Genomic DNA, 122,342 nt, shown 5'->3' on the forward strand with positions numbered 1-122,342 from the left:
AAGTTTCCACTTCCAGATCTTCATGTGGGGGGCTCCTTCCTGCCCCGATATCCTAAATGTGGCCTTGCTGTCCACCCAATCTACACCAGCCCCGGGTCCTCCCTACTACATGCCCCTTTTCTACTCTCTTCACAGAACCGTCACCATCTGAAGGTGTCTTGTTAGTCCTTGGGTATCACCTCTGTGTCCCACCTAGAAAGCAAGCACCCAAACAGGGACTCATCAGCTTTGCTCACCGCAGGCCCTAGGACATGCCCAGCCCAGAAGGACTCGGTAAACATTTACTGACTGAATCAACCCAAAACTGAATGAATAAATAAATGACTAATGCCATGTAATGAGCTTCTACATTTGTTTGTAGTTTAGAGTTTACAAAGAACTCTTGCATACATCTTCTTAATCTAATTTATGGTGATTAGACTCAGATTTAGATGGAACTTAAAAAAACAAATGTATTCACACCCTCTCTCCTAATGTCTCAAGGCCACAGATGAGGAAAGAGTGAGAATGTTCTCTCCAAGGGATGAGAGTTTATTTCCAAGAGCATCCATCACCCTTCGGAGTGGACAAGCAGAGGGGGGAGGGTTTAGTGGGGAGGGTGTAGCTCAGTGGTGGAGCACATGCTTAGCACGCACAAGGTCCTGGGTTCGGTCCCCAGGACCTCCATAACTGCTCCCCGCTGAAAAAGAACACAGTCGCTTAATTTAACTTGCAGCTATAGGACGAAGGAAAACACTTGGAGATACAGAACCTTGACTGTCATCTGTGCAGCGCTTGTTGTGGGCCAGACACTGTGCTAAGACTGTCCACACAGCATCTATCTCCACATTAAGGAGATAGGGTTGGGGCCGTTGTTCATCCCTGTTCTCCGGACGAGGAAGGAGAAAGAGGATGCACGAGGTGGTAAAAAGCACGAGGCCAGCATCTGAACCCAAGGTTTATCTGACAACAACGTCCAGGCAATCCTGGTCCTGGAAATAAACACTGAATAAATAAACTATGCCGAGTTGAGCAATCTGGACCTCCCTACCCATCCCAGTCAGCCCAGCCACATGCGCAGGTTGAGAAAGGGTTAAACACCACAGCCGGAGGGGATGGTCTGCGTTGGGTGGTGCTTTTTCAAGGCCAAGATTGAGATGGCTTGAAGGGCCTGCCCCCTCCCCCCACCAGGCCACAAGAAAAGGCCAGGTATTAATGAATGACACACCCAGGAAGAGAAGGAGGGGGCGAATGTTTCCACTCAGCAAGATTTTGGCAGGAACTGTGTGTTCAGTTTGGGGTCTCGCCTTTCACAAGGGTGTAGAGACAGTCCCTCGTCTCTTCTGGCTCTTATGGGGATGCCGGGGATGCTAGAGCTCCCCCAGCAAGAGGGCCGGACCCCTGCCGGTGGGTTTTCAGACTGGATGAGGGACAAGCCGAGGTGCAGCGTGCTTGGCCGGGGAGGTGGCCAGTCCCCCCTACCGGCACCCCTTCTGCCCACACAGTTATCTGAGGAACGCCGCTTCCTGCCTTGCATCAGAAAGCAACATTTTTCAAGATGAAGAAATCCCTACTTTCTTTTCTTAATTTGTTATTGTCATGACATGACTGACTCAATAAGTAAAAATTTTAAATCCCTGCCCAAGGTCGCAGGCTTGTCTCCCCAAGGCTTGAAGTTCCTCCAGATGCTTTGTGCCTTCTCCCACCTCCGCACCTCAGCGCACGCACACGATGTCCTTTCTAACTCACAGAGCCCCTGCTTCCTGGCCAACTCTCATGTGTTGTTCAGGGTTTGGCTCAGCATCACCTCCTCCAGGAAGTCTTCCCTGACACCTCCCTCCTAAATCACTGATTTAATTAGAAGCTGCCCTTCTATGCTCTCGGCGCTCTCTCATCTGTGCCTTAGCCAGTAACTATGAGATCCTGGATGTCAGGGACTGTGCCTCCCCCACCCCCTCTCTATCTGTAGTCCTGTACAGTCCCCGGCACAACATGGACATTAAATAGCTGTTAGGAGGAAGGGATGAGAAGAGGAAAAGTAACAAGCAAAAAATGCAGGAAGAAGGAGGGAGACAGGGATCTCTGTGGTCAGATGCATAGACACAGATACAATACAGAGACAGACGGCTATAACTAACTGTGCTGCACACCCAGGTATGCACATGCACGCTCCAGCCACAGGCAGGGTACGCCTGGGAAGAGCACTGGTCCAGGAGTCCAGAGGCCTGAGCTCTTACCAGGCTGCTGCTGACTGGCTGTGTGACCTGGGATAAGCCACTCCCACTGCTGAGCTTCAGAGTTCTCATTTGTGAAATACATTATTACGAGACTTAAATAAGAACGCAGTCACTGCCTGGCACATGGTAGTAATTCAGCCGACAGCAGCTCACTCTGCCTTCCCTCAACAGCACTCCACCCACCGTGCCCCAGATGCCACTGGCATCGGGGAAGACCGGCAGCGTGCAGGAGCCAGGGGTCCCTCTGTTTGGACCCTCTCCATTTCTGTCTCATACCATCACAGCGATTCAGATGCTCAAAATATATCCACCCGACACTGCATGCAACCCATTTTGGCTGCTCCTGTGTTCATCTCCCCAGTGACAGATGCAGGCACTGGCTTCAATTCCTGGACCAGTCTGGACCACAGCAGGAAGCAGAAGGCGGCCCCGGTGAAAACTATTTGGTACCCATCACCCTGACTCAGGATCCACGGGGGCCCCATGGGAGGCCCTAGGCGTTCTCCCCACCACCCAAGGGTCCAGCTCCTATGACAGAGCCCCTGCTCCAGCTCCTCCATCCTGGTCCGTTCCTAACTCCACGGTCAGACCCCGGAGCTCCAGCTCTTAATCCCGTACCCCTCCACCCTGCACCAGTCTGTATCTGCCTCCTCACAGCCCCGAGAAACCTTCTGCTTGGTGCCGCTCGCTTCTCCCAAAGCCTCAGCCCGAAATCTGCACTTGAACCCCCTGTGAGGTCTGCCCCGCAGATTCGGGGGCCTTTACGACCGAGGGTGCTGCCCCCACGGCCAAGGTAGGACAAAGCAGGTACTGTACTTTATTAAACCAGCCTTTAAATCTAGTCACACATTATGTATTATTAGTAAAAACGGAGAATAGCAGGAGAGGGTATAGCTCAGTGGTAGAGTGTGTGCTTAACATACACAAGGTCCTTGGTTCAATCCCCAGTACCTCCATTTAAATAAATAAACAAACAAACCTAATTACCTCCCGCCTAAAACAAAACAAACAACTGAAAGAGAAGGGGCATGGTAGAGCTTTCTGGAGTGAGGGTAATGTTCCTTATCATGCTAAGAGTTTGTCTTACATAATTGTATGCGTTTTTCAAAATTAACTGAATGGCACGTATAAGATACATACATTTCACTGTATGTAAATTTTACCTAAAAGAAGAATAGCAATCAAATACTGAACTTGGTTTAATCAAACACATGCTAAAGTGTTTAGAGGTGAAGTGTGGTGATGCGTGAAACTTACTTGGAAATGTATTCAAAACACAAGAGATGCAGGGATGGAGAGAGGGGTGCAGGGATGGATGGTCGTGCAACAAGGTAAACTGAGTAAAAGGGTACTTGCAGAATTTATATAGCGGGTATATGCTTGTCAACTACAATTCTTTCCACTTTTCTGTACGTTTGAACAGTTTTCATAAAAATATTCTGGAAAAGCTACAACTGATAGCAAGCTAAGGAGTCACTACTTCGGGGGATGGTGAAATCCGCTGTGTCACTGATGTGGTTTTCTGAGGCCAAGATGGTGATGGTTCTGATAACTTGGCAGGGACTGAGAAGCCTAACACCAAATGGAAACACCAGCATGCGAATCGGTCTGTATGTAGACAGGGATCACTTGTTATTTCTCAGCCATGTGCTAGCACAGGCTTTAGGATGAAACAGACCTGCCTGGGTTCCAGTCTCAGTCCTGCCCCTCCCCATTTGGATAAGCTCCCCCTGCCTCCTTTTTGTTCACCTACAAAATAAAGACAACGGGGTATGTGCCTCAAAGGCTTGTGGCAGGGAGATCCAACGAGTCTGGCCCAGCAAGACACTAAATCAGCGCCTGGTGCTGACAAGCGCCCAGGTGAAGGGAGGTGCTTAGTAATTACAGAGAGGTTTCCAGGGGGTACCGGTGGGGGCCGGTCACCAGATGTGGGGAACAGAGATGACTGGCTGACACATGGAGAGAAAGGCTCCTGAGACCTTGCACCACCAGCAAAATTTCTTTTTCCCTGAGCCAACAAGTCACCATGATGATTTTTTTTTTAATGCTGCAAGAAAAACAGGCTGGATGGAAGTATGCTTACAAAGCTCACAGTGCTTAAGCTAAGCTCGGAAGATTTGACACTGTCCTCTTTCCTCATCCCTGTTCTGCAGCATGCTGTTCCCTTTACCTAAAGCTTGCTTCTCCACCTCTGCACCCCACCAAGCTCCTGCACCCTGCACACAGCTCAAACAGCGCCTCCTCAGGGAAGCCCACCCTGATGCACCAGACTAGGTCGGTTCCCTGGTTAGAGCCTCTCATGGCACCTACCCCTCTTTGTCATTATATTTATGTGTGTGTCTCATTGTTTGCCTCAAGTTTCCCGTCAGATCCCCGGAGTCCAGCACAGTGCCTGAAGCCCAGCATGCTCTATATAAATCATGGGTTGAAAATGAATTCCAAGTGTTTAAGAACGTGACTTCATTCTTTGTAGATTGAAAAAGAAATATAAAATGGGTGGTGGGGTGGGGAAGGCAATAAAATAAATCCAGCTACCATCTATCTTTGTCCCAGGCAACATTATATAGCTCTTAACTATTAAAGATGTATGGTAGTGTTCACTGTGGTTTTACTTTGTTTTGGGGAGAAAAGTCGGGGTGAGGAGGGAAAAGAAATACAGCAGAATTCTCCTTAAACTCCACTCCCTGCCCTCCAGCCCTAGGCAGAGCCTGCCTCCCCGTGTAACAGGCACAGCCTTGCCCTGATGACAGCTGGCCATGGGGACTCACATGGTATCTTGATTCCACTTTCTGTAAGAAGGAATTGAGGCACCAGTGGAGGAGATCGTGTTGTCAGGGACACAACCAACCACCTTGTCCCATACTCAGAATCTGCAGCTGTGGAATAGCAGAGCTGGAAGGGTCCTTAGAAACTATCTCTGCTTCAACACCCTTCCATCCACCTTGTAACAGGGACAATGAATGCAAATTAAAACCACAATGAGGTATCACCTCACACCAGTCAGGATGGCCATCATTCAAAAGTCCATAAATGATAAATGCTGGAGAGGATGTGGAGAAAAGAGAACCATCCTACACTATTGGTGGGGACGTAATTTGGTGCAGCCATTATGGAAAACAGTATGGGGATTCCTTTAAAACTAAAAATAAAACTACCATATGATCCAGCAATCCCACTGCTGGGCATATATCTGGAGAAAACTCCAATTCAACAAGATATCTGCATCCCAATGTTCATCGCAGCACTATTTACAATAGACAAGATGTGGAAGCAACCTAAATGTCCATCTACAGATGATTGAATAAAGAAGATGTGGTGTATGCGTACAATGGAATACTACTCAGCCATAAAAAAAGAATGAAATCATGCCATTTGCCGCAACATGGATGGAACTAGAGATTATCATACTAAACAAGTTAAATTGGAAAGAAAATGACAAATATCAGATGATATCACTTATATGTGTAACCTAAAAAACATGCAAATGAACTTATTTATAAAACAGAAAACAGACTCACAGACATAGAAAGCAAGCTTATGGTTACCAAAGGAGAAGGGAGGGGAAAGATGAATTATGAGTTTGGGATTAACATAATACTATAATAAAAAGATAGTATTAACATACTACTACATATAAAATAGAGAGCAACAAGGTCCTACTGTATAGAGAACTGTATTCAATACCTTGTAATAACCTATAACGGAAAAGAATATAATATTCAATATCTTGCAGTAACTTACAGTGAAAAAGAATATGAAAATGAATATAAGTATGTTCGTCTATGACTGAAGCATTATACTGCACACCAGAACCTGACACATTGTAAACTGACTATACTTCAATAAAAATATATATATACCAAAAAATATATATATATGTATATATAACTGAATCACTATGCTGTACACCAGAAACTAACACAACATTGCAAATCAACTAGAATTCAAGAAAAAAAAATTTTTCACCTTGGTTCCAGCTCAAGGTTGTCAAAGGATTAGCTTGGAAAAAAATGCCTTCATAAACTAAATATTTTATATATCTGATTGATCCATTTTTGGTCTTATTATAAAATAAAGGTACTGAAACACACACACATACACAAAAACCAGGGGCAATGATATGTGAAGGGGCTTATCCAAGGTCACACTGCTGTGTAAGAATTTAACTGGACTGGTGTCCAGGCATTTAACCCTCAATCTTGCAATTGCTGAACTCAGAGAAAAGAAGGGACTTGATCAGCGTGCTTGAGTGATGTTGCGGGTTGTCACTCAGACAAGCTCCCAACTCCGGGACCGAGGCACTCATCCCCTGAGCTGACACACAGACTGCCTGGGACAGCTCATAGCGGAGCCTCTCCCCAGCAATCACCCTCGGCTGGAGGGAGCTGCCTCTCCCAGGGTTGTGCCTCCGGCCCCAGGGCAGCCCACACGCAGTGATGGGCCAGAGCCAGGTACAGAGCCCCACGGGGTCAGCGGCACTGGCTGAGGTCTGTTGTAGCAGCCTCACGGCCCAGCCTCACGGCCGTGGGCGGGGTGAGCCCCCACAGGTGTCGTCCCCAGGAACACTCTCCAGTGACCTTCCACACTCAAATCTCTTATCTCACAGTCTGTTACCACGGCAAGCCCCCATGTAAATAAAAATGAATAAAATGGTTTCACCAAACACCAGGCACCTACTAAATACCAGGTCCAGCCCAGTCCTGTAAGATCCCCCACTGCCGGGAAACGCATCCTGTAATTCACCTCTGAGGAGGGACATTCTGAGCGCCTGGCCTGTTTTCTCTAAGGCGGGGAGGCCACGGCCACCTGGGGCCCTGGAGCACCTCTTCTAACAACCCCAGGGGCGGGGCGCTCTGCGAGGGTCCCTATGTCACACGTGGGAGCAGTTGCTCACGGGTGTTGAAACGTTCTCATATCACACATACGCTGCTCAGGCCACTTCGCCAGCTCCACCTCGCTTATTGCTCCCGTGGTCCTGTGTGGTAGGCATTTATGATCCCGCTTCGCAGAGGAGGAAACTGAGCCGTCGCGAGCTTAAATACCTTTTCCCAAACCAACGAGCCTGTTTATCTCAGAGCCAAGGTTCCGTCCCGGTAACCAGACCCCTCAGCCCTGGTTCTTGGTCCCTATGCTCCCCTGCCTTTCTTCAGAACTCAGAGATGCCTGAATAGAGCCTAACCAAATGGGTCCAGGGTTCTAGCCGTATCTGCCATGTCTCCCTGGAGCTGGGAAAGTCAGAATATGCCTTTGACTTGCCTTGTTCTCCTCTTTAAAGAAAACCACGTGTTTATTCTGTTATGCCGAAGTTACGACAGAGCTGAAGCTTTGCCAGTGTTGACTTCAAAAGCTGGACTGAGGGGTTAAAATCCCTTTTCCTGATGCCTGTTTGTTTATGTTTCCGGAGCAAAAGAAGGAGGTGGCCGCAAGGAAGGATCTGACCCACCGGGCAGTACCTGCAGGCTGGCAGGGAGTCGGGCCAGTGTACCTGGAGCCCCTCCCAGTGCTCAGATCTGCGAGGCACAGAGCAGCCCCCTGCTCCAGAGACCTGCTCTCTGGTCCCCTCAGAGGCTGAGCAGCTCCCCCTTCTGTTCTGCATCCCGCTCTAGGGAGCCCAGCCAGTGGGGACTCTGACAGCTTCAGCATTTAGACACGGATGCCCCCGCCCCTGAGTGAGGAAGAGAGTGCAGGTAGAAACCAGGCTCACTCTCATCCCCCTTGGGGGTCCCGCAATACGCCCACCCCTCACCCTCTGCCAAGCAGCCTAGTGAGCTCTCAGCCAGCCTCTGCAAGGACAATGCAGGCAGACAGGGGTTGTGTCCTGCCGCACCACACACGTGCATGCGCGCACACACACTCACACACACTCTTACACACACACACACACACACACACACACCACGGCATAACCAAAACTACCCTCCCTATGCTTCCCCGACACCAGGCGAGTGTCAACAGAAGTCCAACCCTCCAACCTCACCTCCCCAAGAATCCCCGAGAAGCAGCTCCACTTACCATTCTCCCTTTGAGGGAAGATTCTCTTCTGTAAACTCATGCCGGGGGCTTTGAGGATGAGGGAGAGCCCTGAACAGTCCCTCGGAGTCAAGATCAAGAAGTCGTGGGAGATCTCCGGCAGCTTGGAGGGCTGGAAGTATTTGAATATGAGTTAAAATTACAAAGTAACTCCTCGTTAGAACTGCGTTTCCTCGGCAGGGAGGGAGGGAAAAAAAAAAATCCTTTCCCCTCTGCCAGCAAATCTTTAACGTCTCAAAACGGTCGCTTCCAACTCCTGCCCTCCTTGCGAAGCGAATGTGTATAAGGCAATGTTATTTCACTGAATCAAGCCCTCAGATCATAAGCCTTTTCCTGTACCACAAACAGAAATGTAAAACCTCAAACTTTCCTTTGGACTCGGAGTCTGTGCGACTCCGTGAGAGGGCAGAACACAATGCTTTCTGAGGTCTAATGTATGGAAACTGTGCTGAAGTGTTAGGTCATCCCAAGTCCTGGGCTCTGCGTCCCACCCCCCATCCTAAATCTTTCTTTTTTAATGAGTTCTGGTGTGTTTATGTAATTGCAAGGGACAAACACAACACCTCAAATCCTTGCCCAAAGTTGAAGTGATTCATTCTCCCTCACACACCACACACAAACACAGCGCCTGTTTAATCCAAGTGAAAACGCCTTTCATAAAATCTGCAAAGGGCTGGGGCAGAGTGACGCGTGGTGAATGCAGCCTGTGTCCCCAGAAGGGCAGTTGGGCTTGGGGGAAGGTGGAGACTGACTTTAATCAAGACAAACAGAAGGCGCTCTGACTCCCGCCCATGTCAGGACAAGGAGGGATGAAAGAAAAGTGGGCGCTCACCCCGGGGAACTGGGATATAAAATGTCTCCAGCCTGCTCTACCCAACTTCCCCTTGCTAGCCTTCCCATACCAGGGGGGTTTATTTTTAGACTTGGACAAGACGTACTATTATTTTAAATGGCCAATTTGATTGCTGGGTTAAATAAATCCTTGGATTCCCCCACCAAAAAGACCAAAAGAATATACAATAAGTGGGCAAAGAGTCAGAGCTGAAAACTGGGGAAGAATGTGATGGTTTTCGGGACACAGCAATGTAGAGAGCGGACGGAAGGGAAAGGCTGCTCTGTTTGAGAGAGAGAAAAACTCGCCAGGGAAGCGAGCAAAACAGACCCCGGTCCAGTTCCTAGGTTACCTGTCACCTGCCAGGGGGCCCAGATCTTCTGAAGGGCCATAGCTGCCTCTGGCCCTTTGACCGATGGCATTCCCACATCTGAAGTCTTAAAGAGCCACCATCACTTGGTCAAACCACCTCCAGGTCACTGTGATCACTGTAAACCCCCCCGGCTTTCCCCCCACACATCCCTTCAATAATCATTTCCCAAGGCTGTGCTGCAGGTTGCCAGAAAAAACCTCTGCTATCAGCACCTGGAGTCAGAACAGCTCCCTGAGAGTCATCCTTATCCCAGGATGAGGGCTGGGATCCAGAGCTGGCACCACTCTGCCGCCTGCTCTACCTTGCTCTGGATAACCAGTTATCTGCCCGGGCCATGAACCTGCAGGATGCTACAGCTATACGATGCATGCAGCACTACGAGGGCCAGAAACTGGCCTTGCATTCTAGTGGTACCCGGCGGCGGCAACCATGCGAAGCTGGCTCGATAAATAGAGAATACTTTGCAGAAAGTAAAATGATGTAATAAAGTAAGCTTTATTGTCATAGAAAGATGTCTGTATTACATTGCTAAGTGAATTAAATCAGGTTATAAACACAGAATGTGTAGTATGATCCATATACATAAAAACAAGATTAAATCTGGAGAAGTCAAATTGGTTTTTTTTTTTTCCCCTTCATGAGCTTCCCAACATCCACTGGGCTTTCCAATATCCATTATTTTCTCCCCACAAGTCAGAGAAAAGCAATAGCTTTCAATTCATATCACCTAAAGGATGATAAAACATTTTTAAATTAAAAAAAATTTAAGTCGAGTCATTGGCGTTGGAACAAAGTAGACTTTGTTCAATCAACAGCAAAGGCTGTAATTTTGAAAGCCATAGCTTGTGATCATATGAATTAAGCCTTTGACAAATGAATTATTATTGTTTGATTGGTAGGCAGAATAACAGCCCCTCCAAAGATGCCCACGTGGCTGTTCTCAGGAAGCTGTGAACATGCTGTATTACACAGCAAGGGAATTAAGGTTGCTAATCAGCTGACTTTAAAACAAAGGGATTATCCAGGTGGGCCCAATGGAATCACAAGGGAGGTAGAGGAGGAGGTCAGAGTCAGAAACAGAATTGAAGAAGCCACATTGCTGTCTTTGATGACAAAGAAGGGGGTCATAAGCCAAGGATGCAGGTGGCCTCCAGAATCTAGGAAAAGCAAGGGAAAAGATTCTCCCCTCCAGTCTCCAGAAAGAAATACTAACTCTGCCAACACTTTGATTTTAGCCCAGCGAGACCCATTTTGGACTTCTGACTTCCAGAACTGTAAGATTTTACTTTGTATTGTTTTAAGCCACTAATTTCGTGGCAATTTGTTACAGCAGCAATCAGAAACTAACACTTTTGGATTTGCTTTCATTTTGTTTGTTTCTCCAATGCCAAAAGCTTGGCTTTGACTACAAAGAGCAAAGCCTGGAGGATACAAAGCACAAAAATTATACCATCAACCCACAGATTTGAGTTGTGTTCACACGATGATATAAGCAAAGCTATTTTCTTATTTAAAAGAAGATAGAAGTCTGCCTAACTGGAGGGAGGATGGAGTTCACAGACCACAGGCTGGGGCCTGAGAAGGAATCCCTCACTCTCCCCCTTCCTAGTTGGCACCAAGACACAGGGGCAGTACACACTGGGGACAAGACAGCACAGAGATCTTCATCCCACCTTCTGCCTGAAATGCTGGGAGGAAAGAATCACATTTGAGTGTCCTGAGCCTACTTGGGGTGGAAATGTCCGCCTGGGATATTCAGACCAAGATCCTGGGACAATCCCAAGTCTCCTACGGTGGAGGGGGTGGTGGCTGGGGTGGGATAGAGTGTAGCTGAAAGTTCCCTGTGCCTTGAAGAGGTACCCAAGATGCCTGAACGCGCCAGCTGACCCAGGGAGCTCTGGACAGTTAGATGCGGAGGAAGCAGGGTTACCTTCATGGTGAGAGAACCAGATGCCCTGGCAGCCAACATAGTAGGAATGGAACCTCCCAAACAAAGGAGAGACTGACAGGCCGGGGGCAGTTCTGAGCAGGCAGCCGGGATGCTGGAGGCTCAGAGCACTTGGCTGGTGAGCCCACGATGATCCTCACTGTTGTGGGTGCAGGATGGGCCATGCCTGGAGTGCACCCCAAGGCTCCCGAGTTCCAGGGAATTGGCCAGGCCTGCAAAGCCTTCCTCCTGCTTCTGTTGACCAGCCTGTCCACTCCCTACTGGACCCAGAGCCTGTCCTTCCGGGTGTATTCCATCTAATTTAGGGGCCCCTAGCTTGGAGAATGGATTGTGACACCTGTCCCTGCTTCATTCTCCCAAACTGCAAGCTATGCGCCCACCAGGTTCCGACGTGGGCGCCTTTCCCTGAGGGAACAGCCCAAACCAAGTCCAGCTCCAGCTGCCCTCCTACAGAATGGGTCTGTGGCGTTCCCAAGGGCCAGGCCACAGCAGCCCAGGGCCCAGTTCCCACAGCCCACGTCCTCCCATTCCCCTTTATCTAGGCATCTCAGCTCCCTGCTGACACTGTCAGTTCACACTGAACACTGAGGAATGAGCTAAGTCATTGTTTCGCAGGCATCACTCCAATGTCACAAACCTCTAAGGTTTTGCCTCTTCATTCTCCATCAGGGCCTGTGTGGCCAGTGGCCTGTTCCATCACCAGAAATGGTCAGGACTGTCTCTCACACATGCCCGCAGGTGGGAGTGGGAATGGAACCTCCCAGAAAAAGGAGAGGCTGACAGGAGGGACGTGTGACGGCCTGCGCGACAGTGACCCCAAGGGAGCCCAGGGTGGCTCCGTGAAAGCCAGTAACCTATTTTTCGGTCTGATGTATAATCATTAACCCAAATGTCCTTGTCCCTGTGGATGGTAAATGCACCTAAAAAATCAATGTTCTTGTTCAGCCAGCCTATTCATTTTAAAACGTTTACTGACTTGAAATTTCACTTTCGCTCTCAGAAAGTTATAGAAACAGCCTATTGTGCCAGTTTATGGTATTTACAACGCTTTACCATTTTCAATTATTTATTTTAAGGACAAATTGAACGTCCTACAACATTCAAAGATGTGCAAAAGCACAGACCGGTTCTCTAACCTGGTGACCCCAAATCCCAGGGAAAGGTGCTGAAATTCCAGCAGGTCACCATGGCAGCGCTGGATACCACGCAGCCTGCTTAACTGTTAAGGCTCTAACAAGGATGGTCCGTACTCATTCTCCGCACAGATTAGAAAGAGCACATGAAGACCATGCAGAGAAGCCCCGTGATGCCCTGGTCAGTCTCCTTTGTCCACAGGAGCTCCCCACACAGGGAGACACCCTATGGCATACAGCACTGTTTAATCCTCATTGCTTCCTCATTTTATGGAGGTGGAGATGCGCTGAGAGGCTCAGGGGCATTGAGAGGCTTGCCCGGGGTCACAGAACTAAGAAATGATAGAGGCGAGGCACCCGGTACTCTCATGTAAAGGTCAGAAACTTGCCTATGACGGTGTCTCAATCAAGAACTAAACAGATAACTGCATCAGTGACAAGGACCTATCCCACGTGACCCCCGAGGGGAAGGCAGGGATCTTTGGTACCCACTCCAAGCCGTGGGGGAGCCAACACATAGAACCACGAAAGTCAGAGGTGGGAGGGCTTAGGGATGAGCTAAGGACAGTCCGAGAGCTTTTAGGAGGACCAGACCCTTTTTATGAAACACTTCATGTGGAACATCAGTAGATACAATAGATCAGCGTGAAGTTGTTCTGGTTGAAGGCAGGTGGCAAGTCTGTTGCCCTGGCCTCCAGCATCCCCCTTTACCTCTCAGGCAGCCCCCTTAGAGCCCCGCCCAGCACATCTGGAAAACAGCAGTCCTAAAGCAGCCCCCTCACCACACAAAAGGGAACATAGAGGCCTAGAAGGGAAAAGGACTCGCTGAAGGACAGAGGATCACAGAAATGCGAGCATCCTCAGGCCCACCCACTCCTGCCACTCTTCTGCCACCAGAGTCCCTTTCAACTGCCCCTTGGTGACCAGTCCACTGCACATGAAGACCATGCAGAGAAGCCCTGTGATGCCCTGGTCAGTCTCCTTTGTCCACAGGAGCTCCCCACACAGGGAGACATCCTGCAAATCACAGAGATGGGTGGAACTAGCTTTGTCAGTCTTTCACACACTCGATCTTTGTGAAAGCACATCTACAAATATCTTAACCCGTCTTGTATTTTTAATTTATTATAAAACATTTTCTGCAGACCCCATGGTATAAAGGCTTTATTCTGGAAGGCTTTTCCTATTTCACTGCAAGAGTTTTGCTCTGAGAGCGTGTGTGTGTGTGCTTTACAGACACACACATATATAAACACCCATACATATGCATCTGTATCATTACTGACCCATGGCCAACACACAAAATTCCACAAATATTAAGCTGACCACATATGAGCCCCAAGAACAACTGAGAGGCAAGCACAGGCCACAGGGAAGAAACTCACAAAGACACCCGGCATCGGGTAGTCAGCTCAGACCAACACGGATTTCCAAGGCGCTTCGGCTTGGCTGTCCGTTGTAGCCCACGGAACAGGAAGGACACTCACTGCAGTCCCAGCCCCGGCAGGGCTGCAGGAGGCAAGCGGGGCCCAGGGGGTGGTGAGGGCACAGGAATGGCTTGGGAACCAGAACTGACATGAAAACTCTGGGTGGTAACTTTGGGGCATCACATCTCCTCTCCCTTGGAGGGGAAGGGAGGTAATCAGCCCACCATTTGGAGGGGTGAGCGAGCTTGCTCGTCCTGCCCCAGGTCAGGTTAGTCCTCCAGCGGAGAGGTGGCTCAGTGGTCCAGCTGGGAGAGTCGGGGGAGGCAGCAGCGCGGGGGGAAGGCTGAGGTGGAGGCTGACAGAGAGTGCTAAGCCAGGGAGACGAAGGACTACTCCCTCCAGGAGAACTGGATGTGCTTGGAAGGATGCCGCCCTGAAAGGGGCCCAGGGTCCACCCGAGGCCAGGTCTCATCTCCGAGGCGGTCTCAAGTACAGAGAGTCGGCACTGAAGGCCAGAGATCACTTTTCAAGGGAAGCCCACGAGCCAAGTTGTAAAGACCAGACCCCAGGCCTGTGTCCAAAGGGCAGACAGAGAGGACGTCGGGGAGCTGAGGACACAGCGTGGGGGTGGACTGGACTGGCCAGAGGGTCCGCAGTGAGCTCAAGGAAGGACAGGAACTCCAGCGATGGGAACACAGACTAGACTTCGTGGAGGAGGTGGTGTTAAGCTTGGCCTCAAATGCCGTCTCCCTCCCTCCAGGGTGCCTTCCCAACCCCTCCCGGGCCATTTCACGCCTTCCTGGCCCCCTACACTGGCCACGGAGCCTGCAGGATCACCAGGGAGGCCGTCAGCCCGGCGCCTCCCCAGCACCAGTCCCCCTGCAGGCTTGGAGCTCACGTGGGTGGTGGCCTCCGAGCCCGCGCCGTCTGCAGGGGACACGGCACGCAGCTTCTTTGAGGCTGTTGTTCCTTTCCTCTTCTTTCCACTGCCCTAGGCTCGTCCTCTGCCCCTCTGTCCTCAACGCCTTAATCATCTGCTTCCCTTGTCCTTTCCAGGGATCCCATATGCAGCTGACACTTATCCTGTGCTGATGAGAAGCAGGGGAAAGGCTTAGAAAAGCCCCACCACTGAGCTCCCCTCCCTGCAGCCTCTTGTTACCTTTGTGCTGTTCCTGCGGATGCTCAGCGCTTCCCTCAGCCCCTCTCCTCCCCGGCGGGTCTCTGAAAGGCCTGAGCCCACGCCCTGTGCTCAGTGGACCTGCCTCCAGAGAGCTGGCCGTCACTTGCACAGGTGACACCTCCCCCTCACCAAATAAATAGGCAGATAAGGCCCCGAGAAGTTGTTCCAGCCCCAAGTCACACCGTCAGATGGTCACCAGCATGCTGCGGTCCTCCCTGAGACCACGCTGGAGCAACTGCCACAAAATCAAAACTCGGCTGTCCTCCGCGCTGTCCTCGCCTCGCTAAGGGATGGAGTTTTCTATAACCAGAAAGAACAACTTTCACTTCTTCTCAAGCGGCATTCAGCAGTCAGCAAACAGCAACCGAGTGGCCACTGGGCTGCCGTCTTGAGGAGCTGTCGAATGGAGAGTGACAGAAGGGACAGAGACAGTTGCATTGCAGCGGGGTGGGTCTGGGGGTAAAGCCTGGTCCTGGGAGATGCGGGAGGACAGGCGAAGGCACAGACCCCGCAGAGGCAGGTCAGAGAGGCTCTGGACTGGTGAGCGGACTCTCATCAGGTGAGTTCAGGTGAGCTAGGATGCTGAGCCCGGCTGCGCCAAGGAAGCAGCGAGCACAACGGCGCGGAGACACAAAACAGGAGGGGTCCAGGAACCACAATCCAACATACAGAAAATGCTCCTGAAACCTCCTGCGTTTTCCCTCCTATCGCCCAAGCCAGATAGCTGCCAGCTTTTCCTGACTCCTTTCCCTTACCTCTGCTTCCAATTCAAGTCCTGCCAGTGGACATTCCAAACATCTCTCAAATGCACCGACTGCTGTCTGTTCCCTCTGCTGCTCCTGGGCTGAGGCTCCCATACCATGTAGCCAGCCTAGCATCTCTTAACTCTTCTGCCTTCCTCTGTCTTGCTGTCCTCAAATACATCCTCTCCCACAGCCACAGAAATCAGACCTTTATACTTTCTACTTAGCACTTCTCTGGACTCCACAGAAACTATCTGATGAAATCCACACCGATGAGCAAGAGAGGGAAGAACCTCCATGACCCCGTGCACCCTTGCAGCCACAGCCAAGCCCTCACCTGCCTCAGACTCCAAACTCCAACTGCACTGAAACCGTGCCAGCTGTCTGCCCCGCCCCTTGCTGTTTCTCACCTCCACGCTTCTGCACGTGCTGTCCCCTCTCTGACTTTACTTGACTCACCCTTCGAGCCTCAGCTCAGGTCTCATCCTTCTAAAAGCTTCCTTTGAACGCCCCCATCTCCAATGTGACTGTGCCCCTTTCTCATGCTGTGGAAGGGCCTCTGTATATCTCTAATGCTGCGCTTTCCAGGGTCCTATGGTCATTCACTTACATGCCCCTTTACCCCTAGGCTGTAAGTTCACTGGGTCTTAATCATCTCCACACTCCCTTATCTAACTCCGTGCCTGGCGTGCCAGCACTCAAGGCTTCCCGCACCAATTAAACAATGGCATTGGCCGCTGAGGACTGGCCCTTCCAGTTATTAAAATCGTGAAAGCAGAGGGAACAGCTGGAATGAGGAAGAAAAGGGTGAGAGTGGTTTGGACGGACTGTTCATCATTTTTGGACTGCTGCCTGTTAATGACTGATTGACAGGTCAATCAACTTTTTCCCATTTCTCGCCATTTATTTAAAATTATCTGAGAGCATAACTTAAATTAAGTTTTTTTAGAAGCAGTTATTCTTAGAGCATAATACTCTTGCAGTTAGTTGGTGAGTGGGCTACACAGCATAGAGCTGCCTGGTGGGCATCGGATGCAGGAGCTGGGGGTCAGGAGAGAGATCTGGCCTCAGGATAGAAATCTGAGCCTCAGCGGTGTTGAAAAAGTAGTCAAAGGCAAGGGCCCAGATTTAAAATAACGTAGAAGGTACAATAAGAACAAGGGGCTCAGGATGAAGCCTTGGGAAATGCCCACATTTAAGGGACAAGCAATGGAAGAGACATGCAACCTCAAGACAGAGAAGAAACTAAAGAAAGAAATAAAAATTAAGAAAGTTCCAACACAGAAGCCAAGGGGAAGGGAGGGTCCATTTTGTATTTTGTTTAGTCTTTGCTGGCTTTGGGACAAAAGAAATAAACTCCAGGAACCTCTGGCAAATTAAGTCGGCCTCCCATCTTTCTTGGAGGAAAGACTAGCATTCCCCTGGAACGAAACAGCTGTCATTTCTAGGGTGTCAAGGAGGGGATCTGGGGGGAAGGACAGATGGACGTAACCAAGCTGAGGATCTGGTCAGGGATTCAACCCATTTCCCAAACCTAGTGCTAATTTGTGCAGCCCACAGCCCATTTCCCATAAATTGAAATCCCTGTGTATTTGAACGGAAATATAATCCACGTGTTCATGATTCATTTGCACTTTATGTAACCAAATGTTGGGCTGTCGCTGTTTGATGTCCAAGAGACCATCTGAAGAATCTTTGCAGCCAGAAGTCATGAGCTGCCAAAGAAATGAAAAGGAGACCAATCTTGGCCAGCCCCGTCCCTAATCCAAGGCAGTCAGCTGGCAATGAGCAGGTACAGTGTGAAAGACAGAGGCACCCAATCTGCCAGTTATTAGATCACATCTATGTTCTGTGTCTCAAGCTGCGAGCCCCCCACACTAAACAAGCCACATCAGCAAACAGGCAATGCCTGGAGAGGCACCCTCATCTACATAACTATTTGGTTACTGTTGAACATTGAGATGATATTCAATTTTGATATTATAAAGCGACAACAAAAATCTTGGTTCTTCGATTTTTGTCTACATCTCTCATTGTTCCCTGACAATACGTTTCCAGAAATAGAATTGCTGGATCACAGGAGATAAACACGTTGCTAAACTGCATTTCAGAAAACTTGCACTCAGTGATCCTTTTCCACGCAATGCATGAACTTGTCTTTCTCATCATCCCTTCCCAAGCATTGTACACCATTAAAATGAAATAACCCGATGAAGTATTAGGAAGTTATTAAAAAGTCATGTTTCAAAAACTATTTTACACAGTATGGGAAGCTATTCATAAGTATAAAATCGTATAATTGAATAACAGTAGACAAGGATAAACTCACTTTTATTTAAACTATTACATAGGTGTGATGCATGTTACGTCAGGCAGAACAGCAGTTCGAGTACATGAAAAGATGCTCCATATTACGAATCATTAGGGAAAAGCTCAGTGGTCTCTCCATCAAACCAGACGCGGCTGCTCTCTGTTCGGAGGACTATCCTTCTAGGGCAGTGGTCAGCAAACTTTAATTTCTTAAGGGCCAGGGAGTAAATATGTTAGACTTGTGAGCCATAAGGTCTCTTTTGCAACTATTCAACTCTGCTTTCTGGAGCCCAGAAGGCGTCACCCACAATCTGCAAGTGAATGGGCATGGCTATGCTCCAAGCAGACTTTACTTACAAAACCAGGCAGCAGGCTGGATTTGGCCAGTGGCATTTGCCAAGTGCTGATCTAAAGTCACGTTAGCTGCCCTCTATACCCCTAGCATTCAGTGCTTTAGGGGCAGGACAATAGTCATAGCATCTCCATTCAAAGAGAAGGAAGGCGGGAGGCACCCAGGAGTCACTGGTCCATAGGTCTTCTGAAACCCTCCTGGCCAGCCACTGTGAAGACTTCCAGCCTGGGGAGAGGGCGTGTTCCCTGATCAGTCCTCGGGTTTGCTCTCGGGAGGGCACTGTGTTGTTGATTGCTCTCCAAGGACATGTTTTGGAAAGTTCTTCCTTTTCCATTGACTCCTTGGCCACATGTGAAGTAGACTAGGAAAGTATGTCCTCCCTGGGGGCCGCAGAGTTTTCGATGGAATCGCAGGGTGATCATAGGGTTAAAGGTCTCAAATAATCACAGGCTTTTTAAGGACAGGACTTTTTTTTTTTTTGGCAGTATGACTCTCAAACTCAGTAGTCAGTTTCCAGTTTCATCTTCCAGGAACCACACCCATTGTCCTTTCAAGACTTGGTCCCCAGATCTGCTTTATTTTTTTTATTCCACACCCCCTCCCAAGCCTCTTTCACTCAATACAACAGTGGCTGCCTTAAGGCAACCTCCAGCAACCAGTGCGAAGGTCACAGCCTTCTATTTGCTCTGAGACAGTATAACCAGAGGGAAATTTTAATAATAGGTGTTAGACCCACACCTTTCATTTGATTTTTGCCCTGATTCTAACTGGACACCACCTTGGGTACCACACCCTGAATCTGAATTTGCCTTTGGCTTCTCACAAAGTCTTTCTCAATCCCATTTCTGACTCTACCATCTAGAGGTAGCTAACTTTTCCAACCTTCATTCCTGGCCTTTCTCCATTCCCTCTTATTACTCTTGGAAACCGGCCGATTCTTTTCTGTGTGCATCTCTTCCTTGTAACACCTTGTTAAACACTGCCAGGAACAACCCACAAACTACCAACATTCTATTTTCCAACCGCTTTCTCCAGAGGTACAAGCTCATTAGGAACGAAATGTGCTCTCCAAGTAATCGCAGGAGACCAGGCATAAACAGTTCACCGCGGCATCACAGGAGCGGGCGGGGCCCCCCCAGCCCGCCTCCTCACCGCCGGTTACCTCGCCAACATGTCCATGCCACGCATCTTAGGTTTTTGCTACAGCAGAGTCTCACATTTACTATCAATTTCTATATTAGTCAGAATAACGTAGTGTACATTACAATCACAAATTCATCACCAAATTCAGAGCTTTCACACAACACCTCACTTGCTTGCTCACATAAAGTCTGACATGAATCTGGAAGCACTCTGTGGCATATAAGGTATCTGTTAAGAGAACCCACTGAAAATTAGAAACACTTATTTTACTTTCCTCAATTTTCTACATTGAGTATTCATCACTCTGCCACCAGAAGAGAACTACAAATACTTAAATCAACAGGCGATCCAGTTGCTTGGGGGATGGATATGGTTCTTAACAGTTCAACTGACTTGCCCCTTTGAAATCTACATTCTCTGTATGGCCCTTTCAAGAATCTCTTTCAATGGGGGAGGGATAAATTAGGAGTTTGGGATTAACAGATATGCATCACTATATATAAAACAGACAAACAACAAGGACCTAGTGTACAGCACAGGAAACTATATTCAATTTCTTGTAATAACATATAATGGAAAAGAATCTGAAAAGGAAATATGTATCTGTATAACTGAATTGCTTTGCTGTACACCTGAAACTAACATTGTCAATCAACTACACTTCAATAAAAAATAAAATCAAAAAAAGTTTCTTTCAAGATTATACACAAATGTATAGACCCTTCCTTCTACTGGGCTGGCCTTTACTAGGAGAACCCTTCCTGATCCCAAAAGAATCTTAGAGTCTCTCCCCTTTCTGTTTTCCCACAGTCCTATGTATGTACTGGTAGCCTTTGGCCATAGTAGTCATATTGTTTAAAGTATTAATGTGGATTTCTGGATCTCCAGTCACACAGTGTTCCAATAAACTAGATCTGTTGCCAGAAAGGGATTCCCCAATTGGTTTTCCGGCCCCATTTCTCCCTGGCTTATCAGGAAGCAGGTCTGGATGGAAAATTCCTTAGTATAGTCCAGAAGAGCGAGAAAATACCTCTGGCCTATGAAGGAGACTTGGATGTTGCCCAAGAGAGGGCAGGATGTAGAGGAAGTGAAGAAATTGGAGCCACACCTCTGGTCCCGAAGGCTAATGGACAGGAGGGGAGATAAGCAAGAAAAGGGGAAGGGATGCAATACCTTGACCCTTACGGCTTAGGCAAGTGGAGGAAAATGCTTTTGCCCAATTCAAGCTGGACCCACCTCTCAGGCACGACCAAAAGGAGATTACAACCCACACGACCCAGAGGGATATCCCATCAGAGTGAACTTGAGAAATGGCAGGACTAGGGAGGGAGCCCTTGAGTTTAGCATTAATGAGTTGCCTCCCATCCCTCTGTGCTGTGCCCATGATGAAGAGGTTCCGTTGGTTGAAGAGGACAAGCAGAAGTCAGCTGAGGGTCTGGCTGGACTGCTTAGCAGAGAGGTCCCCGCTGCAGGGACGAAGAGGCTTATACTCGAAGGCATTAGGACAGCCACAGTGCCACGGAGAACTGAGGTGATGCTACGCCAACCAGGAAGGACCAAGAAGTTCTGACCAAGCCAAAGGAGAGGCCTGATCACTAATCACTCCAACCATAGACTCCCATCGTCAGGTCCACAAATGCCAGGCGAGGGAGCTGGTCCGCCCCTCAGTAGTTACCAGTCCAGGGAGCAGAGCAGACCAGGTGCCCCAGGGCAGAGCTCAGCGAGGATCTGAGGATCCGACAGGACAGACCACAGACTCGAGGACCTGCCTGCTCCCCACCTGCCATGCACACCTGGCAAGCCCTCCACATACCCCAAATGCCATCTTGGGATAGAGAAAGACCATGAGGACAAACTTAAGAGACCAGAATTTTTACCTAAGGTGATGTTTGAATTACTGCAGTGGAATAAGATTCCAGGGTCAATTCGTTCTAACTAGCTCCCTCCCCCTCATCCCTTTAAGGAAGGTAGGGCTTTGTGAAGAAAATCACAGTGGCTGCAGAGTGTAGAAGTTCTTTGCTTTGCACATCCAGATTGCAGTGTGAGTAAATGTCCCAACCCTGCCCCATTTATTTCTCTATTTCACAAAACTGTGAACTCTGCAGCCTCAAGCATCCTATGTCATGGGTCCCAGGGGACCCCAGTGAGGGACAAGAAGGCAGGAAGGTTGAGAAGGTTCCTGGTGGATAGGAACCAAGATTAGAGGTAAGCGTGGAGACAAGACAAGATTCATAATAGAACAAGGTCCACAGTCCGTGCCTGGAGGTGTGAAGCAAGGTGCAAGCAGGGACGTGGAATGAACGAGTCTTGAGAGGTGACAGGGACAAGCGCTCTCTTGTCATGTGGGGTGTTCATGCACAGGGTGAAGACGCCATGAACTCTTTTTCAGGAATGTGCCAGCCAAGTAATATCCATCCCCAATACCTGGACCACAAGCAGGGGCTCGAGGAATGAATGAACAAGTAAAATGAACACACCTTGTAAGGATGCTTTTGATTGAAACAGCTCTTTTGCCCCTATTTTTTAAACATTTTGCTATCAGTCAGGTTCCAACCACACTTCATCTTAAGCGCCTTCTCTTGGGCCACCTGCTTCCTGCAACGGTGGAAGCAACAGAAGTCATGGTTATGGACTTGACCAAATCAATACCCTTCTGGCCAAAAGTCTTTCCTTGAAAACTAACGTCCCTGGAAAACTATAGAAAAGGAACCAGAACACGTGGGGGATTGAGGAAGACTTGGCGATGACGATGTGGCCAAGAGGGGGTGGTTAGAAGAAACCTAACTTGCACCAGTGGGTCAAACTAACATGACACCAAGTGGAAAAAGAAAACCAGAACCCAGAGAAACTCGTCACCCCAATACCTGAGTGTACAGAAGCAAAAGTGTGTATCTTAATTCTCTCCATCAGATCATCAAGTTCTCTCAGTGGCTCATTCGGTACAAAACAAAACAAAGAGGCAAAGCTGTCATTCGCATTCCCGTTGTCTCAGACTCGTCTCCTGGTCCAGCCCGTACGCGCCCCCTCTCCCCTATGGATGTCATCGAACGCTACAGAGCAGGTGGGGAACTGGATCTGACCTTAAACTCCAGCCTCAGTAAAAGGTTCCTCTGAGGTGCTTGTGCAAGGGGTCTGCTCAGCCAGCCCCCTCCCAGCCCAGACCCAAAGGACTCACTCAGTCACTTAATAAGCACCAACTGAGTGCCAGCTAAATGCCAGGCTCTGGGCTACTTGTTAGGGACGCCGCAGGGAGCAGCCCGTGGAGCATCCTCACTAGATCCCTGCAGGGGCCACGGACAGGGAGAGCGAGCCTTACCATGGAGCTTATCTGATGGTGCAGGGGGAGGGCAAAGGCACCACCTCTGCCGGGAAGGCCAAGGGACGCTGCTTAGAGGACAAAACGGAGGGGCTGCACTGGGATGGCTCTGCACGCCTAGAATCCACTGCGTCTCTAAGAATCCGTGACTGTTCCTGTGAGCCAGATGTGAGCCCCATGAGAGAGAGAGAATGTGGGCATCCTAGGTCCTGTCCAGCAGGTGTCCTGGGAGAGTAAACGGACCTCAGCAGGAAGGATCCAGAAATACGAGGGATACCCAGGGGCCGAGTAGGGAGAGGGGTGCATCTGTCTGCAACAGGAAACTCTAGGTAAGATCCTGGGATGGGAGACATGTCTAGAGGACTCACTAAAACCCACAAGGTAGACACTCACCGTGGCCATCTGTCAAGATGGAGGAGTGTGGAAGCTGGGTCTCCCAGCGGGGCCTGTCAGGAAGGAATGTTCCTCATGTCTTGATCTCTTTTTCTTCCCCCAAGCTCCAACCCCAAAAGGGTCAGAAAGAGCAGTGGGTAAGATGGCGGAGAAGACCCACCGGGGCCTCCTGCCAGCAGAGCAGCAAGCTGGAGGAGGAAGGAAGGCTCGATTTTCCATCAAGTCCAGAACTGGATGATTCCATGGGAAAATGACATTGTAATTGCTACATTGAAACAGAAGTTTAGTGTTTAACAATATAAAGTGGTTAAAGGACCCTTTACCACAGAAGGGACTAGTCGAGTATTCACCTGGGGACCAGGGAGGAACTACCGAGCCCCGTGGAGCAGGAGGAAGGGCGCTTCCTCGAGAGACAGAATGAAGTTCCTTTATGATCCCACCCCGTGCTTGTTCCAGGTTAGGGCTACGTAAGGAAGACAGAGAGGAGAGGCAGGTACAGGTGGAAAAGGAAAAAGTGAGGGAGATGGAAATGGGGGGAGGGAGAGGGTGATGGGAGGGAGCCGGAGAGAGGGCAGGAGGCGGGCAACTAACGGTGAAGGGGGTAGAGAGATCAAGAAGGGAGGAGAGGAACCACCCCTATGCCTCTGCCCAACTAGCCTTCCCCCTTCCCCCTCCTCCCCTGACAGCAGGCACCATCAGCGTTCTTCTCTCGGTGGCTCCGCGCTGCCAGCCCTGAGGCCTCTCCACCAGCGGGCTCGCCGATGCGCCCAGAGCAGCCCTCATGATGGCAGAGGGGAGCGAAAAATAAATCTCCTGCACGCCCACCCCCAGGTAGGGGAACTGAGGCTGTCTTTCAGGCTCCCCAGAAGGATGGAGTCCCAGGTGCCCCCAACATCACCTGCTTATTAAAGCATCTTTGATTGACTTTCCTCTCTTGCCAGTTTCACATCATCTCAAATAGACCCCCATCAAATAAACTGCTTGCACTGGCATCTCTGTCTCCATGTCTATTTCCCTGGGTGCCCAGAAAGCCATCTCTTGCCCACATCCATCCAGGAGTAGAGGCTCTTCCTCAGTCTTCGACTCCCCAGGGCAGTGGGAGATTCCAACATATCTCCCCTCTCCACTCCCAGCCATCCTCGACAGGGCCCCCTTCTGTTGAATGTCCCTGACCCTGACCGTGCTACTGTCCCTTCTCAGGAGGAGGGGAAGGATGTAGCACCAAGGGCTCTCCCACCAGCCGCCCAGCTCCCCGGGGATCCCACCAGCCCCAGGCAAGCTGAGCAGTGTCCTGGTGCGGCAGCTTGCAGCCCCTGGCACTTTAGTCCAAGGGTGGTGCTGCTTCCTGCCCGTCTGTTTGGGAGCACACACAGGAGACATGAGCAGATGTCTGGCAGATGTTCAACCTTGTTCCCATCGGCCAACAATAACACGGCACAGAGACGACATTGCCGGGAGAGAGGAAGGGAGGCGGCTCCTGCCCAGCAGCTGGGGACAGCCATGGGGGACACCGGCTCCTGCTGCCTCTGGGGGAGGGGGGAAGGAGGCAGTTCGTGTGTGACCAGCATGCAGTGAGTGAGTATGGGGCCCAGGGCGTCAGTACTCTAGGGCAGAGCCCTGGGGCAATCAGCCTGTTGTTGCACTCAGCAGCCCCCAATCAGCCCCCAACTCCAATGCCAGGCAGCCCGGCTGCCCTGGGAGGCCTGGAGAAGCTGCAGGATTTGGGTCCATCAGAGGAAAGATCTGGGGCCCAGCACGGCCCATGGCCCCCTCCTGGACAGAGGGACATCTCTAATGCTCCCTCCACTAAGACTGGACACATAGCCACTCTTGCTCCACACAGGGCTCCAGAGAGCCTCTGCTCATCTCATCCCCAGATCTGGTACCCAAGACAAACCCCACACACCACCCATCCAGATCTGCGGGATGCAGCTGGGTGACTGAGCCCAGGCAAGGCAGCCTATGGGTGTCAGAGAACTGAGCGCTGTCTTGTGCTAAGAGCCATCTGCCATGGACTCATGGCAGTTCACAATCTTCTGCGTGGCCCCCATCCTGGCTCCCCACTGCCAGGGACTACACGGCTTTGGAGCTGAGAGGCTCCCTTAGGCTCTCCCTCCCACTCATTCAATCGTGCCCTGCAGGTGTGGGTCTCCCGTCCCCCTTAGATGGCATTTTAAAGCAGCTGTGAATGTAGAACTCGAAGGCATACTTATGGTCACCGCCCATAATGCACTATAATATTGCTCAATTTCCAGTCTTACTGATTCAATTCAATCCAACAAAAATGCGTCAAAAGCTTTCTGCCTGAGCGGCAGCACCGCTCACTGATTAAGTGCTCTGGCCCTGGATCCAGACTGCCTGGCTCCCCTGCTTAGCTGCACCACCCTGGGTAAGTTAACCTTTCTGCGTTGCAGTTTCCCCTCCTGTAAATTCAGATAGTGATGGTACCCATCTCACAGGTTACAGGGGAGGATTCAACTGACTGACACATGAAGAGGTGCTTAGAACAGTGCCCGGCACCTAGTGCTATGATGTTGCTGGTCATGATGATCTTCTAACCCTGGGGACACAACTCCAAATCGGTTTTCCTGCCCTCAGGGAGCTTGCAGTCAAGCATGGCACACAGTGTAAACACACAACTGCAACTCTGAGTGACAAGTACCATGGCAGAGGGAGTGTGTACAACGCTGGGTGACTCAGTTTACCTCTCCAGGCTTTCACTGATTTACGTGTAAATGAGGGAGAAGAGTGAATATTTAATAGTATGAACATTGAGGATACAGAGATGAAAACTGGCTATGCATACATGCAGCTTCTGTACTTGAAGAGCTCACAGTCACGTGGGAAGGAGTGATGTTAAAAAATCAGGATGCAGCAACGCCAGGCAGCAAGCACACAGACAGCAGACACGCATGAGACCTAAGCCATGATGATAATGACTGATGCTACTGACGTGCTGCTGGACAGGACGCTAGATGTGTGGCACACACAGTCTGACAGCAAGCCCCTGAGATGGGGGACAAATGTGTCCTCTTGAGCCCTTTTTTAACCTATGAGTGAGTAGAGGCTCAAAGAGGCACAGTGCCTCCCAAGGTCACACACCTAGGAAGTGACCAGTATCCTCACTGAGTTGCCTGACCCCAGGGCCAGAGCTCATAATCGTGGCCCGCTCCTGCCTCTCTTGAGAATACATTATGTCATGTCACTCAATCTTACAAACAACGCCGAGAAGAAGTCAGTAACCCAGCCGAGAAGACGGAGGCTTGGTGAGGAGAAGGACTTGGGTAAGGCTGGAACGTAGCAGAGAGGGCTTTGGAATCACCACCCAGACATCGTGCTGCCGTCACTAAGGGCAACTTGGGAGCCCAAGGTCCCAGGCCCGGGTGCAGAGCCCAATTTCCTGGGGAGAACTCCAGACGTCAGACGGAATGTCTATAAAAAGGCCCAGAGGGGCTGTATCCTAACCTGAACTCCCCTTGGCACAATCCCTTGGAATGCTGTTTAAGCAACCTTTACATATGCCTAATACATCGTTTCTTTTACAAGGAAAAAAAAACGAACTGATACCCTGACTGCAGCGCTTTTATGGTTTTTCCCCTCTTAAAATGTACATTTTGAAAACGGGAAACTCCCTCGTATTTTGAAATTAAGCTCAGCAGTTGAGCAACTGCGGCACTGACCTGTTAGCATTTTTCACAGTGACATCTTGTGGCCACTTTGGAAAACTGCAAGACCAAATCGGCAGGAGAGAAACCTGTCTCTTCGTTCTTTTTTAAAATTGAAAATAAAGTCAACCTACAATATTATGTTAGGTTCAGGCGTACTGCATTGTGATTTGACATTTGTATACACTATGAAATTATCACCACAATAAGTCTAGTAACCATCTGTCCCCATACAAAGTTATTACAATATTACTGACCATTTTCCATATACTGTGTATGTATTACGTCCCCGTGGCTTATTTATTTTATGACAAGAAGCTTGCACCTCTTAATCCCCTTCACCTGTTTAATCAACTACCCCATCCTCCTTCCCTCTGGCAAACACCCATTTGTCCTCTGTATCTCGTGGGTCTGTTTGTACTTTGCTTTGTTGGTTTTGGCTTTTAGATTCCACATGTAAGTGAGGTCACACATACGGCATTTGTCTTTCTCTGTCTGACTTGTTTCACTTAGCATGATACCTTCCAGATCCATCCAGGAGACTTCAACACTTGTATGAATCTTACCCCAGTTAGTTCTGCTCCCCGAGGGACTCGGCTGACTGTGAGGCTAATCAGCCCCGACCTCTCAATGGTCATTGTCATCGGAGGTGGGGCTCGGCTGCCCCTGCCCTGATCTGGCCGATTTCCACACCTGTAAAACGGCCAGGTGAGATCAATCTGCTTGGGTCCCCGTGGGCTCTGACACTGTTACTATCACTGCCTTCCTTCAGAGGAAGAAACAGTGGTATCCTATTATCTTCATTTGAATGTGCTTTGAAATGCTTATTGGATTCTTAAATTATTCCTCGGAATAATTTCCAGTTCACGACTTTCGTCTTATTTTTCTAATGGAATGTGTGTGGTTTTCTCTGGCACGTGTAGGAGTTCTTTATATATCAACCAGTTTCCTTCCTTATAACATGGTCTCCCTTTTGGAATCAAACCCAGTAACTTAACCAGCTTCTACTTATGCCAAATTTCCAAAATAATTGAATTAATATGAAATCATTATCAAATCTATAAATGGTTCTAAATAGTTATTCCTTAAACAAATAAATAAATGCAGCAGCTATTTCCCTTCTTAAAAGCTTCAGATGATTACAAGAGACATTGAGCTAATCTACTAACGGAAAAAACCAACATTTCTACTATTTTTACCTTTGGTGAAGGGATAGTAGAAAAAAAATTCATCTAGTGAGGAGAGGCCAGGGATATGTCAAACATTTTATAAGGCACAGGACAGCCCTCCCCACAATAAAGAATTATCTGGACCCAAAAAAACTGAGAGAGGGAGATTAGAAAATCTTGGTTTAGAAGAAGGTCTGGAAGATCTGACTTGGTCCTGCCCAGTTCCACTATTTAAGAGCTATGTAACTTTAAACAAATCACTTAACTTCTACAAGCTACTGCCACCTCTGTAAAGGGTACAGCTTCATTCATTTGTTCATTCATTCACTCATTCATTCACTCAACTGATATTTCTCGAGAAACAGGGATACAGCAATGAACAATATTCAATCTAAGCCCAGAAAAGAGTGAGAACTAAATAAGGAAATGAGGGTAAAAACCCCTTTATAATTTTATAATGTGCACAACAGACCCAAGGCAGAAGCTCTGATGTGACCACACAGGGTGACAGGGTGACAGTGTTCTCTCCATTCAGTAGCATTAACTTTCTAGTTATTGACTGTATTTCGCCTATTCTAAAATGCACAAGAAGTCCTTTTTCATATTTCAGCATCTTTGAATTAAAATGACTGTGCCCTACTGTTGCCATCAGCCAGGTGGCAGTCACACCATAGCTGTCACTAAGTACATGCTTGCAAACTTGGTCAGTATTCCTGAGGTATTAAAACCCTTTGGTGATTCAGTCAAGGAACCACTGAAGGATGGCAAGGAAGAAATGTGAGCCCCACGCTGTCTGAAAGCTTTCATGGACACCTCATGGTAGGAGCAAGAATGCACCAGAATTGGTCTAGATGCTTACGAACAGTTCACACTGTTAAAGACCTTCTTTCTCCATATGGAGCCCAAATCTACCTACCTCCAAGTCTGGTTATGCCTTTTAGAGATACACAGGCAAACCTAATTCTACTCAGCTAAGCCAGCGGTTCTCAAGCCAGGCTGGACATTTAAATAAATTAGTGAGTTTTTAAATGCTGATACCTGAGCTCCACTCCTTATCAATTCCATAAGAATCCCTAGCGGTCGGCTCGACATCTGTATTTTTAAAAGCCCTACCCCAGAATTTCTGATTTAATGGCCCACTGAGAAAAGCCTTTCCTTACCACCCCAAGGAACCATCGCTTCCTCCTTCATCTCCAAAAGCAGTGGGTCTCAACCCGGGCGGCACATTAGAGACATCTGAAGAACACTGAAAATGCCCGATGCCCTGGCTGTACCCCAAACCATTCATTCGGAATTTCTGGGCTGGGGTCCAGGCATCAGTAATTGCTAAAGTTCTCCAGGTGAACCCAGCGCACAGCCAAGCGAGAACCAGCTCCCTGACTCCTACAGCACTCGACAGCAAATGCCTGCCTCCAGGAAGAGGGTCAACCCACACTGGCTTGAAGCCGCATCTATTTAAAACGTATTTACATTACCTGTGACTTACTTTCTGCCTCTGGGTATACAGTCGTCCCTCAGTATCCGTGGGGGTTGGTTCCAGGACCCCCAAGGTTACCAAAATCCTGCGACGCTCAACCCCTTAATCCGGCGTCCAAATCTGCAGGTTCCGCATCTGCAGATTCCTCATCTGCAGATTCAACCAACCGTGGATCGTGGATCCTAAACACAGTCAGCGGTTGGTTGAATCCGCGGATGCGAAACCGCAGATACGAAGGGCTGACGATATTTATATGCAAAACCCTTAGCGCTTACCTTTACCTCCTGGCTTGGGCATCTCTTCATCCCATTATAACACCTTACACATTATAGGTACTCGGTACTCGACAGAGAATGAGTAGATGGACAAACACATGGAAAGATAGGTATTTATTTTATCAGGAACTTTCTGATCATGCGAATGCTGCAACTAATGTGGTGGTTTCAAAGATAAGGTAGAAGTAAGAAGATTCTGCAATTTGAAAAGCATTACGAAATAATAGACTGGTCAAGTAGAGGTCTTGACTCCCGCCTTCCACCCCCCACCCCAAGCCAGAGGAAGAAACAAAAATACAAGAAGGAAAGAACTCGAAGGAAATAACTCTAAGGTAAGGCCACAGGCCACAGGCCACAGCAACGCAGTTTATTTCCTGGTACATGGGGGGGGGGGGGGGCGGGGACGCGGACAGAGGGTGGTGCCAAAAATTCAGTAAAGTTCCGATAGCTTTATTACATAGACACAGCTTTAAAAAGTAACACATAGCCCTTGTCGAAGCTGCTGCTACATAGGATCTAAATAAAGGAAGCTGAGTCTTCAGAATCTGGCCATTTACAAAGGAATATCATCTGTCACCGTCAAAATACCATTTCTGAGCTATTACCTGCGGAGAGGTTTCGGTTTTGTTTCTTTCCCTGCGTCCTAGGCTTCCACCATTAATTTAGTAATCTTAATATAGCCTTTGTTTTAAAATAATGTTCAGAGAGTTCCTGAAAAATAGCTTGAGGCACGACCACGACAGTCGAATTACTAATAAAGCTGCCTTGGATGAGAGCACGCATGCGCAACGGGTGTGTTACTGCGCCCCCGGGCCCGCCACCTGCTCCAGGGCCCGCGTGTCCTCTGCCGGCGGTTCGGGGAGGTCCAACATGGTGGAAGAGTCCTTCCTGGGATTCCCAGTTACCAACATCCAGTGGTTCTTCGGCTTTTCGACTCTGTGTGAATCCAGGTATGTGTGAGCGGCGACCTCTGCTTCCTTTCCAAAATAGGTTCTGGGGCAAGAAAGAATTAACACTGATTGGAAGTGGAATTACAACCCTCTGTAAACTGTTCCTTTCATCTCAAAAGCACCTAAATCAGCAGACTGCTGTGTAAAGCCCTTGGAGGGGTCTCTAAAACACAGTGTTTGCCGGCAAGTTTCACCCTATTTGGGCAAGAATCCCATTAGAGCTAAAATCCTCTGTGGGGAGGGACTCATAATACAAAGGGCTCTAATAGGCTTTTTCCCACCATCAGAGTTCTACGTAGTGATATTTCGTCATCGAAGAACTTTTTGTGTGTGTAGTCAGCCAGCCCCTTTAAACTGAGCTTCTTTGCCTGTATTCACAGCCCCCATGCCCAAGCATGGCGTTTTACTGTCGCCTGCAACACAGTACCTTAAGAAAAGATGCCGGTGGGCCACCAGCCCCCGATTCGTGTGGCAGTGATTGATGAGAATTTTTGCATTTGCCTTTGAAGATAAAGAAAGTATGTTATTTGCATTATGAATTAAGGCTTCCATTTTTCTAAAAGCAAAAATTTGGAAATATACTATATATTCATTTACATAGATACATGTGGAATAACCTAGAAGCCAAACCATAATGGATTAATTAAAAACATGATTGTAGATACACCTATAATGGAACACTATACAATCATTCAAAGTCATATTGGAGAAGATCTTGGACAACTTGAAATATGGTTCGTGATGTTTTTAAGTGGAAAAAATAAGGATATTCCTGATGTCCTGTTTTTTGGTTGTTTTTTTTTTTTCAGTGGGGGAGGTAATTCAGTTCACTTATTTATTTTTTCATAGAGAAAGTACTGGGGATTGAACCCAGGACCTCATACATGCTAAGCATGTACACTACCACTGAGCTATACCCTCCCCCACCATGTCCTATTTTTTAAATTAAATTTAAATTAAAAAAAATAAACATATGCATGGGAAAAGAAATAACAGTGGCTTTCTCTGGAAGGTGGGACTACTGGTAATCTTCATGTTATTTGTTTCTCTGACTTTCCTTAGGCAAATATATATTATGTTTATAATCAGAAAGTAAAAGACATATTATTTCAAAATCCTGCCTCATGTAAGCTAAAAGCTGCGCAAAATGGGGAAAAGCAGCCTCTGACATCTGGGAGTTGGCCTGGCAGCCAAGGCTGCGCGTTAGTGGTCTCCAGTGAAACGTAATTTCACACCATGCCCACATCAGACAAGGCCACGCTGCAGCCACAGTGGGTCAAGACAAAAAGAAGACCACTTTGTGATCATGCCTGAACACAGCAAAAACATGAGCATTGTCCAAGCCACAAAATGTCAAATGTCCTCCCCTCCCTGTGAATAGGAGTGTCTGCTCCCTCCTTACTAATGACAGCTTGCGCTGTGCTCTGGCCTGCCCTCCATAGATAAGATGTAGTGAGGTACCCTGCTTCCTGACAGCATCCAATCCAGGGCAAAGCCCCACTTCCTGGGACCCTCCCTAAAATCTCCCAACCACAGCCCCAAATCTATAACATGTTCTTTCTGACAGCCTCTTACTTAAACGCCCCAGTTTTCCGTGGTGCACATTCTTCATCTCTGCAGCCAGTACTAAAGCCCACCCATTTGACCACAGATGCTCCTCATGGTCTCTGGTCGGTCCTCAAAACAGCTCAGTGCCCACCAGACCTGCCTTCCCATCGGGACACTGTCTCACCCGCCCCACAGGTTCCCGTCCCTCAGGGCCCAGGGTCCTGAGAAAATGTCCAGCAATGACAGTCTCTTTAGAAATGAGGACCTAACAGAGGCCTGGAAGAAAGCAGTGTCCTAATCCTTACAATTTCAGGGGACTGGTTCTCAGCCTGATCTCAGTTTTTATAAAGCTCTATAGGTGATTCTACGTGCAGTCAGAGGAGCGAAGCACCAAAGCAGGAGGCTGCCACCAGGCAAAACAGCGCTTTCCAAGCTTGAGTTACAAATGAAAAAGGGAGAGTGAAAGTACATAGAGCTCATAAGGCATTGGAGCCATGACAAGCCACTGTTTTACACACAGGAGCAAATCACATCCATTTCATAGCATGAGCGCACATGTATCTCTTCCCCAGGCCGTGCTCACCGGAATGGGGAAGCCCTCATATTCCAGGCGTAGCTGGGGGTCGGGGAAGGCAGCCTGCCAGCAGTTCAGGTAGGAGTCCTCATCTGTCAGGTACACTTCCTGAAGCCAAGACCTCTTCGATGACCTCATCAGGGTCCTGTGGTCACTTGATAAATATAACTGAAAACAACAACAGGCAGATGAACTACATCATAGCTACTCGAAAAGCTGGGGAAGTAGGAAGTAGTCCACTGGCGGGACCACAGCTGTGTTCAAAAGCAGTTTTCAAAAGGGAACCCTCCTACACAGCTGGTGGGAATGTAGTTTAGTTGCAGCCACTATGGAAAACAGCATGGAGATTCATTAAAAAACTAAAACTAGAGTTACCATGTGATTCAGGAATCCCACTCTTAGGCATATATCAGGAGAAAACTCTAATTCAACAAGACACATACACCCTGTTGTTCACAGCAGCACTATTTACAGTAGCCAAGACATGGAAGCAACCTCAATGTCCATCAACAGATGATTGGATAAAGAAGATGTGGTGTATATATAGTCAATGGAATACTACTCAGCCATAAAAAATGAAATAGTGTCATTTGCAGCAATGTGGATGGACATAGAGATTACCACAGTAAGTGAAGTAAGTCAGACAGACAAAGACAAATAACATATGATATCACTTATATGTGGAATCTAAAAAGTGACACAAATGAACTTATTTACAAAACAGAAACAGACTCATAGACATAGAAAATAAACTTATGGGGAGTGGAAAGGGATAAATTGGGAGTTCGAGATTCACAGATACTAATTAATATAGCTAAAATAGATAAACAAGTTCATACTATATAGTGAACTATATTCAATATCTTGTAGTAACTTATGGTGAAAAGAATATGAAAACAAATATTTGTATGTTCATGTATGACTGAAGCATTGTGCTATACACCAGAAGTTGACATAACATTGTAAACTGACCATACTTAAATAAATATACATATATACAAAACAAAACAAAAATAAAATAAAATAAAATAAACTTATGGTTACCATAGGGGAAAGGGAGAGGAGATAAATTAGGAGTTTGGGATTAACAGATATACATTACCATATAGAAAACAGACAAACAACAAGGACCTACTGTACAGCACAGGAAACTATACTCAATAGCTTGTAATAACCTATAATGGAAAAGAATCTGAAAAAGTATATATGTGTGTGTGTGTATAACTGAATCACCCTGCTGTACACCTGAAACTAACACAACATTGCAAATCAACTAGACTTCAATTTTTAAAAAGCAGTTTTCAAAACCCCTGTTCTTCACTGATTGTGTGAGAACACTCCATTTTCCTCTCCCTCAGAAATGCCATCTCAGAACGCTGAGACCACCCGCCCCACAGCACCTCAAGGTGCTCCTCCTTCCTTTGAATACCAAACTCGGCCCGCCTTTCCTTCTCGTGCATGACTCCTCTTTTTTCAGGGCATTGGGCCTGGATCAGTATTTTACTCATTATAAATAATGTTGCATGAAAATTATTGCGTGAAGTGAAGTTCTCTTAAAGCCAACACTAGCACAGCTGATATGCATATGTGAGCCTCCGAGGGGGCCTTGGCCCCTCTGGAATTAATGTCCACACTTGGAATTTATGTCAGTGATCTGGCTGCCCGTAACTTTGCCAAGAACCACCCCATCCTGCTGAAAAGTCGGAAATGGTAATTTCTCGTTGGCTGTTTGCTGACTCACCTTCACCCTGAACTTGGTGGTGGTTTCTGCATATTTTGACAGGTTTTCATTAAACACCTTTTATACGCAAAGCTGTGCCGTAAAGTGCTATGAGGGAGGCAGAAATGAGTTACTGCCCTCAAGAGGTTTTCCAACTAGCAGGAGAGATGACTGAGTATAGAAATGGGAAACACTTGTTGGTGTGGCCATCCAGCAGGCACGCAAAGAGCTGGAGGAGGGCAGCAGTGAGAACACATGCTCTCCCAGGGCTCAGGAAAGTCTCCGAGGAGGGGGTGATACGGTACCAGGGAGCCAGACAGGATGAACGTGGACAGGGAGGTGGGCACATATTACAGAGGGCTTGAATGCTACAGTAAACAGCAGCACTGAATTCAGAGGGCCATGGAGAGGTGCCACTGAATTCTCAATGAGATGAGAGCTGAGCAGAGCTGAGCTGTAAAGGATCAATCTAACAGCACCCTGCTAGCATGGGATGAAATCAGGATAGACTAAAGCAATCAACCCACAGGGTCATCCTGGACTGAGGTACTGGCGTTGGGAACAAAAAGACAGGCCTAGTCGCATTATGAAAGGAGAGCCATGGGACTTGACAATTAGCTGGACGTGAGGCGGAAAGAGATGGGTCCAGGATACACTATGGCTTTGGCCCTGGCTGATGCGGAGAATGACAATGCCAGTCAGAGCATCAAGAAAACCGGGACCTCAAATGGCAAGTAATATCTATCTCAAACCACAAACTTTGTTAATATAAAGAAAAATAATAATAAAATCAGGAACAAATCTAGAAGGCCTCTATCACCAGATTTTTTATAAATACCCCAGAGATGCCTGCTAATTCGAAGACAAGGAACAGAAATAAGAGATGTGAGAACTTCAGAGATAAAAGTGTCATCATTTCAAGATGAACTGACTGACTGCATACCTAGGAGTCATAAGAGAATCAACTAGAATTAATAAGAGTAAATGACTTCATCAAAGGTGAGTATAAAAATCAACGTCTTTCTTATATTTTTGCTGCAACTGTCAAAAGGGCTTCCCTTCAACAGCTTCCAAAATAGAAGATACCAAGGAATAACCTTGACCAGACCAGTGTCAGATCCGTGTGAAGAAAACCACAAAACTCTACCGAGAGATATAAAGGAATAATTGAATAAACGGAGAGACATCTTGGAAGAACAAATATTGTAAAGCTACCAAATATGTGAGTTTTCTTAATTGTACAAATGCCAATCAAAATGCCAAGTGATTTTCTTCCCCCAAGGGGGCAGAGGGACTTGAAAAAAATTATTATTATGTTTAACTGAAAGATCAATTCCTGACATAAATTCAGACAAAGAAGTGTAATGAGAAGGAACTCGTCTTACAAGTTGTTGAAGTGTATCGTAAAGCTATAGTCCTAGAATAAAAATAAACAACTCCAGTTCAATGGATCCAAATAAGAAGCTTAGAAACAACCATATATGCTAATTTAATGTATGCAGCGTGGTAGTGAAGAAAGGAATCACTATTTGAGAAATTACACAGATATGACTGACTAGTCACTTGGGGGAAATTTAGATGTTCACATAAACCCCTTATCAAGATAAACCCCAAGTGGATGAAAGAATAGATTTAAGCAATAGTTAAACTCCAGACATCTAAAAATTAACACAAGTTCTTTTTATCATATCTTTGGAGCAGACTTCAAAGGATCTGAGCGATGGAAGGAATGACGAAGAAAAGCACTGAAAGACTTTGCTCGAAAATTGATTAGAACAACTGCAACTTAAAAGCCAAGTAACAAATGGGAGGAAATACTGGCAACAAACACGGTGAGATTTTCCAGTCTGTGGAAGAGCAGATATGGAAACCCAAGTCAATGAGCAGGCAAAGAGCAGATGATTTATAGGCGAGAGGAGACAGGAGATGGGAGAGAGGGGTGGGAAAAGGAGGAAGAAAAAAGGCAGAGAGAGACCAAGGAAAAAAAATATCTAAATGTTGTAGTGCCTGTAATTTTCCCTATATTTTAAGACTTTTCTCTTTCCCTTTATAAAAGAAAACGAGCCAGAGGTTAGCAGTGCCAATCTCTGGATCAGACAGTGATGATTAACTCTCCTCTTTCAACAATTGGGCATTCCCTCTAATGGCCACATTTAAAATTAGGCTGTACATAAAATAGAACAAAATAATGCCATCTGCAGCAACGTGGATGGACCTGGAGATTGTCATTCTAAGTGAAGGAAGCCAGAAAGAGAAAGAAAAATACCATATGATATCACTTATATGTGGAATCTAAAAAAAAAAAAAAAAGACACACAAGAGCTTATTTACAAAACAGAAATGGACTCACAGACATAGAAAACACACTTATGGTTACCAGAGGGGAACAGGAGTGGGAAGGGATAAACTGGGAGTTCAAGATTTGCAGATACTAACTACTATATATAAAATAAACAACAAGATTCCTCTGTATGGCACAGGGAACTGTATTCAGTGTCTTGTAGTGACCTATAATGAAAAGGAAAATATGTATGTGTATGACTGAAACATTATGCTGTGCACCATTGTGCTGGACACAACATTGTAAACTGACTATATTTCAGTTTTAAAAAAAGACTAAAAAAATAAAATCAGGCTACAGCTTACCGTCTATGGTGTGTCGGAATTGAATTGCCAGCATTGGTTTTATTAGTGGTATAATAATAATAATAATAACAACAACAATAATAATGCCACATCATACAATAATGGAATCCCTGGTTCAGTTAAAAATGTTGTGTAATACCAGCTCTGACACTTAGTAGCCAAATGACTTGGAGCAAAATCACTTAACTTGTGCCTCTGTTTCCCCATCAGTAAAACAGGAGGACAATAGTCCCTACATCAAAGCCTTGTTGGGAGGAGTAAGTGAGTTAATGTATGTGAAGCACTTAAACATGTAGTAAGGCATAGTAATCTCCATTGTATACATGAGAAAGACTCAAAAAGTTTAAATAACACCCAAAATCCCATCCCATAGGCATGCATCTCAGCTGGAATTCAAACCATGTTCATCCGGTTCTGTTACACCACCTAATCCCCAAGGTAGAGGTAAACAGCAAAGACTTATGCACCCTGATTTATGCAAATTTGTTAGCATTGGTGACATTAAACAGCTGTCAGATTATTATTATAGGATTCAGTTATTTAACTTACAAGTGGAGGTGGTATACATTTTTGCTTTATATCAACTGCACTACAAAAAGGTTTTTTTTTTTTTTTATTCTTTAGCTTGCAAGGATGTATTTTTGTAATTTGTGACATTAGAAGGGAGGAATTGCCCCAAAAATGCCTTGGAGAAGCTGTAGGCTGAAACCATAATGAAGCCAGAGATGGAGCCCACCTCTCTAGGGTTCTCCATCCACTTCAGTAAATAGCCATCAGCCCACGTGGAAACAAAAATGGCGGGTCCAAAGTAGACATGCAATTCGATGACTCACCATTCTGCCTTCAAATCCTCCTGCTATCCCGAGGCGAAAGTTCTGCCCGTATCTGAGGACTTGACCGATGACCTCTCCAGCTGCACTGTCAGTGGAGGACGAGCATAATGTAAATTCTCTGCGTTGGGATCATTCTACAGCTCTATTTTTTGTGTATGCAGTTTTGTTCATAATTTTCTTAATAACGTCTATTCATGGACCATAACTGAAGTAAGTCACTAACCAAAAGGTGTTTTATTTGGGTCTTCAAATCTTGCTGGCACCTTAGTCTCTGCCTCCCAACATAGTCAGACACGGAACGTTCCCACTTGGTGAGCCTAGGGTGGACTGAGCACATCACACTGTCCTACACTAATGACCTGGGCTAAGTAGCTGACATCTGTTTTTGAATTGAAGTATAATTGATACATAATGTTGAGTTTAGTTTTAAGTGTATACATAGTGATTCGACACTTACAAAGGATTATGAGATGATCACAAGGGTAAATGTAGTTACCATCTGTCGCCATTTAAAATTATTATGGTATTATTGACTATATTCCTTTCTCTGTACATGATAGCCCCAATGCACTGACATCTTTAGAGAGAAACAAGGTAACACACTTGCAGGTTTATTTAGTACAGTCTTCCCTCTTAACCTTCCAGGAAACAGAAATTGTGATCAATTCTTAGTTGTTTTAACATAAATCATCTGTATTCAAAAGAAATCTAAATTAAAGACTTAAAGGACCAGTTACATCGCTGTAATATAAACTTGCTGTCACAGTTAGTAACACGCTGAAAGCAACTGATTTTTAGTAGTAATTATGTATCTATTCTCTAAGGATTTAAAAGCTCATTTTCAGAAATTCAAGTACATCTTTAGTGGACAATGAATTTTTGAGTAACAAATCCCCACGTACTGCCGCCTTGCATTAAGCTATATATTTCTGATGTAGAAATAACATAGCAACATTAAAAACAATGAAAGCATTCAAATAAGCTCAGAGCATTCTGAAATGTTGCTAGGAAAACCCACTTTGCTTCTAGACAGCATGTGAATTTAAATCGCTGCATCCAATACCTTTGAATTAAGCATTTTGATTTGAACTCAAATTACTCATTATCCTGATGTTTAAAGTAAAGGGACTGTAGAGGCCCCTTGACAATACTTCTCAAGATAAGAAAGCAAGATGGGCATCACAGAGAGTGTTCATATAACCTTTGCTCTAATCCCGGGGCATCCTTAAGCTACAAGTGAAAACAGATATTTATGATGAAAATTAATGTATCTTTACCACAAAATGGTAAAAGTGTTTCTGCCAACCGGGATCTTGGTTTGAGATGCGCTCAGGCCGCAGGGCACCTCTAAGTCGTCACTCAGATGGGCTTGCATTTCATCTGGGGTCATACACAGGCTCAGGTCTCCGCCCAGTAACAGATGAGCTTCTGTCTCAGGATGGTCGGGATTCACAAGCATCACTTTGTCGCCATAGTGAACGTATCCATCTTCAGATACAGAAAGCTGCATCTACCATTTAAATAGGAGTTTTAGAGAATTTTAAACGTTGTGGGTTTGTTTCTAAAGAGAAAAATCGGTATTTTTCCAAATGATAACTCACTTATGGAATTTTTGCTAGCGTAACATAACTCACATGTAATTTCACAGACTTTTGAAAAACAACACAAATTTCAAATTACCTGTCTCAAAAGGTTCTCTTTTAGTCTTCTGTTTCTCTGTATGAGAAGTTGTCCCTTATCCCTCTTTGCTAAGAAGTCTTTCATGAGCTCCTGGTTAAAGAGAAAATGAATGAAACCCAAAGAGTTAACAGTCGTCCTGAATAATACAGATACTTAAGAGTTTTTAGATCAAAAGTACATCAAGTTGAAAAGCAAAATTTAAGAACAGAAAAAAGAAATGTGAGCATAGTGAGAAATGGTGGAAATTTTTTAGCATTACTTTAATATTTTCACTTCATTGTAGAATGTTTAGAAAAATGAGAAAGACACGAAAAAAGAACCATTACTTGTGATTACTCCAACAGGTGACAATCATGAGTAACCTTCGGAGGTCACGTGTGCCCCTCACTGAGGTCTCTGCTAGCTGTGTGACGATGGACACTGGAAGGGCCCACCCCCACTCACCCAACTAGTTCCTAAAGGATGGCCCAGAGTCTTGTTAAGACCACCATATGCGCGACGACAAGGGCAGTAAAAGGGGCACTCAGGAGAGCATGTGTGACAAGTGAGGGGCGGCAGGGTTTCTGCTTGGAGCCTCCCTCCTCACCTGGGCCGCTGCTTGTGGGACCGCAAGTCTTTAGGAACGGGGGGGGGGGGGGGGGGGGGACTTAGTGAGGCTGAGGCACAGGCAGGGGCCTTGAGAGTTTGGGAGGGAGGCCGAGGGATGCGTGTGAAGAGTACAAGGGCCCGAGACCTGCGTTTGCAGGACGGCCAGCGCGATTCCGTGGGCGTCCAGAGCGGGGTGGGATTTTAGGGGCATTAGGTACGTGCTGGGTGAGAAAGGAGCGTTGGGATGTTCAAAGCAGGGGCGTGCGTTTAGGCGGGACTTGGGAGTCCTGGGCTGTGGGCGGGCCGCGCCCAGCCACGCCCGCCGTACCTCCTCCAGGTAGACGTCCTCGTTCCAGTTGCCCATCCGGACTCGTGGACCGTATAGGTTCCGCGCCATCGTCCCCAGCTCTCCGGCGAACAGGCTTCCGCGGGCCAGTGCCTGTGTTAGCGTGCCCGTCGCCATGGCGACCCAGCCCCGTGCGATTGGCCAAGGTCCGGGACCCTGCTGGCCAATGAGTGACAACGCACGAGTCTCGCTGGGTACTGGAGCGGCCCCATTCCAGGGGCTGTCACCGCCCTCCACCCCCACACCTCGCCCAACTTCCACCCTAAGGGTTTTCTGGAATTTAATTGCAAAGAAGGCAAGAGAAAAACTCAAGCCTACAGACCTCATTGTCCTCAGTGCTCGCTATAGAGAAATTTTTAACTTTTTTTCTTTTAAAATTTAAACGAAAATTGCTCTTGAGTATCCCTTGCTTCGGGGGACAGCGAAGAGGAGTTTTGAAATGGAAGCATGTGTTGCTTGCAGCCTATTTTTATAATCAGCAGCAGCAGCATTTTCAGCCTCATCGTAAGACAATACATGCTCCGTGTGGAAATTTGGAAACCAAAATGACACAGAAGGAAGGAGGCAGGGAGAATGACTCAAAGCTTCACCGCCTCCAAAGTAAGAAATATATCATGTTAGCATATTTCTGTTTAAATGTTTCTGAGGTGGTCCTTATTTTCACAGACTTTACAGCATTCCTCCTCCCTCCCCCAGTCTCCAAGTGCAGGGACAAGCCTGTGATCTGCAAGAACTCTTGATAAAACCAGAATACGCTGGAGCCAACATTTTTTAAACAAAATACGGTTTCATGAGTAAGTGAACAGCTACCGCAGAACTCCCTGGAGCTTGAGGCTGGTTGAATGCATTCAGTAATGCACCTTTATTTAGTTTCTTCTAAGACAGGGCAAAAGTGAAAGACACAGGGACCTTTCTTCCCTTCAGCAACCCCAGTCTAAAGAGAAGAGAATTCGCGAAAACAAATTACTTCATGAAGAATGGAATGAGTGTGATTACAGCTGTGCCAATGAAGGGCCACGGGAGTTTAGAGAAAGATTCATTTCTACCTTGGGGGATGGTGAGGAGAATGGAGAGAACTACGTGTGGTGATTGAGGGAAGGGGGACTTTGGAGCTGAACTTGGACTTAAGCTGGCAGGCTGCAGGGTGGAGCACAAATGAATTCCCTTACTTCTTAGAACATGTTTATCATAGTTGCTTTGAAGTCTTTGCCTACGAAGTCCGACAGTTGGGCCCTCTCACAGCCTGCTCTTTTCCCTGGGTATGGGTCACATCTTCCTGTTTATTTACAGGTCTCATAATTTTTGGTTGAAAACTGAACATTTTAGATAATGTATTACAGGCACTCTGTATACTGATTCCCACCCCCAGTGCCTGTTGCTGGCTTATGCATCTGTGTACCTGTTTCGTGACTTTGGCTAGACTGTTAGGTGAGGTCTATTCCCCAGCAGTGTGCTGTTGTCTGATGCTATTCTTTGTTCTGGGGGTTTTTTTGGGGGGGTGGGTAATTCAATTTATTTGTTTTTATTTTTTATTGAAGGTACTGGGGACTGAACCCAGGATCTCCTGCATGCTAGGCATGCGCTCCACCACTGAGCTATACCTTCCTCCTGCTCTGATGCCATTCTTCAGGGGAACAGCCTTGAACAGGCACAGGGTCCCCTGACCCTCTAAATAAATCTTAATATGATAAGCAAAGTAACATAAAGAAGCCTTTCACAACTCACAACACAGGAGGGTTTAAAAGTCAGGTGATAATAATAAAACTATAAACAAACATACAAGGAGGCATTCTTTTTTTTAACTAATTTTTACTTTCATTTGTGAAAATTATAAAATCTTTCTGTTATTGTAATTATAGTATATTTTAGATTCACATTCCTCAAACCCCCTCAAAGTTAAGACTAAAACAGAAGTGCACACATACATCGCTAGTCTCTGAGTAATTTACTCAGGTCACTATATAGCAATAAATATCTTTTTAAATTAGGACACCATCTCCTCCCTTTTATGGTTATTGTGACTTTGACATAAACCAGGTATACACTGGAAAACTCATTTGCTATTTTTTTTCATGATTTGATGAGGCTCTTGGAAAAATTTAATTGGAGCCTTTTGTTGCTTACTTGTGAAACATCTGGCAGGGAAAGAAAAGCCAAAGAAATACTTGGACGTGATCATCTTGAGAAAAGTAGGACAAAGTTCAGATATTGAGAAAGAGAAATGAGAGTTATCGTCTTAGAAGCAAGGAACTTCCAGGCAGCGGAAAATAAGTTTTCAAGTCCTCATTGGACAAGAAACACGGTAAGTCATCACTGTGTCTTAAAGAAAAAAAAAATGGAACTGAATCACTCAGCTTGTGCAAGCATTTTTTTCTCTGAGCCTCAGTATCTTCATCAATAAAAACAGATTAAGGATAATTTTACTGATAACTCTCTAGGAAGCATTTCTGGTCTGTTAATGGAGATGGAGGGGGAAAGAGCTCTGCTGTGTGTGAGTCTGAGAAATGTTGGGTTAAACAGGTGTCCTTGGCGCAGCCCTTCTCAGAGCCTTGAATGTAATGGCTCTCACTATAAATCCACAGAAAGGTAACACGTACAGCGTCGCCCGAGCTAAGTTCACCATGGAATACATTTTTTAAGGCTCATCTTGTAAGAACAATTTTTTAAGAACTCTGATGCAGAGATTTTGTGAGGCTCCAATGACATAATATGAAAAACGGTTAGGATTTGGACATAGAGATCAAAGAATCAAGGTAAGCACTTGCCAGACAGAGGCAGTAGGATGCGGCCGGGCATGGAAGCAGAGAAGCTGGAGCTTCTGGGGGCCAGAAAGGAGCACGTGGCAATGCACACGAGTGGGGAGAAGATGGGGAGGGATCTGTGGGACCAAGGCCAGAGCTGTGGATTTTCCTCTTTAAGTCGAAGAAAGCATGACAGTTTCAAAAGAGGAAACTGCCAAAGGGCAGAGCTGAGCTTTGGAAGTTTGCTGGGGCTACAGGCTGTGGGCTTCAGGCAGAAGGGCCAGGTAGGGGCGGGGGCGGGAAGCCGGGTTAGGAGACAGCCTGGGGAGAGGTGATGGGTGTGCTTGAGTAGATGGGCAGAAATGAATGATAAAACAGCTCAAGTCAGGATGGTGAGCGCTTGGAAAATGACTGGGGGTGGGGGTGGGGATCAGGGGAATCCATCCTATTGTTCATCCAACAAGTGTCACCGAGCCCAAACCCTGTGCTCAGGGATGAACAAGGGAACCACGGGCCCTGCCTTCATGGAGGGTCAGGACGCAATTCTGAGCAAGTCCATACAGAGGTGAACATGGTGCCAAGCGGCCAGTGCGGGAAAGACTCCTCCAAAAGGATGCTGGCAAGTGTTTTCCCCCTAAATAACTGTCCTTTGACAAAGTAGGCAGGCTCCCGAAAGTTCTGATAGAACTGCATCATTGTTTTGTTCGTATCTTATCTATTCGCTCCTCTCCAAAGACCGGAGGGTGGTGTCTGCCGGGGAAAGGGTCTCCCCGTCTTTTTTGTTTCCATCTGTTTTCCCTTCTGGTCACATCAGACCCCTGGGGAACAGACCACCAACAATGCACTTGTAAATACAGCATCAGAGCTCAGCCTTCACCCCAGGGGCAAGCCTGTGGGACTAGGAGCTCTCTGTTCTTCCTTATTGCCCTTGGCGATCTTGCAGGAAATCAGGAGTCCCCGCTCCATCAAAGCTGCCCTCTTGGGTGATAGACTGGCATGTGCTCTGACGTCCTGATAGCAGAGGACACTTCCTTCTGTTTACAATCCTGACTTCTGAGGAGGGTGTGCTCTGTTTTACTCATCTCCCCAGTGGGTCTGGAAACTCTAAGGTGGCCCCAGGATAGGGTCTGGCAGCAGGAGCCAGGAAGAGCCAAACCGTCTGCCTAAGAGAGCAAGAAGAAAGCAAGTTTCCCAGTGCCCAGAGGAAGGGGTGACCAGCAGGACGGAAGCTCTCTGGGGAGGACTTTGGACTTTGCACAGGCATGGGAGGTGGGGCTGCCAGCCATCTCTTCTGGACCACAAAGAGCAAGGAGGATGTTTCGCTTCCAGGAGTGTCTTTCTCTTTTAAAATCACCAGAAGCTAATTTCAAACCTTTTTCCCCCTTTTAAAGTGAGGGAAGTGGGGGGAAGTTATAGTTCCATGGTAGAGAGCATGCTTAACATGCATGAGGTCCTGGGTTCAATCCCCAGTGCCTCCATTAAAATAAACAAACAAACAAACTTAATTACCCCCCAAAATAAATTAATTACATTAAAAAAAATAAAGTGAGGGAGCCCCCCTTTTCCAACAAAAGCAAGACCAAACTGAATTACATAAAACAGATGCAAATAGCGAGCCCCCAGACGTCCACCGTGCCCCACGGGGGTCACTAAGCATCTACAGAGCCTAGTTTGAAAAACCACTAATCTAGCTTGTCCCACACCTAATTTTACAGGTGATGAAATTGAGGCTTACAGAGTGGGACTCCACTCCGCAGTGCCTGGAGTTCTTGGGGAGGAAAATCAGGGGCTGGAATCGATGTCACTTACCTCGCAGCCCAGGGCTCTTTCTACTTCCCAGCCCTCACCAGTCCCCATCCGCGGGACCACTCATCTGTTGATCACTGATTCATTAATCTTGCCTTCCTGGTCAAAAGAAAGTTCTGGCTTTTTGTCCGATTCAGAAAGATATAAATAAAAGCATTTCACACATTGAGGGCAAGGTTAAAAATGCATCAAGGATTAATTCGTTTGGGTCCATTTCTCCTATTCTTTTGCTATATGAAAGCCAGTAATTACAAACATGTTCTGAGAGTGAGACAATCATGCAGACACTTCCAGTACAACGGGACACAGTTAAGAAATGAGCCGGTTCCAGGAAACTCTGGGGGGTGTCAATGCAAAGACACATTTCCTCAAACCGTCAGCTTTTCCAGTTCCTTTAATCGGCTGGGAAAAGATAGAGTGTCCCTTCGGTTCACAAATGAGGAAACGGAAGCACAGAGAGCTTATAGGAAATATTCAAGTTAGCATCAGAGCCAGAACTAAAACCCACCTCAAGAGTACTGGAAGAAAGGAGGAAGAAAGAAAGGAGAGAAAACAGAGAAAAATATGGTCTTGTATCTTCATAGCATTCCCAGGTGTCCCACCACCCTTGCACACATCATTTTATGTGGGTACCACCATTCCAGGAGGATGGAAAATCATTCTACCCTCCACAGCCAGCTCTGTGATCTGAAACGCAAGCTCTGGAGTCAAACAGTCCTAGTTCAAGTCCCAGAACTAACCACCTGCAGCCTGCGTAACCCTCGGGCAAAGTCACGACCTCTCCTTGACTCAGTTTCCCCACCTGTGAAATGAGGAGATAATAATACCCATTTCTCATGGTTATTGTGAGGCATAGACGGGACCGTGCATGTAACGCCCTTGGCACAGTGCCTGGGGTGTAGTGAGCGCTCAGTAGAAACTGCTACTCATCTTTTTGGGAAGACTGACATCAAGAGTGGCTTAACCAAGGAGTCTTCTGTTTGCTAGACTCGTAAGTTTGGAGTTCGAGGGAGATTTCATTTCGCAAATGGAAAAACAAAGACCCAGCCAGGGAAAGAGAAGCGTCTACAGTCAGACAGCTAGCGACCCCAGGACTCCTCCTAATTTCCTCCGTTAGACTCCGAGGCGCCCAGTCAGAAGCAGGGAGGTGAAGCGCATATGTAATTCACAAATAGACAGTAATGGAGGTAATGCTGAACCTCAGAGCTCTGCGTGGTAGAAACATTCCGTATGGGGGAGTTCATTATCTTTAAAGGCATCATTCTCCCCTGTCCTAGGGTGAGACCCGTGGGCCAGGAGGGTGGCCTGAACTGCCCCAAAGCACAAAGCCAGGGCCAGGGCCTGGCCCTGGGTAGAGCCCTGGACTCACCGCCTTCAAGTCCAGTGCTCCCTGAATCATACAACTGTCACACCCTCCAGGAAATGGAGAGAGAAGTTACATGCACAACAATCCTTGGGTTGTCAAATTTCTGTTTCTAATGTCCTTCTAGGGACTTCTGTGAGTTCCACTAAATGGTGGCTTCAACTAAGGCAGGAACACGCTATTTATCAAAATCTGATGAACACCCTGAGAATGTCTGGGAAGCCTTCTCATCTGCTGCTGTTGAAACTGCAGCCATGATTCTGGAAGGCAATTTTGCATGACATTATCAAAAGCCTGAAAAATAAACGTACTACATATCTCTAGGATATTGTACCAAGATGTTTATTTTAACCGGAAAAAAATGGCAAGGAACCCACAACTCAAATGTCCCCTAATAACGGGTTGTTTCAGTAAATCATAAAGGATGTATGTTTTGGAAGGCTATGCGACTAATAAAAATCATGACATAAGAGCAATATTTAACGATCTGGGAGATGTTCACAATATAGTAAGTTAAAGTGAGTTTGCCAAGAGTCTTGTAAGATATAAGTTTTATAATATGAGACACCCATTTTAAATGAGTATTTTAATGTATTAAAAAGAGTCTTTAAAATGTGCATTCATAGGAAAAAGTAATATAGTTTATAAACATATCATGATCCATGTGTACAGTCATATGTAAATATGCACACATGTGACACATAAAACACCATGTATAATCATACACATGTATCATCTACATAATTTATACATGTATAATCTATACACATATATAGACTATACATTCATAGCTGATGGGGAGGGGGTATCAGGTTTTCCACATGAGCATGCGTTTTTTTTTTTCCTGGAATGAGCATGCAATTTTTTTGTAATCATAAAAACAAAATTCTGAAGCCCTTCTGAATTTAAACTAAAGCTCCGATCTGTGTCCAACAGCAGGAACAGGAAGTAAAACGTCTCAGTGGGTCAAGAAGTTGGGACCACGAATCGGAGCCAATTTTCTGCTCGAACTCCTCCAAGCACCTCACTTAGCGATATCTGCAGCTTTTTTACAGTCCCGTTGGAACTTTTCTCATGCTCATTGGTAGTTTGTCATCCAGAAGAGCTTGTGAGGACAAGGTCTTTTCTGACCTTTCTTTGGAGGGGAGCTTTATACCACAATTGGGCAATTGCGCCCTCGTGTGGCACCTCATGGGTACAAGTTTTTGTCCTTAAGGAAAATGTTACAGTGTCTACTGTGTCTACAGACAGAGACAAGATGGCCTATGGGCTCAGGACGGGAGACCCTGGTTTACAAGTGGGTCTCTGATCCCAAAGGGAGCTGCTAAACTGGGCTTCTAGAAATTATAATACATCTTCCCTAGAAATGATAAACACTGGGATTAAGAATCAGTCAAATGTCAAAAACCTACTAAATCATTGTCTACTTGTAATAGTCTCAGCTTCCTCTCCTGTAAGTAACACTGTTTTGCATCATGTTCTAAGAGGATCAGAATATGTGAGGTTTCCCAACGGGATGCTTTTATCGCCTTTGATGTTTCCTCTATTTGGGTTTTCTTACTCAAGACACTTCTTCCCCAAGTAATTACTACTCACTTGTCAAGACAATCCCAAAGGCCACCTCCCTCAACAACACCCCCAGACTGAATGAAGCCGCTTGCCCCTCCCTTGGCTCTCAAGACACTTTGTATTTTTGCTGCAAATCTCTATCATTAGCAGTTTTTCTTGGCGATGAGAAATTTGGACCAGTGTAAGCTCCATGAGGACAGGTTTTGTTTTTGGTTTTGTTTTTGTTTTTTGTCCCTTAGCACTTAGCACAGCTCCTAATACATAGTAGGTGTTCAAAAGTACATGTTGCATCAAAGAATTGCTCAGGTATGTATTCCTCCTTCCCAGCTCCCTTGGGACCATCTCTAGTACAGTCCAGCACAAGCATGCTTACCCTTAAATGTTATTCACTGAAAATGCCCAGCTACACCCACTGAACACCCTCCACCACTGAGACTTTGCACGTGGATTTGGCAGTCTCTTGTCAGCTACAGCCTTTGATTCACCCGGAGCTCACATGAACTCTGAAATGAGCTGCAGCGTTAGGCAGGCCTCAATTTCCCCAGCATCATGGCCTGATTGATAGGATTCCTTTCTCTCATGCTCCCAGCATGCTCTGAATCTTGGGGGCAGGCAGGAAGCCCTCTGCTATTTGTCCCAGGTGAACTGCTCTTCCTTCATGTCTGCCAGCCAGCTGCCGGAGTGCCCCTACTGTGCTCATCTGCTTTCTTGCCTCCTGAATACCCAGGACATCTTCCCAGGCCCCCAGCAGGCCCTCCACCCACACCCACAAACCAAGGCACACTCCTTCCAGCCGATGCCGGGGGCAGGAGGTGACTAGTGCTTATTTGATAAACGGATTTCTCTGTTCCTATAACTTGGGTGCCCTGGGACAGGATGAGCAGATGGAGGAATTGTGATCCAATCCAGTCTGAAAACCATGCTGAGCCCTAGATGAGGGCTGGCCACTGCCACCCTGGTCTGACCCCAGCCTTGTGAACCAAAGTCAGAACACACCTCACTGCAGGAGATGTTCCCTTTGCTGAATATTCCCACAGATGGTGGTTACAGGCCCCACCGTGACGACGGTGCCAGAACAGGACCCCCTCCTCCCCTAAGCATCTGCTCTCCTATCCTCCCCATGTGTTTGGTTCCCAAAGAAAAATCACCGTAGAACATGCAGAATTTCCTCTCTCCACCCGTGCAGCATTCAAAACAGCCGTATTTGTTCTTCCCTGGAAAATGTTGGTTTTCCATAAATACCCACATTCATTTGATAAACACTGATGAAATGCCTACTGTGTGTCAGATACGGACGTCTCTGTGGCCTTGAAATGAGCTACTGAGGCGGCCATGGAATCGCCTGCAGACTCCCACACTCGGTGTGTCAAGAAGACAGCCCACAACCGGCGGTCCCTCCCATCCACCGCTGGGGCCCTGCTTGAGGGCCTCAGCCAGGAGATGGCAAGATAACAAAAGTGCACGCCCTTTTCATGGGGGAGTGTAATAGCTCAGCAGTAGAGTGTGTGCTGGCATGCACGAGGTCCTGGGTTCCATCCCCAGTACCGCCATTAAAAAATACATACATAAATAAAAACTAATTACTTTCCCCCCTAAAAAATACAAACAAAAATGAATAATTAACATTTTTTTAAGGTGCATGCCCTTTGGATCACCAACACTATTTACAGTATTTCTCGAAAAAGAACAACTCTACAAGTATAAAGTCAATCACATGGGTGTATATCAAATGGATGCTGAAAATAGCCAAAGAGAAGAATATAGTAACCTAGATGTCAATCCACAGGAAACTGGTTTAAGTAAATTATGATGCATATCTCCAGTGAAATATTATACTGCCCTTAAAAATAAAAATAAGCATATATATTTATTTACATAAAGAGACACCCATATGTGCTGGGTTGAATGGTGTCCTCCACCCCTGAATTTATGTTTACCAGGTGTAATGAAGTTTAAAAGAGGTCATATTAGACTAAGGAGGGTCCTAATGCAATGACTAGTGTCCTTGTAAGAGGGAAATTTGGTTCCAGACACACAGGGAAAACACCACATGAAGATGGAGACCAAGACTGATGTGATGAATCTATAAGACAGGGGACACCAAGGATTTTCAGAAATCACCAAAAGCTGAAAGAGAGACATGGAACAAATTCTCCCTTGGATCCAGAAGGAAGCAACCCTGCCAACACCTAGATTTCACGCTTCTAGCCTCCAGAACGGTGGGGGAATAAATTTCTGCTGTAGCCAGAGTTTGTAGCAATCTGTCACAGCCATCATAGGAAACCAATACGCTGTGTAAATAGCAAGCTAGAAAATACCATACACAGTATGACACTATTGATGTAAAATTGTATACAATGATACCCATGCACAGAAGCTTAGATGGATGCCTGGAAACACTTAGGGGTCCTCCAAGCCTGCCTTCTCTGTTCTGCCCTATGAAAGGGGGAAGAAAGATCCACTAACTCTAGCTTGTGAATATAGTGTCTTTATGGATGATGTCTGGATGTCCAGATGTCAAAGGAAGAAGCAGTTGATGTCATCATAGCCTGCCATCATCCTGCTCACCCTTCCTAACATTCTTCCATCTTCAAAGTTCACATGCCCTGTTGGGGATGCCCCTAGAGGCTGTGGTCCCACTGCTTCATTCATGGTGAGAAGCAGCTCTCTGGCCGGTCTCTATTCCCTAGCCATCCTGGAATTCAACAGCTAATACACCCCGCCCTTAAACCAAACACTGAAAACCATCCACTCCTTTCTAGCTCATGACTGGGGGGCAAAGTGCATGGATTTAATTTTTCCAAACTTGCAGGTTGGAAAATTCTAAGACTTAGATGTAAAACATTTGGAAAGAACTCTTACTTGGTTCTTCGGTGTGTGATTGCCAAAAGCAATCATTCTAGAACATTCCATAGAAGGTCAGAAGTGTGCCTTGTCATTCTTGGGTTGCTGCATTCCCTTGGCACAACCTAAGGCCCAATTGTGGGAGAAAACACCTGCCCTGCAGCTCCTAGTTTCCCTTTGAATGTGTCTTCCCATGTCTTGAGACTTGCCACGGTTCAGGCTGGAGCTATCTAAGGCCATTTCCTCACTCCAGCCCCCGAGGGGGAGAGGGAACCAGTTCCCATTGTCCTCGGCTCCTATCTGACCTCACACACTAGCTGGCACTTGAAGCAGAAGTTGGCACCAGGGCTGACCCCAACTCCCCGCCCGTTGGCAACAACAGAAGGACCAGAATTTCCAGAGAAGTGTACTCAGCTGTCCCTACCAGACCCAGACACAACCTGCCCACTATTTCTCTCACAACTTGTCCAGATACCCTAGGCTCACCAACATGTTAGTTCTTTTCAGGGAGCATGGACCAATCACCTCTCATAGAATGAGGTGGAAATGACCTACAAGTCCAGCATCTCCCTCTCTTCTGTTCTTGGGTCACTGCCCATGGCCTTGCCAACCCCAGGCTTCGGTTGTCAGGGCAGCCGCTCTGCAGGAGGAATCTGGAGCAGCTGGACAGGGCTAGACCTAACAGACTACCACTCCAGCCAGCCAGAGCCCCTGATCTGAAACTCTTTTCTGAAAGGCAAGACTAGTCTACACTGAAGACCGATTCTTTGAGAGGATTTAGCTTGCCCTCACACGTCCATCCCTCCCGCAGTGGTAACAAAATACAGGTGCACCTAACTGTGGGTGATCTTAAACTTCATTTCAATCCTACCTGCTCCACCAAGAGCTTCCGAATCCCCTGTCTTGAAAGCAGCTGCCAGCACTTCAGCCTGCCTCTGTTCAGTTGTCAACAAGACTCGACTAAGGTCTACGAAGCCATCTTCATGGCTCCACAGCTCCACGCCCCCTGCCACAGCTTTCTGGCCACCCAGCTTCACTGCATTCGTGGGAGAACGAAGAACTGGGGGAAGAAGTTGACTAAAACGCCTGTCTCTGGATGCCTCCTGGCAGTATTTGAGCCAATCCCTGTTTTTCATGCCAAATTCTACTGCTATTTTCTCTGCTTTGCAGAAAAATTCCTGATTTACACTACCTCCTTGGGAATCTATTTGCTTATTCTTCATCAGTGGAAAAGAACTTGACAACCGACTTCATCACTTATTAGTTCTGTGACTTTGAATAGGTTTTTTTCTCCCCTCTCTATGCCTCTATTTTCTCATCCAGAAAATGGGGATAGTAATGCTCCCTCCCTTGTTCACTTATTGCAACAAGTCAGTGAGTCAGTGGATTTGAATAACGCCAAACTCACGCTAAGTGCTCAACGAATGCTGCCTGTGATAAACATCGTCATCGCCATCATCACGACGTGCTTCCCCTGCCCTCCCTTCCTCCAGCTAGCAGTTCTGCAGTAAACTGAGCTATCTGGTCCTTTAATAGATGCTCCCTGACGGCCTGTCTGGCAGACTCTCAGTAACCGTCCTTTATTCTCACCCCTTAGGATATTCCATGCCTACCTGCCACCTCCTCATTGTAGTCAATCCCATAGACCGAATTCTTCCCTTCTGAACGAATACTCAGTTTAAGGATCCAACACCAACTTCATTCCTTGCCCCATGCCCTGTCTTAGCCTATCAGCCCCGGATCTTGAGGTGTCTGCAAGCTAAGCCAGTGACCCTTTGGGTTTGTCCGCCAAAGACAGCAGCCTGCTCTCTCCAGAAGCAATCCAAATGTCTAAAGAATTTCTGTGAGCCAATTCCATATTGGATTTATGGAACACTCTGCAGAGACCATCTCCTCCCACGTTTCCTGCAAGAGGTCTTGTGCAGGAACTGGACTAGAGAAGCCTGCCAGGACCCAGTCCCAGCAGCTTCTCAGAACCAACCCTCACTCCACAGCTCAGGTGCCAAGATCATGGCCATGATTTTCCTGATCATCTCCCTGGGTGAGAATATTCTGAGCACTGTTACTGTTTATGCCAAATAAATCTGTAATTCCTGGCACCTTTCTCCTAACAGTTGGACTGCCATGTGATGGAGCCATTCTCTGGCTCAGCTCTGGGAAGGATAAGATTCAGTCACAATTAAATGCCACGCTTGGTTCAATATCCAGATGGCACTTGCCATCCCCCAAACTACCCTCAGAGCTACACCTTTTACCATGGAAGAGAGCAGGGCTCCAGTCTGCAGTGTGGTGAGGCTGGTCCAGGCATACACTTGGATCCCTGGAGAACGCCCAGTCATTGTCTTTACTCTGAGCTTTGGAGGATGCCACTGGTATTGAAGCAGCATTGCAAAGCATCCCTGCCAGAAGGACCCAAAGCAAGCAAAGGCACTAATGGAGAACCTGGGGGAACAGAGCAAAGGAGTCATCCCTAACACTAGGGGCTGGACATGCACTGGCCTGGCTATTCCAATTTTAACATATTGATTTACTTCCATACCGGTGGGCAAATAGCTGTTGACCCCTAAGTGTCCCTCTGCTCCAGTGGCTTCCCCAGATTCCCTTCCCTTCAGACACCAGACATCACCCCCACACCACCACCATTATTCAACAATTCAGGATAAATATTTGGCATAAAAGGCAGTCCCTAGGCTCTGCCCCTGGACTACCTGCTTCTTTCTCTTGGCTACCAGCCCTAGCTGGACCCATTCACAAAAGGAAGCTAGAATTGATCAGAAATGTGATACAGCAACTTTGCCCCAGTAAAGTAGCATCGTGAAAAACAAACCATACAGATCTAAGGATTTCCTAAACTCCCTCCTTCAGCCACCAAGCTGGTGGCCAAAGCCTTGAATGAGTAACACAGACTTGATCAGCCAGCCCTCCACCATGGGAAACAAAAGGAGTCACCACATTCAGGACAAATCAACTGGGGACCCAGGGGATCACAAAATGCACATTTGGGGAAAAAAATACCTGGCCAACTTAAGCCTCTGTTTGGTGAGAATGAGAAATCTCAAGAGATCAAAAGTGGAGATGTTTTAATAAATTATTATTTCAAGGATAAAGGAAGATGCCTATAATCATCTAGGCACAGAGAAGTTCACAGGCAAAGGAATAAAAATGGAGCTGGCCTAACCCCTCACCTAATGGATCAATAAAAGTCTGAGCGGAGAAAAGTCTGGAAAACAAGATTTCAAAACCCAGCAAGTTGTTGGTCATGATTTAAAGCAACAGAAAGACACTCCAAGGTAGGTATCAGTGCAGAATATGCCTCTTAGTTAACTTTCTTTAAAAATATTATGCGACTGGGCTATAAATTAAGTTAAAGAACTCAAAAATAGGAAGACTATTTTATAAAATGACTTAAGATTATACAAACACTGAAAATGTATGTATTCTATAAGCATAAAAAAAGCATAGAACTAAGACGAAATAATTATAGTGGATAGACTGACAAAATAATTCACTGTCATATCATTCTTGAAGAAAAAAAATACTTAATAATAATGAACATTAAACTGTAAATTTTTATATAGTCAAAAATCCCAGACTGTACCAAAAGCCTGGGAGTCAGGCAGGGGTGTAAGAAATTAAAAGTGGACATTTTCTCTCCTTATGATAACTTTTACTGAATATCTGCAAAGTGTTTTAAATGCTTTATATGCATCGTCTTATTTAGTTTAATCTCACATATTTATGAGGTAAAGATTACCCCCAGCTTAGAGATGACAAAATGGATGCAGAGAAGTTAATTACTGGTATAAATAAAAGGAAAAACCATTAGAAACATGATAGCAATGACGACAGTACAACATACCTTTATGTCTAATGAAATAGAGTTTTAAAAATAAGGATTTGTGAAGTGATGTCATTAATAAGTTTGACTTAACATACATTTAGCCGCTCTGGCCTCAGTTTCCTCATCTGTAAAAGTGTGTGGGGGGGTGCTTCCTGCTGTTGTTCTAAGTGTGCTAAGAGGATGCTTCAACTCAGCAGACCGACGTGCACGTCAGGCTACTTGTGGGGCTTTCGGAATCTCCAGAGCGCAATTTTTAAGGAGAGGTTCATTCCAGAATTCTGGACTCAGTTGGAAGAAAGGACCAAAGTTCCCTTCTGCTCTCAGTGACAGAAGGGACCTTCATTCCTCCAGTTCCAAAGTCATGGAGCATCCTGAGAGGGGCTGCTCGGGTCCTGCTGGGGGTCCTGGAAGAGTCTGGCAGCGAGACTCCTTCATTAATGCACAAATGAAAGCAGGTGAGCTCCTGGTCTCCAGTCCTCAGCTGGTGACCCTCACTCTCCCTCCTCTGGCTAACTCGTTCCCTTTGGGGTAAAGGACCGGGCAGGGCTCCTCTCTGGTCATCTGCTTCTGGAGATAAGTCCATGATGACTCCCTGCAGCCTCCCATTCAGGAGATAAATTTCCTATTTGGGAGGAAATCACACCCCCTCGTCCCCAGGGGACTGGCTACATCTCCCCGCCTTCAGCAATGGTGGGAAGTGCCCACACCCATTCTTCCCAACCCTGGGGGATTCCAGCATTTGCAAGTCCAGAGCTGGAAAGATAAACATCACTGCTTATCCCTCACTCCCTCATTGTTCCTCTTTAGCCGCAGAAAAGGAACCGAGAACCCGGCTGCACGGAAATCCACCCATCTGCAGGCGTTGTTAAGGGAACCGCTGCTTTAATTTACACGCAGGGGCTCCTCCTTTTCCTCCTGGCCGACACCCCCACCCACCCCTTAAGGGGAAAAAAAAAACGAAATTTTGATTCTTATTTCCAAGGTAAGCCTTACAAGCCTGGCCCTTTGAACCCCATCCTCCTATATTTCCAGAGATGAAACTTTAAAAAAGGTATATTGGTTCCAAGTTCTGTTTGCCAATGGCAAAGTAGATATCAGTGTAAAAGAATATTATCCTCCACTCCCAGTGCCTCCTCCATGGGTCCCACCTGCCAGCTGATCTCGATTCCTAATGTTTTTGCCAAATGTGGGGGGCAATCTGTTTTCCCTCCACTATTCTTTGTTTAGACTGTTCCCTTGGTCAGAAATGTTCTTCCTTCTCTACCTCCGCCTTGGAAATCTTTTCCATCCTTCCCAGTCTAGTTGAAATGTCCTTCCTCCAGGAAGCCTTCCCTCTTCTGGTGTGCTTTCCCGGAATCACTCTCTCTTCTTCAGAACTCCTCCAGCCTTTTCTTTGTCCCTTGATGTCAGAACTGACTCTGTTCTGCCTTACATTCAAGTTCTTGGTCCAACTGCTTATCTCCGCGATAGACCAACTGTAAGCAATTCACAGGCAGTGCCATTTCATCATTGCACTCCCAATGCCTGGCATTTAGCCTGGACCAGGGCCATGGCAGTGGTGATGGTAAGAAAATGTCAGGGGTGGGGAGGGGGGACGTGGATGTCATGTATATGTATATGTGCGCATGGATTTACTGGGGGGACATTTACACCTCACTCTTTCCCAGAAGAGTCTAAGGAAGCCTTAGAAACCGAACACCACGCGAAAAATTAGAGCAAAAGAGAACAATGTGTTCAAGGCACCTGGGATGAGTTGTTTACTACAGATAATTGCTGGATTTATCTCTGAGTTTCCTGGATGAAAGGGAAATGCTCTGGCTCATATACTTTGCATTGTACAATAACTTTGGAATCAGATTGGAAAGAGAAATTTTTCCTGGCACCGTGTTCAAGGAGAAATTTATCAAGTGAGTCCTTATATAACAGACATGAGGTAACACAATGAGCAGCATCTCCAACCGGCTTTGTTCAAAGGAAGCAAACGTCCTCAGATGGGCAATTCGTGTGTTCAAACGCAGTTCAGAGAGATGGGATTTCTGCAAGGAAATGAGATAACGTGGCCCATATCCAGGGCTTTCTCTATATTTGTAGAAGTCTTGAGAACTTAGTTTAAAAAAAAGTTGATATGAGTTCGTTTAATATCAGATTTCAAAGATCTCATTTAAATCCATCTTTAAGATCGTGGTGGCCGGCTTGCAACAGCTCAAGGCAGACAGAGGCGGGGAGTGAGCCAGGGGCTCACACAAGAACCCCCCAACAAGGGGTAGACTCCAGAGGGGCTCGTATGCGCTGAGGCGGGCAGGGCTCTGCGTCAAGGACAGCCAGCATCTGTCCTTCCATGGCTGATGTCAAGGGACCCACTGTTCGCCGCAGGGCACGCCCAGTCCTGATTAGCCTCAGAGGAGACTCAAGAGAAATGTGGGAGCCACACAGACACCATGACAGACAAGGAAAGAGACTCGGGGAAAGACGCAGTTCAGGACAGTAACACCAGCCTCCGGGTCTGAAGGAACAACTTGTGGACAAAAGAGTGTCGCCTGCCATTTCAGCAAACAAAGGATGTTGAGGCCATCGAGCTGTCGGTCACCCTGAGGGGATTCAGGGTTGAGAAAAACAGGGTACTGACCCTAAATAGCTAAGGTGCATATCAGAAGGATAATTTTAGTAAGCCCAGAAGCTTGCATCTTCCCATACATAGAAAAGCACTCAATTCATTAGCTAGAGATGTCTGGTTTTCCTTAATTAGCAGTAATCTTTTGATGTTCCGACTACCTGGGTTTTTTGCAAATATATATATTTGGCTCCCGCCTTACATCTTCAGAGCAGCCCCTCAGAGCGATGTGAGAGTCCGCGTCCGGGCTGAGCTCCTCAGCAAGTCCGCGAAGAAAACGTAATTCTCAACTTTTAGGTTGCGCTTTTTCTCTTTTTTCAGCCGGCAGACTCAATGCTGAGACCACCAAAACAGCAGGCAAGGACCCCTATTTTCTGCCTCACGCGGGACTGGGAGCCTTAGGGTGTCCATCTGTGAGTTTCACAGACAGGAAAGAAAGAAGGCAGTCGACCATCTCAGATGATCCTCTCCCTTTGTATGGGAGGAATCGAGGTCCAGAGAACGTCTCTGACACCCAAGGGCTCAGGTCTGTGGCAACCACAGAGAAAACTCTTACGTTCTTCAGCTCTAAGTCGGCTGCCTTGTCTCCATATAAAGAGGAGAGCGCTGGCCCTCTGGGGCCTCGCATGCATCTGAGGAACAGCGGCATCTCACCGTGAGCCTGCTGCTGAGACGTCTCCAGGGCTCTCCACAGAGATGTGTATGTCTTGAAGGGGCTGTCTCTCTCTCTCTGTCTCTTCTTTCTTCCTTTTTTGCATTTACTGCAACTAGAGCACCTTCTGAAAGGCGGACTCAGTCCTTCCCACTTAAGTGACTCCGGAAGCCTGGCCCCTCCTCTCTGGGGGCATTTCGGGATGAGAAGAGGGCTGGTCTCTCAGTACCTCTGACTCCAGTGAGACTTGAGAGTCAAGACCCCCATAGTCACCTCAGGCCACCACAGACAGACATCACAAGGTTGGCAAAAAGAGACCTCCCATCGTCCTTATCAGTAGGTGCCATGGGAAAGGGTATGTCAGGGACAGAGCATCAAAAGGCTCGAGGAAGGGAACACCAGGATGCCTGGAAGGAAAAGTAAGTGCGGTTGGAGGGAGGGTATAGCTCAGTGGTAGAGTGCATGCTTAGCAAGCATGAGGTCCTGTGTTCAGTCCCCAGTACCTCCATTAAAAAAAAAAAAGTAATTCTGTATTCCCTTTCTTGTTTATGTGCTGTAGCTTTATTCTGGTAGCCCCGGTGTGGACATTCTGCAGCCAAGCCAGGGAAGTTGTGAGATGGACTGTCTCAGTTTCATTCAGCAGAGTCCAGTTGATAAGACTGAAGACGCACTGCTGGTTGAGCTGGAAGTGCAGGCGTGAGGACCAGTGTGCGGGTGAGAATCACTAGGTGGCTGACGCAGTGAAGATGCAAATTCCGTCCTGCTCCACAGGAAGTGACACTAGAACCTGGGGCAAACCGCAACCCTTCACTCTTATTATTGTTACTACCACTGCCAACAGCCAACAACCCTGAGTGGTATTATGGGTCTGAACCCCTTAGCAGTCAAGGACAAAACTGCGACGTGTGTTTTCCCAAAAGTAATTAGATATATTTTCATCTAGCTGAAAACTCAAGAGCATGAAATTAGTTAATTGAATAAATGTTTTCTAAAACAAAAAAAAAAAACACGTTAATAACTTATCCTGTTAAATGACTGTCATCTTAAGCACCCACACTGCGCCCATCACTCTATTAGGCACTTCACATGGATACTGCATTTGATCTCTACAACAGCGCTGCAGGGCACACCTGTTCCTTCCAACCTTAGAAGAAACAGCACAGACAGCCGGGGCCAAGATAAGTAAGGAAGCTCTTACTTGTCACCATTTCATGGTCAACCGGAAAATAAATGTACAGGCCAGATGTTCCTTCAGTCCTGCTCTCTGCATGCAAACCTAGCAGATAATTGGGGAAGTATGGAATAAAGAAACCAGCCTCAGAGCTCTCGAAGAAGTAAAGAGCCCTCGAGGCTGAATCCAAGGCCAGCAAGACCAGAAAAATCATCTACAAGTATTTCCAAGCGGCCCTAGTTTCGGCTAGCCTACCAGAGGACCTCCAAGGTGCTCCGGTATATTGCACTTCATTTCCTCCGCCCAGGACCCTTTGAATTAGATTTCTTTGTGTTGCTGATAAAGAAAAAGCAGTACAAACAATTAGGTAAATGGCTTAAGATCCTGGTTAATCTGTAACAAAGCTGGGATTCGAAGCCTGCTCCTGACTGGCACACAGCTATTGGCAAGCTGCTGAAGTGCATGATCAGGAAAGATCATCTTTTTTTTTTTTTTCTTTTTTGAGTTTTAAAAAAAAAAAAAAGGATGGACTGCTATCTTAGGGGAAGCCACTGGGTACACACAGCACAGCCGAAAAGGGATAAGTATAGTTTTTGTCATCTTTCCTTCATCCGTTTCATTTTTCCCCCCTTCCGCCTAAACTCCTCATCTCCCTGTCTAAAAGGGACAGGGTCTCTGCGAGACTAGAACTCCCTTTCTGTTTTCTTTCTCCGGGCTCAGGGTCATCTGGCGCTCACGTGAGAGTTGCCATAATTATGAGCGCATTTGTGTGGCTCAGGGCGGAGGGAGAAGAGTTAGCTCACTGCGGGGCTGGGAAAGGAATGGCCTTGATCTAAGCTGCAGCCTGGTTCTAATTTTAGCAGCGATGGAGCGCTGGACTTCCTGGAGGTATCAGATTGCCCGGGCTCTCCTGCTCCCCGCGCTGGGCTGACACCAGACATGTGGAAGAGATTCAGATCACAAGAATCACCAAATCAGGTCACACCCAGGTCTCATCCGGCCCAGCCTCTGTCTCAGAAAGTAGGAATACGGAGTCTCAGACAGTCGGAGCTTAGCCACCTCCTTGCAAAACTCCTTTAGTTTATAGACAAGGGCAGAAGGAAAGAGACAGAAACACAACCCTCCGTGATGAATGGCCAGCAGATTCAGGTCTCCAACCCAGGGCCTCTGGCATCTAGTCTTGTGTGTTACCTGCCCTGTCAACCTCTCGAGGTCACTGCTGTAGCCTGAGGATATAGTCTTGCCCTTTTGAAGTATGAGCCACCAGGCCTATTTTAAAATAATTTTCCCTACTAACTCTCTCTATATTTTTAAATTTAGCAGCAGACGCTCAAGGCACTTGGATTCTCTTCCCTTTAAAAACCAATGTAATGACAGCATGGCCGCACTGAAGAAAAAGCAAAGAGAAAACAAAATCCCCCGCAGTCCTGTCACTTCTACGTAACAGCCACTATCCTGCGGCTTCCCTTCCAATCAGTGTCCAGACGCAGGCATTTTTGCCTGCTGCTGTCACATCGTGCAAGTCATTTTATAATGTGTGTTTACTCAGCGTGGTACACAATCGGTCCTCTGTATCCGCGGATTCACCATCTGCAGATTCAACCAACCAAGGATCGAAAATATTTGAAAAGAAAAAATTTTCGGAAAATTCCAAAAAGCAAACCTTGATTTCGCCCTGTGCTGGAAACTGTTTACATAGCATTTATGTTGTAGTTACAGTCATTTACATAGTACTTATATTGTACTGGGTATTATAAGTAACACAGAGTCGATTTAAAGCATGCGGGAGGATGTGCCTAGTTTATGCAAACACTATGCCATTTTATATAAGGGATTTGCGCTTCTGTGGCTTTTGGTATCACAGACGTCCTGGAACCAGTCCCCTTAGGATACACTGAGGGGCGGCTGCATAAGCATTTTTTTCTAAGTTGATGGACCGACTGAAGATGGAAGCATCATCATTTTCTAAATAATTCCCTGTAAATAATAATTTATAAGAACAAAGATCTTCTTATAAATTATTTGCTTAGGATAATTCCCAGGAGTGTAGGTCAAAGACTATGCAGTATTTTTGGCTGTTGATGCATATTGTTAAAAGAGTCAAACCCAAAAAAGTTCCAACCAATGACACACCTACCTGCAGTGAGGGGGAGACTCCGTTTCACTAGAACACGCTTCAGAGATGGAAAACTACTGTTTCAACAAGACTGGAAAACCCTTCTGTGCAAGGAGCAAGACTGGCCCCGGTGATGTCTTGCAACACCAAACACGTAGTAGATGACCAAGGCCCATCCAGGCTTGTGACACCTGCAACTTAAACAAATCAAGGAGCCACCTTGAAGAGAAAGAATATGAAACCACCAAAATAAAACTAAGTGTGAAAGTGACTTTTTTTAATGAGGGGCAAAAAATAAAAACACATCACCATTGTTTAAAGGGCCTAAACACAACAAATTCACAAAATAGAAAAAATATTTTCGCAATTTTCACTCACTCACTGCCTGGCACCTCTCTTTAATACTACATTTCGTGTATCTTTGGCTCCATATTCTTTGGTACCTTCTTCATATGATGACAGTTTTCAATATCATTTTCCATAGCAAGACTAGAAGGCTAACGGGGTTTGGGGGTATGGCTCAGCGGTAGAACGTATGTTTAGCATGCGTGAGGTCTTGGGTTCAATCCCCAGTACCTCCATTAAAAACAAAAATAGAAAACAAATTCGGTCTTTCCTCTGGCATGGCCTGATCAAAGTCGTTTATTACTATTAATACGTTATGAAAGTTTCCTTCAGCTTCGTAACTTGTCATTAGTAATATCACATAGGGTTTAGAATTTTAAAATTTGAGACAACCTCTTGGTCAAGTTTCTTCTGTGCATAAGAGGAATTCATCTTCGTGGGTCATTGCTGCTTTTATCGTAAGTTTAAACCAGAATTTGTTTTCCTGATTTGGGCAGATCCTTTGGAATGAATTTTATGCTGCAATTGCATGTAGAAAGCAACCTAGGTGGAGGCTGAGCGTATTTCAAACTTTGTTTCTCTGCCAGTACCCACGGACTTCCTGTGCCGAGGGCCGCAGGGCATCTTCACACGGGCTACAACCCCTGGCCCTACCACTGGTGACAATATGGGGCTGATGAATCAGAGAATGAGTGTTCCTAAAAGCTATTCCTGTACAGAGGATGGGAGGCAAAATTTAACTCTACTTGGAAGGGTGAATCATAAAAATGCAACCCACCAAACCCAAACTAGGTGTTATCTCTACATCGATTCCAGATCCCAAACAGACCTGCAGCCACCCCAGTGCCAAACGACACGCAGGAAATGACTAGGGAGGAAGTCAGAGTGCGACGAGACAGCAGTCTTAACCAAATGTGGTTAAAAATATCTCATGTGTTCAAATTGCGTAAACACATAAGACCACGTGAGCTCATGTCCAGGACTCCTCCCAGGACCTTGGGATGGGGTCTGTGTGAGGACGAGCACCTGAGGCTGAAGCTTCATTTGCTTCGTCTGTGAGTTACCCTGAATTAATTCGTACACTGGTTTGCTATAGTAAGAATTTTTAATTACTTTAATTGTAGTAGAGTGTTCTTGCAACTGAGAAATTATGCTAAGGAAAACCTTTTTTTCATTTCAAATAATTGGCATTCCTCCCTGCAGAGATGGTTAAGAGGAAGATGAGTTCCAACCATCACCCCACCTCCCTCACACTCTGTTAAGCAGACAGTCACCAGGGGACCAGGGTGCAAGAGTCACTTATAGTGACTGGGGGGCTTGAAAGAATGGGAAATTAACATCCTACCCCGGGCTGAATGGTTGCTTACTCAGAGTAGTGGTGACACGCTTCCATGCCTATTGGAAAAGGAAGGAAAGACATGGAGAGAAATGGCAGGTGGAACTTGGGGGGCAAGGGGCAGTTTGAACTCCCACAATCTGGAGGGTCAATGATACATGGATTTCCCTAGACTTACCATATGACCCAGGAATCCCGCTCCTGGGCATATATCCAGAAGGAACCCTACTTTAAAAAGACACCTGCACCCCAATGTTCATAGCTGCACTATTTACAATAGCCAAGACATGGAAACAGCCTAAATGTCCATCAACAAATGACTGGATAAAGAAGATGTGGTATATTTATACAATGGAATACTATACAGCCATAAAACCCGACAACATAACGCCATTTGCAGCAACATGGATGTTCCTGGAGAATGTCATTCTAAGTGAAGTAAGCCAGAAAGAGAAAGAAAAACACCATATGAGATCGCTCATATGTGGAATCTGAAAAAAAAAAACATAAATACAAAACAGAAACAGATTCATAGACATAGAATACAAACTTGTGGTTGCCAGGGGGATGGGGGGTGGGAAGGGACAGACTGGGATTTCAAAATGTAGAATAGATAAACAAGATTGTACTGTGTAGCACAGGGAAATACATACAGGATCTTGTGGTGGCTCACAGCAAAAAAAAAAAGTGACAATGAATGTATGTATGTTCGTGTATAACTGAAAAATTGTGCTCTACACTGGAATTTGACACAACATTATAAAATGACTATAACTCAATTTTTAAAAGGTAAAAAAAAAAAAAGGATACATGAATTTCCCATAGAGGGGCAGACACAACAAAAGCAGTCAAGACTGCCTTCTTGCTGGTATGTCATTCACAAGGGATGGCCAGCAGGTAAAGAACCTCACCAGCAGGAAGCTCTGGAATAGACCATCAAGGTGGGAGGTCGGGGGAGTAAGAAGACGTCGGGCCAGGCCAGAATGAATCTCCCATATCAGGGAACTGCAGAGGTCGGAGGCTCCTTCCAAAAGGGCCTTTCATAAGACTCACGCACGGGCCCCACAGAGGAGCCACCATCTGAGCACCTGCTAGCCAGGCAGCCATGATGGAGAAGCAGCAACCATCGAGAGAGGACCATGGTAGCACCAATCCCCAACGCACTGGAGGACAAAGTGACCCAGAAGAAGGAGAGGAGGGGGTGTAAAAGGGAAGATCAGTCCCATCCACTGCAGGTCCCTCAGGCTGAAGCCCGGCTGGGCAAGGAAGGAAGTGGGCATTAAATTCAATATGATCATGAAGTTCTATACCGAGGCTTCAGATCTGCCTCAGGGACTCTGTCACAGAGCAACTGAAGGCAAAAGAGTAGAGGCTTTACAAAAACTGACTCTGCCGCAAGTTCAGACTGTTCGATGAATTATCCATAAACTTGAAGAATTAGCAAAAATAGATTAGGCAATCTGCTGTGGGACAAGAATCATCCTTCAAATGGGTTTCTCTGTTCTCTTCCATATCCCCTCCATGTGCTGGCCCAAAACCGTCATGGTTGTCTTTGGTCTAATGAATTCCCCAGTTAGTGGGAAAAGTGTTTCTCTACAAACCTCTGGTTTATTCATCAAAGTGATAGTCATGAAAAATAATGCTTAAAAAGAAAAATGGGTGCTTTTAACTTTTATCATCCATAAGTCTTCCAGACATAAAGGAGAGTTCAGATTTGCAATGATCTTTTTCTCCTTTGGGAGTTCTCTTGACCATCTAAGCCGTGAGAGGCCACACGGTCCAGGGAAAGGGACGGTGATGGTCACTGGTGCACCTGGGCTCCAGGTCCTTCCCCATCAGCTGTCAGGTGCAAACCTTAGCCTCTGTGGCAAAGGCTTTCCCCACTCTCAAAGAAGGCACATGACTTCTCCAGGGTCTCCAGATTAGCAAGAAGCAGACCCACGTCTCAGGACTGCGTCTCCCCACCTCTGCGTTAGTGGCCATTACTGTATTGCGGGCGTCTCTCCTTTCTTGGCCCTGTAGGCTCTGAAGGATGGCGATGGTATCTTTTTCACATTTGTATCCCAGCACCTATCCACGCCCCTGGCGTTGAGTAGAAGCTCAGAAAGTGTTAAATGAATAAGCACAAAAGTCATGCACTGTGCAAACAGAAACAGCGCGTCAGCACTCTCTTCGGTCGCGCCCATGGTCAACAGTGATGAGCCCCACCTGACCTTCAAAGTAAAAGGGATAAATGGGAACGGAAAACAGCAGAAAGTGGAGGACGCTGTCTCTCGTGGTGTGGCTGAGCAAGGATAACAATGATATCACTGACAAAGTGCACCCGTCACCCATCAGCACGCCACTTGTAGCCGGGAAGAAAAAAATCTGCTTTAAACGCTGGCTGAGAAGATTGCCAAGATGTGGAGTAGAAGGACACATGGCTCACACACTCCCACAAATAGACCAAAAACCACATCTACATGCAGAACAATTAGCACAGAATACACTGAACTGTGGCGGAGTATCCCTCACATCAGAAACACAAGGAGAACCCTCACAAGACCGGATAAACAACACGTTTGTATTGTATGGCCCAGGGAACTATAGTCAGTATCTTGCAGTGACCTGCAATAGAAAAGAAGATGAAAAGGAATATATGTGTGTATATGGATGACTGAAACATTATGCTGTACACCAGAAATTGACACAACATTGTAAACTGACTGTTCTTCAAAAAAAATTAAAAAAATAAAATAAAAGCTGGCTGAGATTTCAGGCATTTTTGTGTGTTTTGTAAGGAGGCGATCCTTTTTTGTTTATAAAAACACTTTGATGAGTCTTCTTCAGCTCGGAAAGGTGAGGCAGAGAGAAAATGAGCTGCATAAAATACTAACAGGAATTTGGGGGTTTCCCTCAAATTAAAGGGCTGTGGGGGCCCTAAGTCTTGGAGAAGAGGAGAGATAAATGTCCCCACAGAAAATGCACCCCAGCTGCAAGGTAGGGATCCAGAGTGTAGAAAAGTAGACGGTCCTGAGGAGGCCCAGGGTGGGGGTGGGGGTGGGGCAGGTATCGCCTCTTCTACACAGGCCTCTAGTCCCCATCTGCTACCCTCACATCTTCCGTAAACGTCTCCTAGAGACACAGGTGTTGTCCGTGGCTGGAGGAATGCAGGGGAAGGAGCTGGACCGTAAGTCTGATAAAGCTAATCGAAGACAACAGCATTTACGACACCCGTTGCAGGAAAACTGGCAAACAGAGTGCTGAGAGCGGGTCAGGTGTGAGAAGAGGTGGACAGGACACAAATCCCTCCCACCCAGGACACTCCAGACTTTGGAGAGGCTCCTGGACTCCCCACACTGTGTGGGGTAGAGCCACCTTCTAAAAGCCACCTTCCAGCCGTCTTCTCTGCATCCCAGCAGAGGTTGGCGAGGCTTGGCCCTAACCACTTCCGCGGACACCACCTGCTGACTTCCAAAGGCCAGCCCTGCATTTTTTGCCCAAGGGCTTTCTCTCGTCACTGCAGCTTTCAAGACCAACATGGCAGCAGTATGGAAGAGCAAGGGGAATTAATGCCCAACCTCCTGCATCTCAGACAACCCTCAACCAATGAGTGAAGAGAGGAGAGCCAGTGGGTAAATACCCATCTCCCTTGCGCCTAGGAGAGGGGAAAACTCTGAGGTGTGTTTCTATGTAGGGTTCCAGAGAGTCCCCTGCTGGGTTCAGTCCTGGTCATTCTTGGTGACAGCTTGCTTGAGAAAGCACCTTTAGTTGGCTTCCTTCCCTTCACTGTCTCACCTCCCCACACTCCTCTCTTCACCTCCCAAATAAAATACTTGCATCAACAGCCTTGTCTCAGGATTGATATCTGGTGGAACCCAAACTACGACAGCTATCACGTGAAAGAGTAACCCTGCAAAGCCGAAGGACCTGGGGACACTCAGAGGACACCTGGGAAGTCTGATGACGCAGGAAGCCCTTCTCAGACTCCACATCAGCTTCAAACAAAGATTGGTGTAACATATGTGTGCGGCTGTTTCCATAAGAGTGCCCTTTAAGTGCCAAATGCAAATCTCTTTCCACTTGCAAATCACCTTAAGCATTCTTTCTTGCTGTGAGAAGCATCTGCTCCTCTCCTTTAAAAAAAAAAATATCCATTAAAAGAAGCCAGATGGAGTCCGCGATATTTTTATTTGTGACAGTTTGACCACCGGCCAAAAGGTCTGGAGAACAAGAACTGCCCAGCTGGGCCATTCCTCTTCCTTGGTCACTTGGTCTTAAGAGTCTTGGGAGGCGCCTCCGTGCTCATCTCTGTCAGTACAAGAACAGTCCCCAGAGGGAGGCCGGACATGGTGGTGCATGGAAGGAAAGTGGCCCGGTCACAAGACACACCAAAAGCTCCTGCAAAGGGACTCTGTTACCATCTTGGCCAGACTCTCTCATCTTCTAACCATGTTTGCTTTCAGCGCCTCTCTCAGGGCACCTACAGCTGTGGGACAAGCCACTGAAACCCGCAGTGTTGTCTGGATGCTCTGCCGATGTGAACACTGGCCAGTGCTGGCTGGGTGAGCCCACAGTGCTGCTTGGCCAGCCTGTCATCCAAGTACCTTCTCCATGGGGCTCCATTCGGCAGCATTCCCACCTTCTCCCCTCTCCTCAGGCCTCGCCCTCCACGCCCAACCACTGTGAGCTCCCTCCCACCTCAGAATTTCTCGCTCTTGATGCCGGTCTCCCCCTCCCTCCCTCCTACCTCAGAGAAGAGCCCCCCTTCCCCAGCGCCCACCATCAGCACCCTGCCCTTCACTTCCTTCCCTTCCCCGCTGACTTTTCTCTCAGATTGAATCCAAACCACTGTCTCCCTCCTCTTCGGCTCTGTCGCTCTTTCTACGCCAGCTCTTACATGGAGACCTTGAGGCCCACAAAGCTTCCACTGGTGTCACTTCTTTTCCTTGGCCACCTGGGGCCCCATCCTCAGTCACACAAGCAGCTCGCTTGTCAGGAACTTCTGCTCCAAATCAGTACCCGTCCAAGCATCCGCCACCCCTACTCGTCTCCCAGCAAGAACCCAGCCAGAGGCAAATCACGCAGCTGCACAGATGAGCATCCCTGCTTTTTATACCTTACAATTTCTGGGCCGCGTGTCTGAGCAACTTCCTAATCACAGCTCACTTACACCCCTTTTGCTTCTAATCCACTGCTCCGGTGAATGTACTTTTTGAGGAACACGTTGGTTCCTTTCTCTTGGTAGGACACGTCCCTGAGATCTGGCTGAGTCACTAACCAGGCATGAAAGTAACACATATTACTCACAAACAGTCCCTGAGACCAAGAGACAACTAGGGAGACAAATGAACGATAAGCCAGGGCTGGTGTGCATCTGTATTTCCTGCCAATAGTCCCCTTGAGGTAACTCATTGGCCAACCCATGGCCAGTTGACTTTATTGATATCTTACTCCCTTGGAAAACATTGAGTTTTCTAAACGATAATGTGGAAACCTGTTTGCTTCATTTTATTTATAGCTATCATTTAAGTCAGAATTAATATGTGTATAACAATTCAAACGGAAAAAGATGTCTCAAAAGTAGTATCAATCATCTGACCTCCCCTCCTCTCACTTCAGCCTCACGCCCTTGATGTAACTTCTTACAAGGAGGAAGGGGGAATTCCACCACAGTCTTGATATGCGGGGGGGGGGGGGGGGGGGGCTGAGCTGGTTTTGAATCTTTCTGTCTTTGGGAGGGAGACTTCCCCTTCCTCATCACCACCACCTGTATAGGTGTGACGGAGCCTCATCCCCCATTCTAGAGGGCTCCCGTGTCAGCCCAAAGGGTGGGGATGTATCCAAAGAAGACTGAGCAAACACAAAGGGAGTAGTAAGGCTTTCCAGCTCCTCTAAGCGGTCCACAAGCAGTAAGCAACAGGCAAAGGGGTTCCTGTCATATGGAAATGATAAACAAGTCACATATCTCCAGTCTCAGAACAGACCCTGTACAGTACTCACCCCAGTGGAGGATGGAGAATCTGAAGATGCTGATCCAACTCCTATCTTATTTCTGGGGACTGATGATAAGTGATTCAGGCATATTCTGAGCCATCTCTTCATGACTGGTAAGTGAGACAATTGGATATCCCAGCCTGAAGCTGACAGAAAGGTTAAGAAGAACACAGTTCCACTGAAAACTCCTAACCACAAGTTTCTCTTCAACAGGCAGCTCTGAGGTCAGAATTATACCCCCTACATAGCTTAAAGGTTTCCTAAACCCTAAACCCAAAGCTTCAAGTAGTTCTAGGTTGGTAGTGTTCCTATGCATCTGGCAAAAGAAAATTCAGATTCTCTCTGGATTAATTTACGTTAGAACCAGGCTTCAAAATGTTTCCACAGATAAGGCTCCAAGATTTTTCCCACTCGTAAATCATAAAAGACACTGGAAAATATGCCATCATGAGTAAGAGACAGTAGAAATAACAAATAGCAGAATCAGAACCACAAAGATCATATATAATGAAGTTATACAAAATATAAAATTAGTATATACAAAAATAAAAGTGAGTGCTAAAATATGATGAATGAAGAAGAGATTACAAACAATGACTAGACAGAGATGAAGAGAAGCAAATGGAACTGAAGTAAAAAATAAGTTCAGTTTTAAAATTCATTTATGGTTTTGGACAGCAGAATCTTTAGAATATAAGAGGCAGAAAATCAAAATTAACTTGTTGAAAAAAGGAGAAAATGGTAGGGAGAGTTTCTCAGTTCATGTAGCTAAACCAACCGAGGGTCAGCTTCAGGTGGAGTTTGGTCTCATACTCACCCAACAAGACCAGGATCTACACTCAGTTTTGCTTTCTTAGTCTCCTCATGTTGTCCTCTACTGTCCCCTCTTTCCTCTCTCTCTGCATCTCACCCCACCCCTGGCAGTTCCAGTCTGCTTTTATGGCTCAAAAACTTAAGATAAACAAACGCTCAGCGTAAATGAGAATTTCGTACCAATATCTCTAGGTTTGTTCTGATTGGACCAGCCCTAGATCACATGGCCCAGTGCTGAACCAATCACTGTGGCCAGGGGGATAAGTCCCCACCCCTTCCATAGAAGGGTGATAGGGTTCTGTTTTTTCTGAGAGTTCCGTCAGAATTAGCTGTCTATGAGTTATCTCTTGCTGTCTAATGAACTACCCCAAAACTTAGCAGCGTGAAATAACAAACACTTACTATCTTACAGTTTTCTGTGGGTTAGGAGCCTGGGAGTGGCTTAGCTAGAGGTTCTGGCTTAACAGTTTCTGGGGAGGTTGCAGTCAAGCTGTCAACTGGAGTTAAAGTCATCTCAGGACTCTCCAGAGGCTGAAGGATCTGCTTCCAAACTCATCCATGTGATTGTTGGCAAGCCTCAGTTCCTTTCTGGCTGTCAGCCAGAGACTTCAGTTCCTCACCACATGGGCCTCTGCATAGGGCTGCTCTCAAAATGGCAGCTCCTTCTCCCAGAATGAGCTTCTCTGAGAGAGAGAGAGAGAGAGAGAGAGAGAGAGAGACAGACAGACAGACAGACAGACACTAAGAGAAGAGAGACCAAGATGGAAGACATGTTTTTTATATCTAAACTTGGACGTGACATACCATCACTTCTGCTGTGTGCTGCTGGTCACACCAACTAACACAGGTACAATGTGGGAGGGGAGACTACAACGGTGTTAATAGCAGGAGAGGATCACCGGGGATCTCGGAAACTGGCTCCCACACTCCTCCATGTGACCTTGAGAGAACTGGGTTCACCAGAGTGGACAACTCATTCCAGTTGCCCAGAACTGTCCCAGTTTTAAAATGCAAGCTCTTCATACTGGTAACGCCTCTCAATCCCAGGCAAACTGGGATGGCTGCTCACCCTAAGAGTTACCCATCTTAGAAGAAATGAAGAGAGATTTATCACAGAGTATTAGATATTAACTCGTCTGACACTTCACTTTCTCCAGGGGGACACTAAGATCTTGAGTGCTGCAGCCAGTTTCCAATGTGCTGGGGGGTTTTCTCCACCCCATCAAGCAATTCTCCAACGCCAGCTGGATGTCCTACCATTCAACTCAATCCGGACACTCTGGGCATCTCTATTACCAGAATATAGTATTAGATTCCACAGGCTGAGGGCTCAGTCCCACAGGTGCCTTCCACTTCAGATGCCAATCACAAATCCAAGCTGTTAGGTGTGTTTCTGAAATACTGGCTACAGATCAGAGGTTCCCATGATCCCCTCTTTGGGTTCAACTTGCTAGAGCAGCTTACAGAACTCAGGAAACCAATTTACTCACTAGATTACTGGTTTATTACAAAGGATCTTAAAGGACACAAACCAACAGCCAGATGAAGAGATACATAGGATGAAGTCCCGAAGGCGGGAGCTTCTGTCCTCGTGGAGTTTGGGGCTCCGCTCAGCAGCACATGGAACTGTTCTGGTTCACCGGACGTGGAAGCTCTCGAAACCCTGTCCTTTTGGGTTTCTATAGAGGCTTCAAGACATAGGCATGATTGATTAATTCACTGACCATTGGTGATCGATTTAACCACCAGCACTCTCCCCTCCCCGGAAATCAAGGAGTGGGGCTGAAAGTTCCAACCCTCTATTCAAGGTTGGTTTCCCTGGCAACCAGCCTCCACCCTGAGGTGCTTTCCAAAAGTCACTTCATTAACACAAACCCAGTTGCAATGGAAAGGGGCTTGTTATGAATAACAAGACACCCATTTCAACGCATGGCTTTGAAGTGATTTCAAGAACTAAGGACAAGAGCCCAAATATTATGACAAAAGATCCCCCATCACCCTCATCACTCAGGAGCTGTGAGTCAGGAGACCATGGATGAAGACCAAATACATCTTTCTTAGTGTAGATCGCAATATCACAGATCTACAGGGGAAGTAACTTGCCCAGGGTCAAACCGTGAGATGGGGCAGAGCTGAGGCAAGAAGCCAGGTCTCCTGCTTCCCAATCCACGGCTTTTTCCTTCAAGACTCCACACTTTGGTGATAAGTTCAGCTCCTCCTTGGAGAGCAAGGGTCTTCACAATAGTCCAGGAAACAGTTACTTTGGAAACGACCACATGATTCCATTCCTTTTAGACCTCAATGAAGTGAGACTGTGGCCCCAAAGGAAGTGGTTAGAGCCTAGGAAGGGACAGACAAAAAGTGACCACCCATGTAACAAATAATCAAGACAAAATTCAGAGCAGAATGATCTGGGTCAAGCCCGAACGCTCTTATTCAAATTTCATAATAACGTTAGGCAGATCACTTAACTTCTCTGAGCTCGGCTTTCATATCTGTAAAATGGATATAAGCCAAAGGTTTCAAGTTCCAATCTTTCCCAATTTTTCTGCATTTTTTATTCCTCTGATGTTCAGATTGAATGGCTTGAGCTCCCAGACCCTAAATAATGAGAAATCAATCAGGGCTCTCCTCAGTAGTTCCTCACATTCTCCCTTCTCTCTATTAAGTCAGCAAACATTTCATTGAGCATCTATCTGCTATGTGCCAAGGACTTTCAAGCAGCAAACAAGACAAAGGACTCCTACAGGCATTCATAAGTCTCCCTGCTTTTCTCTCTCTTTCCGGGGCTACCTTAGGAAACCCAAATCTCTCCCATAGGATCAGGTAGAGTCATTCGGTGCTTCCTTCAACTCATCCCTGCCACCCAGGCTGTGCTCAGGGGGCTTTTTCTCTCTCAACCTCATCTCATCAAGGTGTCTCTTTAACAAGAAATCATCACTTGTCATGAAACCTGCCCCTCACTCTCCGAGAAGGCAAAAGTGAATGCAGAAAGTTTTGGTCTTAAATCGACACCACTACTTCCTAATCTGCTTGGGGTTTTTGGCAGCTCAAGTGAACTAATGTGAGGCTATGAGAGCGTTACAAAAATATGAAGTGACTTGTGTGTATACAGAGGCTTTCAGGCACTTTCCCAAATTCTAATGTTATAATTTCCCCATGTCCTGATGCTCTGTTCTCCCCCTTTCTTAACCTGCTGGGGAACTGCGGAGTTTGACCAGACAGAATAAATTGAACCTTATGGGAACACTTCTTTACAAAGAAGAAATCTTGTAGGAGTGGTGATTTGGAGAAACGTGACTCTCGGCCCCAGACGTATGATGAGTTAGGCGAGTTATGGCTTCCAAACAAGACACAAACTCTTCCAAATACTGCAGGGGCTGAACTTACATCAGCCCCTGACTCCTGCGTGAGGGAGGCCCGTCAAAATCCTCAAGAGAAAGACAGCGATTCCCTTTTTCAAAGGGAGCCCTGTGTTCTGTTTCTCTTGACACACAATGATAGTTTCGATGGCAATTTGAAAAGGCAGAGACCAAAGGGAACTCCAGGGACTGCCTTGGCTTTGGACCTCATTAAATAGCTCCGATTTCTTTCCTCTTTGCTTAAGTAGATAATAATATTGCCAATAAATACAGCCCAGTGTGTCCTCTGCCAAAAACGGGACTAGACAGTATTTTTAATAAAGTAAAAAATTATGTTTAGGAATAGATTTTTTTTTTATATTTCACAGAAAATGAGAGTCCACAGAGTGCAGGAAACTGCCTCCAGCCATGAGAGATGTGAAGACCAGGACAACAAAGTTATTGAGAAGAGGTAGTTCGGAGCAGAAGGAAACAGCCACACCAAGAGCAAGTAGCCAGAAGGATGAAGGAACGGCGGAGTTGGTAAACATGAGGTCTCCGGCATTGCTGCGGGAGGGAGCAGCCTTGAAACTGACCTGTGGAAGAATCTTTGGAAGGGTCTGACAAGAAGAAAAGCCCAATACATTGAGCTCCTTCTTCAAAATAAATAATTCGTTTCTATCTTATTTAACAATCCCAATCAAGACCAAGATTTGGGTTCATGTGCTTAATTTTCCTACTCCCCCAAATTTTAATGGAGATGACTCCCCCCCCAAAAAATGCTTTAATCTGCGGAATACCACATGAGCAGTAGCACTTTAGGAAAGGTGAGCTCTTAGCAGCATTCCATGCAGGTAATCACGCCTTTATATGCTGGAGAGCCACAGGGCTCAGTCCGAGGACCTCCCACCACTGAGACTCCTCCCTGGCGGCAGCTGTCCAGCCCTAGGGCTCTATAGGTGATGCATTCGTTGTCCCAGATGGATCCCCTGTCTGCCTGGACTGCCATCCCTGCTTCCAGCCTTGTGCCCCTTCTTTCCCCTCTACACACAGCTACTCCTTCTAAAACCCAAGTCAGAGCATCTCCCTTGCCTCCTCAAACTCAGCAATGGCTCGCATCCTGCTCAGGGTAAAAGACAACACTCCTTATGAGAGTCTACGGGGCCTCACCTGATTTGACCCTGGCTACCTCTCTGATCTAATCCCCTGCTCTGCCTCCCCGTCTCCCTCCACCCCAGCCACACTGACTGTTCTGATGTTCCTGGAACAAGCCAAGCGTTCAGGACCTTTGCCCACGCTGTGCCCTCGGCCTACAACACTCTTATCCCGGATACTCATATTCATTATGCCTTCATTTCCTTCTGGCCTCTGCTCCAATGTCACTTTATCACAAAAGCCTTCCAAGGTCCCCAATTCAAATATCATTCCCTTATGACCCCCATGCTCTATCTCTTCAACCTGATTTGATTTCTCCCCACTTAATGCATTCTTATCTAGCAGTGTACTACATATTTGTGTGTTAGTTTGCTGTCTGCCTTTCCCTGTAGAATTTAAGTTCTGTGTACTGTGTCTCCAACCCTTGGAACCCTGCCTGGGCACACGGTAAGCGTTCAATAAATATTTATGAATGAACAAGTGAATGAGTCAATTAATTTACATGCCAATGATTTCCTCTTTTTTTTTTTTTTTTTTTTTTGCAATCTACAGCAGAGATAGGGCTGGATTGTGTGGAACGTGTGAAAAAGCACTGCTAGCCGACTTACAAACACTCCTGGGTCAATCAGTAGGGGCCAGAGGAGAGGGTCATCGCTGGCACAGTTCCCCTTGGAAACTGTAGAAAGTGCTTGACTTTCTGGGCAGTAAAATTAAAGAAAAAACAACTAACATATAACAATAACAAGACAAGCAGAGGACCATGAGACAGGCAGCCCAGATCCCCCTTCAGGATGGAAGGACTGAGTCCCCCAGCTGCTGGACATGTTCCCAGTGCTCAGGCCTCTTCTGAAAGAGGCTTGGCGGATGAAGCTGCTTTGTCCAGCTGCTTACTCCCTTCTCAGGTCTTCTCACATCTGACGACTGTTAGATGTAGAGGTATGAAGCTCGCCCCCAGGGTTCTCCTAGCTTCAGAGGCTTCTGTGGGGCTGGCTGGGGCTTCTTGAGACTGAATCACAGCCTGGTTTTTCCCCTGTCCATCCTGCTTCCTCTCGTCCACCAGTGTTGATCCCAAGGGCATTCTCACTAAGTTAATAAATTTCCTTCCTGCTAGTAGTCCCTGTCTCAGAGACTACACCCAGGAAACTCCACCTGGGACGACATTTCAGAGAGATTACTCTGTGTTTAGGGTTGGCTGGAAGGCACGAGATTGAAGGTAAGGGGATCAGACAGACCCAGGTATTCCAATAGGGGAACAGATTTTAAAATGGGATGTAGTCATCTGTTGAACTATTATTACACAGCAACCAAATAAACTAGATCTAAGTATCCAAATGGGCTAATCTCAAAAACACAATTTTGAATTTAAAAAAAAAGAAAGAAAAGTTGCAGACTATATACCATATGTTAGGATTTCTTCATTTTTTAAAATGCACAAAATAATACTATATATTGTTTTCAGGATGTAAAATATAATAAAAGCATAAAACATAAACCCGAAGGGCATCCACAACATTCATGATGGGATTTTAAGGAGGAAAAAGAAAGATTGGGGCCAAGAGAGAGTACAAAGGGGATTTCTGTGATATTTTATTTCTTACTCTTGAAAAGTCTGAAGAAAATGTGACAATATGATAACATCAGTTAAATTTCGGTAGCAGATTATGTAAGAATTGTTGAATTAGTCTCTGCACTTTTCTGTACTTACCTTTTTCAAAATTATAAGAAAAGATTATTCAGAGCCCTCAAAAAAGTAAAATCATGAAATAATCAAAGTACTATGTAAGTAAAATTTAACTAATATAAGAAACGAAAAAGAACTTTCCAAGAATAAATGAAAATATAATCAATTTGACTTTAAAATAAAGTATAGAACAAAAAAATCTGAATGTAATTAGAAGCTAAACGACAAATTGCAAACAAACTTGCAATAAAATGGCAAAGAATTAATACTCATAATTCATAGTTAATTAAGAAAAAAGTCTATTTATAAAAAAAGGGGAAATATAAAAGGGGGATCCACAAAAGAATAAGAATAAGTAGATTAAGAAAACCAATCCTACTATTAATCAAAGAAATGCAAAGTAAAATATCTATTCTTAACCCGTCAAATTGGAAAATGTTTTCTTAAACATAATGTCCAGTGGTCAGGGAACCCAATGGTGACACCCTAAGCCTGTCCTTTTTTTGAAGCTCTAATGTGGTAGACACAGCCATTTCTGGAGGGATGTAAAATAGAATAAGATAGGCCTCTGCTAACTGAATAGACATTTTTCCGAAGACGGCCAACAGACACAAGAAAAAGTGCTCAATTAGGTGATCACTTATCATCAGGGACATGCAAATCAAAACCACAATGCGATATCACTTCACACCTGTTAGGGTGCCCATCCTTAAGAAGACAAGCAATAACAAGTTTGGGTGAGGATGTGAAGAAAAGGGAAGCCTTGGGCACTGCTGGTGGGAATGTAAATTGGTGCAGCCGCTATGGAAAACAGTATGGAGGTTCCTCAGAAAACTAAAGATAGAACGACCATATGATTCAGCAATTCCTCTTCTCGGTATACGTCCAAAGGACACTGAAGAGATATCTGCACTCTCGTGTTGACTGGAGCATTATTTACAATCGCCAAGACGTGGAAGCAACCTAAGTGTCCATTGATGGATGAATAAAGAAAATGGGGTATGCACACACAAAGGAATAACATTCAGCCATGAGAAAGAAGGAAATACTGCCATTTACAACATGGATGGATCTTGAGGGCATTATGCTAATGAGATAAGCCAGACAGAGAAAGACAAATAATGCATGATATCACATGTATGTGGAATCTAAAAAAGCCAAACTCAGAGAAACAGGGAGTAGAATGGTGATTCCCAGGGCTGAGGGATGGGGGGACTGGGGATATGGTGTTTAAGGGCACAAGCTTTCTACTAATGGATAAACAAGTCCTGGAGACCTAATGCACAGCACAGAGATTATCATCAACAAGACTGTATTATAAACCCCAAGGTTGCTAAGAGACTAGATCTTAATCATCTTTAGCACAAAGAAAGAAGTAATAATTATATGAAGCAATGGAGGTGTTAGCTAAAGTTAATCATATTGCAATATATAAAAGCATCAGATCAGCAAGTTGTACACCTTAAACTTACATAGTGTTATATGTAATTGCATTTCAATTAGGAAAAAAAAAGAGACAGGTTTCTCTAAGCTGGTCCGTGTTCACAGCTGGAAGGAAGACAATGTCTGCACAGACTGGAGGTCCTCAAATGGAGATCTGCTTCCTTCCTCACCACCTCCCAGCCAGCCACACACAATCAAGTGGTGGCCCCTTTGTTCTGGGGCCTGTGTTTTCTCCTCCTTGGCTTTCCGAAAGCCTTGTTTCTCCCCCTGCTCTCCAGGCCTCACACGCTGCATGTCTTTCTTAACTGGAGCAGCCCTCTAGGCCTTTGCATCTCAGCCTGCCTGAGAATCCCTTCTGCTTACCCACTTCCTTAAGCACTTGATCTTGGGCTCTGGAATGTTATCCCACACTTCAAATTCTGTTCTTTCTATTTATTTCTAGGTTAGGAAAAGAAAAAACAAAAACGAAAAAAATAAGAACTCTACATACCTACATCACAAACCTCCCATCGCAGAGATCAAAGTGACCCATCCTTTGATTCTGTGAATTTCTCACAAGAGAACAACACAGACAACACACTGCAGACAAATACGCAGGGTGACCAACTTGTCCCAGTTTGCCTGCACATCCTGGTTTTAGCACCGAAAGTCCCGCATCTCAGTTCCTAACACCTTCTGTTCAGGAAAACCAGGGCAGTTTTTCACACTGGGGAGGATCCAAAACCCTCTGGCAGTAATGTGGGGCACTGTCCTGATGCTCAGATTAATTGGATAGAGGCCTGGCTATCTCAGGAACCTTGAAATTCTATCTGGCAGCTAGCTAAAAATTTAATGTAAATATTTCAATATTGTCAACAGCAAGTAGAGTATTTCCCTCAATCAAGCAATAAGAGTCAGACTGAAATTCTCACTCAGAGAATTTGTGAAGTTCCTCGTATTTATTGTAGGGCAATTACCCACCTTCTCACACTGTGTCCTCTGCTGAGGACCACACTGGTCATTTGTCTTAGATCTTAGTATTAAGAATGTCTGGATTTCACCTGTGTAGTCGGCTTCTGGGTTTCTTATGGCTGTTTAATGCTGTTTTCCTTTTTACCTTGGTTGCTTATAAGGCCAAAAGTCAAGTTTGCATTCAACCCTCGAACAAAACACGTAAGATACACGGAACATATTCTGGACATTGGCTTTACCCACAGCTTCATTTTATTTTTCTTAGTCTAATTTCCTATTCTTATTTCTTGCATTAGAAAATGTTGCATTCTAAGCGGGGGAGGGTATAGCTCAGTGGTAGAATGTGTGCTTAGCATGCACAAGGTCCTGCGTTCAATCCCCAGTACCTCCATTAAAAATAATAAACAAACAAACAAATAAACTTAATTACCTCCCCCCAAAAAAGCTTAATAAAAAAGAAAATGTTACATTCTATTTTTTTTCATTCATTCTACAAATAACCCCTTTCAGGTGCTAGGGATGGGACAATAAACAAAACTAAGTCCTTGTTCTCATGGAGCTGACATTCAAGCAAGGAAAGACAGACAAAAAAATATAAAACAAATGCATTAGGTAGTATCAGGTGCCATGAGGAAGGGGAGGGGATGCTATTTTTGATGGGTAGTCTGGGAAGGCCTCTTGGATAAAGGGACATTTGAGCAAAGGCACAAAGGAACTGAATCAGTGAGCTTCAAGGAAGGGGAAGACTGAGCTAGGCAGAGGAAAGAGCAAGTGCAAAGGCCCTGAGGCAGAAGACTATTAGCTTATTTCAGCACTAGCTAAGAAGCCAGTTTGGCTGCAGGGAAGTAAGTAAGGAGGAGAATTGGTAGGACTTGAGGTCAGAGAGCAGGGGAGCCAGATCAGAAAAGATGTTGTAGACTCTGGAAATGACTTTGGGTTTTATTCTGAGGAGAAGGGAGTCATCAGAGGGTTCTGAGCAAGGAATGACATGGTCTGACATATATTACAAGAATCATTCTGACTGCTCTGTTGACAATGGCCTTAGGAGGGCAAAGATAGAAACTGGAAGATCAGAAAGGAGGCAACTGAATGGTCCAGCCAGGGAAGCATACAAGATGGTAGCAGTGGAGGCTGCAGGCAGCATGCAGTTCTCAGCACATGCTGAAGGTAAGGCCAACAGGATATGCTAAGGGGTTGGAAGTACAGTAAAAAGGAGAAAGAGAAGACGAGGATGACTCTGAGAAACTGGGAATGGCATTGAAGGAAGGTAGCAAGGCACAACACAATGGCTCTTAACCCAGCGAGCCTACTGGAAGCACCTAGAGAGACTGCAAAACCTGTCACTGCCTGGTCCCACCTCCCATGGAATCTGTTTTATTGGTCTAGGGTGGGGCCTCAGCACTGGGGTTATTTGAAAGCTCCCCAAAAGAGAGGACCACTGGAAAAGTACAGAGGACCTTGGGTAGGAGCCAGACCACCTGGGTTCAAATCTCTGCTCTGCCACTTCCTAGAATGAGACTTTGGGTAAGTTTTCACAACTTTAAGGCTCAGCTGGTTTCTTCAACTGCAAACCAGGAATAATAAAAACAACTCTTCAAGATTACAACGAGGAGTAGTAATGTGTACAGAAAGGGCCTACCATACTGGCTGTTCAAAAATGGTACCTGCTACTATATTTATTGCATAGTTTTAGAATGAGATAAAGTAGAGTTAAATGTAAATAATAAAAAAAGAGGGACTGCATGACTCTATCTTTCCCAAATTGGTTGGCCTACCCTGCCAGTTCATGAGTACTGCCCTGCCAATAGCTAAAGGGCCACTTGCTACTCCTGAGTCAGGAGACTCAGGCAGTGGGAGAAATCTCTTCCCAGATCCGTTCTAGTAAAGAGGGTATTTGTCAGTGGTGCCACACCCTCACTTCCCTGCCCAGTCACATGACTCTTAATGCTGTTGAAATGAGCTGCTCCTGTCCACTCGGCTCAAGATTTAGGGGAATAGCAAGTAAAGATACACATGGCAAGGACGAAGGGCAAGGTCATCAGGCCTAGGTGACCTTGAGGGATTCCTCAGCCAGTGATGAGGAGCAGGGCTGGCTTGGGTCTTCATGGATGGTCTGCAGTTTTGCAATGGTTTTTAAACGAAGCAGACTAGCTCCTTCCCGGGTCTTCCCAGATCCAGCACCCTGACATCACCAATACTTACTATATGTTGGGATCCTTGTGTTCAGGGGAACTCTGAACAAACCCCTTCTTTATCTGCTCCCTTGTTCTCTCAAGCATTCACCTTAATAACCATTTTTTTAATTCAAATATCAAAAATAAAAAACCATGCTCACTAAAGCAATAGGAGTCACATTGAAATTCTAACTCAGAGAATCTGCTCTAAAATCTTCCATGACAAAGCAATGACTTAAATCCTTTAGGAATCAGAGGTGTGGAGCCAATGTGAAATTTGTGATTACATGCAACCTCTCACAACCGTCCCCGAGGAGTAGGCCGCCTCATCAGGACTCTGCAGATTCTCCAAACCCAATTCAAATGAGCTTAGTCAAGAGTGGAATTTATCAAGTCAATAGTCAAATCATGGGAAAGGCAGGGTGGAGCCGGCTTCAGAAATGAGTAGAACCCTGAACTCTGTTTCCTTCTCGAGCCTCCCGATGTTGGTTTCATTCCCTTCTGATTCACTTTTCACATTGACCACAGCACTCTGACATTAAGAAAATCAGGCTTCTCTCTTCCAGACCCCATCTGAAAAATCCCATAAGATGACTTTGTTTTCCCTGGCTTGGATCATGTGTCCATCTTTTTGGCCGTGAAGTCAAGTTCTGTTACCATATAACAAAGAAAAGGGCTGAGCAGACAAAAGCAATAGATGTCTAGCACAATTCCCCTCAGTCACAGCCCATGTTTATACAGTCACTGGTCCTTGAACATTTGGTCTCAGAACTGTACTTTCTGGCTACAGTGGCCGCAGAAGCGTAAGATGTGATCCAATCTCAGAAGTAGCCAAGATTCCTTCTTCCCTACTCCATCCTCAGAGACTCACAGGTTCTTTCTCAAGCAGACATGAATCTTTGCAACTGAGTCACATTTTACAAAATCCTTTGTCTAAAATGCTACATATTTATCTAAATAAATAGTTTCAGGTGGCTATAGGATGACTAAAAGTCACTGCTGTAGATTACTCTACAAGTCAACTTTCCTTCACTGATTCCAGACCAACGCAGGGAGCATCTCCACCACGAAAAGCATTTATGATCGTCTGTTGGCCTTTACACTAATTCCCACAAACTCGGGTTTCCTTAACTTTGGAAACCACAAATTTCCAAAAATGATGACAAAGGGAAAAATGGAAGATGCTGGTGCAATGAAGCATAAATCCCACCTTCTCTGCCTTCCAAGCTGGTGGGAAAGAGAGGAAGGAAGCTGGGTGGGTTGGAGAGGAGCTTGGGAATTCTAACTAATATCCTCCAATGTGGAGTGAAGTTGCCCTGGGCGAGTGATTGCATAGCCTGGGGAAAATGTGCAAAAACCCTTGCCAGTAGGAGCCCTGACTTACCACTTCAGTAACTGGGCAGCCAGTGGAACTGGAAAGAGGTCTGCTGGCTGCCAGATCAGTCTCCAGGCTCACAGCTGAGTTGGGAAAATGATGTGAAGGTCAAAGATGGGTCTCCCACTGCCAGGAAACAGATGCACACCCTCCTGCTTGTGGAGTGAGCCCTGGAACGGTTCAGTAAACATTTCAGATCAAAGCCAAGTCCATGCCTTCAGGCAAGGCTGCCCACAAACTCTCTGACATCTCCCTTCCCGCGTGGAGGGGCCACAGGAAGGCGGAGGACACTGTGAGCTATTCTCAGACTGCAGCGAGGATGGGCAGGCGGGCAGGCTCAGACAAGTTGGGAAGCGGAAAAGTTCTGGAAAAAAATAAAAGAGATGCTAATAATAAGCACCAAGGCCCAGTGTATTCACAGGTGAATTCGTTCATCCTTCCAAAGAACACATCATTCCATTCCAGAGCCATGCATACCTGAAAAGGACGGTACAAAAAAGTAAACTTAGAGGAGTTACAAATTTAAATGACCTCACAGACCAGGCAGGTGACTAAAGTGTGTGACGCTGACTAACTGAAAACACGGAGTGCACATTTGTGAGGGCTGGATTCTGGGGACTGGACAGCATGTCCAGTCTAAAGGTGGCCACCACTCCAATCCCCAGTCTTTTCCATACAGGGACTCAGGTTCACTGCATCATCCTGGTTTTTCAAGAAAAGCTGGGGTTTTATTTTTAACTCCTCCAGTTTTGAAATATCGAAAGCCCAAACAAAATGTGTCGACCACCTGGGTGTGGCTCAGGGCCGTCAGTTCTCTGATCCCTCCTCATTCACAAATTGTACTTACAAATATTGACCTAATTTTTTTTTCAAAGTCAGCAAATATGTTTTAGTAGCACACTGAAAGAATAATCTTCAGTGACCAGGTGGGCCCATCGTTGGAATAAATATCTAGTTCAGTATTACAAAGTCTATTAGTATAATACATGATATTAACAGATCAAAGGAGAGAAAGCATGAGACTACCTCAGCCAGGCACTTTACAAACTCCAATACGCATTCTTGATTTTTTGGCGGGGAGATAAGGAGGGAGGTAATTAGGTTTATTCATTTAGTGGAGGGCTTTCTTGATTTTTAAAACGAAAATAACCCTTAGTAGAACAGAAATGCGCAGATTTCCTAGACTGCCCAGGAATTTTTATTGGAAGAGATAAAACTCAATTCAAACCATCTTAAGGAAAAATATAAAAGGAATTTTTTTATTGACTCACATATCTGAAAAGTCCAGGTGTAGCTTTGCTTCAGGTCTGGCTGGAGACCAGAGCTTAACAAGATCAGAACTGACTCATTTGCCGTGACTTAGCTCCACTCTTTCCACGCTGGCCTCATTTTCTCCAACTACAGGTGGCTTTCTCCTTGTAACTGGAAAAGATGACCACAAGAAGCTCACCTTTAATTCATATTTAAAGTTAGTGAGTAGCAAGAGAAAGAAAGAATGTCTCTCCCCAGTTTCAGTAGGAAAGTTCCAAGGTGGATTCTAATTGGCTTGGCTCGGGACATATGTATATTTTGTAAATCACATATCTGACAAGGAACTTGTATCTAGAATATACAAAGGACTCTTAAACTCAATAATAAAATGACAAATAACCCAATCAAAAACCAGGCAAAGGATCTGAATAGACACTTCTACAAAGAAGATCTACAAAGAGCAGTTAAGCACATGATAAGATATTCAACATTATTAGTCATTACAGAATAAGAATCAAAACCACAAAAAAACGCCATTTCACACCCACTCTAGTCAAAGAGACAGACAATAAAAAAATGTGTTGGCACAAATATGGAGAAATTGGAACCTTCATACACTGCTGGTGGGAATGTAAAATGGTGCTTTGGAAATCAGTTTGGCAGTTCCTCAAAAAGTTAAACTCAGAGACACTTTAAGATCCAGCAGTTCCCCTCCTGTGTATGTACCCAAGAGAAATGAAAACGTATGTCCACACAAAACCTTGTACACAAATCTTCATAGCAGCGTCATTCGTAACAGCCAAAAAGTGAGAACAATCCAGATTTCCTTCTACTGATGAATGGATAAGCAGTGGCCTATCCAAACAATGGAATATTATTCAGCCATAAAAAGGAATGAAATACTGACTGATGTCACAACATGAATGAACCTCAAAAGCATTATGCTACGTGAAAGGAGCCAGACACAAAATGTCACATGTTCTGTGAGTCTATTTTGGCCAGAACAGACACAAAGACAGAAAGTAGATGAGCGGTTGCGAGGGGCGGGGGGGCGTGGACAGGGGTGGGTGTGGGTGGGAATGACTGCTGATGCACACTGAGTTTCATTTTGGAGTGACAAAAATGGTATGGAATTAGTTGTGATGGTTACACAACGTTATGAATATTAAAGTGTACTGAATCAACTGTACACTTTAAAAGGGTGAATTTTGCAATATGCAAACCACATTTTAATAAGAAAACTAATTTTAAAAAGAATTTCATAAGGTGACTAGTTACACAACTGATATATAACAATTAGTAGCTTTTCTATGGAAATAATAACCAATAATAAACCATAATGGAAGAAAATCTCCTATGTATAATAGCAACTAAAAAGATTAAATACCTAGTAATAAGCTAGGAATTGTGCAGAATCAATACAAAGAAACCTTTTTAAAATACAAGTAAGTCAAAAATTTGAAAATTTCTATTTTTTTCCTTAGAGTTATTGCTGTAGTCAGGAGTTTCCAAATATAATATCAAAAAGATTGTTTTGAAACTTATTGAGACGTGAAATTTATCTGGAAAAATGCTCATACAGAATAACCCAGGTAAATTTCTGAAAAAGAGAGTAACAGACTGATAGAATAGACAGAACTATCCCTAACATACACTGTCAAGCTATGATGGTAAAAAATAAATTGTACTAAAGAATAGAACAGAATAAAGGGCTCATATATAGACTTAATTACACATAGAATTTAATTTATAATAAAATTGGTATTTCAAATGAATGGGGGAAATTAGAAACTATTCAATAAATGATGGAGAGACAGCTAAGTCTTTGGAGAAAATGAAACTGAATCCCTGCTTTACTCTTTACATCAAAATAAACAATTGACAGGTCCAAGCTTGAAACAAAAAAATAGACCATAAGGCATATTCTGGTTCATATCATCACATAGAAATGTTTAACTTTCATGTAACAAAAAAATTACAAATAAAACCAAAATATGTGACAAACTGGGCAAAATATTTGGAGCAAATATGAAATGGAGATTTTTTTTATTGTGAAGTATGAATGCAAATCAATTTTTTGAAAAGCCCATCAATCTGACTGAAAGCAGGCAAAGGGTGTGAACAGACACTTTACAGAGAAATAGATACAAATGACTAAATTAGCATACAAAAAGTGTTCAGCCTCATTTACAATTCTTTTAAAAAGGAGGTTTGTTTTTTTTTTTTTAATGAGATACCATTTTTCACCCTTCAGGCTGAGGAAAATTCAAATGCTAGCCAGGTGTGAGAACACTGGCCCTCTTACCACGGGTGCATAAATTGATGCAACGTTTTGGAATGTCACTTGAGCAACAGCTACCACATTTCACTTATTTGTGAAATACATGCATGTCCCATAGCTAGGAATTTGCCCTACAATTACACAGACCAAAGATTACCAAGATATGTGTGTGAGAATGCTCACTGCGGTGCCGTTGGTTATAACTGAAAACAAGGCAAAAACAATACAAAATAAATAGACACATCCTCCACTGTGTCCCAGATCTGACCTCGAGAGCATCGTGCCCCCTGTGACCAACTTGTCACTTTCTGGAATGTTCTTGTCCCCAGGGGACACTGTCATCACCCATACCCAAGCCACAAAAAGGCATTTTGACACCTGGTGATGCTGACCCAAACTGAGAGTGACTTAACCCATTGGAACCCATGACTGAATGGAGCTCGGGACTGTGAGCAGACTTGACAGAGGAAGGAACGGTTCTCTCCAATGTGGCAGTCTTCGAAAAGCTAAAGCCAACATCCTATCCATGGCCGGTCTCCTCCACAACAATCAGGTATTAGAGGTCTCACTGAGCCAGAGAACATCACCTGCCCTTTGAGACACTTGCAGAGTCTACTGGACCCTCAGCCTCATAACAGGAATGGAACTGGAGACTTGCAGAAGGATGGGCTAGACAGCTGGGTAGCGAGCTAGTGGCTGTGTAAGTGTATGCTCTGGGAGCTTTTTTGCAGCTTGTATTTGATTTTTTTTTAAGGCATTCCAATTGCAACAGTATCCTGGAAGCCATATGAGGAGGGAGTTTCGAGAGGGCTAGGATGATTGATAGGTCCCAGGAATTTAGAGAGACTGCCTCGGTGGGCAACCCATGAGCTGAGAAAGAGGCCTCTCAGGGGAGGGTGGGGGCAAAGCCAGACTGCAGGAGAGATGGAGAAAATCAGCAAGGATCAAGAGACACAGGAAGTCAACCTGCTCCCCAGAAGTCTGGGAGCGAAAGAGAAGAGCTGCGGGTTCACCCTCACTTCATTTACCTCTGCACATTAAATCACTTGCCACATTTTGTCAGTGGTACCTTCTAAAGATTTCCTTATTCCTTCCCTTCCTCTCCATCCCTCCGACCTCCTCCCTCATTCAGGACGTTGCCATCTTTTTCCTGGGCTTAAACCACCTTGAAATCCATCTTCTGTGTGTTCTCATCACCCCGTTTCTGGAATTCCAAATTCTGTTGGTGGCAGAATTGGTGGCCCTCCTCCTTGTGCCATTAGCTCCTCCGTGATTTCTCAGCGGTTGAGGAGGCAGTGCTGTGTGACTAGTTCTGATTCTTAAAACAGGAGTATCAGCTCCAGCTCCAGGCATTGAAAATCCCTGCTGTTTTTCCCGTCAATGTGACCACCATGTTCCCACCAGTTCTGCTACAAGACAGCAGAGGCACTTTTTACCTAGATCCCTGCGTGACTCTATGGAGCAGAACCCCTAAAAGTTCTTTCCTGGACAAGTGGCATGAGCAAAACATAAACCTTTGCTGTGTTACATCACTGGGGCTTAGGGTTGGTCTGTCACTTAGCCTGCCTTGAATAATCTACTGACCAAGACTTTTTTTTTTTTTGCATAAAATCCTTAAGTGTCTCCCCCATGACCTATTAATTAGAAGGCAAACTCTGCCCTGACCTGGAACGTCCACTGTGGTGCGGCCCTAGCCTGCCTCTCTGACAGCAGCTTTGCTATTTTCACACATTCTGTTCGAACATCAGTAGGTTTGCTTCTTGCTTCCAGGCCTGTGCTCCTGCTGTTCCCTTTATCGGAGCTGCCCCTTCCACAGCTTCCCTCTTGCAGACAATTTCTGTTTACTTTCTGAATCACCTCGACCAGTAAGCCTTCCTTGATTTCCTCCCTAATCCAGGCTAGATAAGGTGGCCGGCATCTGGGCTCCCGCGTTATCCTATTCACTGTCACCACGAGAGCGAATAGCTCACTAAGTACATCTATCAACACACTTGACACACTGGCCTAGAGTCACCTGCCCTTGTCTGTTTCCCTCCGCAGACAAAACCCAGGGCAGGGACTACGTTTTATGCAACTCCATAGTCCCCTCGTCTAGAAGACTCTTTGAACCATAGCAAACGTTCAATAAATGCTTGTGGACTGAGGAGTTAAGCAAACGGATTGTGCTTGATGATAGCAGGCTCGTAAACATTTGTGTTAATGGGGCTTTTTTTCAGTTCCAGAGACTAACGACCCACGGTCAGCTCAAGGGAGAAGGGGCCGGCAGTGAATCCCTGAGGAAGTGGGGGCCGCAGAACTCCCGACCTCACCAAGACCAGCTTCAGAAAGTGACTAGCTCTAGTGGCCCGACAGCCCAGGTGTTGGTCGGGTGCCCAAAATGAAACAAAACAATCTGCCAGAGAGCATGCAGAATAGGATTCCACCTATGTTTAAAATGTTTTAAATCTTATATAAAGTTTCAGAAGGAAATGTAAGAACCTAGAACAGCTTTTAACTTTAAGAAATGAGAGTGGCGAGTGAGCTTTGGGGACTGAGGGGATGAGGTGGTAAAAAGTATTTTATTTTTTGTTTTATACCTTCTGTATTTGTAATTTTGAAATTTTTACCATGAGCATGTAATACGTTTATAATTCATGAAATTAGCTCAATCTTTTTTTTTTTTTTTTAACCTTTCTGTGATGACATGGTCTCTCTTGGGCTTTCCGCGCTGGAGAGCTTGACTCTGGTGCATCTGGAGTATGACAGGCCTGGGGCTGCCTCCCACCTGGGAGGGGCCCCGCCCCAGGAAGGGATAGCAGTGGGCGGCTTGGGCCAGCTGCTCCGAACTCTAGGGAGAAATGAAACACTCTCTTCCCCTTAATGAGACTTTCCTCCTTGTCCTGCCTCGCCTCTTCTCACCATTGGATGTCAAGGACCAAGATGAGGGTGTGGACCTTGAGGAAAGGGGCCAAGGAGGCCGCTCAGCCTTTATTTAACTCTGGCCTAAACCAGAGGAGCCAGGAGAGTTCTGGGGCTCACACGCAGGCCTGGGTAGCTTGCCAGAGTCAGGGGGTCCACAGAGGGATCTGAGTCCAAGGGCCTTAATGAAAATAGAAGAAACAAGCCTGGCCACGTCCTCTGCGCACACATCTCCCTAGAAGACTTACAGCTACAGTAGCTGTCACGGCTAATAGCCGGAATCAGCTAGAGACCGTCCACTCCGAGTGATGTGCCAACGCCTCCGGTTGGCCCTTCTGACCTCCCCTCCACCCTTCCCCACCCTCTTCTGTGCCCAGGAGGCTGGCTTGCATGCATGGCATCCCAGCGCTCCCTGGCCCTCTAGCTTGCTGTTGGGTTTGGCCAATGGGAAACCCCAGGAAGAGGGAAGGAAAAGAGTGAAGTCTGGGTAGTCGTACTCCAGATTTCTCCTTGTGAGCTTGCCTGCAGTTGACCATGTCTCTAGACCAAAAGGCATTGCTCCTCTTAAAGGATCTCCTGTATAAGACTCTCTTCCTCCAGATTCCTGTGACTGGCCCCTCCCCTTGTCCCTTTGAGCTGTCCAAGCCCCAGATCACTGCATTACTCCCCTAACCTCCACTCTCAGAATCACTTCCTTTATCAAATCCTCCTCAAATGATCCTAATTTGAGTATGCTGTTCATTCTCTTTTGGGATCCCACTTGACAGAGGTTTTATCCATAATTATACATGGAGGGGTGTTTATGTCTGGACTTTAGGAAAAGGGCAAAAGCATGTGCTGAAAATGGCAAGGTCCACTCTATGAAATGAAAACTACAGAAAATGTATATCCAACCATCCACACAAGCGTGTCCCCGGGGGGGACTGGTAAGAACCTATAACCAGTGTGGGAAGAAGAAGAACTCTGTCTAGTCTACATGACTGCCTGTGTATCCTACACCATCCAGAGCCACCAGAGCTGGGACATCTTTTTGCTTCAGGGAACTTATCATGGACTTTTCACCTTGGCTTGTGCGCTGCTCACTCAGCTGATTTCTGCAGGTCCTGCATGCTTGCAGTCCATGCTGAACGTTTCCAGGGCTGGGCTTGCCACAGGTGAACGGGCTGCCTGATGCTCCTGCTCTGTCTTTCCAGCTCGAGCCCCATCAGTGAGGTGCCAGCACTGCCCTCAGGATGGAGGGGGTGCTTTAACTGCCTTCTGACAGGGTCAGCTCCTACGAGGTAAGCTCACCGATAACTTCCCTTCTCATTAGCACTTCCCAGGCCACATCACATATCTCCAGCTAGGGTTGCTCCAAAGAAGCTCAGGGCCATATCCCTGCTCCTCTGCCTCCTGCTTCACATGATGTGGGAAGAAAGAGGCTAGTCTAAATTCTTTCTAGAAGCTGGGAGCTCCTGCTGGCTTATGCTTTCAGAAACACACAAGAGTTCTACTACTTTGTGGGTGAGCCCCAGGGTCCACATAAGTGTGTAAGACAGTGTTAGAAGAAAGGGATTCACAATATTCATTTTGGGGGGCACGATGGTCCTGAAAATGAAGAAATCTGCATTCTAACCTGGTTCTGCCACAGACCTGCTCTGTAGCTTTTGAGAAGTTAAATTTCATTTTTAGGCCTTGGTGTTCCCTTCTGTAAAACGGGGGCAACTGAGCAGGAATATCTCTTAGCTCTTCCAGACTTAATATTAAAAGATCTAATGTGATCACTAAGGAGGACTAAGGCCTCCTTCTCTCTTAGGAGTCTTAGACTTTATAGGGTCATCTGTCCCCGGGGCTCTAACCCCTGCCCTGAGACAGTGGGGTGAACAAAGTTCATTCTGCTCTACAATCTCACAGTCACTTTCCACTACAGGCCAAATCAGTAACAAGGGAGTCACTAAGAAGCAGTCCCACGGAGTTCCCATGGTCCCCCAACATCTGTTAATTCCTGGTTGCCAAGTGGGGTCTTGACTTTCAGAGAAAGCTGTGACTTTCTTTACACCAGGAGGTTTTACGCTCGAAGCCGCCTGTGAAACGTATTCAGACAACACCACCGATTAGTCACAGTGACTCTGTTCTGCATAAATGTTGAAAAACCGTCCCAAGTGGGTCTGCTACACAGGATGCTGGATGTGGTGGGGCAGCGAGAAGAGGGAGGCCCATCTTTCCAGCGCAGAAGGCCCTGCATCACTGCAGGGCTGCGAAGCAAGGGCTCTGCACGTCAGGGATAGGCGAAAATGCCTCCTTTCACAGGAAATGGGTGAAGCCCGGCTTGAAATTATTACTCAGACGTTTTGTGCTGTGAAGGAAATGTCTTCTGATAGCACAAAGCTATTGGTTTCCTGTTGTGAACTGAGAATTTCTGGCTTGCCCAAGAATGGACAGGAAGGGAAAGGGTGGTTGTCCCTTGGAAGTCCTTGTTTAATGAAAACGCGAGCTCTAGGGCTCCCAGGACAGTCCAAACGGCCTGAAGGGAGGTTAGAGGTTGGGGAGAGGTCATGTTAGTAAGAGAGGCAGTGTGAAGAGTACAGGTGTGAAGTGGTCAGCTGTGGGGCTATTCAGATCCACAAACATTCGCTGAACAACTCTATGTGCTGTGTGTTGGGTATACCAGATGCCTTAGCCAGTCCTCTGCCTCCACATACCAGTCTTAGTGGTGGAAACTGATACAAAAATAATTTTTGAATAATATGATAAGGGCTAATACGGAGCTATCCTAGAGTACTACAGCGATACGCTGCTGTAATTTTACACCTTTTTCTTTTATACCTTTTCCATTCAGTTTCCCCTTATTTACAATGAGGGTAGGGACAGAAGTAGAACTAAGTTATTTCCAAGTCGGTAGCAATAACTATTGAGCACAAAATATATTCTAAGTGTTTCCCATGCATTTTCTCATCTAATCCTCACAGTAATCCTGTGACACAGGTCCTGTGATAACTTACTGATGGTCACAGTTAACAAGAGCAGAGCTAGATTCTAGCATCCCTCTTCCCATCCCTGCTCCCCATTCTGGAGACTCCCTTCTTCAGTATATTTAGGGAGGATAGGGTTTGCCCTAAGTCCCAAGTCTGGTCCTAAGTCATCCTCTTGGCACGGTACCCCATCCTGCTTCTGTCTGCACAGCTGCTGACCATCACTCTCTTCACTGTTGGTCCAGCCCTAGCAAGTTCAGGATTATCCACATCCGTGCAGTGTTGTTACTACCATGAGGCCTCCTGGAGGGTGAGGTAGGAAACCCCAGCCTCCCCTTAGAGACTTACCCCAGAGGCCCCCACAACGCTGCCTTGCAGGGCTGTATTCAAAAGGTTCATTTTAACTGAAGAGTTTGGGTAACTAAAGGGAACTGAAATGTGGAGGAAGACACTTCCTATGGTTCAGAAAACAGGAATGTTCCCACCATCAAAAAAAAAAATTTCTCTCAAGAAGTTAAACATTAGCGGGTGATGCCGGTTCCTAGGCTTGCTCTCCGCCTCTGAATTTCCTCTTCTCCTTTCTCCTCCATGCTTCTAACCCTCACTGGACACCCCAAAGCACTGTGGGCTTTGTCTTATAACCTGCCCTCCTCTCCCTCCCAGTAGCAGGTCACAGTAACCTACAGAGAAGGGCAGAGAGGGCCCCTGACTGCTACTTGTACTCTTCCTTGTAGCACACACTTGCCTCCTGGCGTCTGTATACCTGTGCATGGAGTGGGGAGGTATAGCTCAGTGGTAGAGTGCCTGCCTAGCATGCACAAGGTCATAGGTTCAATCCCTAGTCCCTCCACTTAAAAAATAAGTAAATAAATTAACCTAATTACCTGTGCATTGTATTAGACTGCTGGGTGGCAAACAACCTTCTCTGATTAAACAAACAAACAAACAAAAGACAACTCGTAAGTGTTTTTCCTTAATCCTTAGCATGTTGAGTGCATGTGTTCAAACACTTGTGAGATTTCAAACAAGTGTCTTCCAAGGGCCCAAGGGATTCAGGATAAAAATTAACAGAATATTACTGTCTTCCGGGAGATAGATGGTTCTTAGTCTAATGAGGGCACTGTCTGCAGCTGACACTGTGGGTTGGGGAGCTAAATGCTTGTTCACCTACCCTCCCTTCTGGCTAGAAATGGTTATACAATATACTTCAGGTCAATGAAATACAAACAAAAGACTGTTGAAGGGTGTTCTGGAAAAGCTTTTGCTGTTACATGAAAAGAGGGACAGATACAGACAGAACTTCCTTGCTTCCTGTCTGAAATGCAGACATGACGCAGTAGACATCTTGTGATGAGGAGGGAGCAAGCCAAACGCTATGGATGGTGGAGTCATACAGAAAGTCCCTGTGTTTCTGACGGCATTGTTGCATGCATTTCCCAGCTATGAATTGCCTGCTTTTGCATATTTTATTATGAGAAAAATCACCTGCACTAGTTTAAGCCACTGTTTGTAGTCAGGACTCTATTGCTTGAATGCGTTCCTGACATTTACCTACATGAGTAACACCAGCTATGCAAGAAGTGCTGGATTAAGAGGCAAGAAAACCAAGTTGTGAAAGCAAAGAAGAGGAAGGCTCCCAGAAAGAGGTAGCATTTGAGCCAATCGTGATGGAGCAATCGGAATTTTGCAGATGCACTTGACGAGAAGGGCACTCCAGGGAGGAGGAACAGCATGTGCAAAGGCGCAGACCTAGTAGAATGCAGCAAGGGAACTACCGGAACCTAAGTGCAGATTAAGAATGAGAGCGAGATGGAGCCAGGCAGAAAAACACAAAGGCAAAATCAGAAACCAGTTTAGATTTTATCTTCAGAGGCACAGGGGAGTCCTTGAAAGCTTTAACGCAGGAAGATAAACGGGGTTTATAGTTTGGAAAGATAATTCTGCAGGGAGAGTACATGATGGATGAGAGAAAGGACAGAGAAAAGTGTGGAGGATGCTGGGGTATTCGGAATCTTACACGCAAGAAACACTGAGACCTGAACTAAAGCAGTGGCTCAAAGGAAGGAGAGGATTGGGTAAAAACATTGGAGTCTAATCTTAAATTGTTAAGAATTGCATGCACGCACGCGCGTGCGCACACACACACACAAACACACACACACACACACACACACGTGCATATAAAAACCGGGCAGCTGAATGAAATGAGTAGTCTAGTGACTTCTGATGTTGTAATCCAGTCACCCCTGGCCCTCCAAAAGGAACGGGCTCTCTCTCAACAAGCGAGGAGAAGCGATTTATCCCACACTGTGATTTCAGATTAGAAGGAATAACTGGCTCTAAACTGCATTTTATAAAATACTGGCATCCCATGAGATATTAATAGGTAGTCTAAAAAAAAGTTCCACTATTATACTGAGTAAGGCAAAGTTAAATAGTGTTATTATGATTGTAAATCATCTCAGAGTTTCTAACAGGCTAATATTTATTATAAACATTATGCTCCAGACTAATTTGAGGCTCTTTGTTTGCGGAAAGCCTGGTTTTATCACAGAATTCTAGACATTTCTAGAAGGAGAGTTTGCAGGATGCCGTTTCAGGGTGAGGAGTCCTTAAGGAGTAACAGACCCTTCCTCTCTAGCCCTTCCCTTCCCTGCCGACTTCCCAAGCCTTGCTAGGAAAGGAAAAAAGGCTGTGTTCCAGGATTGAGGTTCAAGTTCCTTCGGTACAAGAAAAGGAGAAGGTAGCCACCAGGTCCCTTAAAGGATGGGCAGTGGGACTGCAAACTCGCAGGAGAGACAGGCAGGAGGGAGGCCGAGGAGGTGGGAGCGGCCGTGGACTCCCTTTGGCTTTACGCCGATAGCAAACCCTCTGCTTAGAAATGCCTCGGCTCACCCAGGCTGTTGATGTTTCAAAGCCAAGAAGAAAGTAGGTGACAAGTAGAGAAAACTGGAAATGGGGCAGGAGAGGAACACAGGGATAAATATAGTGATCTCATTCTACATGTTCCTCTATTTCCGTCCGTTCTCTCTTCCTCTCTCCATCCCTTGCTCTTCGTCTCTCTCTCTCTCTCTCTGCCAATTATCCTGTTATTTGATTCTATTTCCCTGGTTGGAGCTGTCTTTTTAAACTCAACAAAACTTCACTTATCTCATATTTAGGATCAGCTTTGTACACTTTAGCAAAAAACAAAAAAAAAAGGAAAAGTGGTCCTAGAGATTGAAGCTGGGCAATAGAGGTTCATTGTATTTTTGTATTTTTTTAAAGCTAAGGTAAAGAAACAAACTCAAGAGGTCCTTTGCCCCACTATGGGTCTAGACTTGCCTAGCACTCAGAGTTCTCATAAGAAGTTGTAAAACAAGCCAAAATTTATAAAAACAAAACCAAAAAACGCCAGAGAAGCAAAAAGTCCAAATAGGCATGAGGTTTTAGTGGTAAGTATAGAATTTTAAAGTTCCAAGTCCTGACGGGTCACTGATAAGCAACTCACAGCAACCCAAGCTGCAGACATAGCCTGCAACATAACTTCGGGATGAAAGATGAGAAATCGCCTTCTGACCCAGTGTTCCCAAAGCCTTAGCCCCGCGTTAAGCTTTCATCATATCAGAAGTGTAAGTAAATGCTACAAATTTACCTCCCCCCCAAATCATTTGGAATTTTAATTGCTCGGGTTTCCTTTAAACCTTTTCAGTTTGGTGAATTTGGAACAATGCATTTTTAATTTTGTTTTAGTCAATGCCTATCGTCTGCAGGAGGGACCAATTTTTTTTTTCTAATTTCTAACTTTAAATGTCTTATTCAAAACTCCCAAATTCAGTCAGTGTAAATGAAATTTAAATAATTACACCTGTAAATGACCTCTTTTACACATTTGGTTATTTTACACTTCTGAAGTTATTAAAGCTTACAACTGTGCCAAGGTTTCTGGAACACTCCGCCACGCACCACGCACCACGCACCTTACACATGACCAGATGCTGACGCGTCATCGGCTCTGGGGAACGGGGGGTGGATCTTAAAGGGCTTGGGATTTTCCCAGCTTGTGGTCTGGGAAGCTGCAAATGGCTTTGGGATCCTCTCAAACCTGTGTCTGCCTCTACTGTCCCCTCTCCCCCACCTTATGCAAGGACTAGACCCTGGCTGTGTTTTCGGATGGGGAGGGAGGTGGCGGCACCTGCAGGATGCTTGAATTTCACCTTTTTGCCCGTCCTTCTCTCCTCTGAACACCAAAGGGCTTTTACACTCCATTTCTGCTTGACGGTAATTTCCCACTCTTCCTTCCCTGTCCCATGAACTGCTGTGTCCCTTTCCTCTCCTCCGGAGGCAAATAAGCCCTGTGGTTTTGGTTTATTGGTAAAAGGCTGCAGGGAAAGAAACAGACAGATGATAATCAACCAGAGGGAAATTGGCTACTTGAAGCTAACATATTTTTTTTTCTCCTTTCACACATATGTCCTTTGAATCTGAAGGGACAGCCTTTCCCATCCTCTATTCCAGCCATTCTGAACTTCTGTTGTCCATCCTGGTCAGGAGGGTACTTGATACAGAGGCTGATTCCAGGGCTGTTCTGATTCAGAAGGTCCAGGGCAGCACCTACAGTGGTCCCCGTGGCCACTCGTGGAGGAACTTCCACTTACTCCCACCCTCTACCGGGTCTCTCCCCCATCCTCCTCTGGCAGACGGCGAACCCGAGGAAATGAGGCGAGTCTGGACATATGAAAAGTTGCAGCGTTATGGTAAAGAGTGTTATTTTCGGACTTAGAGTGGGTTGTGGACCCTGATCTTACTTACGATCAATATCCTCAACTGTAAAACTGGGTGACCAAGGGTACCCTCTTGATTAGACTATGATGAGCATTGCCTGAAATAATCCATGGAGCACACTGCTTGGCACTCAGTGAGCCCTCGATAAAAATAAGCTATTCTCACTTCTAAGTACATGCAGCCTACCAGTAATATCTATTTTATTTCCCAGTTGTTCATAAGCCATCAGTTTCATAGACCCTTCCAGAAATGTGCCAGAAGTTAACACTCACTCACTGTTAAGAGAGTTTCTGGATCCCCCTTTTCCTCTCCCTTCACTGAAAGAACTCAGAGCAATGCTGACCATTCCTAATTTCTAACGTGACCCCTCCCTTTCCCACTGCCCTTGATTTCTGGAAGATTATGAACTGCTTCTGCTTTCACAGCTGCACTTCCTCTCAGGCCATTGGAATTTAATGCATCTGAGCCCAAAGACTTGAATCCAATTAAAGTAGTTAGACACTCTTTTCCTGCCCCATCTCATACCTTTATTCATTCGTTCAACAAACACTCTTGAGTAAGAGCATTATGCCAGTGCAGTGTTAGGTAAAGGATGTCAAAGCTTGTGGTCTAATGTCTTAAACATCATTCCCTTTGCCTGCCACTTGCTTCATCCTTTTTAGGTGACGGATGATTCCCCCTGCTGCGGAGAATGGGATCAAAGTTGGAGTTGAGCAGATTTGCTTCCTCTTTGTACCCTGATCATTTTACATCATTTCTTCCAACCAGACTTGTCTTGTCCTTCCGCTCAATCTAAGCAGAGCCTTAAAAGCTGCTCCTGATGAGTTCAGCATTTCCCCAACCCTCTGCTCCTCTCCAGTCCTATTTCTTCATGTAGCCCCACTTCCATGTTTTATTTATGATGTGAACCTGTGTCCTGGGAAAGCTTCTGTGCCGCCCTTCTGGTTTCCCTTTCCTCTCTCACTGTGAAGGGTATTAGGGTAAGCCTGTTTTTGCTGCAGTAACAAACACCACCCATGTCTTAGAGCAACAACAAACAATGGCTTAATTCTTGTTCACTTGGCCAATAATGACTCGGCAAAACGGGCTGACAAAGGCTCATTGTCCTGTACTGCATCACCGGGACAGTGTGGCCTTCTGGTTATTGAGGTGGGGGAGGAGAGCATCTGAGGGCCTCACGCCAGCAGGCAGGTGCAGCAGTAGGGTGTGATGCATGCACGTCACTTCCATTCACGTCACTTCCATTCACAAACTAATGACCAGAACTTGCCACATGGCTCCGTCTAACAGCATGGGGTTGAGAGAGTGGGGGTGGGGAAGTGAGTACCAGGAAGGAAAAGAGCATTTATGGGTGAACACAAGAAGTTCATACCACAGGCTGACTCACAATCACACGATTAGAGTTTCATTTTTCAGACCCTCCCAGTCCTTAAGCCACTGGAACTCTTGGGATCCCTTGACCCTAGCATCGCACCTATTTCTTGCCTACTCTCCTTTTCGAAAAGCTGTGTTCTATGTCCAGTTACTCCCAGCCTTTCCCTTCTTCACTCCTTATTCTCATGGTGAGATTCCCTGGTGAGAAACTCTAGGTGTTCTGAATTTATTCCCGAATATCCTGCTGAGACACCTGAGAAAAATCTGATCTGAGCAAGATGGTCCTGATGGGGATGATTAGAAGACAGGAATGAGGGGGCTAGAAAGAGAAGTGAAGCAGGTGGCCAAGATGTGAAGGCTTCTGCTGAAGGATGGGGAGAGAGCAGACCAGGGGAAGGAAAGTGTCACACCGGAGCCTTGCCTAGATGCTCAGGGTGGTGCCTGCCCCAGCGGCCCCTGCATCACCTGGCTCTCAGCCCCGCCCCACACCTGCAGGGCTGGAATCTGCATTTTTAACTAGATTCCCCAGGGGCTCCACGTGCACAGTGCAGTTTGAGAAGCCCTGCATCACCGCACTTCAGAGCACACCTGTTGGGAGGGAAGATCTGGAGATCTTTGGAACTCAGTGAGAACGTCCAGACAGAATTCAGCCAACCCATCCCTCAAAAACAACGAGGTATTAAACAGTCACAGGGTACAGAGGCTGCCAGCGGTGGTGGTGTAATGTACATATTCTCAGCAGCAAAACACAATGAATTTAAAACCAAGGAGGGAGGAGATTCTGAAGAGTTTTTACCAGGTAAGGGAAAACCAAGAGGAATCACGTAACACGTTATCGGTGCTGCTATGACATGTGCCAGATGTTACTGACATTCTCCTCACTTAGTATCGCATTTTAGTAAAAGCGCAAGTACTGGAATGGCTTCTCAAGGTCCCCTTGCATCTTCAGCCTTTCCGTGCTCATTTCCGTAAGTATAAATTCCCACTGGAGTGTCAGGATCAGACTATCCCTCTCGCCCCCGCTCACTGAAGATGAAGAGATGACAGCATTTGGTTTTGTCACTTTCAAATTCCCAGCCTTCTTAACTGTCAACTCCCCACGTCTCCTTTCTCTAGACTGTATGGGTGGCCCTTGTCCCAGTACCATTGCCCTTCTTCATTTTAGGAGGTCACAACCCCAAATTTACAAACTATTCTTCACTCTCACATTGGGTGAGTCATTTTCCAATGGCGTCTAGAGTCACCGGAGCTGGGGGCAACTTGGGAACAAGTCCCAAATGAACAGATGAAAGGCAAACCGATTTCCTGCAAAGGAAGGGCTGTTCCCTGCACTTCTGATATGCCAGGCTTGTTCACACTTTGGTTTGAAGAACGACTTTATACTGTCATGGATCTAGATATAAATATAGACACAGATACAGATATTTGTTTATTTATTCATACACAGATAGAGAACATGTTCCCCACCATGTGGAAAAACCCAGCGCTCAGTGAAATTGACACCAACACACCAAAAGATGCGGAGCAGAACAACGGAAAGTTCCTTCAGCATTCAAGGCTCCAGGATTTAATCATTCCTGACACCTAGTTACCCCTCTGCTTTTGGACTCAGCCCTTCCTTAGAGACCATGAGCCAACCCCCTTTTGTACAAACTCCTTCAAGCTAGGTTTCTGTTGCCTGGAACCTAGAGACCAAAGTCATGCTCCAAGGCCTCACCTCTCCCTCCTAAGGAACACCTCTCTGGGTAGGCCCCTCACTCAGCTATAACACACTATACTATCGGAACATTTTAAACACAGTGGAAACAGAAGCGTGAGGACTTGCATTCATATGCTGATGCTAGTACTGGAATTAACCACCCCCCTCCCCAGATTAACGGAAGAAAAGCTTTGTCCCTTCTGCAGTCTTCTACACCGAGACTAGCTAGCTGGGGGCGCATGCGCCTGTGAGCAGCTCTGCCTGTCTGTCACCATCTCCAGAACAATTCAAATGCCTGACCTGCTCAAATCAGGCAAGAGGGCATCTCTGGGTCATATTCCAAAACACTTCCACTAGAAGCCCTGTGATGTGGGAGAATGAAGGCATTCCATTGCCTCTGGGGCTCGTGAGTCTGGGAAGGAGAAACAATGTTTTCTTGAGAATCTACATATGTCAGGCTTTGTGTATTATCTCAGCCGGCAGTCTGTTGGCTTACCTATGCCGTGGCAGTGAGGGTGTAATCATCACTTTACAGAGGAGGAAACTGAAGCTCAGTGACAAGCTCAAGGTCAAGGTCACCTAACAGTAAACGGCAGAGGTAGGATTTGAACCCAGATCTGTTAGACTCCAGAGCCCCTTCTCTTCCTCTGCAGCCGTGCCTCTCAGACTGCACCACACACACAAATCACCTGGTGACCTTGCAGAAATGTGGGTTCTGATTCAGTAGATTTAAACCTTAGGGTAGGAACTGAGTCCACATTTCTAACAAGCTCTCAGATGATGTCGATGCTGCCAGTCTCCAGACCCAGCTCGGGTAACAAAACTCCAGAGAACAGCATGGCCCCTAGAGCTTCAGTTTCTCGAGGGAGGGATTTTGACTTTCATGGACCACAGATTGGTAGAGGTTGAGCTAATTTTACGTAGCTCTCGTGGGGTAGGGAGGCCTCCTGCTAACATCTGGGCTACATAAGTATTTAGTTGTACAGAACGCAACTCTTTTTTTTTTCTTCCCCTAGATGCAGAGGAGTTTGAAAATTCCTTTTTTGGTCTGCAAGCAAAAGCTTCCCTGGAGACAGAAGACATCTCCTGCTGGACCCTGTTTCTTTCAGGGCTTGTTCTGCCCTCCCCAGCTCTCCGTGTCACCCGGGGGTCTGTGGACATCCTGATCAGTCAGCCATCAGCCAGCCTGATCTCCTATTCCCTCCCTCCCCGCATGACTTCCAAAATGTTACAATTACAGCAATTATGCAAAGCGCTGTAAGAGATGGAACTGTGAGGAATGGATTATACAATGGAGCACATGTCATAAACCCGGGGGAAAGTCCAACTTTTCAGGAAAAACAAAAATTTTACAAAAAAAATTTTTTTTGCACACATTCCAGAAAGGAGGGGTGGGGGGGTGGAGGTTGGGCAAAGAAACTTGGCCCGGGGATACTCCTAGCTTAGAGTCTCGGAAACCTAAAAGGACTGTTGGCAGTTCTTTGCCGGGATGGGTGTGGTCCCCTCTCATGACAGCTCCAACACACTGCTCAAGGACAAAAGTGGCTTTGAGCTGCATCTCAAGAATAAGATGTTGCTACGCCTTTCCTTCATGATACTAAATTTGAACACTGATCTGCAGCTTGAACCCCATCTCCCAACCTGTTTTACAGCTGCCACTTAAAATTGAACCTATCAAACGCTGCCAAGCACGTGTTTGGCAGCATCGATGTAAACTGAATGCACACACACTCTGTGAGCCGGCAAGCCCACTGCTCGTCTTGGGAGCTTGTGCACCAGACACAAACAAGGCTGCTCCTAGAAGCCCTAGACCTGACAGCGCTCAGATGTCCACACAGCAACAGGAGATGAGCTAAATGAATTGTGCTACATTTACAGAGTGGAATACTGGGACTGGATGAATGATAAGTCTATGCAACAATATAAATGGAATTTTACAATGACTGAGTGACAGACAAAAGGAATCTAAGGTTTTGGAAGTCAGAATGGTGGCCTCCTTGGCAGGAAGGGAGAGGGACAGGCAGGGGACAGAGGGAAAGGTGCTGGGGTGCTGGCAATGCTGTTTCCGCATCTGGACACACGACCATGTTCACTGGGTGCAGATTCATCACGGTGTATACTCATGATATGTGTGCGCTCCATGGATATATGTTATATTTGAATTTAAAAGTTTACCTGAAAAAGACAAAGCTTCACATTCCCCTCGAAATTACAATCTCTTTTCTTTGAATGATTTGAAAGCAGCCCCAGAAGGTGTGCGCATCCTCCCTCCCCTGCCTGTGCCACAGTCTGGCTCCATGGACTCTGCCCTGTAACTGGCGTGTCTCCTCCCTTCCTTTCCCACAGCCGCCTCCCCAGCCAGGGCCTCAGCCCCTCGGACCCGTTATGAATGAAATCATCGCCTCCCAGCCTCCCCACTTCCTGTCTCTCCCTCCAGCCACCTCCAAAGTGATTGTTCAACGTCTCTGCTTTCATCAGGACCCTTTCTTTACAAACTTGCAGTGCCGACACCACCACAGCCACCATTGAGCCCAGGATAAAACCCAGCCCCTCTGCAGGGCACTCAAGTCACCCCTCTTCACAAAATCAGGCCACAAGGTCCTTTCCAACTTTGTCCTCTCTGTGCTCCCTAATGAACCAATTCTCCAGCCAAACGGTTTCCTCATTGTCACCATGCCTCCTGTGTTTGCTGTCAGCCTTCTGGGCAGGTAAGAAAGCCCAGGTCCCTTCCGTCTTGTTCATTCTTCCCAGAAGGGCCAACTCTGGGAAGTTGTAGAAGGTTAAAGATGTCTTTAGCCTTCCTGGTGAGAACTTGACCTCAGCCTCCTCCAGTCCCTCTCTAAACTGAGCATCGATTGTCCCTACTTACTTGCCCAAACCGTTCAAGGAGTACACCTTGAAAGGGGCTGGAGAGAAAAAAGCTCCTGAACTTTTTTTCACCCAGACACCCCATCTGGTCCTAAACTTCAAAATACACAAAAAGTAAACTCAGCAGGGAGCAAACTGCGCCCTGACTACTACCGATGACACAGCATGCGTATTTCCTCCAGCTACACAATGGAGAAGCTGAGTAATATGTGGAACTCACTAAATGACAGGGACTAAGATCACAGGGTTTTAAGGTCAGCTGAAACTCGATTGCCATATTTTTTCCTTCCTCTTGGGTAAAGCCTCTCTGAGAAAACCCCATGCTTTTTTTTTTTTTTTTTTTTTTTTTTTTTCAGATAACCAAGGCTGGAGTCATGGCCCAGGCAGTTCCTGGCCTGCCGGGCTGGGCTGGGCACTTTTCAGCCCTTCCTCCGGGGTCAGGCAGCAGCAGGATTCGAGGAGATAGAATGAGGCAATGCTGGCAGGGCAGCTGCCGAGGAAGCCAACGAAAAACTCTGCCCTGGGTGCAGTCACAGCCCTAAGCTTCAAAGGAAGAAAACCAACAGCAGCAAGCAGGAATTTGCATGCAAACAACAGGAGTCAAAGCGGAATTTCTGATCCTGCACAGATGCTCCTGCTCAGGATGTAATTACAGTAGTCATCCACAAGCCAGAAAAAGGCCCGTGAGAGGGTCCTTGAGAATGCAAGCGCTGGAGTCGAGACAATTCTGGCTCTGCTATTCATTTGCTGTGTGACCTTGGACACGTTGCTTAGAGTCTCTGAGACTCTGAGTCCTCATCTGAAAGACGGTGGTAACAATGTGCGTATTTCACAGAGGTGCTGTATAAAATGAGAATGTATGTAAAGGGCCTACCACATTGCAAGAGCTCGATAAATAGCTACTCCGTTCTATGGGCTGTGGGAATCCCAGCCATCTTTAATTTATTAACCCTCTATGTACAAAACCTCTCCCATATTTTTTTTGTCCTGCATCCTTGCAAACAATGAAGCCCCTATGGAAACTGGGAGATGAAAGTGAAAATGTTAACCCAAGCAAGACTCCCTGAGCAGAGCTGGCCTCAAGAGGCAGGCTCCTAGATGGACTTAATCTGTCCCTAAACATCTCTCCCTTCACACTGTCTCATTATCTGAAATTCAACCAATTTGTTATTGGGCACCCAGCATCCTCTTTTTAAATAGAAGTCCTTCTGTGACGTTGAGGTTTCTGTACTCATCATCCACGTGCTAGTGGTAAATCAGCATTCTGCTGCAATAAGGCACTCAAGGTTTTGACTGGGAGTTGGGGGAATGCAGTTAATTCAGGGGCATGAACCATTCAGAGGGGTAGGCCTGGGCCAGACAGGTACTGCCCTGAATGACTTTGGGCAGAAGCATCCCTAAGAGCGTGGGTTCTGGAAGCACACTGCTCAGATTCACATCCCATGTACATCGCCAACCAACCGAGATCTAGGGAAAGCCACCTGACCTCCCCGCGCCTGGATTTCCTCATCTATAAAAAGAGAATGATGATTACAGGGTTATCCTGAAGACTAAGTGAGTTACTATGTGTAAGTGCTTAGAACTGAGCCTAGAACATAGTAAGAATCATATACAAATCAGTTATTATTAAGGAATTAGAGAATCTGGGGCAAAGGATACTGAATTATAAGGAAGATGATGCCAAACCTGGGGCCCGGGCCGAGTCACTGTTCCTCCCTGCACCCAGCCATGTGCATTTCCATAGCTCTTGGCTGCCCACCTGGGGAAGGGCTCCTCTATTACAGCTCAGCCACGTTTGGGGGAACAAGAATGTGGGATTGCCAAGGACCCTAAGCAGTCATTTTAGTACATTTTTCCATGGACAAAATGCACTTGAGACTCCTAACTACCAGCTTTTACCAACAATTTCATGGATTAAGGCCTTATTTGGCTCATCCGGTAGCATCCTCATGAAACCAGAAAACTGCAGGAGGGAAAAGACTTTTAGACTTTGATCTCAGCCTTCAGACTCCAAAGACAAGAGTTAGCTAATTTTGCTTTACTTTGCATTTTGGCCATGACCTCACTTTCCCTGGGGCAACACCCTAAAGCAGTTCATGTCTCCTCTTTGAGTTTCAAGTTTCCCAAAAAACAAAAGAGAGATAAAGGCACTCACCTCTCAGAGCTTTAGCAGGTTTAATGAAATAATGTATGTGATGAGGTTGGAGATATCTTGCTCACAGCTGGTAAGAGTTATATTGCTACCATTAATATCTGTCTCCAATGCCAAATAAATTGCTTCTCATTAAAAAGCTCCTCCTTTGAAAAGCTCTTCATTTCTCAGCTCCTCTTTGCAATAAGCCTGGACCTTGCTCCTTCATCGGTAACTTGGTTTGTCACGGACGTGTCATCCTAGAGTCCCGGGGCAGAAACGGACCCTGGGCAACCTCAAGGTCTTCCAGCAAGTCCCATGGAAACTGTCCCAGATTGCTAGACATAATTAGACACCTAAAAAAGGAAAGTATACACTCATGCTCACCCACACCCTTCAACTATTTAAGGGGCACAGAACAGCAGCACTAGAAGCGACCTAATCCAATGACCTCATTTAAAGATGAGAAAACCAAGGCCTGGAAAAGACAACTCACCCAAGGTCGTGTAGCCTTGTAAAGGCAAGCCCTGATTAGAACCCTTGTCTTTGACTCCCAGGGAGCACTAAATTCTTCTTCTGGGTGTTCATATACCACCAGAAGGAAGGTTTTTCAGAAACCACTTATGGAGATAACTGCAGTTTCTCTTCCTCTTTGAGATTAGGGCTAGTTGTGTTTTGAATTTATTTCCCACGTAGGCTCTCAGCTAGCTGAAGGCAGGAGCCAAGTTCAATAATTTCTCCATCAATGTCTTAGACTCATTAAGTATGTGTTGCTAACTGTAGAGAGAGTTTCTGTACAATAACCGATATAAACAATAACTTAAAATAAAGCTGTTCATTTATTTCTAGAAATTTATCCAAGTAAGTGACCAGAACTATGAAGGGAAAAAAGTCATTCATAAATATGTCCGTGCAAGTGTACCTGTAAGAGTACACTACTGACAAAAAATTAATCAAAATTAACTGTGAGGGAATGACCAACTATATGGTAGTATTCTCATGCAATAGCTTGATATGATAGTTAAGTAACATTTTATTTAACTTAATTGTAAAATGGGAAAATATTAAGTTAAAACACTGGGTTACAAAATAATTTTTTAATACTTAACCATGTTAAAGAATATGTATAGAAAAACATTATCGCGAAGATGCACAACAGAAATAAAGAGTGGTTATCCCCATGTAGGGGGAGGGATTGTGTCCTTAAGGTTTCTGGTATCTTCTGAACTGTCGACAGTAGGTAAGCATTCTATGGCAGAAAAAAGTCACTGTAAAGGAGACAACTGAGAAGGCACTTTTTAGATCTCACTGTACCAGGGATCAGATCTCGCTGTACCAGGGAAGTAGCAAGGCGGCAGAGAAACTTCCCGTTCCCCAAATGCCAGGTGCTCCTCTGTATTCTCAGCTCCCTCACAGTTAGGGCACATGACTTCTCTGACCTCTCACTGTGTGTCACTTCTGGGGTGAATCACTGAAGAACTGGCAGCCTAGCTCTGCCCGTGCTACGGAGACGGAGATCATCAGTTCTCAGTGGTGCAAACTACACCGGCCTGGGAACTTGAGGGACTGTGCGGAGCACCGCACTTCCCTCTTCACCACATCCTATCTGGACACGTAGCGTGAGAAATAAACTTCCGTGGTTAAGTCACAAAGATTTTTATTCAATCTGTTACCTAGTCCAGTGGTTCTCAAACTTGCCAATCACTTGGGTTCTCTTAAGAATCCTAGTACCCAAGGCACCTCAGACAATTAAATCAGAATCTCTGTGGGTAGGACCCAGGCATCATTTTTGTTTTGTTTCGTTTTAAACTCCCTGAGCAAATCCAGTGAGAAGCCAGGGGTCTACTCCCGTGGTTCTCAAAGTGTGGACCCAGCGACTGCATTAGCATCACCTTGGAACTCGTTCTAGGCGCAGATTTTCAGGCCCCATCCCAAACCCACTGATTCAGAAACTCTGGGGGTGGGATCAACAACTCCTGTTTAACAAGCCGTCCACATGATTCTGTTGCATGCCCCAGGCTGAGAACCAATGGCCTGGTTCTCTTGGTCCTGAGTCAGTCATATTTCCTCAAGTTGGTTAACTGGCAATAAACTTCTTAATAGGATTAAGCAGTGGTTTTGTTATAACAAGGTATGCGTGGCTCTTCAGGAGTGCCTCTTTGCTTGGATTTGATACTTTGGAAGTATTTTTACACACACCTTTCCAAAAATGATCGCATTAACTCGAACACGTTATGAAAAAAATACCCTAGTACTCAAAATACTGCATGGGTGGTCAAGGTGAGTGGTTCTCGACTCTGAGATTTTTGAGCACATAATATATATTTTTTAAATGTTGGGAGCACCAAAATAAGGTTAATGACTACTTTTGCAATGCAGGAAAATTTTTTAAAATTACAACTATCACCAGCTATCACCATTATTTTCATGAGATGACATTTTAACATTACAGACCAAGGAAGAGTAAATCTCAGAATACAGAAAAGTCTGTGAAAGCCCTGTTTGTAACCTTACATTTCACTGCCCTCTGTTTCCATTTTGCTCAGACTGGTGAAATCTTTGTCACAGGCAAGCTCTTCTCCTCAGCCAGCATCTTGTAACCACTGATCTAGGTGACAATTAAGGCCAACTCACTATTCCCCAGGACATTATGCAATATCCAAAGCCTTCCAAGTGGTACCAGAAGTTGAAACCCCTAAGAACTGCTCTAACCTTCAGCACCAAGTTGTTACGGCTCTCAGATTCTTCTTTCTTCCCATGCCCCGGTTTCGTGTAGGCCTCAAGGCTTAGCTATTTTGTCTATAGCATAATTCACATATTTCCCCAATTCTTAATACTAAAAACAACAGTGACCAGGCCAGAGCATGTTGTTAAGAATGTCCATAAGTAAGGCCCATTTCTAAAAATGGGAGTCATGCCCAGAATGACACCCGTCCCCCCACCCCTATCCCAGGGTATATCTCTCCTAGGGGACAAGTCACCAAGTACAATCTCAGTCATTGTTTTTGTCGCTTGCAGTTATGAGCTGGCAGGCTGAGAACCAAGTATGACATCCTTCCTTTCGGTGGGAGGAGGGGGCAAGGCCTGAAACTGATGCTCACAGATGAGTTTCTGGGTATAAAGGAGGGCAGACAGACACTAGTCAAGCAATTCAAGGGGTGCTGAATTCAAGTTTCTGTTCCAATATGTTTTCCCCCAAAACACTACCTCAGATTTATTTCTCTGAGCCTTGCAGGATTTGGGGGGTTCAGGGATGGCTACCAAAATGCAAGTGATCTTCTGCAAGCATGAATTCTTCTTTGAGCATAGGAAGTGGGTCTTACTTTTGTATCATTAGTGCCTGACCCCAGAGTAGGCTTCTGGGAGCTGCTGGCTGGACCGTCTCAAGCAGATCCAGGCTGGCAGTGGAGCGGCTCCTAGCATATAAGAAGGACCCACTTGATAGGAGGAGAGGCAGTTGTATGTTAAGTAGTCAGGCAGTGAGCTGAGAAAGAGCTTCCCTGGAGAAATTAGAGGTGGGGCTATTCTAAGAAGGTCGGTGAGCCTCCCCAGCTGTTTGGAGCTAATTCCTAAGGATCAGGAGGCTGGCATCCTAGGCTAGGAAATACCTGGGGAGTGTCTGGGGAGAGGCGCAAAGACAGAAAGCCCAGACTTCATGGCTCACAATCCCCCTTTCATGCTGTGAATCACAATTTCTCCTTTTGCTGGGGAATAGGACCCCAGACGGTGTCTCTGAGCCCCATGGCAAGTTTTCGCATGTGCTAAATGCAGAACTGCTAAAACCATGATTTTTTTCACTTAGTCTTCTCAGCATTTTTTTTTTCCAAAGCTGAGAACCACAGTCTGAGAGAAGCCGGTTCACTTGGTGACCATCACACCATGGCCACACACCACAGCCACTCAGCTTATGACAAAAGCCAAGGCTTCCGGCCACATCCCAGGGTCCAGCCATACCCGATGCTCTTCTGATCTGTGTCACCAGAAAGGGGACATAAGCAACTCGGTTCAGTCTTTGTGGAAACTGTCATGGCAATTCACTGTGGTCATGGTAACCCTATCTGCTTATTATTCCACTGAAACTAGGACTTCAGTTCTGGAACGGAAAAGTTAAATAATTAAGCAGATTTAATGCCTTTGTCTTAGACAAGTCCCTTGATTTCAATAAGACAATCATAATTTTATATTTTCAGGTGGTGTCAACACTCAAATGCAAAAAGAAAACAAATTTAACAAAACTATTCAAATGGTAAGGATAAAATGGAAAATCAACTCCAAGGCCCAAGTGTCAGTTTGCTGTTGACATTAAGGCTCCTGAGGCTTTTTGGGCCCCCATTTTGGGGTTGGGGGTGCTTTGACAGAGCACCCCCTTTCTCTTCCCTAAGGCTTCAGCTTTTTCCCTCCATTCACAAGAGCAGGGGCCTGGGCAGGAAAGATGTAGACAGAGGACACTGCTGAACATCCGCTCACCCCAGGGCTCTGCTTAAGTACACTATTATAACCCCAACCTGATTATGCAGAGTCGTGAGTAATTTCTGCATTATAACAATTATGGGATTGAAAGCCAGAACTCACTCCCTCAGTCAATTCTCACGCTGGCTTCAGGGGCTCCCTGGGGAATATGGTTCTAAGTCCATTTGTGGGAAGAAAAAAAAAAACCACCTCTCTTCCCCAGGCGGTGCCTCATTTCCACATCCCCACTGGGCCCAGTACCACCCTGGGGAGGCTGATGAGAATCACCACCAGGTCAGCCCCACTCCTGCAGCTCACAAATCAGAGCCCAAACTTGGCTGAGGCTCTGAGGAACCTAGGCCAGTGAGGCAAGAGAGATTGGCCCATCCAGGGCCTCTGAAGTACGCCCCCGTCCTTGGAATCCACCCAAATCCCTGGAGGGTCTTCAAAGGACCAGACATATCTGGGCTGCCCTGTCCAGCAGCCAAGAGTCTCAATCTTAGGACCCAGGAAGAAGTCTGCATTCGAGGGGTTAGCAACTGTTCAGAAGGATGGGAAAGACATTTCACGCAGAGGCCAACAAAAGCAAAAGCACAGAGCTAGGAACAAGAGCACGTGGGATGGCCTGAGATCCGTTACACTAGGACAGTGGCTTGAGTTGGGCGCAGGAGGAGATGACGGCCACAGCCTGATTAGGGCCTGATCCCATCCACTGTGGGACCAGTCCAGCAGCACGCTGTCAGTAGTCAATAAACATGCTGAACTATTGACTACTTGAAATAGCAGTTTAGAATCGAAATTTGCTGCACCAAAGGCACAAGTGATGGGCAGGGAGTCAATGAAAGCAGCCTGGTTGGGGGCGTGGTCCAAGCTGCAGCCAGTCTCCAGGAAGATCATTCTGCAGCACTGTCCAGGAGGAGGCCAGAGAGGACCTGGACTAGGGTCCTGGCACTGCAGCTGGCGGGAAGAAACAGCTACTGAGGGTACAAAAACGAATTTGGACGAACTTGGTAACTGACCACGGGGAACCTAGACAAAGGGAAAGGCTGATGAGATATTTTACTCTCTAGAGGCTTGATATGACTCATGAACATGACATCTGCTCATGCAGAAATGTTCACTGGGGCCTACTATGTGTTCACAACTCCATTAGTCATTGGAGATAAAAAGATGACTCCATCACCTGATAATGACACAGACGGGGACCGTGGGTGAGTGAACGGAGAATTACAAGAACTTGGTAAGTACTAACACAGGGGAAGTGACGGGTAGCCACCCAGGCTAGAGTTGAGGGGCTGGGGAGAGAAACAGGGTGCAGGATGAGCTGTCCAAGAAGACGCAGCTATGCAAGAGCTCAGAGGTCAAAAGCACGACAAGGGGAGGAGCTCTGCAAGAACGATCACGGGTGGCATGTAGGTTGCAGGGAGCTGCAGAGACCAGACTAGGAATGCCTCCATTACGAGTTTGGCTTTTATCCTAAAGTCAGTGGGGAAACCATGGAGTGTTGCAAGTGGGCAAAGATCAAACATATTTGCATTTTAGAAATCAAAATGGAGATCACTTGACAAACCAGAGGTCAATCTGCAAGCATCCTCCAGGGTATCAGGACCATGCAGCAGGTAGAAAGCCACCCTCCATGGCATCAGCGCTGCCTATGACTTTATGAGGGCTCTGGGGCATCCAGGGCCCTCTGCAATAGGTCCAGGAAGGGCTCAGACCAAACGCTCGGGAGGAAACCCGCACAAATTATCATTGGTAGGGTTGAAAAGATAACAGAGTTGAGGAGCATTTCAACCTCAAAGGGCAGAGGGACTCCATCCTAGAAATGCATTCACTCACTGGACCCAAGTGGCTAAGAATGCTGGGCTCCATCAGACAGGTGTCGATTTTATCCTTATCCCACTACTTCCTAGCTTTGGGACCCTAGGCAAGTGGTTTCAGTTCAGCGTCCACATCTGTAAAATGAGAACAACTCTTCACACCTCAAAGGGTTGCTTTGAAAACTGAGAGACACGATGTATAAAGTTCGGAGCACACACAGGAGCTCAAAAAGTGCCGGTAACTGCTTTTCTTTCACTACACAAACATACATTGATTACACTGGCCACCTGCGAGGGATGACGGAGATGAAAAAGTCCCGGTTCCTGCCTTGGAAGGCTCCCAGCCAGCCCCCACTCCCAGCCATATGCATTTTGAAGTGCCCCTGCTCAGCTCTCCGTGACCCACAAAGGCGACAGGCAGCCAAGCCCAGGACTCCTCCGCAGGTAAGCTGGCCCCACCGGCCCCTCCCAGGGCTCCTGGTCCAAGGCCAGCTTGAATGAAGTGGGGGCTGCGGGGACAACGGCTCTGCTTCCTGCAGAGCAGAGCCAGTCCGGAATAGCCCCACATCCGGCTTCAACGCTACTCAAAATTAATGAGCAGGAAAGAAAAATGACCCCTAAGCCTTGGAATAGAGTCCACCCTTTAGGGCACCTGCAATCTCTAACTGAAAACTATCCTCCAGCTGCACTAAAAATAAATTCAATGAAATTCCTATTTAAATTATATGCAGTCACCTGGCACTGAGAGTAGGAAAGACCGGTTCTGATGCCAACATCCTTCCCTAGTCAACAGGATAATATATCCAACTTGATCAACTCCAGGAACTACAAAGGTCCCAAACAGCCAAAGACCTAAACTAGAGGATCCTCATTAGCATTACTCACGGTGCTTATCCTGGTCTCTTGTAATTTGTTCTTCCTTCCTATCACTTGAACTACATCCTAAGCTCATCTCCATATTCCCAACTCCTAGTACAGAATTAGTCTTAAGAAATGTCTACTGGAGATGGCTGAAAAATCCAGGGTAAGGCTGCTCCCAATATCTTCACATCCTCCGAGGCACCAATTAATGTCCTGTATTCTGTGAGGAGTTTGTGAGCCATTCTCTTCTCAGCTAGAAAAGGAAAAGGGGGGGAGGGGGGCGCAAAACAATGTAGGAGGAACAATTTAGGTTAGGCAATTAGGAAGTGTTTCAGTAAATCTAAATGAACTCCCAATGGACTCTGCAGAATTCATGTCTCAAAGTATTAAGATGGTAGAAACAGCCGAAGTCTCTCGGCCCTGAGATTTGACAATCCATAGAGTTTCACCCCATATGGAATTTCATGGGCACTTTTACATGGGAAAACGTCAAAAGGGCTCCCAATTTTAGTTTGTATTTAAAATCTTTTCCTGGAGCTTTGAAGGTGAATAATCTCATATGTTCAAGAAGGAATCAACCCCCATGATACTAAAACCACTTACTGTATCTCGAAGGGAAGAGGCTCTGGTGAATCATGATAGCACCTACTTACTGCTCCTCTGTCACCTAAACAATGAATCCACTCAAAGCCACACCTTCTTGGGCCTGTTGTTTGCAGAGTTATATAGATGTGACGCAAAAGGAGGGTGTACCTGGAAAACACCTCCACTGGAAGGCAAACAGCATCACAAACTGCTCTTGTTGAGGATGACAAAGGATGGGGCTTCTGGGTCAGTTTCTAAGTTATCTGTGTGGCTTTGAGTCATTCCCCTTAAAAAAGGTAATATAAAGAACATGCTCTAAACACTGTTCCAGATGCCCAGGAAATGTCTGCTAAGTCAGGAACATTTTACCATCAGACTTGCTAAACCCAGACAGGATTCTAGACCCAACCAAGGATAGAGGAAGTGTCATTACCGGCCCCTTGACCCGGTATGACTGCGGTCTCACACCCTCACCTACTATTAGTGTGGCTCTATCAGGTCCCCTGTGGGTGCCCAGGATGAAGCAAGAAGTCCCAGTGATGTCAAGAATTGCCTGTGTTTGTAGAAACCTTAGTGGGCAAAAAGGTTTGAACTGAACTCCAGAAAGAGAGGAAAGAAGGAACTGGAACACTTGAGCCACTTATAAGGATATGTCTTTCAAACTATTTAATATTTCATATCCATTCAGTTCCACTTTAGTTATGTTAGTAATCCAGGTGGATAAAACTCCTATTTGGTCCTGAATTATCAAAGCCATTGTGGCTGAGCCACGCTGGATTTAAAGCCATCTCCATGGGACCCTCTTTGGTCACCAGCCACATCTACTTAATGCCCTCTGCACAGACTCAACTTAAAAAGCAGGTGTCATGGAAATTGCTGTGGAGTATACGATTCCATCAAGACAGGTAAAATATCAGACGATCTATTTTTGTCAAGCCTATGAACAACTTTCCAAGCATTACTAACACAAAATGCCTACACATCTTAAAAATTAGATCCCAAGTGATAATAAAACTAGGATCATATTTATGTTTTTAGAAACCACTTTATCATGGAACTTACCAGAGAAGGAATATTTAAAGTAAAACCTCACCTCCAAGGAAACTTTGAGGAAAATTTTTATACCAAAATTCTGTCTGAAGGAAGGTGTCTGGATAACTTACTCATTCATTTTAGAACAGGACTGATGGCCACCAAAAAAAGTTGAAATGGAAAAGGCATCAGTAAGCACTAAATTGACCTAGGTTTCCTACAATTTCCTAATTTCTAGAGGTTTCACATCAATCCAGGTCTCCTATAACCAAGGCAACAACTTTTTCACTTGATCAGTACCTTGAGCACCATCTAAAACCTAGGCAAATTAGAACAAAGGCAAACTATTACATATTAACACTTAGGTGACGCAGTGCAATTTGGTGGAAGTTTTTCAGGGTAACAAGCTCATTAACCTTGAATACACAACATATATATTTCACTTCCTGAAACACAGGGTTTTGTAAAGTTTCCTCTCTGTGTCCTACTTCAGCATAAATCTGGATACACGTATGTTATTACTGAATACCTAGAATGCAGTTTGAAGTCAGTGAATGGATTCATTTTTAAATTATGCTAACAAATCTAAATCGGCATTTAAATGCTTCCCGGAAGTTTGACGTTGTGGTTTTAAGAATTTAAGACATCCAGTGTTTCTGAGAACCTGGATAGGCTTGCCATGTAGAGTAACAGAAGACTTAGAAGACAAGGCTATGCTCTTTATTTGGGCCATCCTTGAGGGTATCACAATTTATCTGCTGTGTCAAATTACCTGGAGGGGTAAAAGCAAGATTAGGAGAAACTGACTTAACACAGAGTGTTTCAGATCATACTTTCGAAGACCTTCTAGGTGGACAGAATTAGTCTATGGAACTCATCACAGGGTTTTGCACGCCATGGGAACTCATCATAAATATTTAACTTTTACAGCAGGAAAACAGAAGTACAAATGTTTAGATGATACGCAGAGTGAGTAATACCTGCCTCCTTTACAAGACTGCACTAAGGACCCAATTACATAACATACGTGAACGCACTTTATAAACTGAAAAGGTCTAAATAAACACAATAAATGCCTCCGTTCCCACAGTAAAGAGTCAAGCAGTGATCCGGTCATGGCCACTACATATTATCTCCTAGAGTTAATGTGCCCGGAAATCACCTGGAAATCTTGCCAAAGCAGATTCTATTGGGTAGGTCTGGGGAAGGGCCAAGATTCTGCTATCTACCAAGTTCCTCAGTGATGCCAAAGCCAGCTCCCAGGACCACCACTGTGAGTAGGGAGGCCCCAGAAGATCATCCTAATTCTTGGTGCCTGGTTGGCCTTAAAGGACATATTTTCTGAGTATATTGCAAACTTTGGCTATCCCGAAAATGAGTCCTGGATAAGTCTGTATGCTTCATTTGGTTCTGAATAGAGTACTTAAGAAACTTAATAGCAAAATGCTTTCTTGGGCAGCCAAAGAGCTAATGAGTTGGGTTTTAATTAGGTTGTCTGCTAGTTCCAGCTTTCTAGGACTAAAGTCAACAACATGCAAAAACACAGAGCTAAGTTGCCAGCTTACTTTTATATAACTGCAGTTCATCTCCAAGGAGAGGTAAGAGAGGGAGAGCTCTGTAGTTGTGTACACACACACACACACACAACCTGCTGATTCTAAACTGGCCGGAGAGACTAAATTATCTTTTCTACCCGAAGAAAAGGGCTCAAAATATTCAGGAGGGAAAAAAAACACCTGAGCAAACAAGAAACTTGCAGAAACTCTGCTGCCTCCTGCCACAGAAGCACTCTGGTCTTACAGGGTCAGGAGGGAACACAAAGAAACCAGCAGGCCCTGCAGCCCAGTAGTCCCTCAGACTGGGCCTGCATCCGAATCAGTGCGCCACCCCAGAGTTTCTCCTAGAAACAGGCCCAGGATGCTGCTGCTGAGGCTACTGCCGGCCCACTAACCAAGTCTGGAGCAGCACCGAGTCTTTGCGAGGGGAGGAACCACGCCTCACTCTGGGCTGCAGCCCTGGGCCCTGCACAGTGGCTAGCACACACAGGTGGCCCCCCAGGAAATACGTGTTGAATGAATGCCCATTGTAACTCTCATTTCCAGAAACAATTCTCTGACTTGCTTAGGTACACTTGCTGTAGGCGTCTTAAACACACATTCACTTAAAAAAAACTACATGCACACATGCCAGGCACTGCAGCCTCTGAGCCAAAGGCGCTTTACAGTTAAATTAAATCAACCGCAAGCACAGATACAAGTCATCATACTTCTCTACAGCATCGGAACAGCTCAGTCGTTGAGCCTCTGCCCCTGACGTGGAAGCAGACTAGCCATCTATCCAAACCACCCTGAACGAAAACCCTACTTTGGTAAAACAGGACAATTCATTTCACACATACTCATATGCAAAAAAAAAAAAAAAAAATTTTTTTTTAATCAAGACAGAATTTGCCTGGAGGGAACACAAGTATCTGTGTCCACATTGGAAGCCCAGAGATGGTCTCCTTAACGGCTCCTCCAGGTACTGGAAACCCAGGCACCGAGGGGCCAGGGGACGGCCCCAAAGGCAAACGTGCTACCGAGGCTTTAAATGGATTTCTTCTCTAACTGCTCTCCTGTTTACCGAGCAAAGCTCAGAAGGGGCTTTGGCAGGCGTTTTTCAAATCCTCTGCCTGATCTGCATGTTACCATAGTCACATTCATTCCGAAAAAACAGGTGCTTCTGTTAAAATTAGCTGTTTCAAACTGTCAAATATTTTAGATCCCTATGCTGGCTTAAAAAAAAACAGCGTTATGTAAAATAACCAACCAAATGAAAGTGATGCTTCCAGAACTATAAACTCTTTAGTGATTTTTTAAAGAAATATGACCTTAAATTTTACCAAAACTGGGGTAGAGATGAGGGTGGGGGAGAAAAATACACACACACACACACACGTAATTTTCTGCATTTTCTAACATCAACCCAGAATGAATAATAGAAAAAGGCCAAGTTTAAACAGCCAAGGAAAGACAGAGCTGTGCTTTTTTCCAGTTAAGTCTTGTGTTTGAAAGCCTTTTGTCCCATTACTTTGGTTGACTGTCATAAATAATGGCTTTTGTTCCGAGAACACAGCCATAATGATTTACTTCTCTCATGACCATTCAAAGGTTTTCAACATCCTCAGTCAGGATGGTGCCCATTAAGCCTGCGTAAGAAAACCTGCCCTCAGAAGTCAGGAGAGCCCAAGGCTTGCCATCTTAAATTAACTCTAGTGTCATATAATTTTTTTTTTAATGAGGCCACTCTGATTTTATTCCTGGAACCAGTATTATCTCTGCTGCCCTTATTAAACCCAATGAAATAGGTCTGAGATACTTCTTTTTAAAGAAATCAGGGCTATTTAAAAAACAAGTTTAACAACCTGATACACTGGAAGAAAGTTAAAATATCAGAGACCTGTGCCCAAATCCCTTGTCTAGCTAATGATACAGACACACAGAAACATTGTGCACTCTGGTTTCCTGAAACTTGCTGAAAAAAATAAAAGCAGAATTCATTTCAAGCCACCTGCTGGATGAAAAATCCTAAACTTATCACAGAGCCAGAGAGAGGAAAAAAAGAGGTTAACACACCACTGAACATTTTAACAACTTCAGAGGACAGGATTTTGATTTCAAGTCAAAACCTTTAATAGAAATGTTAAGAGCAACTATCCCTTGGCTAAGAGAAAGGAAAGTTTCAAAATTAATTTGGTGACTAGCTAGTTAACTTCATCCAAGTAGATAGGGAAAGTGATTTTTTTTTTCTTTTCTGGCTTGCACTGTCCTGAAAATTGCTTCTGCAAGGGAAGAGTCCAAGGAACAACTGGCAGTTCTTTTTTTCCTAATCAGACACCAAATTTGCAGGTTTCTGGTTCTGATTTTATTTTACTTTGTTCCTTTCAGTTTACTTTTTGTGATCTGCACAGGCTAAAGGAACCACTTCAGTATTATTTACGTAAATCCGATAAACAAAAGTAAGTAAAAATAACTATACATAAGCAGGATTGTCACTGGCGCATGGGTTAGGTTTCCTCTCCTCAAATACCTCCTGAACTTGACCAATACAGACTTAAACGAAGGGCAGGGGGAGAGGAATAAACATTAAAGATCATTTTCATCTTTTAAAGGCTTCAAAAATTTAAATTCACCAGGACCTATGAGAAAAAAAACAACTCCCTTAACTGTTTTTTAAAAAATGCATAGACCCTACCACTTTAAAACTTTTTCAAACTTCAAATTCAGAGAAGCTTAACAGCTGTACCACCCAACACAGGTTTAAAGAGGTTTTACAGGCTGAATACGATGTTCTTGTAATTAGTATAATTATTCAAGTAAAAACAGCCACTATGACTTTCTCCTCTAACATATCACAGTGGAAAAATCTTTCTTTTCAGATTTGTGGGACCTGCAAAGGTTCAGGCACAACAAATCCCCAGAAAAATGTAAACGGAGCAAATTTAAAGCATGTATGAGTTTTACCCATGTGGTTCTCTCGGGATAAGCACACAAATAAACCTGTTGTACTTTCAGTGGGAAAATGTTCAAAACTCAGTTAGCTATGCTCAGCAAAACTATACACCCCTCTCCCCCAAGATTTTTTTTTAATTGTCTGCAGAAAAGACCAACTACTTCAAAATAACTCCGAATTTCATTTAACAAAACCTTCTCCCAACGTAACAGTCAACGAAGGCGTATCTTAGATCAAGGTCACAAAAAGAAGCCCTTTGCCCGCAATCATGCTCTGGAAAGTTCTTAACACACTTTCCAGAATACCTCTCCCTCTATTAAACAGTCTGGAACCTTCCTCTACAGTATTTTTCTGAAATCATGAGCACCTGGATCTTGTCTGCATAGACCTGTCTACATACTCTCACTTGATACACAGTCCTTTTGCACGTCCATACACAGATCCTCTGACCTGGGAAGGCTGGCATTCCACACAGGTGTAGGAAGAGCCTTAATCTGAAAAAGACAGGTGGAATACAAATCAAACTTCTGTCAGCCTGAACCCTGCTCATTACGACAGAAAGAGGCGTGGGGACAAAGGGAGCTCAATCACATTCCAGGAGAAACTAGAAGCAAGACCAAAAACCCTCATTAACAGTCCAGTTTGCACTATACTTAATTCAACCACATTTGTGCCCCCTGCCTCTACAAGGAGTGTTACACGCAGCTCTCTTTGAATTTTAGGCTGTTCAAACAAGCAACTCTTGAGGAAGAAGAAAGGGTTGCGGATTGGGTACCCACCTCACTGCTACGGCAGCACTTTCCAGGGTGCCTTTCCATAGATGACATGCAGCCTGCAACATTACAATTATTGAAAATCAACAATAATTGCCAAAAGCCATCTGAGAAACATAACATTTTAATAGATGAAATAAATACTCCAGTACATGCAAGGTAAAAACTTGACATTAGGGGGGAAAAAATCACTCTATAGTGTAAATTAAAAAATAAAACACACACTCACAGTAGCTTTTCCCCCCGTTTGCAAATCACATGGCAATGTCATACTCTTTCCATACCAAATATACGCCTAATCCAACACGATTGCTTAAAAAAATAACAACATACAAAAAAGGTAGCTACATCCATGTCTAAGGAGTGAAAACTGAGGTAACCTTTCTTTTAATTAGGGGGGTGGGGAGACCAAAAAAGAAATGAACCCATGACCTCCTTCCTGCCCAATTAATAAAATTTAGTTGAGGAATTCCGGAAGAGGAGCTGGGGCAGGGGTTGGGGGTGATTCTGCAACCAGCAGATCACACATCTTCCATCTCCTGGTCCCTACTGTGTCTGCGCTGGTGGGTACCCGGGCCCTCCGAGTGCGTGCGTAAATGGGAGGCATGGCCCTGCCTTCTGGAAGATTCTTCTCGCGCATTTAACATGGGGGGGGAGGGAGGGGGTTGGGGGGAAGCTTCACCTTTGATTTCTTTGGTATAAATGGAGAGGGATAAAGAATAAGTATCTTCCTTTAGCCTGGGGGTGGAAGAAAGGGATGGTGGGGCCGGGGGTTGCTAATTCACAGAATTGGAATTCACTGGCGGTAAAGTCCTGGGCGAAGACCTCTCCCTTAAAGCCTGAGATAGCAGGGTGCAGCCTTCAGACACGGCGCAGGCCGAGTTCCTCAGCCTCTCCCTGTGGTCCGACATCTTGGCGCCCCCGTCCGGGTGCTGCGCCAGATCCCTGAGGCACTGGGTCAGGAGCACGCAGGCCGACACCACGCTCATGGCGCCGCCCAGGATGGCGGTCTGCACCGCCTTGCCCTCGGCGCTCACGGCCGCCGCGCGACCCAGGAACTGCGGCTCGGTGGCGAAGCCCACCAGGGCGCTGACCGCCTGCACCAGCGGCCCGCTGAAGAGCGCGCAGCGGCTCCGCGCCAGCTCGCTGGGCGCCACCTTCACTTCGCGCACGCAGGCCAGCAGCGCCGACGCGCTCGTGCTCATGCACTTGACGCCCAGCTTGAACTGCTCGCGGGAAAAGCGGTCCCGGGACTTGTCGCTGGCCAGGGCGCACGCGTCTGTCAGGAACTTGAGGTTGCGCGACAGGCCCTGCGACACCTCCAGCAGCAGCTGCGGGGTCATGTCAGCCAGCGGGGTGGCGCGCAGCACGGCGCAGCCCTGCTCCACCTCGTGCCGGCAGCGCGTCACGCGGTAGCGGTCCACCAGGCCCGGCTGCGCGGGCTGCGCGCCCGGCGTGGCCACGGCCGCCAGATATGCCGCGTGGGCGGAGCACTCGGTCAGTGACACCACCAGGTCGCCCAGCTCCACCAGGCTGTCCCCTGCCTCCCCGAAGCGGCCCATGTTGAGCTGGCTCTGCACGTCGTGGGTCAGGATGGAGAGCCCCTTGGTGCGTGCGATGATGGTGTCCCGGCACTGCTCGAAGGACTCGGCACCGGCACAAGAGGAGGCAGGGCCCTCGAAGAGCACGGGCCGCGCCTCGCTCGACAGCAGCAGCAGATCGGCCACCAGCTGCATCTTGCCCTTGCAGTGGTCGCAGACGGACACCAGCCTCTTACGTGGCTGCGAGCAGGCCCCGCCGACGGCGCTCGCTGGAGCCGGAGAAGCCGCCTCGCCAGTGGGCTTCCCAGCGCTGCCGCTAGCCATCGCGCCCGGGGGGCACTGGCATGCCGCTGGGGAGTCCGCTACCACCGCCGCTGCCAATGCCGCCGCCCCCGCGGCCGTCGCGACTCAGCTGGCCAAGGCCGCGGTGCCTTCCCCGCACCATCATGCCATCCACCGCCGCGGGCAGAGGGCACTGGGCTGCGGCGGCCGGAGCCCGGGCGGCGCGGAGCGGGCCCTGGGGCCAGAGAACACAGAAGGCTCTTCGGGGCGCGGGGAGGGGCTGCAGCGTTCGGCCTCTTGGAGGGCTTGCAGGAACCATGAACCGGGGCAAAGCAAACTCACAGACCGCTCTCCTCGTCGCCGGGCTGCCAGGAAAGTCCCTTCTGCTGGGCTGCCGCCGCCGCCGCCTTCCTGGGCATGGCCCGGCCCGACCGCCGGAGCTGGGAGGGCCGGAGAGGGAAGCTGGGAGTTGTCCTTCCTTCCTTCCTTTCTTTGAAATCAAAATCCTTTCCTCGGGGAGGAGCGCGGGCGGCGGCTCAGGACGGCACTGCTGTCAGCCACCTCGGGCTCGGCGGCGCACGTGGGCTTCAGGCGTCCAGACCCCGCCAGGCGGCACTTCCCCGCGACGGTGGCCGGGACTGGCGCTGTAGGACGCGGGGCTGCCCCGGGCGCATCTCCTGCCTCCCGCTCTCGGGAAGCGGCGCCGGCGGCGGCGGCAGGGCCGAGGGTGTGGCCGGTGCTGGCGCGGCCGAGTCAGAGTCGGGCGGGAGCCTGCACTGATTGCGCACAGCGGCCGCCCCGCTCGCGCTCTCGCCCGCCTGCCACGCCCGGGCGTGCCGGGCGCCGCAGCGGCCCCTTCCCGCCTCGCCGGTTCACAGAGGGCGGCCCGGCGCCGAGGCGGCACGCCCTCCCGGACCGCGCGCCTCGCGGCCCGCCGCTGGCTGTCGGCGCGAGTCCATCCCCGTCGCCTCCTCGCCTCGGGCCCGCTGCGGCTGAGCTCTCCCGAGACCCCGGGCCCTGTGCATCGGACGCAGCCGCGCGCGTCTCCCAGGCGGCCCAGCCAACTCAGAAGGTCCCCGCGGCGCTGCGGCAACCCGCCCGGGCCCCGGCTCCTGCCATTTTTGTCAACCTCCAACTTCCGAGCGAGCCGGGAGAAACTGAAAGGAAGGGCGGGGGCCGAAAGGCAGAGGGGAAAACACCCGCTTCCTCTCCCCGCGCGGCTTCACCTCGGAGCGCGGCCGTGGGTGCGCCGCCGCCCGCTCGCCCGCCGGGGCTGCTGGAGGCTTCTCCTCTTCCCGTCCGCGCCTCGCCCCCGGGCTCGCCGCCGCCGCCTCGGCCCTAACCTCCCTGGAGCCTATAGAAATCTTTTGTGTGGCGTCACCGCCTTTCGTTTAAATCCCGCTTCCTCCTCTCGCCCTTCCTCCCGCCCCCTCCGCCGCTCCCGGATGCTTGCGCGATGCGCTGCTCCTCCCCCGGGAAGCTGGGTGGCTGCGGGAGGACGCCCCCTCCCAACGCGGACGCCGTTGGCGCGGGGCCGGTGGTCTCCGGCTTCCCCGGCGGTCCTCCGCGGAGCGGCGAGGGGAGAAGGCCGGAGGGAGGCCCTCCCGGGCCGGGGGCTCGGCGCACACCCTTGGGAGACCCGGGCGCAGCCGCCGGTTGGCCTTACGTAAGCTCTCAGCCAGACCAGGGGGCTCTACGCTTCCTCGCCGCCAAGGGAGGAAGTCTAAAAGGTGGCCTGTTTTCTGAAGTGAAGGGAGGAGGACACCCGATACCATTTCCTAGTGATTTGCTGGGGTCCAGTTATCGCGTTTTGCGGGACACCGACCGGTCTCCTGAGCGCTCCCCCGCCCTTTGTTGTGTGATCCTCTCCCGCGGTGGGATTCTGAAGGGGCCGTGCGGGGTAAGGAAAGAGCACTGGAGATGGAGTGCGAAGAGCGAGGCTAGGCGCTTGTCGCCCCCTCCCTTATATCGCTGGGGCGCGGGCTTTGAACCAGACTTCCTGGGGTCAGTCTTCCCCCAGCCATTTGAGTTGTGTGACCTTGTGCAAGTTCTCTCTCCAAGTATCCGTTTTCTCATTTCGAAATCAGACACTGTGCACTGACTGCCTGAGTACTTGGCTT

General features: G+C 46.4%; 3 protein-coding genes and 2 long non-coding RNA genes across 10 annotated transcripts in view; 1 reads left to right on the top strand and 4 right to left on the bottom strand.

The window, feature by feature from the left end:
* IL16 (interleukin 16) overlaps positions 1-29,743 on the bottom strand; it is a 116,058-nt gene extending 86,315 nt beyond the window's left edge. For 4 of the 5 annotated variants that reach the window (XM_006208804.4, XM_015243185.3, XM_072950893.1 and 1 more), the window contains exons 1-2: positions 8,810-8,870; positions 8,229-8,358 (exon numbers count right to left, since the gene is read on the bottom strand). In XM_006208804.4, coding sequence (XP_006208866.4) covers positions 8,229-8,358; positions 8,810-8,842 — 163 coding nt within the window. In that variant the 5' untranslated portion in view covers positions 8,843-8,870. Of the gene's footprint in view, positions 1-8,228; positions 8,359-8,809; positions 8,871-29,716 lie in introns of those variants that run through there. The other variant, XM_072950894.1, reaches the window with a different exon arrangement.
* Positions 29,744-30,416: 673 nt separating this feature from the next.
* Positions 30,417-41,009, bottom strand: CFAP161 (cilia and flagella associated protein 161). The gene is made up of 7 exons (XM_006208844.4): positions 40,850-41,009; positions 39,934-40,023; positions 39,531-39,763; positions 38,254-38,338; positions 33,064-33,222; positions 31,360-31,433; positions 30,417-30,975 (listed from the first exon to the last, which is right to left on the bottom strand). Exons 1-7 carry the CDS (start codon positions 40,982-40,984, stop codon positions 30,780-30,782), a joined length of 972 nt encoding a protein of 323 aa, XP_006208906.3. The 5' UTR covers positions 40,985-41,009; the 3' UTR covers positions 30,417-30,779.
* A 29,805-nt stretch (positions 41,010-70,814) lies between these two features.
* On the top strand, positions 70,815-74,078 carry LOC140689738 (uncharacterized). The gene is made up of 2 exons (XR_012064818.1): positions 70,815-70,898; positions 73,782-74,078. It is a non-coding gene; the product is annotated as an uncharacterized lncRNA (long non-coding RNA).
* On the bottom strand, positions 71,533-72,365 carry LOC140689737 (uncharacterized). Its single transcript, XR_012064817.1, has 2 exons — positions 72,155-72,365; positions 71,533-71,739 (listed from the first exon to the last, which is right to left on the bottom strand). It is a non-coding gene; the product is annotated as an uncharacterized lncRNA (long non-coding RNA).
* Positions 74,079-81,896: 7,818 nt separating the features above from the next.
* TLNRD1 (talin rod domain containing 1) lies at positions 81,897-121,643 on the bottom strand. Of its 2 annotated transcripts, XR_012064816.1 has the most exons (5): positions 119,082-120,411; positions 118,406-118,458; positions 118,077-118,120; positions 83,443-83,593; positions 81,897-82,535 (listed from the first exon to the last, which is right to left on the bottom strand). XR_012064816.1 is itself a non-coding variant. In XM_006220081.3 (1 exon), the coding sequence occupies exon 1, from the start codon at positions 120,262-120,264 to the stop codon at positions 119,176-119,178; it is 1,089 nt and encodes a 362-aa protein (XP_006220143.3). In that variant the 5' UTR covers positions 120,265-121,643; the 3' UTR covers positions 118,506-119,175. The 2 variants fall into 2 exon arrangements, 1 of the variants encoding a protein (XP_006220143.3); XM_006220081.3 differs by lacking the exons at positions 81,897-82,535; positions 83,443-83,593; positions 118,077-118,120; positions 118,406-118,458 and having other exon boundaries at positions 118,506-121,643.
* Between the last annotated feature and the right edge of the window lie 699 nt (positions 121,644-122,342).

This window comes from Vicugna pacos, chromosome 27, assembly GCF_048564905.1.
Source record: "Vicugna pacos chromosome 27, VicPac4, whole genome shotgun sequence".
Taxonomy (NCBI): domain Eukaryota; kingdom Metazoa; phylum Chordata; class Mammalia; order Artiodactyla; family Camelidae; genus Vicugna; species Vicugna pacos.

Bases quoted from the DNA above. Each gene is read 5' to 3' on its own strand.
- CFAP161 (XM_006208844.4), bottom strand. From the start codon at position 40,984: ATGGCGACGGGCACGCTAACACAGGCACTGGCCCGCGGAAGCCTGTTC. The intron at 40,024-40,849 runs GTACGGCGGGCG...CTCTTTAACCAG, and splicing joins AGGACGTCTACCTGGAGGAG to GAGCTCATGAAAGACTTCTT. The intron at 38,339-39,530 runs GTAAAGATACAT...CTCCACTGACAG, and splicing joins AACACTTTTACCATTTTGTG to TGCAGCTGGAGAGGTCATCG.
- TLNRD1 (XM_006220081.3), bottom strand. From the start codon at position 120,264: ATGGCTAGCGGCAGCGCTGGGAAGCCCACTGGCGAGGCGGCTTCTCCG.